General features: G+C 57.4%; 1 protein-coding gene across 5 annotated transcripts; it reads left to right on the top strand.

Moving 5' to 3' along the window:
- The first annotated feature begins 20201 nt into the window (after window positions 1-20201).
- Window positions 20202-138823, top strand: Atp11a (ATPase phospholipid transporting 11A). 5 transcript variants are annotated; one of them, XM_077795109.1, is made up of 30 exons: window positions 20202-20295; window positions 79468-79590; window positions 83356-83445; window positions 87625-87705; window positions 89556-89663; window positions 90508-90636; window positions 92631-92734; window positions 93045-93095; window positions 95519-95583; window positions 96166-96247; window positions 99490-99640; window positions 100402-100599; window positions 103328-103501; window positions 103917-104080; window positions 105754-105825; window positions 107292-107365; window positions 111447-111550; window positions 116209-116390; window positions 118211-118462; window positions 119440-119614; window positions 121057-121159; window positions 121241-121386; window positions 121862-121921; window positions 122713-122840; window positions 123540-123675; window positions 128339-128404; window positions 129413-129516; window positions 131291-131456; window positions 135111-135214; window positions 136303-136391. In XM_077795109.1, exons 1-29 carry the CDS (start codon window positions 20257-20259, stop codon window positions 135201-135203), a joined length of 3420 nt encoding a protein of 1139 aa, XP_077651235.1. In that variant the 5' UTR covers window positions 20202-20256; the 3' UTR covers window positions 135204-135214; window positions 136303-136391. The 5 variants fall into 5 exon arrangements, with proteins under 5 accessions (XP_077651235.1, XP_077651236.1, XP_077651237.1 ...); XM_077795110.1 differs by lacking the exon at window positions 135111-135214 and adding an exon at window positions 133318-133402 and having other exon boundaries at window positions 136303-136389; XM_077795111.1 differs by lacking the exon at window positions 136303-136391 and adding an exon at window positions 133318-133402 and having other exon boundaries at window positions 135111-135195.
- Window positions 138824-139270: the final 447 nt, after the last annotated feature.

Here is a 139270-nt window from a genome sequence, read left to right as displayed (position 1 = left end):
CGGCAGTGACGGGCTCCGTGACCAGCTCGGGATGGTCATGCCCACAGGGTGCTGAGCACACACGACACACACTCAGAGGTGCCCAGCAGAGTGGACGGTGTGGGTGTGAGTCCTCCAGGGTTCTTGGTCACAAGCAACCGAAACAGGTCGTTGAACCTTAAGAGACCCATGACTCAAAGGGAGGCCACGGGGTGCAGAGTGAAGGCAGCCGGGAGGCCAGCACTGGGAGATGGCCCCGGAAGGCGCCAAGCAGGCTGGGCGCAGGAACACAAAGGGCCATGCCAGGGCAGGCCTGCAAACACCCCTCTGCCTCAGGTCACTCTTGCAAAGAATTCCTGAGGAGGAAGAAGCTAAGCGCTGCCCCCCAAGCTCCAGCCAGACCCCAGGGGGGGGATTACAGCTGGCGAGAAGCAGGCTGGGGGCTTGTGGTGGGGCTGGGTGGCCCAGCTGGCCAAGTCCCTGCAGCAGGCCAGGGCCAGGGGAGCCAGCCTTGAAGAGAGGAAGGCAGACCAGGTGGGCAGGTGTGAGGGGAGCAGAGGCGGAGCAGGCAGAGGGTGGAAGGCCAACCAACAGGTCCGTCCCACGGCTCTCGGCACTGGTCCCCACTCTCAGGGCGCCGCTGCCAGGGGACACACAGAAGCAGTGCTCCGGGAAGGCCCTGCTAAGTGCTGTGGCAGCTGTCCCCACTTCTGACTGCCGTGACACAGGGACCACCACACAGGCATCAGGCACGGCCTCTGAGCATGCAAGTCCTCGTGGGGACGGTGGGACTGCGCGGGCACTCCGAGGCAGAGGTAGGTGCTGAGGCAGCTGCGGTCTCCCCTGAGGGGCAGGCCACCTGCCAGCCCACTGGCGGGGGTGCGTCTGCAGGACTGAGGGCTGTCTCTGCTGCCTGCACGCTGGGGGCTCTGCCCAGCTGTAGAGACCACCTGCTGTTCCCCGCCAGGTGGCCTTCCCCACCATGTGGCAGTTTGCTCCTTCAAGGTCGCAGGGAGCAGATGTCTCTGCTGCTCAAATCTCTGAATTCTCCCTTCCTCTCTCTAGGTCCACCCAGGACAACCTTCCCCTTGTCCAACTCACAGTGGATGACCAGGGACCTTGATAATACTTGCAGTTGCTGCAGTTTGCAATATAAAGTGACCAGTCATGACAGTCACATCCCTGTGGTTTCAGGCTCTGTGTCCCTCTGGAGGGAAGAGAAGACGGGGCAGGTACAGCAGGGGAAGGACTCTTGGGAGCACCGCAGAACCCAGCTCCCAGGACACAGAGAGGCAGGAAGGGACCGAGGGCCGGTTATGGCACCGGCTCCCCAGGTGAGTGAGGCTGGCCCAGCAGGCAGGGGAGAGGCAGGGCTGGCGGCAGGAAGGTCCGGCTAATGGCAGCGTTGGCCAGACCGAGAGCCCACAGGAGCTGGAATGAGCAGTTTGTGTTTCATGCTATAAAAAGCAACCCTAAATTCAGTAATAGGATCAGATTTTATAGTAAAATTCAGAAGAGCAAAATCAATCCATAATTATATTATAAAAAACAAGAGGGTCTAAAAATAGGGTTCTGAAAATGGGCCTTAAAGTAAGCAGCCACCCACTTCCTACTCCCTGGGGCCCTGAGGCCTCAGGGCTGTGGACAGTGTGCTGCCCGGCTCAGTATGCCCTGGTGGACACTGTGCCTGTGAAGTTCATGTCAAGATGAACTACAAGTCCTCCTCTTGTCGGCCTGACCCTGCACGACTAACCGGATGGCCTCAGGCCACCACCCAGCCCCACTCGCTGTGGCGGGTCATTCGGCAGGTCAGCTAAGTGGAGGGGCTGGAGGGAAGCCAGGGGGCAGCCGGGCAGGGAGAGAAACAGGGAAAGTGGGATTCCTGTCACCCAGGGTTACAGACAGCCCACACCAGCCGCTGTCACCTTCCCCAGGGTCTTACCCGGCTTCACCCAGTTCTTAAACTTTCAAGAATAACAAGCAAAAAGCTTGATTTCTTTCTTGTCCCCTTCTTAATTCCATGGAATTCTGAACAATGGAGCCTCAGAGCCCCCAGGAGACAGCACCGGGAAGCTCTGAAAGGTGGGGCCTCATAGGGTCCCTCGGACATGCACAGGTGCCCACCCATATGGTGCTGTCCTCACCCTGCCCAGAGACTGGTGGGGCTGCCCTCCAGCTCGGCTATCCTGGCCAGTGAGTGTCTGCCCCCACTGTTGGAGAACTGGGGTTTACCCAGGGCTTTGCTTACCAAGGACTTTGCAGATGGAAATCCACACACGAGCTTCATTGGGGGTAGTGACACTTCACATGGGGCACATAGAACTTGCGCCTACCCTGATGGCACTTTAATTAAATTTCTGATCTTGCCAGTTGGTGGCAAAACCATTTGTCTTCCAAGGCTCAGTCAGCAGGTTCGCAGTCCACAGGGTGTGTGCTGGTCTCAGAGGTTTGCATAAATGCTCATTTTCTTGAGGTTTCTAGAAAGCACACCCACCTCCTGGACTCCTCCAGCACTTATTTATTTATTTATTTATTTGGTGCTGGTGCTGGTACCCAGGGCCTGGAGCGTGCTGAGCACATGCCCCGCCACGGCACAACCCAGCCCAGCACTTGGTACACTCCTCCTCCCTCCACTACGTTATCCCAGAAACGGCCTCAAATTCTACCTGAATCTGTCAGCCGCCTTCCACTTACAGTTCCGATTTAGAAACAGGAGACTTTTTTTTTTTCCACAAACAGTTTATGGTGAAAACTTACCATCAAGCTAGATGTACGTGTTATTTGTAACAAGTTTTTGTGGTTAAAGTGAGAGTCCCTAAGTAAGAAGACATCTTATTTTCACAATGAGCTTTGCTTGATGTTGTAGTTGTTTATTTTATAACTACTAGAGCACCCCCTTATGCCATCTACTCAGACGCCCACATGTATTTTGGGGTCCACAAGGACAATTTACCATGTAATTTTGTTGTAAATGTGACTTGTGGATTCTTGGTTTTGCTATTCAGTTGCGCTGTTTAAATGTTTAAATTTCAAAACATTAAAAATTATGTCACCAGCATCTTCCACTTTCATCATTTTGAAGACTGAAATTTCCTTAGGCCAAGCCAGAGCATTCATCACGTGGAGGCCAGAAGAACACTTTAAACATGAATGTCTCATGCATGCTTTCTCAGGAAACTCCTGGAAAACATGTTCCACAAATTAAACCAACCATGGAAGACACCATGGGTCAAGAAATACAGGCTCAACAAAGACATCATTCAAAATTGAAGATTAAATAAAAACCTTCCAAGATAAGCAGAAAGAATTCTGACTCTGAAACCAGCTTACAGAATTTGCTAAAGAAATTCTACATGCAGAAGAAATTAAAAACAAATCTCAGTGCTCACAAAAGAACGAATCTCATTTGGACAGTAGCTAAGCAAATGAGAAACAGGACCAATTTAAACAATATAAATAAATAAGAGCAGCAGGAATCACAAAACATCTCTGCAATAAGATTGAACGTAAATGGTCTCATCTCTCTAATTAAAGGACATAGGCTGGCAGAACGGATTAAAAAACAAGACCTAACTATATGTTGTTGACCAGAGATGCATCTTACAGACAAAGACAGCCACAGCCTGAAAGTGAAAGGTTGGAAATCGACAGACCCTGCAAATGGAGCCCCAAACAAGCAGGAGTAGCTACTCTCAAACCTGACAGAGCAAATTTCACAACAAAACGAGTCACAAGAGACAGAGAAGGACATTCCATCTTGGTAAAGCAAATCCTAAGAGAAGACATTACAATGAATATCTATGCCCCACCTGTGGGTGCAATGAATACATAAAAGAGACACTACTCAAACTGAAGGCCCAGATAGACCCCATACAATGACACTTGGTGATTTCAACACACTTCACTCACCATTAGATAGGCCATCCAGACATGACCCAGTAAAGTCTCTTTGAACTGGACAAATATTATAAATCAAATAGAGCTAATAGATGTCTATAGAATATTTCATCCAACAACAGCTGAATAGACTTTCTTCTCAATAGCTCATGAAACTTTCTTCAAAATAGATCATATTTTAGGCCCCAAAGCAACTCTTAGCAAATCCAAAAAAAAATCATATAATTCCTTGCATCTTATCAGATCATAATGGAATGAAATTAGAAATTAATACCAAAAAACCCTACAGAAACTATATAAACACATGGATATTAAACATCACTCTTTTTATGATGAATGGGTGATAAAGAAATCAAGGAAGAAATTGAAAAATTCTTAGACTCAAATGAAGGTGACAATATAACACACCAGCACCTCTGGACCACTACAAAGGCAGTTCTCGGAGGGGAGTTTCTAGCTATGAGTGCCTACATAAGAAAATCAGAAGAATCCCAAACAGGCAACCCAATGAAACATCTCAAGTCCCTTGAAAAAGAAGAACAAACCAATTGCAAACCCAGTAGAAGGAAGGAAATAATTAAGATCAGAGCCAAAATCAATGAACTTGAGAATAAAAAAGCAATACAAAGGACTGATGAAATAAAAAGTTGGTCGTTTGAAAAAAACAAAACAATAAGATTGATAATCCCTTAGCCAAACTGATCAAAAGAAAAAGGGAAAAAAACCAAAGTAATAAAATTACAGATGTTGAAAGGAGAAATCAGCACAGACATCTCAGAAATCCAGCAGATCTTTAGGGACTATTTTGAAAGCTTATGCCCCAATAAATCGGAAAACTTAGAAGAAATGGATACATTTGTAGACGAATACAACCTTCCAAAACTGAGTCAGAGGACACAGGAGACCTAGACAGCTTGTGCCTCATAATGAGAGAGGAGCAGTGATAAAAAGTCTTCCATCAAAGAAGAGCCCAGGATCAGGTGGATTCTCAGCTGAACTCCACCAAACGTCTGAAGCAGAACTAATGCTGATATTCCTCCAATTAACCCAGGAAGTAGAAAGAGATGAGACACTTTCAGATTCATTCTACAAAGCTGGTGTCACACTCATACCAAAACCAGATAAGACCACACGCAGGCAAGAAAACCACCCACCAATATCCCTGATTAGTAAGATATTAGCAAATTGTGTTTACAATTCACATATATGATGTACATATTGACAATATTGTACATCATGACCAAGTTGGCTTTATTCAGAGATGCAAGGTTTAGTATATGCAAAATAATAAATGTGATTCATCACATTAACAGAATTAAAGACAAAAGTCTCTTAGTGATCTCAGAGATAACACAGAAGGGCTTCAACAAAATCCTGTGCCCATTCGTGATAAAAACACAGAAGAATTTAGGGATAGAAGGAACCTGCTTCAACATTATAAAGGCTGTATGTGAAACCCAAAGCCAACCCCATAGTGAATGGGAAACCCTAATGCATTTCCTTTATAATCTGAGACAAGACAAGGATGTCACTCTCACCACTCCTACTTAATACAGTGCTGAAAAGTCTTGGAATTGAACTCTGCAAGTCCTCGAGGAAAACGTGGGGTCAACAGTCCAGGTGTCAGGCACAGGCAAGGCTTCCCCAGTCGGATCCCTGAAGCTCAGGAACAACGCCAAGAGTCAACAAACAGGATACATCACAATACAAGGCTTCTGCTCGGCAAAGGAAACACTGAGGAGGGTGAAGAGAGAACCCGCAGGATGGGAGAACATCTTGGCCAGCTTCTCCTGTGACAGAGCAGTAATGTCTAGAATATGTGAAGAACTCAAAAACCTTTCTACCAAAAAAATCTAATAGCCCAATTAATAAGTGGGAAAATGAACTAAGAAACTCTTCCCAAAAGAAGAAATACAAATGGCCAACAACTGCGTGAAAAACGTCCGACATCGTTAGCAACCAGAGAAATGCAAGTCAGACTACACGCAGTCTTCAGGGGTCCACATCACGACACCGCTGGAGGGGAGGAGGAGAAACAGGGACGCGCTGCGCTGTCAGCGGGACGTGAACTAGTGCAGCCCCTGGAAGTCCATGTGGAGGCTCCTCGCAGACTGGGCTTGGCCCCCACATGACCCCACTGTTCTGCTTCCCGGGATTTATCCTGAGAAGGAAGCCGTCTTCTACAGTGAGACATGCACAGATCCCAACAGCCAGACCATGAGCCAGCCTAGGCGTCCATCAGTGGGTGGACGGATAAGAAAAATGGGCTGTGTGCACACACATGGAGTTCTACTCAGCCCTGAAGAAAACTGAAGCTCCGTCATTTTCAGGAGAATGGATGGAACCAGGGACCATCATGTTAACAAAATAAGCCAGACTCAGAAGGTCAAGGGTCGTGTGTTGTCTCACAGGTGGAAGTAGAGAGGAAAGAGGGAAGGAAAGATGGGGGATCCCTAAAAATCAGAGATCAGCAGAGCAAAGCCCCGAGGGGCGGGAGCTGGGAGGGCGGGCCAGAGTCCTCCTGCACTGAGTCCTGTGTGACAGACCCACGGGCAGGCGCCACTCCAGTGTGCCAGTAAACCATGTCGGGAGACGTGCTCAAGAGAGAGGTGGGGTCCCAGCTGCTGGGGAGGCGGTGCCCCTGCCTCTCCAGAGGGGCGGCACGCCCGCGGCCGGCCCTGTCTGCCCAGGAGAAGCGAAACGCAGCTGAACACACTAGTGCCTTGAGTCGCACACTTTGGTTCCGTTGCGTTGGAGTGGGATCAGAACACCAGGATCTCTCCAAGCTCCCAGGCAGAGGAGCATGAGGGCCTGCCCCAGGTTTCCCAGTCACAGCCAGGGCGTCCCTTCCCGCGGGAGGGCGACAGCCACAGGTGAAGGAGCGCGAGGAGGGGAGGGCCTCATCCTCCCTGGTCAGAGGAAGCTTCTTCATCACAAAAAGTCACGAGCACATCATTTAGAGGTGTGGAGGCAATAAAGGCCGGTCAGAGCACCGGCCCCTGCAGAGGTGGGTGGAAGGGCCGGTCATGGAGTCAGCCTCGGAGTTCTGCTTCCTGGTAAAGTCGTGAAAATGCATTTTTTAGCTAAAATTAAAATGATGACTTCATACGCAAAGTTTATGAAAATAGAGCAAACGAAGGCGTGGTGCCCCCCTCTGGGGTCACACAGAAGACGGCAGACCAGCTCTGCCTGTCGTGCCCGACTCCCCAGGGGCGCTGCTTCTCATCTACCCCGATCCAGTCTCCAAGGAGCGCAGGGCCTGTCAGGGTGCGCTGACCGGAGATGGGCCCCCGGTCACCCGTCAGAAACACCCCGGGGCTCCCCATGCCAGGTGACGGGGATCGTGCAGCCAGGCTGCTGCCGGGTGCGGGCTAGCCCAGTCAGAACTGGGCCCTGCGCAGCAAGGCCCGGCCACGTGCAGAGGTCAGGAGGCCGTGCAGAGGTCAGGAGGCCGTCCTGAGGGAAGTGCCGCAGTCTGGCTGGGCACAGAATCGCAGCCACCACACACCTTGTACATTCAAACAGCAATTCTTTATTCCCGAACTCACACTGGCCCTCTACAAACACGTTCTGGGGAAATCCAAGTTCTGCCACAAAATTCACGTACTCCACCAGGCTTTGAATCCCAAATACTTTCTGAATTCCACGAGAACTCAACTGGGAACTCAGGCAGCAGGATACGCCCTATTCCCAGCAGGAATAACCTTAAACCTGGAACCGCCCTAAACCCAGATAGTTCTAAATCAGGAACGCCCTAAACCCAAGGAGCGGGATACTCCCTAAAACCTGATCCGCCCTAATCCAGTAGGATCCTCCTTAAACCCGGATCCACCCTGGTCCTTGAGCAGGGTCACCTTTCTCAAACATACATGCTATGTCACAGCGAATGTCCAAGGCAAGTCCATTCCTCTAAGCAACATGGGGTATGCTGGCAAGGAAATTTCAGTGCGTCATTCCTACTTGGCAATGGCCCTCAGCAGGGAAGGGCACCTGCCACAGCCAAAGGGCCAGGTCCAGAGGAAGCAGCATGCCACCGTGTGGAGCCCTGCCCCTGGGGAAGGGGAGCCATGTGGGAGCCCGGCACAGCAGTGCACAGTATCTGCACACACAGCAGGGGACAAAGTGCCTAGGAAAGGACACCTCCCCAGGGTCCCCTTGTGACCAGCACCTGCCAGGCACTTCCTACAGACCGCATGTAGCTGTGGCCTCTCTGCCCTTCCATGCTGACCGTGCCCACTGGGTCATTGTCCTGGAGCTGGGGACACTGCACCCTCGGGCACAGTCTCTGACCTTCCAAAGAACAGATGCCAGGTGGGCCATCCCTGCTGGCTGGCCTCTGGGGCAGGACCCCAACCCACCCTGATCACCAGTGCCCCTCAGCCAGCCCAGCACCTCCCCGTGGACACTGTGCTGTTGAAGGCAGTCTCACACTAAGAGGGAGGGCCTCTCCCTGACCTGCCAGACCGCCACCTCCCCGCGGGATGCTCCCTCTCTGCCGCCCTTGCTTTGGGAGATGTGCAGTCTCAGCCCACAGTGTTGGAAGGACCACCATTGGGGTGGGACCCCACTGTCCCCTGTGCCTGCAGTGTGGAGGGGTCACAGACAGGCCTGGGCATTGCCAGCCAGTCCTGGGGGGGGGGTTGGACGCGGGTTGGGGGGCGCTGCTGCCCTGCTTTTCAGAAGAGAGGCCGAGGCTCGCTTCCTAGTCCTGGGAGCACTGCAGTGGCCAGCACTTGAGAGAGAAGACCTCGCCCCAGGCCTGGAGGACAGGGCCGTGGAGGCCAGACCTGCCTGGAGCGAGAGGGTGTATCATCACGAGGACAAGCAACAAGGGGATCTGGAGCGATGCCTGGGTTCCCCGTGCCAGACCTCAGGGGGCTCCTGCCACTGAGCAGTCCAGGAAGGAGATGCCAATCCTGTACCCAGCGGGTGAAGCGGCAGTGGGGGCTCTGGAAGGCTGAGGGACACACTGTGGGGCTACAGTCCCTCTGCCTGGCCGCAGCCAGCGCCTTCCATTCTCCTTCTCTCTGGGCTCTAGCGAGTCCGGCCTGGAGGGAGCGAGAGGTGGTGCCAGAGACCAGGTCAGGCTGCCTGGTGTGCCCATGCTGCCTGGTGACGTGGCCTGGCTTGGTGGCAGTGGGAAAGTTCGTGTTGAGCAGTGGTGCTAGGAAGGACACAACCAGGCACCCAAGGCCTGGCTGCCATCCAGCAAGCAGGGGGCTCCGACGCTGGGGCTCCCCATCCGGAAAACAGGAGCACCAGGCCCTGACGGGAGCTGCGGCCGGTCTGCAGGAGGAAACACTGCTCCTGGTGGGCACTGATTCTCGCTCCCTCATGGTCACCCCAGCTGGCTGAGCAGAGCAAGCAGCTCACTGTCTGCCCCTGAGGGAGCCGGAGTGGCTGTCTGCTAATGCAGCTTCCTCCAGGTCCAGGCCTTCTCCCAGATGCTCCCGGGCCAGGTTCTGAGGAGCCAGCACTGTCCCAGTCACTAAGGTTTGTACACCCTTGGTGCCCAGGGACAGAGGAGTGGATAAATAAAAGGCGGCATACATACATAGTGGAGTATTAGTCAGCCGTAAAGAAGAATGAGATCCTGCCATTTGCAGCAAAACAGATGCACCAGAGGACATTGTGTGAAGGGAAATGAGACAGGCATAGAAAGACACCACTGTGCACTGTCTCTCATGCGTGGAAGCTCAAAAAGCCGACCTGGAAGTGGAATAGTGATCACCAGGCACTGGACGGGTGTCGGGGAGGGGGAACGAGGGGCCGGGATTTGATCGGCACTGCTGTCTGCATGCACGGAGATTTCACCCCAAGTCCTACTGTACGTTACAATTACTGCACACTAACAAAGCCAGTTTTCTTCTGCATGAGCTTAGTCTTCTGAAGTGAACTCGGGATGATTGGACCTCGACCTACTCCTTTCCCTCTGGTTCTGAAACTACCCAATATTTCTTTCTGGATTGATGTGGTAAAAAATATGTGATCTAACACCACTTTAACCACCTTGAAGATCAGTGGCGTCAGGCATGTTCACACTGAAAGGGTAAAGTTTCTAAGCTGGAAAGCTTGAATGTAAAAGATTAGGTATTATTAAGTTCCTCTGTTACACCCAGAACCTGAAATTCCTGAGATAGTTAAGACAACGCCCTACTGGCCATTTAGCCTAGGGCCCTGTGCAGTTGTCACAGGGCCCGAACCAATCAGTTTGAATGTGTAACCCGCTTACGAATGACCAATCACCCCCGCCCGACCTGTTCCCGCCAATGAATGTGCCAATCACGCCTCAGCGTTGTTATTCAATTTTCCCGCACCTCATGATGATTTGTTCTGATGTATGCAAAGCCCACCGCCCTCTCCAAAAAGTGTACTTAAGCTCTGCTTGACCTTTGCTCTGGGCTCTGGGCTGCTCTCCCTTCTTGAGTGAGCACGGAGCCCCAGCGCGCTGGAATGGATCCCCAATAAATCCCCTTTTGCCAATTGCATGGAGTCAGTCTCTTGGGTGGTCTCTCCCTCCGACGTTTCGCTGTACCCTTACAACACTATTTCACCACTCATACGACAGAACAGATCGGGAAACAGGCAGGCAGGCAGGGCCACAGGCTCCAAAAAGGGCTTTATCAATATAGAGGCCACTGCGTGAAATCAACCCTAGAAACATCCCAAACATCCCAGAGAAAGGGAGGCAGGGCAGGCTGAATGGAGGCCTCGGAAGAGTTCAAACCTCAGGGCCAAAGGAACAGAGCCAACCAGAAGGTTCTGGTTTGAACCCAAGGCACTTTCCTAGTACCTAACACAGTGGTGACCAGTGCCCCTACCTGGTACCCTGGAGACCCTCTGGATGAGACCCCGGGGGCACCCTGCTCTGGCCCTCTCACGGGAGCTCTGTTTCTCACTTGAATCCTGCTCCTTTCACTCTCACCCGTCTGTTGTCTGTGGATTTCATTCTTTGAATTGGTGAGACAGGAATGGGCAGTAGGCTGCGGGGTCTGCTGCTGTCCTGGGGGCGTGGCCTCCTCTGTGGTGGTGGCAGAGAAGAACCTGCGTTCCAGCTGCAACCTGCAGAGCTGGGCTGGTGGTCACGCTCCTGCTGTGACCAGCACTGAGCTCTAGAGCAGCTCTCAGGGGCAGAGGGCTGTGGCCTGGGCAGACCTGCCTGCTGGCAGAGCAGAGAACCAGTTCACCCCAAACCTCGGCCTCACGACCACCAGCGCCGTCCATCTCGAGGACTGGTCTGTCTTTTCCAGCTGAAGCCGTTTCCCCTTAAGCACTAGCCGTGGCTGCTCCCCCACCCACTCCCCCCCCTTCCGCGGAGAGGTGCAGCGGGGGGGACCCCATGACAGTGCTCCATGGTACTTTTTCTCCACTCTAGGCTTATTTCACTTAGCACAATGTTTTCAAAATCATTACTATTTTTACATATGTTTTGCCCTTTTGAGTACATTTAGATGATTTTCCGTTAAAACTGATAGAATAGTCTTATAAATTACAACAGATGAAAGATATTTTAGGGGGCTGGGGATGTGGCTCAAGCGGTAGCGAGCTCGCCTGGCATGCATGTGGCCGGGGTTCGATCCTCGAGCACCACATACAAACAAAGATGTTGTGTCCGCCAATAACTAATAAATAAACAAATATTTAAAAAAAAAAAGAAAGATATTTTAGGGGAAAACATTTTATCTCCCTACAGGACAGGAAAGCATTTCTGAGCTTTCTATAAAGTAGAAACAGACAGAACATTTCAAAGTGGGTTCTATAAAAACCCGTGACCTGATCATGGAAAGCCGCCAAGTGCCGTGAACAAGGTGGGATTTCTAGTTATTGTCGACTTTCAGAGGGACAGTCATTGTATTTCCTTGGCTGAAAAGGAGTAGCATCGGTCTATATTAAAATTACTGTTCAAATAAAGAAGTATTACAAATTGCTTTCATTATTTTATTGGTAATGTGAAGCATCAAAGAACCTGCTTTATTTTTTTCTGAAAGAAAACTGGAATTAAAATCTTCGATTCTTTAGAGAAACAGAACCAGAGAGAAGGGCGTGTAAGCAATAAATAAGAAAAGAGGGAGACTTCTTAGCCCAGTGCTTTCAGCTCACCCTGGCGGGGCTCAGCTGGGGTCGGGTGCCCCCTTTTCCTGGTTACCCACCAGAGGGCGTGGCCGGGCGCCCTCTCACTCAGGCACGCCCCTCAGGAGGCAACAGGACTCAGGGTCTCCTGAGACTCGCTCCTGACCCACATCTCAATGGCCAAAGGAAGAACTTGAAGAAGAAAAAGGTTCAGAGAGTGAAAGTTTCAGTGGAGACATGAAATGAAAGAATGTGTGGTCTCTCGAGAGGGTGGTCAGAGTAGTGGACACAAGAGCCCTGACCACCAAACAGGAGAGGGCCTGGAATCGGGACTTGGCTGTGTTCATGGTAGAGCTAGAGCATCGTGCCGATGAACTCTGCTATTTCTGTGAGACTGGCACTCACCATTCCCATAGGTTTTGGAGTAGGAATCACAATGAGACATGACCTGTTCCGTTTTTCTATTCTTCACCACGAGAGGTCCTGGCCCACCTGACTCTTCACCATGTGCTGGGCATGTCAGTGCGCAAGGCGCCATGCGGTGCCCCAGGGGCGAGGGTCAGCTAGGGTCATCCTCAGCAAGTTCTCTCCCACCGGGAGGCAGACACACACCCAGACTCAGTCTCAAACCTGCTGCACCTGGGAGCTTCTAAAAGTCCCGGTTTGGGTCCCACTCCAGAGACATTGAACCAAACGCCTGGGGGGGGGGGATGTGCCCTGGGGGAGCACACATCCTTAATTTCCTTAAGTAGCTTTAATCTACAACCAGGGTTTAGAAATGTTGGTTTGAACAAATAACTAAACTTTACTTAGTGAGCTCATCGAAAGGGAGTGTTAGTCAGAACTTGCGACAAAATAACCAAGGTGACCAACTTGAATGAGGAGAGGTTTGTCTTGGCTCCCGGTTTCAGAGGCTTCAGTCCACAGTGGCATGGCCCTGGTGCCTTTGGGCCTGACCCACAGGCAGAACAGCTGGTGGGCAAGGAGAGGCAGGAAGGGCGGGGTCCCAGAGCCCCCTGAGGGCACGTCTCCAACCACCTCGCCTCCTCAGGTCCACCAGCCCTAGCAGCACCGTCAGCTGGGCACCAGTTCTTCCATACGTGGTGGGCCTTTGGCGAACACTTAAGATCCAAATATCCTGTCCTGTCCCCCAAGGACTCAATCCATCTCACAGTGCAAAATGTGTCCAATCCACCTCTGAGAGCCCACGTGTTAGCAGTTTCAGCATTGCTCATAGCCGTACGCCCCTGGAAAAAATAAATAACTTACAAAATTCCCACACACAGTGGTACAGGTGTGTTGTGGTACATTCCCACTCCAGAAGGGACAAACAGGGTCTCAGAAAGCAAGACCCAAATAATCAGGGAAAACGTTGAACACTGTAGCTCCCTGTCTGCATCTGGGATGCACATGGAGGTGTGGTGTTGAAAGACAACCCCGTTAATGAAAGACCCCCGTTTCCCTGTCCAAGGAGAATCACACGAAACACTGGCTGCAAAAGCACGAGGTGGTTTATTGGGACACAGGCGCCTGTGGGTGCCCAGTAGAACCTCAGCCGGAGCTTTGGTGAACTGGCACACCAGGCTTGGGGATACAGAGATTTTTATAGGGTTTGGGACAGGTTTCGCGCGCGGGAAGCAACAGGTTTCTTATTGGTTTGTTTAAATCTAGCATATAGGCCACCTAGGGGGTACAGGTCTGCATTCCAAAAACCACAGGTCTGCATTCTATTCTTTCTGTTGCTGCTTATCTGTTCCGGTTTATTCATTCATGCCTCAGGATGCGGGTGCTCTGTTCTTCAACCGGTTGTCCGGAAAGCATGCCTGACGCCGGAACCTGTTTATGGCCTGCCTGATATCTTGGTTTCATATCTTGGCCTTAGGTAACTGGGCTAACTGGGCTAGGGTCTTTCAGTGTGGGCCCCACAGGCTTGGGCAGCACTGCCGCCGTGACCTTGCCCTGGACACCCACATGGCCACTCCTGGGCTGGTCTGCCCCCTGTCTGTGGCTTTCCTTGGCAGATGCCCCATGTTCCCGCATCTTCAGTTTCTTGGGGTCTGCACTGAAGCTGCAGCTTTACTCCCATGTGCCACACATGGCCCTCCAGGGCTGCCTGCAGGGACTCCAGCCCTGCCACCTGCTGCCTGGCCTCCCAGACCTGCCTTTGGAATCAGTGGAAACCTCTGGGTCCTGTAACCCCAGGACCCACTTAGCGTGCCTGTAGAACTAGCACCGCAGGATGAGTCCAAGGTCTGCCACTGGCTCAAACAATGGCTAGGCCCCCTTGGTCCATGGCTGCGTGGCCCCTAAGTGCCTGAAGAACTGAGCATGATGACCTGAGTCCTGGGAAAACAACTTCCCAGGCAGCCACTGCAAGAAGAGCACCCCAGGGCTCTCTTCCAACTTCTTGCCTTTACACGGTTGAGCTTGCAATGTGTGGTGGTCACTGGTTACCGAGATGTGCTCCAGGGCTTTCCCATTCTCTTGGTGCAGACTACTTGGTTTTGTTTTGTCTGTTTTTTGTGTTTTTTTTTTTTTTTAATGGTGCTAATCTCTTTAACAACCATACCCTCCCTGGCCACAACTCTGCCAAAAGCCAAGTGCCAATGTCTGGGCTTGGCACAGAATCACGAGCCACCACACAGCTTTGTAGGTTCAAACAGCAATTCTTTATTCCCGATCTCACACCAGCCTCCACACACGTTCAGGGGCAATTCCAAAATGTCCGATCCCCAATCCTACTCCACGAGGCTTTTTCCAAATCCCATTTTAATCTCACGAGAACTCAACGGGAACAAGCAGCAGGAACACCCTAATCCCAGCATCAATAATCTTCAACCTCAACTTCCCTAAAACTCCTATTGTCACGCCCTAAACCCAAGGATGGAGATACTTCCTGCAGGAATACACCCTAATCCTGGATCCACCCTGGTGATTGAGCAGGGTCACCTTTCTCAAACACACAAGCAAGGTCGCAGCAAATTTCCAAGGCAAGTCCATTTAACATGGGGTACACTGGCAAGGATTACGATGCGTCATACCTACTTGGTAATGGCCCTCAGCACAACTCTATATGTGTCCCCCTTCTAGTCAAACTTCAAGGTTTCCAAAACTTCTCACTGTTTTTTGCTCTAGATTCTCACTTTAAATATGGCTAAAAGCAGTCATCAATGTCCATGCTGCAGCCTGGACACTGTGCTGCCTTGAAATGTTCTCCACCAGATAAACCAGTCCATCACCTTCACCTTTAAACTCAGACCACACAAAGTCTCAGGGCATGGACAAAATATAGGCAAGTTCTTTGCCAGAATGTGGCCTGAATGTTCTCTACTCCAGTTCCCAGTGGAGTCCTCCTTCCCTTCTGAAACCTCATGAGCAGTCTTTACTATCTGCTAATCTCCAGTCAGAATTGCCTACTAAGCTCTGTTTACAGCACTCCAAGCTTTCTCTAGGCTTTATCTCTAAATGTTTGGAAATTTCTCCCCCAAACCAATTACAAAGTCTTATGAACCACATTCAGGGATGGTCAAGCAATGACCCTATTCTGGGTGCCAAGTCTCTGTGCTAGTCAAATCCCATTGCTGTGACAAAGTACTTGAGAAAACCCATTTATAAGGAGGAAGGTCTGTTTTGGCTCAGTGTCAGAGGTTCCGGCCCCTGGTTGCTTGGCCCTGTGGTGAGGCGGAGTGTGTTCCTGAAACCAGGTTCATTTAGTCACCACTTAAAAAGGTCAGCTACTCAAGGACAATTTGCAAGGAAAAAAGGTTTTGTTGGAAAGCCAGCCCCTGAAGAATGTCAGAGGCCATCACCAACAAAGATCGTCCCAGGGAACTCAGGGCACAAAGGGCCTTTATAGGGAGGGGGGGGCGAGAAGCGCGGGCTGAGTGAGGCCTTTGTCATCCAGGGCCATTGGCTCTCCTCTTCTGCCAGAGTATTCTTAAGCTCACAAGGGGCTTTTGTCTCCAGGCCATCTCTACAATTCTTTAGATAAACACATCATTTCCCTGCAAGTTAAACATTACTTTGATATTATTTTTTTGTAGTTGTAGGTGGACGGAATACCTTTATTTTGTTTGTTTATTTTTATTGGTGCTGGGATCAAACCTAGGGCCTCATGCATGCTAGGAAAGCACTCTACCACTGAGCCTCAGCCCTAGCCCCTACTTAACTTAATTAAAGAGCAGGCCATCGGGTCCTTGGCCCACACTCTGATGTCACCTGAAGAGCATCAGGTGCTTGGGTCCAGTAAATCTAGGGGAAAGTTACTGGTTAGTAAGTTTTATGACTCTGTCTTCTGAGCTCCCCTCCCAGGAAGACCCACCCTGTGGCTACCCCTCAAGATAAAGAAGGCGTCTTTCCCTGGAGAACAGGAGGATGGCGAAGGGTGAGTTTTACCTACTCAGTGGCTTTGGCCAGAGGTGTCATCGACAGGCCAGCGGGAGACTAAAATATATTGCTCAATTGTGTGACCTTTAGATCAGTGAAGTTAAAAGAACTAAAACCAAGCCAAGAAAGCAGATGAGGGGCACCTGAGATGCAAACCCTGCCAGAGAGGGGTCACTAATGGCAACCAGAGGAAGGAGAGGGCATTAACGAGGGACCAGAAAGGGTGGGGAAGAGTCCAGGCATAAAAGGTGGCTGGTGGAGGCTCCTGAGGCAAGGACAGGAAATATGGCTTCGCCCACGAAGAACCCTGGACCAGGCCCCGCAGGCGGACTGCAGAAGTGGCCCAGGTCAGGCGTGCACAGAGGACCCCAGGAGGGGCGGCCAAGCTCCCTGATGCCAGGGATGGCTGTTCCCACTACCAGTTAGTAATTCACACCTGTCTTTTACTTTCAGTAGTCAGCCTAGCTTCAGGTCTGCGGCTTTTTATTTTTTAAATTTGTTCTAATTAGTTACACATGTCTTTGAGGTCTCACTGGCAACAATTGTTTGAACTGTCCTGATGGGAAGACTCTATACCCCCTTAACCCTTACTTCCCCAAAGCCTTTGTTTTTATCTAAGTTGCCCGAGGCAGAGGGGAGGGGTGGGGGCGAGGGCTTAAGTGCACAGGTGTGGGTGTGGGAAAGGTGCAGCCCAAGCACCAGCTGCAAACACACACCCACCCACCCTGTCCTTGATAAGGCTTGGGGTCTGTGTCCTACCCATCAACACCTCCTCCTCAGCCAGCACCTGGCCCGGGAGCAGGCACATTGTTGGAGGCAGGGTGGGTCCTAACTACCTAAGGCAAATTGTAAGACAACCTCGCCCCCTCTGACACTCATTAGCTCAGTGTGGTGCTGGACTCAGGCATGGGTCAGCCACCTCCTGGACCCTGCCACCTGGGGACCCCTGGCTAGGAGCACATCAGGCTTTTCCTGGTCCATCACGATGGAGCTTTTCTTTCTGCAAGGGTGTGAGTGAAGCAACACCCAGGACCTGGAGTCCCCAGGGGCCCTTCACTGTGGCATGTGCAGCATGTGCCCTATTGTTGAAGCCAGGCCACGGCATCATTGCCAGAGACCACTGTCCAAGTCCTCCCACTCCTGTCTGCACAAGGCCTCTTTCCACTGAGAAGAGACATCTACTTGCCCTGCCCAGGAGTCTGGCCGGGCTGTGGACTCCATTCACCAGCAGATTGTGGCAAAAGTAACGCTCTGGGGCCTCTGAGCCAGGCCTCCTATGTCCACTTCAACCCTCTGGGGTCCAGCTGTCATGGAAAGCAGCTCCGATAGACCACTGACTTATGAGCAACCGTGTGAAAAGAGGGAGGCAGGCCTGCTCCCACCGTGCACCCACCTGCTGAGAAAGTCCTCTGGATGCAGCAGCACTCTCAATGCCCCAGCCTCCGGGAGCAGAAGACCAGGACGCCCATCCAGATCTGCAGAGAGGACAACTGTGGCCTCAGTGGCTATGTTGTGGAGGTCACCCAGCAAGGGTGAACCGGTTCACAGCTGAGCCGGACTTCCTGCTATTTTAATAGAGAGAATCCTAACAGATTTGTTCTCATAGGTTTCAAGTTAAGATGCTGACTTGCTGGTAACAGAAAATCCAACTCAACTGGTTCAAATTAAGACAGGCACTATTGTCATAACAGGAAATTCCAGGTTAGGGCAGCAGCAGGGTGGCTCATGGCCTGGTAGTGACATCAGCACCCATGCTCTTTCCATGCTGCTATCCCTAGAGCAGAGATGCTCCTCAGCTACCCCTCTCATGCCTGCAAGAAGGCTGCAAGGCACCAGATATCACCTCCAAATACCACCAGCCAGCAGGGAGAGTGGAACGTCCCCTCTACTCCTGTTCGAGGAGGAAGTCATTTCCAAATGACCCACAGCAGGCTTCCTCTCAGAATTCCTCAGCGAGGCTGTTTTAAGCCAATCACTGGGAAAAGAATGCAGTTACCAAGACCAGCTGAGCCAGAGTTTACCCACCACACAGGGTGGAGACAGGTTAGACAGGAAGGAAGGCAGGCATTCCTGGCACCATGGAAAATAACCACCTCTGAACAAGTCAGGCACCGCTGAGAGACATGGAGCCCTTCTCAGTGGCCTTGTATAGCGCCCGCTGCCCACAGACCTCACAGTGTGCAAGGCAGAAGGGACCATGAGCGGGAGTGTGGGCATGGGCTGAGGAACACCAGAGTGCCATCACCTAGGGACCTGCAGCAGCGCAAGCCTTAGAGACACGGACACCTCTGTTTTCCCCAGAGCCAGGCATGAGTTGAGGCCCCCCAGTCCAGGTGGCCTCAGCACTCACACTGCCAGGCCAGGGCCAGGCCAGCAGGGACTGGGGAGAAGGACCCAGGCCTTGCCTTCTATCCTCAGTCTACTGCTGTTGCCTCTGCAGGTGGAGCCACCCGCCGGGGCCATCTGCCTCCTGGACACAGAGCCAGGCAGAGGGGGGCAGAGACTGGATGGAAGACGTAAAATCAGCAGTTGGCCCCCAAAGGAGCGTTTCACTGTGTAGTCACTATTATTGTGCACCAGCCCTCGTTCCCAGCCACGAGGTCTAACCAGAAAGGAGGCCAGCACCACTCTGTTCCTCAGTCAGACACCTCAGAGAGCCGTAAGCCCCACACGCGGCTCTTGCCAGCTCTTCCAAGGCTGCTCAAGGGTGCTGTCAGCCTCCGGTTGCACAAACCACTGTGCGGGAGCAGGGGGCCTGGAAACGGAGACCACTGTGCGGGAGCAGGGGGCCTGGAAACGGAGACCACTGTGCGGGAGCAGGGGGCCTGGAAAAGGAGACCACTGTGCGGGAGCAGGGGGCCTGGAAACGGAGACCACTGTGCGGGAGCAGGGGGCCTGGAAACGGAGACCACTGTGCGGGAGCAGGGGGCCTGGAAACGGAGACCACTGTGCGGGAGCAGGGGGCCTGGAAACGGAGACCACTGTGCGGGAGCAGGGGGCCGGAAACGGAGTCCATGAGTTAAGTCAAGGCCGTCTGCTAGCTAAGGGCCCAGTGGGCCAGGAGGGTGCGAGCCGCGTTCCCAGGAGTCGCTCTTGTAGGACACTGGCAGGCCCCTGCTCCTGGCCCCAGCTCCTGGCCCTCAGGGACGGCCCTGCCTGGGGCCTTGGGGCCCGCGGGGCGGCCGACCCGGGACGGGAAGGTGGAGGCCGGTCCTGACCCTCCCACCGGGTCCCAGCCGTGGCCGACGGCCACAGTCTGCGCCTGGCCGGGGGCCGGGCCTAGGGATCCGCTGCGGTTCCGGGGCGCGTCCCCGGGGGGGCGACCTGCCCGGGCTCGCGCGGCCCCTGCGCAGCACCGAGGAGGCGGCGTCCCCCTCTCTCCCCCCGCAGGCGGACCTCGCCGGCCGTCGGGCCTTCCCGGCAGAATAAAAGTTTTCCGGCCGGAGCCGGAGGGGCAGGCCGCCCGCGCCCGGCGGGCGGAAGCAACAGGGCGGCGCCGCGGCCTCAGCGCTCCGCTCCGCCCCGAGGGCCCCGGGCGGCCGCGCCAAGCGCCAGGGGAGCCGCCGGGGCGCGCGCGGAGCGGGCGGGAGCGCGCAGGGCCCGGGGCGGGGGCGCGGGCGCGGGCGCATGCTCACACGCGCTCGTGACGCCGCGGAGCCGAGCGGCCCAGAGGCCGGCTCCAGAGGGGCGGCGGGCGAGGAGGAGGAGACACGCCGAGCCCGAGCGCAGGCTCTCCTCGCCGCGCCCAGCCGCGCGGCCAGCCCGACGGAGCAGGCGCCGGGCGGGCTCCGAGCGGCCACTACCGCCGCCGCCGGGCCGGGCATGAGCGCGGAGGGGCCGCGGCCGCCCCCCGCACCGCCCGGCGCGCGCAGGCCGTGACCGGGCGGGGGGCGCCCAGCGGCGAGCGGCGCGGCCGGAGGAGCCATGGACTGCAGCCTCGTGCGGACGCTCGTGCACAGATACGTGAGTGCCGGCCGGCGGGCGGGGCCGGGGCGCCCCCGGGAGGGCTGGGCGGCTCCGAGGCCGACCGCCCCTGGGGACCCGCAGAGTGCTGGGCAGGGACCGCGGGGAGTGGGCGCCCTCGGGCTTCCGACGGGGACTTCAGGTGCCCACTCCGGCCCCCTCCCGTCGGCACCCGCTCCCGGCCCGCCGCCTCCCGGGTCCCTGTCCAGCTCGGAGTCCTAGGTCCTTCCTCAGGTCCGGGCTGGGGTGCGAGCGGGCCCCACCGTCCCCCGGGAACTCTAGCGTGGACCCAGAGCCGGGCCCTGGTCTGGGGAGGAGTGGTCAGTCCGGCAGGACCCAGAGCTTGGGGGGAAGTGTTACACTTCTGCAGAGAAAGCTGTGCTTGGGTCTGTCTGCTTGCTTTTTGGCACCATGGGGGGATTCAGAGTGAAGTTTGGAATCTCTCCCTGAAAGCACCCCGTCAGATCCCGGGGCAAGTGTACCTGGGTTCCTGGGGGATCCACCTCTGCGGCGGGGGTGAGCCTCAGGAGGAAAGACTGTTTTACACCCGGGCAGGAAAACTGGACTCCGAGTAGCCGGCATCGCTGGCAGTAGGTGGAAAAGGGGTGTGTGTGCAAAAAGAGAAAGAAAACTGTCCAGGGCACTGTTCCCTTGCCTTGTGACAACACAAGGCTTCTTTGTTGCCCTGCGGCAGAGGGTCAGCGGTCAGTCAGGTTGGAGGAGCCCAGTTTGATGCCGAGAGCACTGCCGGGCACTTTGTTTTTCCTGGTGTAGTTACTTAGGCAGGCTTTCTTCCTTGTGAGCTTCCTTTGAAGAAGAGACCTTGACTGAAGGGGTGTGTGTGCTCCTTCAGGGAACATACCAAGCTGGTGCCTTTCCCTGGTTTCATTCATTCACAGAGGCTGGAGAATTCAGGCGCCTTGTGTGCACAGAGGCAGCTGCTACTGGGTGGGAGGAAGCTGGGGAGGCCAGCCTGCCTTCTCCTGAGCAGAGCCTGGGAGGGGAGGCCCCTGTGGAAGTCCCTAGTCACAGGTTCTGGACACCCAATAGCAGTGGCTGTAGGTTACCAGATGTGTAAAGAAGAAAAAAAAAAAAAACACTTTATGAGGCAGGAACCTTCTGTTTTCAGCGTGCCACTAGGGCAATGAGAGTCCCTCGATGACTTCTTTTCTTGCCTCAGTTTCCTCAAAGGGAAATGGAGAAAGAAAGGGTAGAGCTGTCATGTGCTTCAAAGGTACACACTGTTTTTCATGTTAATTTGGTTCTCTTCCAATTCTAACATGAGTGAGAAAAAAGAGGATCAAACTGTGGGAAATCATGTGCATCTGTCTCCGTGAGAAAGGCACAGTGGCACATCTTTCCTCTGGAATGCTCTACCCTGACTCCCACCTTTCCAGCCAGCCTTCCCATCCCACGGGGCAGACACTGTCCCCTGTGGGTGCTGGGCTTATTGCCCCCCTTCCTCCAAGCCCGCGGCCATTTCATGCCATGGCAATCTAGATTTGTTTTAGCAGTTTTTAGTTCCTTTTTGCTACATTATTACACCTGTGAAACCACACTTATTCTTAAACCTAGGAGAGAGATGTTCTTTAATTGTTCCAGCATATACAATATGTGGCCATGCCCCTGGAATGCTAATTGTGGGGCACCAGATATTGTCTTCCTCATTTCACATCACTCGTGTTATCTGCAGAGCCCTTCTTCATGTTCACACACGTAGTGTTTGCAGCTACAACCCTACACTCCTGTCTGTGCTATTAAACTAATTTGACTGTTTCCAAAAACAGTCATGATCTTGTAATTTGGTTATCTTCTAATACGCAGGACTAAATATTTCTTACTTTTGCCCGTGAAAAAGAGTCTAGGATCATATGTTCATATTTCCTTGCAGTTTTCTTATGCGACTTGTTTTATGGAAATGAGTGAATAACCTTCTCCCTTCTCCTGTTCACATTGAATTCACAGGACAGAGGATGCATCCCAGGTCCTTCTGAAGCCTGAGTCCTTAGAAAACATTGCTATATGTACTTTACTCTGGGTTAATTCTAGAGAGAGCGGGTAGGTGAGTGAGAGAATTCTGTTCATTTAGGCCCATACTCCCCAAAGTCTGACATTGGCTGGCTGGCTGTAAGGCACGTTTGTATCTACCGGTGACACAATGCTTACCTACCCTGAGGTAGGGTAGTTTTACATTTTTTTTTAAACATTTTAAAAGATGCAAGTAGGAGCTTGTGCTGTCTCTTTTGTAGAGATGTGAGGCTGGGGACAAAGATAGAGGTAGTGAACATGCCGAGAGGGAGCTGTGCAGTCTCCTGGGTGACCTGCAGGTTGTGCAGTGGCCGCCGATGGCAAGCGCAGGCTCCCACTTCTAGCTGTGTGCCTTGGGACGGTGGCACCTTTTCCTTTCTCGGTGGGACCCAGTTTGAAGAGGTAGAAGTGAGTTACTGCAGGAAGCAGCTAGGAATGGATGGACCTGGCTCCAAGGAATGTTCCGCAAGCCCATCACCACCAACTTCTGCGTGGCCTGGTCTCTGGGCAGGTTTTGCTGGGGACAGGAGACAGATCCATTCTGTGGACGGCTGCCCATCAGGCCCAGCCTGCAGGCCCCGCAGCCTTCAGAGTCAGCCTGGGTGGTACTGAGTGTGTGAGCTCAGCTGGGATTCAGAGGCTTCAAAGCAAGGTCGCAGTGGCCACCAGGTTTGCATTGGGCTACGCATCCTAGGCTGGGCCCCTCGTTGGACAGTGCGTGCCCCCACTGCCCTTCACGCTCTCATGGCGGGATTTGAATTCTTTTTAGATGTCTGTGCTCCAGAGCTCGACCCTGGCATGTCTGTGGTATTGGTTTCTGTAATTAGGCCTGGATATAGTTTGTTGTGTTTTGCTGCTTGTTGAGGTTTTTGCCAGTTTCTGCCCTACAGTTTTTGCTTTCCAGTATTTCTAACATTCCAAGAGAGCAAAATCCAAGAATGTTAGATACTAAATATTTCTGAGGTTTGAAAAATCCCAAGGCTTCCTTATTCACTGTGGGTATTTATTTTTGAAATAAATTGTTACATTGGAATGTCTGTGGGATCTAAGAACTCCCTCCCTACCTTTCTGTGTTAGAGAGTTAGACCTTCCAAGGTTCCTCCACTCCCAAGCCCTCCTGTGTGCCTGCTGCCTCGGTCGCCTCCTGGCTGGCCACTGAGTGCCGTGCTCCGCCGAGAGCTTGCCTGCTCTGGAAGACTTGCCCGCTTCTCTCAGCTGTCCCAGCCCCTGTTGTAAAGCACAGAGACTGCGTGATTTGGGAGATGCCTTCCCAGTCCAGCCCTCCATGGCACAAGGCCTTCCTGGTGTCCAGCTCTGGTAGTCTACACCACAGGACACTCTGTGAAACCACTTTAACCACGAAGGCCTTCAGGTATTTGAAATAAGTGGATCCTGAGGGCTATGATCCCAGACTAATGGACGGCCTGCCTCCAGCAGTGTGGACTTGTGAAGTTGGTAATTAGCGGGTGTTTAACAAGGCGCAGCGGGCGGGCTCACCAGGCCCTGCCTGCTCCGGGCTCCTGCTCCTCGGGGAGGCTTGGAAGCAGTCTGCCCTGCCGTCAGGGTGTCTTGGGCTTCACCTTCAGGCCGCCACATCGCGGCCTCTGTTGGCGTCCTTCAGAACCCTGTGGAATGTCTGCTCCTCAGGAACAAGCGACCTTCTGTCTCATGCCAGAGGCTACACTTAAGGACCAGGGAAAGAGGTTTTTGTCATTACCATCAGTGAGATTTCTGGGGACGAGGGTGCCACCCTCAGTTCACAGTTAGTTGAAATTGCCCGAATCCACTGACGGGGAGCACAGTGTGTTGGATGTGGGAAGTCCTGTACCTCCAGGGGTAGTGGGCTCTGAAGACTGACATACACTGTGCTCTTCGGCACTGGGGTCATTTCTTCCTGTAGAAACAGGTCAGGGAAAGATTCCCAAGTCTCAGACTCAGTGTTCTTCCAACCAAGTTTAAGCAGGTCAAGGGCTGTTTATTTGCAATGCAAACCCACAGCAGTTTTTACAGCCCTCGGATTCAGCAAGGCTGGGCAGGGGCTTCTTCTGCTTTTCTTGGATGCTGTTGCCTGAGAAACACAAAACAGAAGGTCAGGCGTCAGAGTTAACGATTCTGCACTCAAGCCCTGCCCTGACCCTGCCCCTGCCCCTGTGACCCTGGGCAGGCTGGTTAGTGCCTCGTGCTTGGCTTCCCTCTCTGTGCTTTGGGGGTCTTTCCTGGCACCTCCTGATGGTGTGGGACACTGCCTTGTGGCAGCTGCCCGGTAAGTGGACGCCCTGGTTGGTGTGGATCTGGTGCCTTGGGACTACTGCCCCTGCTTTCTCAACTTCTTTCCATGCAGCCGGTGACCATCCTGGAGCCTGGCTTCAGGGAGGACCGCAGTGGGCAGCATGCCCCTCGTGCACCCCGCGGCCCTCTGGTTTGGACAGTGATGCTCCTCAGAGAGGCCATCCCTGCTGCTGGGTCTCAGGGCCTTCTCCCATCCTGCTCCTGTCCTGGGGGGTGCCGTCTGCCCCGGAGCCTGCGGTCATGCCTGCGGTCAGTCGGGTCTTTCCCAACAGCTTGCTTAAGTTGCTGACTTCTTCCCTCCTCACATCTCATCTCATCTCATCTCACTCTGAGGTCTCTTCCCATGATTTCTGTACCTTTAGGGATGGCTGCAGGGCCCCTCTCTGCCCTTAACTTTGACCTCAGCAGCACTCAGCGTGGCCTCTGTACTCGTCAGTGAGCCAGACAGGACAGAGACCTGCCCCTTCCCTGCAGAGCTCCCTTGCCCAGGGCAGCAGTGAGCAAAACGGGAAGGTGCTGGAGGCCAGAGAGTACAGAGTGCAGAGAAGACAGTGGTGTGGGGTGCTGGTCAGAACGGATCTTGTGTGGCTGCCCAGGGGCATCCAGTGCTGACTCTGGCTGCCCTGAGCTGCCCTGCAGGGCTGAGGGTTGACGGTGCCCCAGTCATGGGTGTGTGGCCAGCTAAGAGGCTAGGGAGTGGGCTTTGGCTCTCAGAGCCTTCTTGAGTAGTTTCCTGAGGCTTTACACCCTACCAGGGCCTCAGCAGACTTTTAGGTTACTTGTTCTCAGGACTGACCTCTGCTCCCTGGACACGTGTGCAGACTTCCCGCAGGTGTGCCTTGCTTTCTTAGCGGGGGCTTCCTGTTTCTCTGAGCCCCTCGAAGGCGCCTGGTCCTGGAATGGGCAGAGGCTGGTCCCAGGTAGCTGCACCGGCTGCTTTGGCTAGTTTAACTTAAGACTAGTTGAGTTTCTTGCTGACACTTCAATGTCCACATTTTCTGGGTTGTTCAAAGTTACCATCGGGCAGTGCTGACCCGCCATACCCCTGATGCCTGAATGGAGGGCGTGGTATCTAGGGGCATCCAGTGCTGACTCTGGCTGCCCTGAGCTGCCCACCCAGCTCAGGTGTGTGTGGCCTGACTCCTTTCCCATGGAGAAGGACACGGGCGCTCCTGCTTTGGGCGGCACGTGAGGGCTCTGTGTTACCTGGCTCCTGCAGTGGGGACAGCTGGGAGAGTGCTGATGGTAGATGACTGCAGGGAGCCCTTTCTGCGGGGCTGATGGGAGGGCGGTGGGGCTCCCTCATGCCGCCCTTGGGGCTGGAGCAGCAGACAGACCTGGGCGCTCTCTGTTACCGCGTCCTCGGAGCCCAGGGCTGGCGCTGCACCCCGCATGTGCACACTGGGACAGGCCAGTGACTAGCAGCCTTCACTGCCGTCCTCTGTTTCTGAAGTGGACTGGGGAGAAGCTGGCTCTCTGAATAGAAACCGTGTGCTCTTCTCGTCCACACCACGGGACTTGTTGGGGCAGTTGGTTTGTCTGTGATCACCTCTCCTTGCAGTGTCCATCGCTTGGGATGCAGTCCGTCACCCTCGAAGATGGAGCCTGGGGGCTGTGCATTTCCCTCCACCTCCTCGGACTTTCTGACCCACAGTGTTCCTGCAGCTTCCCTCCATGGCCGTCCTCTGCGGCCTCCCTCCATGGCCATCCTCTGTGGCCTCCTTCTGCGGCCTCCCTCCATGGCCATCCTCTGTGGCCTCTTTCTGTGGCCTCTGTGACCTTTGTTTCTGTGGTACCAGAGCCCGGCCACCTCTTGGGAGCACGGAGCTCTGCAGCCTGCCTGGGGGAGTCCGCCACGCTTGCTCTTCCTGGGAGGTGGCCCTTTGTCGGCCTTCATACCGCAGTTCCCACCACCGTAGCTGCAGAGTGGATGGAGTGACAGACGGTGGCACTGGGGTGGGGTCCTGGGAGGCTGCCTCATTCCAGGTAGTGTTGGGGTGCAGAAGCCACCTCCCCAGGACACAAGCAAATGGCCCCACTTGTGTTGCTCATGCTGTCGCCATGGGGCCCTGGTGGGATCCACGCTGGCCAGGCCGCCTTCAGGTGGGGCCCAGTGGCCTCCTGGACAGAGCTCCGCATCGAGCGCCCGCCAGGCTGCTCACTGCGTCTCCAGAGGCAGCTGTAAGACGAGACTGATGGCACTTGCTGCCTGCTTCGCTGGTGGTGTGATCAGATGAACTAACGTACACGGATGTGGCCTATACATTGTCCAGTGCTGTCCAAGTAGCTCAGCAGAGAGAGGGCTGTCGATTTCTGTGTATCACATGTGACGAAGGTCAGGTTTTTTTTAATTCAAAAAGGGTATGAAGATGAAGGTTTTTCCCCCTTCTTCCTGTTAGGAGAATAGGAAAAGATTTTAAAGAGAAGGCTTTTTGCTTATGAAAAGGACTATTTGGTTGAAAGTCATTAAGTTGTACATTCAAGAAAACAGTGCATCTTGGGGTGTGGCGTCTGTCCTTGACCTACCTGCTCCCCACACCCCAGAAAAAGGAGTAGAGGAGGAGGCGGGTGCAGGAGAGACGTGCTGGGCCTGTGCCTACCGGGCCTGCAGCTGGTGGCTGAGATGCACAGGGACCACGGAGCCTCTTCAGAGGAGCAGGGTCCTGCCTGAGGCTTGTCCCAGACACTCTGCGCAGGAGCACAGTGTTCTGTCTGTCCCAAGGCTGCAGAGGCAGCAGTGAGGGGGTTGGGGGGCCGCCTCTGGCTGGCCTGACACCGACCACCTGTGGGGTTCTCAGGTGGTGGGGGTGACCCTATGCCACTGTGCCCAGAGCAGCCCCTCGGTGCCTGTTGCCCTGGCACAGTTGATAATTGTTAGCAGTGTCCCTTTCTGTACATTTTACACTTAGCGGTCTCTGCCCTTGGGGAGGGCATGTGGGTCACAAGTCATATGGCCTTCTCTCTAGCTGGAGTGTGAGCCAGAGCCTGGTGAGGCCCCTTCTCATGCCTGGGTCACCTGTCACCTACCCTGCCACGTGGGGCCTGCTGTGTCTCAAGTCCACGGTGACCCTCCACTCACATCCCCTGCCCTTTCCTTTGATGGTGAATTCACCTCCATGGGCATCTGCTGCCCACACCCGAGAAGTCAGCACCGAAATCTGCCCATCTTCCTGTGTTTGGAGAGGCCAGCAAGTTCAGCAGATGCTGGGGATAGTGAGTGGCCTCTTGGGGACAGGTCAGTGACTAGCGGCTTCTCCCAGGAGGTGGGAGTGGGCCAGGGCAATGAGAAAAGGAGGGTGTGGCTCTACAGAGGGAACCTGGGCAGCCACTGCCTGGCTCTTCCTTCCAGTATCACCATCTTCTCTTCCTTTAAGGGGGACGCTGCCACGGGCCGGGAGAGCCCTGGGGTGGTGATCAGAGTTCGAGACATGTTTGCTACGTGGACCTGCACCCAGGAGGGCACCGCAGTGGTGTTAGGTGCACGTGAGCGGCCCCCTAACTGACTTAGAGGCCCAACTCTGTCTCCTGCCCTCAGGGAGAGGACTCGGAGTTTGCCTGCTCCACGGTGGAGGGTGCAGAGGGTGAGGGAAGAGCCCAGAGGAACGTCCCTCCTAGGGAGGGAGGACCTACAGAGTGGCCAGTGAGGCAGGGCTAGGCAGGTGGCTGTGTAGGCCGCCTGGAGCTGCTGGAATTCCCACCTGGTGGGCATCCAACCCCGGCCGTCGGATCCGACCTGGTGGGTGTTCAGTGCCTACCGGTAGGCTGGCAACCAATGTCTGCTTCTCACGTGAGCTCAGGCTAGGGTTGGAGAGCGCCTACACCAGCACTGTCACCTCTCCCTCCAGTGCGCCACCACGGGACCCACACTGCGCACACACTCACACAGGCCCGGGCCTCCTGTCCCGGAGCTGTTTCTGGCGCCTTCCTGGCACTGCCCGCCCGCCCCCTCCACGCCAGCATGGCTTATACAGTGCCCAGGGACCTTTCAGACTTGAGGGAGAGCCGCAGCCAGCTAGAGTGGCCTGGGGTGTGGACTGAGCCCTGCTTGCTGCCGTGGCCTCGGAGCCTCAGCTCCTTCCTGCGCTGGCAGCCTGTTTCTGCCCTGGTAGTCGGTGGGCACGCTTGTTGGATTGTAGAGAAAACTGATGCTGAGAGCAGCACTAAGGACAGTAATCCTCGTTATTGCCCTTGAGGATGCTGTCTCCAAGATGCTCTTCCTGGGCTGTAGGCAGCAGTGGTTTGTGGCTGATTGTGCACCACATCCTCAGCTCTAAGCCGGGTGGGCGGTGTGAGCCTCAGTGTGCTGGCTCCCCACAGGCCAGAGCCTGGCAGCCCCTAGGGCACCCCCTGGGTGCTGGAGGCCGGGCGTAGAGGGGCACCCCCTGGGTGCTGGAGCTGGGCGTAGAGGGGCACCCCCTGGGTGCTGGAGCTGGGTGTAGAGGGGCACCCCCTGGGTGCTGGAGCCGGGCGTAGAGAGGCACCCCCTGGGTGCTGAGGCCGGACGTAGAGGGCTACACAGGGCTCTCTCCAGAATGCCCCACAGGCTCCAGCTTCCCCTGCTCCTCCCCCTTGGCTTTCCTGTGTCCTGTGCAAGGACCCTGTTTGTGACTCATTCAGCCGAGTCCCCTCCCCAAGCCCATCAGACATGAGCTCTGGGGACCAGGGCTCCAGCATGTGAACCTGGGGGCGCCATTCAGTCGGTGGCAAGGACGGCACCGTGTAGATGGCGAGCGCTGGGACAGATGGGACGTTCCGGGAGGGCCGCTGGAGAAAGCCTTGTCTGTTCACTGCCTGATCAGCGGCATCACAGCAGGTCCCCTGCCCAATATGAGGAGTGAGTGAGTGCCGGGCATTGGGGCTGCCACGGGGGCTCTGCCACCGTTACTTGTGACCAGCCAGCCACCGTGCCTTGGTCCTAAGCGGTGGAGAGTCTTTCCCTCCTTGCTGGCGGGGCTGGCAGGAGAGGTGCTGTACTACGGCACCTGGGGTGCTGCCTGCTCTGTGCTCTGTGTGGCAGTGCAGGCACACGGCATCTGGCTGGCCCACAGGACCGATGTCACCGTTCATGTCACAAAAGTGGATTGGCACGCCTGCTTAGCCAGGCAGGAGGCCGCGGCCAGCGACCAGGTCCTCAGGGAACGGAATTGCTCCTGGAATCACTCTTCAGGCCTCCCTGTGCAGGGTGACATCTCACCTGTGGCAAAATCGGGGCATGGCTGTTGGAGGTGGCGTCAGTGTCCGGCTCTGCCGTCACCTAGATGGTGGAGTCAAGCCAGGCTTGTCAGGACCTGCCCCACGCCTGCGCCCTCACGGCCTTGCAGGCCACTGGGGAGCTCCCACCTGGCTCTAACCTTCGGGGTGAGCTTTTTTGTTATTTTGAGTAACTACAGCCTTATTATTTGCAGACGCTGGCCTGTAGGGACAGGTCATCCGTTCCTCATCTTGCAGTCTGGGAGGTGGAAGACTTCTGTGGTTTTTCACTCATTCTACCACCCACAAGGCTGGGATAGTCCATGTTAGCAAAGACCTGGCTGGTGCAGGGCCCAGGGGCTTCTCCCGCTCTGCCTGGTGGTGCCCGCGTGGCCCATGCCTGGTGCGCTGGATGCTGACCCTGGCCCCCAGGATCGCATGGCCGCCCACCTGCCCTCCACCCTGCCGCAGTGCACAGCTTGTCTGTGTCCTTTATTCCCCCTGGACCTTCCTCCTGCCTGGGAAGGAGAAGTCACAAACAAACAGGCAAATAATCTCCCTGCCTCAGAGAAAAGAGGATTTCCTCCGACCTATTTTCAGCAGAGGATTAGGGACAGTGACGTTCTGCCATGGGGTGCCATCTAGGTTTGTGTCGATTTTTCAAGGTCTCAGAGATTGCACACCGAAACCCGAAGACAGTGGTAAAATCGTGGACTGATGCTGGCGTGGAAGACCCATGGTTTCAGGGAAAACCTAATGGAACACCTCAAATGGGTGTGGAACCCCCAGACTTCCCATTGTCTACAGAGAGCGTATGGCCTGTGCTTGTTTGGGTTCAGATAAATATAAAACATTAAAATGTCAGTAACACAATTGCTCAGCAATAATGAAGTGGGCTGGAACTCTGAGGACTCCTAGGTACGGAGAGCGGGGGCGCTGGCCTGGTGGTCAGCGTCTCCTCCAGTGCCATTTCTGATCTAAATCATTCCACAAAATGGCTTTGAAGACCACACAGATGCAAATCACTAAGCTGCTAACACAGGATCTGTGATGTGATTCCACATACTGATACTCAACATTGATGTTCTCCAGACGTTTATTAAGTACCTGCTGTATGCACTGGGGATTCAGTGGCAATCGAAATGTGCCAGCCTCCTGTTCTGGAGACACAGTTAGAGCAGTGGTCAGACACAGGGTGAGCAAGCCGTGCACTATGTGAGGACAGAGGAGACCAGAGGGTGGTCGGGCTGTGGCTCCAAAGGCGACAGAGCCAGGTCCTGGGGGGCAGGGCCCACAGCCATGCAGCCACCTGGGAGCATGTGGACAGTGTGGCCATCCAGCCCACGGGGGCCATGAGGACGGGCCGAACAGGGAAGGAGTGGACACAGAGCTGATTCCAAACTTAAAGTTGCCGTTAAATCAGGTTTTGTTTGGATGGTGAACAATCCTGGAAGCAGACAGTGGTGACGGTTGCGTCACCCTGCAGTGTGTAATGCCGCCAGCGGAACACAGCAAAGTTCTTACCGTGTGTTCCACCACACGAAAATACCCTGGCCAGGCTGTTACTTGGTCCATCCACACGTCCCGACCAACGTTTTGGGGAGGGTGAGCACGTGGTCTCGAGAAATCGTGGAGCTTTGCTTTCTGCTCCCCTGAGCACGCCCGGCTCTGTGACAGGAGTCCAGGTGACCACCCCGAGAGGAGCACTGGAGACGAGCCAAGGAGCAGACGAGCCGTGGGGCAGACGTGCCCAGGGTGGACAGCCTCCTGAGGGTTGGGCTGGCCTGTGGGAGCCTTGGCAGCAGCCCCCGGTCTCCAGCTGGGACACTGGCTCCGGGCCTTCTCCCGGGAGCCTGGGGAAGGTGGGCCGGAGGCGCTGCCTGCGGTTTTCTTCCAGAAGCTGCTGTCTATTGGTTTGAGTGGGTGTCCTCTTTTTAGTCTGTGTTTACCCTCTGCACAAATCATTCAGAAGTAGGTGGTTTGGTTTAAAACTCCACTGGAGCCTTGTCCTGAAAGACAGGTGGTTCTCTGAGAAGCAGTCTCCTGCCACTTTCCCGAGGGTGAAAGGGGAGTTTTGTTTTCTACTGAGATGGTCCTTCTGTCCCTTTCAAAGGAAAGCAGGGTTACAACAGGCCGGGTCCCTCTTCTGCCGCCTGCTGGTTTTGTTAGTAAGAAACAACTGCAGAGTGGAGCCCTCTGGCCAATGGCGCGCTCCCTGTCGAGCAACTGGACGTTGGGTGGGGGGTGCTGTTGGGAGCTGGACGTTGGGTAGGGAGGTGCTGTTGGGAGTCGGGGACGTTGGGTGGGGAGGTGCTGTTGGGAGCCGGGGACGTTGGGTGGGGAGGTGCTGTTGGGAGCTGGGACGTTGGGTGGGGAGGTGCTGTTGGGAGTTGACCGAAGACTCAGGGCCTAAGGCAGCGCTGTGGCTTCCCTGTGGTCATTCAGCACTGGGTCAAGTGTCCATTATCACTCACCCTTGCACATCCTGGAAGTGACATTGGCCTGAGGGGCAGTTTCCTCCCTAGCCGGGGACTGTCTCCTGCCCAGGTGTGGCTTCCTCGCTGTGGGCTGGCATGTGGCTCCTGGGTGTGCCCCACCTTGCCACAGGGGTCCCATGACTTGCTGACTGCTTAATGAATGAATGACCATCGCCTGCCGGGGTGCCCAGCTTTTCGAGGTGGGTCTGTGTGGAGAAGTCAGGATCCTGCACTCTGACTTTGTTTCATGTATCAGTAGCCTGGCCAGAAGGCAGGAGAGTTTGCCTCGGAGCTCGGTGTCAGGGCCCATGGTGGTGGGCCAGGCTGTCCTGAGTGGGCTGTGGGGATGACATGGACAGTGGTGGTGGGCCAGGCTGTCCTGAGTGGGCTGCGGGGGATGAGAGGGACAGTGGTGGTGGGCCAGGCTGTCCTGAGTGGGCTGTGGGGGATGAGAGGGACAGTGGTGGTGGGCCAGGCTGACCTGAGTGGGCTGCTGGGGACGACAGGGACAGTGGTGGTGGGCCAGGCTGTCCTGAGTGGGCTGTGGGGGATGAGAGGGACAGTGGTGGTGGGCCAGGCTGACCTGAGTGGGCTGTGGAGGACGACATGGACAGTGGTGGTGGGCCAGGCTGTCCTGAGTGGGCTGTGGGGGATGAGAGGGACAGTGGTGGTGGGCCAGGCTGACCTGAGTGGGCTGTGGGGGGCGACATGGACAGTGGTGGTGGTTCAGGCTGACCTGAGTGGGCTGCAGGTGTGGCCAGGCCAGGTGTTTTTCAGGAATCCAGTTTGCGATTGGAGTTGAGGGACGCAGGACCGCTGCCCTGTTGAGGGACCAGGTAGAGCACAGCAGGCCTCTGAGTTCCTCCTGCCTCTCCCCTGAGCAGAGCTGCTCTGAGGCGTGGCTGCAGGCGTACCAGGCAGCCCTGCTGCTGAGCAGCCCTTGGGGAGCCACCCGGAGGCCGCAGCTAGTGACATCCGCAGTGGCAGCAGGGTCCTGATGGTGTGTGTCCACGCTCGCCTACAGTTGGTGCGGGAGCCTGGGCCTCCTGCCCACTGGCCTCCACGCTCCCTGGAAGGGAGCGGGGCCACAGTTTGGAGGCTGACCTGGAGGGCCCGGCAGCCTGACCTCTGACTGTTCACGCAGCTCCAGCACGTGTCTGTGTGTGGTGGGTGGCCGCAGGCCAGCTCCGGGACAGTTCTGCATGTGTCTTTTGTAGTTTTCCCTGCAAACGCAGGGGACCATGGCCTTTACATCATGCCTGCTGGCCTCTTCCTTTTGGAAAGGTCCCTTTTCAGAAAGACTTTTGATGACCCCCAAAGCCAGCACAGGTCAGCACTCAAGCAAGTGGTCTGCTTGCTGTGTGACTGGTGCAGCCCGTACGTACGTGAGCGTGATTCTGCTCCCATGTGCCGCTAACAGCTGGTCTGCTGGGACCTTGAACTCACCTGCTCATGCTCACCTGTCACCTCTAAGGCCAGGTGATGGACAGTTGGCTTCTCCCAGCAGGAGGTAATGAATCCCCAAGCAGGGCACAGCCCCTCCACAGAGCACAAGCAGGGAGATTTTCCTGTCACCTCCCCAGGTCCCTGGGAGCTCTCCCCACTGTGTGGTGCCTCTGGATGTCACGAGGGAGCCAGAGGGAGGAGGCCGGCCCAGTGGGAGTGGGCAGGTGGCTGTGCGTGGGCCTCCTCAGGCCAGGCTCGGCACCACCCACCTCTTTTGGTCTCAAGCTGTGGCGCAGCACCTGTGCGTGCACACGGCGTTCTCCATGCAGAGTTAGGGTGGCCGGAGGTGACACTGGGGTGACGGTGGATGGTTCAGAGGTGGCCACCATGGATGGTGAAGGGCGAAGGCTAGCTCTGTTGTGCTGAGAGCAGTGAAAATGGTTTTAGATAATCAGTGGAACAGGTCACAACTGTCCCCGGGTCGTGTGGCTCCCTGGCTAGTTCGTGGTCTCATGTGATACGTGGAAAGTTCAGACAAGGGAGTTCAGGGCACATTTGGCAGAGTCCCACTGGCCACCTGGAGGGAGGGCACAGGCGACAGAGGAGCCTGAGACCCCCTGTACACCTGACCCGAGGAGGAGGGAGCCCTGGCTCTCAGTGCTGGCTGGAGGCGTGGGCTAGCGGGGTAGCCAGCTGGCAGGCTCCCTGACTTCTCATCTTCCCGGCTGTGGAGCTACTTAGTGTGTTTTTTGCTGTTAAAATTTAGAGCTATTCGCGGTGCAGTGTCGCGGTTTAAAAATGTGACCTGGGTAGTCGGGAAGACTGTCCCCAGTTCCTGGTTTGTTAGTACAAGCTCAGGGTAGAAGGCCCAAGTCAGGTCGGGCTCTGAACCCGCCCGGCGGAGGAGGGTGGGAAGCCATGGTTCCGAGGCTGCCCTCCTGGCGCTGGGCTTTGACTCTGGCCAGTCCTGGGACCTGAGAGGCCCAAGCGGGGCGTCCAGCCCGTGGGGTGAGTCGGACTTCTGGCCTGATGTGGCAGAGTGGGGGTGAGGCCAGCACCCTCCGCCTCGCCGCAGGACTGCAGAGCTTGGGGCTCACCAGGGGCAGCGAGGAGGCGGAGCCTGAGTGCACTTCTGACTGCAGACCTTTCCATGGAGAGTCCTGGGCAGAGTGGCCCTGCCTCCGCCACAGGCTGCTCCCATGGGCCCATGCCTACTCTAGCGATGGAGACTCTGAACATCGTTGTTGCTTTCTGCTCCCAGAAGATTTGGCCAGTATTTCCCCAGGTATGGACAACTAGGGTACCCGTGGCAAGGAGTAGCTACCTCAGTTAAGCACCCTCCCACCCTGAATGTAAAATGCTTCAGGTTTTCTGGGGATGAGGGAGTGAGGGCATGTTTCCTGCAGCCCTCTGGGACCTACGTGGTTTGAACATCCAGAGGCTTAGAATGTGTGGCAGCAGCAGCTCAGGGCACATTTGGATGGGAAGGGGGATCCTGGACTGTCAAGCTGCCTCCATGGAAGAGCAGCGTGAGCACGCTGGAAGAGATGCTCAGAGTTCTGCGGTTCTCGTGCAGAGAAGGCATGTGGGCCGACATGTTGCGCTGGAAACGTGGTCTGCCTGGGTGGCATTCTCCGGTGTGTCCCAAGTGCTGCTGGTGGAGGGCCTGCTACATTTGGGCTCTTGTTGCTGCAGCTCTGGGGCTCGGGGGCTGAGTGGCTGAGTGTGTGTCTGTCAGGTGGAGTGTCACGTCTTGGCCATTTGCTCTCCTGGTGACATAACACTAACACTTGATAAGGACAGAATGAGGCCAGATAGCAGTCTGTGTGTCTGCTGTCCAGGGCAGCGAGGCTGAGCAGGGAGAGGGCCAGTGGAGAGGCCAGTGGCCTCGGTTGTCTGGCAGGAGCCGTGCTCACCCTACTCCCGGCCTCCTCCTCCTCGGCCCTCCCTTCCTCTTTAAGCCCTGCCTCGCCCTTGCCCTCCCTGCCCTCTCCAGTCCTGCCCACTGTGGCCAGGTGTCCAGCAGGAGCCAGGGACCCCTTGGAGAGGACTTGGTGTCTGAGGTGGCATCTGCTGTGGCTGTCCTGCGTGTTGGTTGTCCTTGGGGCGGAGTGCGGGGCCCTCTGTGGAGGACGCCCAGGTCCATTCCCCCCACCGCTCTGCCCTCCAGCACTGAGGTGACCGGGCCAGCCTGGGGCTCTGCAGGCCTCCAGGCTGGTCCTCCACCCCAGCAGGGCAGGTGTTCTAGAGGGGACTCGTCCCCTGCCCGCAGGTGCCCCTCGGTTTTGACGGGCAGGCCAGGTAATTTTGCAGTAAGGTTTTTAATTGAGATGGGGTCCTCATGACAGAGTCCCCCTCCCGAGCCAGGCTCCGGAGCTGTCTGCACCGTCACATTGTGCATGGACACTACCCCGTCCAGCCCCAGACTGCACATGCCCATGCCCAACTCTTTGGACTCCAGCTGCCCGCTCCCCCAGCCTGACATCCCGCTTCCCACCCCACATGGGGGTTGCTTCCTGGAACAGTTTTCACTGACCGAAATGTCCTGAAAGGTCCTGCACCCTCAGGGTGCCCCAAACTCGAGCCTGTGAGTGCGTCGGCACATTCCCGCAGCACGGAGAACCGTGAGTCCTGGGCGGGCCCCCACACTTGGCCGGCTCCACCTGTACATGGACAGCCCCTCCACGTCTGGCTGGCAACCCCCATATCCGGTGCATTTCCCCCACACCTGGCCGGGTCCCCCACCTATCTGATCTCCCCTCCCTGGCTCATTCTTCCCACACCTGGCTGGTCACCATTCCTGTTTAATTACCTTCACTTCAGGAAAATTACCTCCACATCTGTTGCATTCCCCCACACCTGGCTGTACCTCTCACACCTGGAAGATTCTCCCCATACCTGGTAATTTACCATGATACCTGGCTGGTTCCCTCTTACCTAATTTCCCTCATACCTGGCCAACCACCCACACCTGCTGACCACCCACACCTGACCATTCCCCCTCACTTGGCTGACCACCCATACTTCATTCCTCCCACACCTGACAAGTCCTCCCACACCCGGCTGACCACGCACAGCTGGCTGATGCTCCTCCGGACAGCGTTGCCCTCTCCCCTACACTTGGTGGGCCCTCCTTCCCCTGGTAACCCTTCACAGATCTGCCATGCCCAAGGTGGCTGCAGTCTGTGCCTCTTTGGCACAGGTGTGGCCAGCCTGCGTGGTGTGTCCTCGCTCCTGGCTCTCTGCTGCTTGTGCATATCCCCGAGTAACTGCAGATTGGTGTCTCGGCTGTACTGGGGACTCGGAGGTCTGGGGCAATGCCCGTGAACCTCGAGGGCCCCGAGGAAGGTCTCCTCTGTGAGATGAGACGCTGTTTAGACCATCTTCCTGAGAGATGCTGGCCATCTAGGACAGGTGGTGTGGGAGGACACCGGGAGGGTGCCGTGTCTTCTCCCCACAGTCAGGGGCAGGGTGTCCTGCCAGGGACAGTGAACGGGGGGGGGGGGGCACGTGCTGCAGAGGCTCGGGGACAGTTCTGGCTGGAATTCCCAGAGGTTGCTTCCACTTCCTGGGCCTGGTTCCCCAGCCTCCTGGGGCACCATGAGTGCCCAGTGCCCTGCAGTGTGGCATCTGCCCCATTTGTTCCGTCCTGGTAGTCCTGTCCAGACCCGCAGTCACCCCGGATTGCCAGCCAGACCCCCATCCCACGGGGAAGAGTTCAGAAAGCAGTGTCTGCCCTGCCTCTCCCGGTGAGCTCTGTCCCTGCGCTCTGCCTCTGAGCCCACCTGAGCTCCTGGCCAGGTGACCCTGGTCATTTCCTTGGAATCTTCTCCTTGCTTTTCCCTTTAAGTGGCTCAGAGAGACTTGGGGGTTGCCCAGCCCCCAGGCAGGAGCCACCTCCGCCCTCCAAGGGTGGGAGACCAGCAGGTTCCCTCCAGGGCTGAGGTGGCTGTGCCTGTTCTCACGGGGCAGGACCCAGCCCGACTTGGGCACATGAGCACCCAGAGGGTTTCTGTAGAGGTGTGGGACTCCAGCACCCTCTGCCTGCGTGGGGTAGGCCGTCTCTGCAGCTTCCAGGCTGGGCGGGTGCAGCCACGCCCTGGGCGGGGCTGTGAGGTGGCATGGGGGGTGCGGAAGTTTGGTGGTCCCCTCGCCCTCCCCTCGCCCTCCCCTCGTGTGCTCTGAAGATGGCAGCCAGCAGAGTTCAGGTAAGTGACAGGGGCCCTGGCTGGGGCAGTGAGGAGGGCGTCCCAGAGTAGAGGGCCGCAGGACAGGGAGGTGCCACTCGTGTCCAGACCTGGTCCCCACGCTGCCCGGACGCAGGGCCAAGGGCAGCATGCTGCTGCTTGGCAGAGGGCACTTTCCAGGTGAGGAGAGAGTGACCCAGACAGATCTAAAATGCAGCATGTCATCTCTCAGCTGTGGACGCGGCTGGCCGAGTGGGCTCAGGAGAGGGGCAGAGCTGGAGGAGCACCTTCCCTCCTGACTGAGTCCAGCCTCCCTGCGCCTCTCAGAGTGTGCACATGCTGCTTCTGAGACCGCTTTTGGAAAGCACTGCCGTGATTGGGTTGTGAGTGCGAATCCCGCGCACACAGGGGTGGTGGTGAGGATTTTAGCGCCACTGTGCTGCCGAAGGCTTCAGACGCTGCGGGGGTGTGTGTGCGCGCGCATGTGTGTGTATGCATGCGGGCGTGCGCGTTTGCAGGGTGTGGGACTCAGCTTCTCGGCACTGCCGGTGCCCAGCTGGACTGCCCAGTCCCCCGGCCTGTGGTGTCGGGTGACGGCTCGGCATTGTGCAATGGCTGCCGCTCTGGTCTTTCTCGACCTGTGCACCACACACGGTGCCAGGGCCCCTCCAGCTCTGGGCGGGAGTCGCGCTGTGAGGTTGGTCCTGGTTCTGCCGTGGAGCCGCTCTCTTGTGCCAGTGCTGCGTCTGGCAGGTGGCCTGTCTTCACGTTCCTCAGCGCCTCCTGTGCCCACACCGCTCCTGTGTGCTTCCCGCCACCCTCTGTGGGACAACACCTGGGTTCTGCCGTGGACGGTGGCCATGGCCTCCCGTCATCCATGGGTCCTTTTTCTCAGCCTGAGTGGACAGTCAGTGGACCCGAAGCCTGGTGGGATGACTGAGCCCACTCCCTAACAGGAGCCAACTCAGCTGGGGGATGGGCAGTGAGGCCCTGGGCAGGGAGGGACAGGAAATCTGCAATTCTGGTAGGATACGGACCCTCTGAGGTCAAGGCCAGCGAGCTCTGGGGGCACAGGAGTGGGTGAGGAGGCCCCGGGGAGGGGTGTGGGAGGGTGGCTTCCTGTCTGCACCTGCTGGTCCTCTGCGACCCACATTGCCTATCTGTCCACACTGGTCTCTGTGTGTCTGAGCCTCGCAAGGTGCCTCACACTCGCAGCAAGTGGTCAGTCAAGGTTTGTTGACTCCACTGACCACGTGGGCAGTCTTCCCGCCACAGGAAGTTAGAAGGTTCTGACGTATAGTAAATGGCTTAGACGTGTGGAGGGACAGGCACCTCCTCCCAGAGCCAGTGAGTGGAGTGTGCGGTTGCAGCTGTGCACAGCTCTGATCCCGGTCCCTGGACACCCTCTGGCACTGGGCTCCCGTTTGACCTTGAGGCTGTCGGTGGGTTGAGGAGTTTGGGGTCTGGGGTGGGCTGCTGTCTGAGGTCCTGCAGTCAGGAAGGCGGAAAGGACTTGGAGGGGCCAGGAGAGACACAGGAGCCCTTCCCTGAGGGACACCCACCCCGACTGCGGGCATGGGAGAGGTGCAGGCCCTGTACCCAAGGTGCCCTGGGATCCCAGTGGGTCTCCTGGTGGGGACAGTTTCTTTCACCACGAGATGAGGGCGAGGGGTGCCATCTGTTTGGGGGCCTGGGGGCACCTCTGTCTGCGGAGGAGGAGCTGGTGGAGCATATTCAGTCCTAGGGCTGCCAATGCCCCAGTGTACTGTCCACAGATTCTAAAGAAGGAACCTGAGGACTCAGTCGGGAGGGCTGGACATTTCAAAACTCACGCAGTCCTCGGTGGCAGGCGGTGTGCAAGCAGGGGAGGGTACCGGGGAGGTCCCGTGCACAGGTGGCCTCCTGCATGTCTGTGGCACGTCCCTTTACTTCTCAGCCAGGCTCAGGTTGGCTCGGTTTTCTCCCCAAGAGGGGTGGGCACCTTCTTTGGACCCTTGTCTCACTGCAGGCTTTCCTGGGCACTGATTAGTGCTTACCCAGCAGAGGGTCACCATCTGCTGCAGGGGAGGAGCTGAGGGGTGCTGTCTGCAGGGAGGGGGGGCACTGCCATTAGTCTGCAGGGTGTGGCTGGGTCATCCTCTTCTACAGAGAGGGGTGGGCACTGTGGGAGGGGACAGGTCTGGGGCAATGACAGTTCTCAGAGCTTTTCCCAGCAGATCCCAGACCGCCCAGTGAGTGGGTGCAGAGTGGCCATTGCCTGCCCGCTGCCAGGGCTCTTGGCCCTCAGTCGTGTGCACACGTGTCCTTCCTGGTGGGTAGCTGCGTCGTGCTGCCTTTGCTCTGCAGGCAGAGGAGGGAACCACCTGCCTGGCTCTGCAAACTGGAAGGGGTCCACATCTCTTCTAAGAGGTGCAGAGGATTGGCCAGGAGTGTTGAAATTACTGAATGTCTTCATCTGTCAGCTCAGAACTAAAGGAAGCCTGGGATTATGGCTCAGTGGTAGAGCGCTTGCCTCGCACATGTAAGGCACAGGGTCCTATCCTCAGCACCACATAAAAATAAAAAAATAAAACAAAGGTATTGTGTTCCTCTACAAAACAAAACAAAACAAAAAAAACTAAAAGAGTTCATACTATGAAGAAAATATTAAGTAGAATTGAAAAACGCAACCCCTAACCACTGTATGTCCTAAATTTTCAATTTTGGGGGGGAGTACTGGGGTTTGAACTCAGGGGTACTCTACCACTGAGCCACATTCCCAGGCCTGTTGTGTGTTTTATTTAGAGACAGGGTCTCCCTGAGTTGCTTAGCACCTTGCTGTTGCTAAGGCTGGCTTTGAACTCTAGATCCTCCTGCCTCAGCCTCCCAAGCTGCTGGGATCACAGGCGTGCACCATCATGCCTGGCCTGAATTCTCAATTCTAGAGGAATCTTCCTCAGGACCTGGCTCATAGGAAGATCTTGTAGAAAACTTTTGGGACATTGCAAATTTTTTGTTTAATATACAGCTTTAAAACTCTTGCATATGTTCTGTGGCTTCCTTAAAGTAACTTGGTGTTATAGGCATGGGTAAAATCTGACCTGTTCCTGCTGATAACTTGCTCTTCTATTTTTAGCAAGTTTAACTACTGTGCTTACTTGCTTTATCCAACCAGTAATTACCGAGCATCCTCTGGAGATTAGATATTATGAGAGTTGCTGGGAATACAGAAAACAAAACAAAAACAAAAATAAGAATTGGTCTCTTCTTGCCAGAATTAAAATCTAGTGGGAGAATCAGGCACTTTCCAAAAAATGTGATGAATGATACCGACACAGAGCCTCACTTTTATTCTTTGCACCCACAGCAGAAGGCTCTGTGAGTCCCAGGTCTGCAGGCTGTCACCTCCACCTCGGGATCGACTGGGTTGCTTGGGGGCTTCTGGCCCGTGGACAGTTCTCCTGATACAGATTGAAATGCCTGCTGGCCTTGATCTGTTGCCAGAGTGGAACTGGGCCACGGGGAGCCTGCCACACTCCTAGCCTAGCCAGGGAATCAGAGCGTCCCTCTCTTCTTGTGGAAGCAACTTGGAGTGAGTGAGTCGCCCTTCAGTCCTTAGGCCGCCAGCAAGGCCTTCCTGGGGAGCAAAGGACAAGTCCCCTGTGCCCCAGACCAGGGCTACAAACCTATTCTGGAAGGACAGGGTGTTTGCAGATTAGGGGCCCCGTAGTCTGTGCAGCGTCTGAGCTCTGCCACTGGCAGGAAAACGGCCACAGACAAGAGGTAAGGGACACACGTGAGCCACACCTTGCTTATACATCAGCTCATGACTGTCTGGGGGACAGGTGTGGCCATGGGGCCTGGCACTGGGGACCATGGGACTGTGCCCTTGGGCCCTTTGGGTCAGCCGTCCACACCGATGGTGAGTGTGCAGCTTCCAGCGAGACACTGCCCCATGGCTTCCCTTGGGCTCCTTGTGTGTCTTTCTGTCAGTGTATTGATGGACGGGGTTTAGTGAGTGGACAGACACACAACCAAACTCAGTAACAGGAAGGCAGCGGAGTCCCCCTCCCGCCTGGCCCAGCCTGCCCCCAGTCGTACACACTCTGCAGAGCTGGTAAGGCTGGGGGGGCCTCTCCACACACTGGCCCTGGTGCGGACGTTCTGTGATGGACACAGAGTGGAGGCTTCCTTCTCCGCAGGACTCTGCAGCATGTCAGTAGGTGACTGTGGTCTACGGGTGACCCTCTGTCCCTGCTGGGCATGGCTTCCTGTGACCAGCAGCCTGGTTGTTGTTGGACGCCATCTCCACGACTCTTCACGGCTCACGGCTTCATCCCAGTGACTGTGGGCTCCTCGGAGGCTGCCTGCTGAGGACCCCCAGCCAGGCCAACTTCCCCCTGCCTCCCTGCTGGAGGGGTGAACAGGCGCTCTGTTGCTTAGCAACTGCTGTCTTCAGTTGGGGGTGTCCGGCCACCAGGAGGCCAGCAGGTGCATGTCCCACAGTAGGCTTGAGGAAGCAGCAGCACTGCCCCTTACCTCTAGGAAAACCTGGGACGCTGCTGACTTGGGGACCTTTGCAAACTCGGTGATGAATATGATTGAAGCTACCTGGGGACCACAGTGCCCTTTAATTAGCACTTAGCCGTGATTTGGCAGTAACGCACTCCTCGGCTGGCCGCGGTCCACGCTTCGGAGGACTGAAACACTACTCCTAGTTACCGCACTGGGATTGGAGGGGCGAGGTCCTTTGTTTCTCACCTGTGTCTGTGCCAAGCATGTGTCCCTGCTGGTCATGGGCAGGCCGTTCCTCATGAGGAACTAGCACAGTGGCAGTCGAGTGGCTCGTGGAAGAAGTCTGGGATGTTCTTCTGGTCCCTGGTCCCACTGGAGGCTTCTGAGTGAGGGTCCTCCCCTTTCTGAGATGCGTGGTTTGTGCCAGCGGAGCCGGCTTTAGGAAAGCGCATTTCTGTCAGCCGTGTCGGTCTGCAGTGTGTCTTTTCGTGTTCACGTCTGTGTGATTCTCTGCTGTTAATCCAGGACTCAGAAACCCCTGGCTGGCGGCTAGGTGCTAGGATCCGTTTCCTGCGCTCTCTGCATGCCACCTCGCTGCCTTTCGTCCCTTCACAGGCCATGCTAGCAGTACTGCATTCCACGGAGAGGCCCTCCGTCAGCCGGACACCACTGAGCTTCTGCCCTCGAGTCCAACTTATGTGCTGCTGGAAGTCCAGGAAATTCCCTCACACGGAGAGGTGTTCACGCATGGTGTTCAGGAAGCCCAGCACAGGACAGTGGGGGCTTCTGAGTTTAGCTGACAACTTTTCAGCTTCAAATGCATTTGTTTGCTGAACGAAGCTCCCTCTGAGGGTGGGTCAGTATGGTGTGTGCATGCTGGCCGATGCCGCCCAGCTTGGCAGTGCTGGACCAGGCAGGCAATGGGTGGTGAGAGGAGACGGCCTGCCAGGAGCACCTGGTTAGCCCCTAGCAGTCTGTCCAGAAACTCACTGGACTGAGGAGGCTCATTTTAAGGAACTTTAGGAACCAGAAGGTGAGACAGTGAAATTTCTTATCCTGTTTCTGCTTGGTGATCTGGGTTCTTAGAAAGTTTACTTTTGAGACATGATTATACCAAGGTTTGGGTACTTGTTCACCTTGTATACTGATCCGAGCGAGGCCATCAGCATATCCACCACCGTGAACATGGATTGCGTCTCTGCAGTGAGAACGTTCTAGTCCCTTCCAGCTACTTTGAAACACACAGTGCAGGACGGTGAGCTGGTCACCCTGCTGCATGGTGGGGCCCAGGGCCCCTTCCTCTTGTCCCACTGTGGCTCTGTATCTCCCCGGAGCCCTGCCCCTGCCCCTGCCCCTGCCCCCTGCCGTGTGACCACTGTCTACTCACACCTCTGGAGATGGACTTTGATTCCACGTGAGAATGAGATCACCAGGATCCTGTGCTTCCAATCTGCAGGCTGAACAAACAGTCTGCTGGGTTCTAGGTGCCAGGCCAGGGAACCACGGCTGCCGGCAAAACCCAGGCCAAACTCAGGCTGGTTGGGTAGCCACACTGGCCATTTTGGACTAAAAGTCAATTCACAAGTGTGGTAAATGTGGTTAGAATGTGACTTAAAAACCCAGCAGTGCTTCATGCTCCTCTTCAGTACCTGCCTTTACATAAACTTAGCAGCATTCAAAGTGGATGCAGGTATGAACTTGCCTCTTGTGCAGTGATACATGGTGGTTTTTTAAAAATATATTTTTGTCAATGGAGCTTTAATTTATTGATTTATACTGAGAATTGAACCAGTGCCTCACACATGCTAGGCAAGTGCTCTACCACTGAGCCCCAGCCCCAGCCCGATACTTGTTTGTTTGTGATATAAAAACCACCTGTGTCCTGCCCTTGGTCCATCTTGGCCCCATGGGTAGGTGGGGAGCCTGGTCAGGTGCTCTGTGGGGTGCATGGGGTGCCCTGGGACGCAGCCCCAGTGGCTCAGTCTCCGGAATGCGGAACTGCGTGGCAGGAGCACTGCTTCTGTGGCCCGGAGGCCAGGGCAATGAAAGGAGAGGCCTGCTGATCAGGAGGTCAGCCTTTCCTTCTCCAGGAGGAGCCAAGCAGCTCATGCAACTAAGTGCGGCATAGAGAAGGGCTTCAGAGAAGAGAGGACTGTTGGCAGATATCTGGGGTGGATTTAGCTTCTTGTTTTTTTGCAGTTAAAAAAGGAAGTATCCATCTGGGTCTAATAAAAGATACTCCATACCTTTGTTTGGGGTGGAAAACTTTTTCATTCATGGGATAATTAATTATAAAACACTGAGAAATTTAAATTCCACATGCTGAGGTTCTGCCGATGGTTCAGAGATGCACATTGAGGTCTCCCCCGAAGCCAGCTGGTTTCTTGGAACGTCTGGAAGCAGGCGTTGCAGCAGCTTAGTGAGGACAGCTGCACGAGGCTGATGGGACCCACAGGGTGGTATTAACAGTGTGCGTCGGCCCTGCGCCTTGGTGAGCAGGCCCAGGTCAGGGCAGTGCCCCTTGCCCCGGGGGCCACGTAGGTGTGGTCCCAGGTATGGAGGCACCAGGTATAGAGCGATGTGCACAGAGGGTCTGACCCAGAGCCCAGCCCAGCTGCCCGGTTGGAATTGGACTGGATCACTTAGCAAACACTTGGCCCTTGGCAAGTTATTTTCCTTAGGTTCCTGGTCTGTAAAATGAGGAGCGTGAATGCACTCCCCATGGTGACTGAGGGCTGAGCAGAGCTGACAGGCAGAGAGAACAACAAGTGCCAGGTGACTTCACAGGGAAGGGGAGCAAGGCTCCTCCGGAGGCGCAGCCTGACGGTTGGTCAAGCAGTCGCGTGAACAGGCCTCAGCCTCCAGCACTGGGCTCCTCAGGGATGCTCCGGCCCGCAGAGGGTCGACCCACTCCTCCGCACAGGGCAGGCCAGCTGGAGCAGGCTACCTGGGGAAGTTCTGCATTGGAAAGGCAGCGACTGTTTGCGTTGGCTGTTTCCCATTTACCAGCACTCAAAGCAGACCCCCCTGCGGCCATGTCCTGGACGAGGCTGAGCACCCACCCCTGCATTTCAGCAGCGGGAGGAGAAATTGTGAGACCCCCCTGTGATGGTTTCAGCGTTTCCCAGCTTCTGACTCAGGGCTCATGCGGAGTGATTGTACCTACTGGTTCCTGGTTTGTGTGCTGCGGGGCTCTGACAGTGTCTCTGAGTGGATCCCAGCATTCTCAGAATGACAGTAGATACTGCGAGCAGAGGGTTATTCGAACCCCATGGGTGCTTTGGGAGTGTAACAACAGAATCACGTCGTTGATTCCTGGAACTCTTCTTAGGCAGCAGAAGCTGGAGGGAGGGCAGCCCTGTGGTCTGCAGGATGCTGACCTCAGCATGGCCCTCATTCAGAGCCACCTGAGCCCGTGCATAGACTGCCATGCCTCGTGGTGACACTTCACAGGGGGCAGGGACTCTGGCTTGTTTATCCAGTAGAATCTTTTGTAACCACTAAGTCATGTTGACAGATTTAAAAATCGCACCTCATTTTGAGGTAGTAGGAAGTGATGGGGCTGTTGGAGGAGTCTTACGATGGCTCTCCAAGCCCAGAGCGGTCAGCTCCTGTGATGGTGGCCATGGAGAAGTGGCCTCATTACCTGCCCACACCCTTGGGAAAGTAGGTCGGGTTATTTCAGCAAGCTGAGTTGGATGCAGAATCCAGCAGGTTAGGAAAGTGGCAGCCATGGTGATCTTGTGGCTTGAGATGAGCTGGGAGCCGCTGGGCTAGTGATGCTGTCCCAAACCAGCACTGTGCCCCAGAGACGAGCCAGCATGGCCCAGCTGTGACACAGAGCCCCGCTCTGCCCTCTGCTAGCTGTGTGGCCTGGGGTGCTGAGAGCCACAGCCGAGTCTGTATGGCCCCTGGCATTTTGCCAACAGTATTGATTGACAGGCAAGGCGTTAATATCCGCCTCTGCCGCTACTTTTGAGTTCTAGCGCTAATTTTGAGTTCTCGCGCTATTTTTAGTTCTCACGGGGATTCCCCGGGAGTTCCCATTGGTTGTCGAAGTGCAGGAGGAGGGTTTTCCCGGATAGTTATTTCCGGCTGGGGGTTCCTGGAGGAGCCTCGTGGCTTTCGGGAGGATTCCCCAGGAGTGTGTGTGAGGTTTTTTCTTGCAGTAGAAAAAATAAAATTTGTTCCTGCTTCAGTGGCTCGTGATTTGTGCCCAGCCAGACTGCGGCATTTGGCGGCCCGCGACGGGGAACGTCTGAAGCTTCGGGGTAAGTGAAATTGCTTACCCCTAAGGGAAGGCAAGAGAATGGGTGACCATTTTAAAAAACAATATGTTCTTGCTTTGATTTTTTTTGGTTTTGTTTCAAGCTGCCTATCCCTAGAATTTTCTCAGGCAGACTGGGAAAAATGGTTGGCTCAAGGTTTGAAGTTGTTTGCCCCTGAGGAAGAGATAGAAATAGACCACAAATGCACATGTCCAGAAAATAGGAAAATTGATACAACGATTTTTTGTTCCATTTTTGTTTCATTCTGTTTCGGTCTTGTTTTGTGTTATCTTTTTGGGTTGCGTTATCTTTGTAACAGATTAGAAATTAGTAAAAAACAAACTGAAAGAGTGTTAAATAAATTGTTAGAGGTTCAAACCATGGAGAAAGACAATTTAGATCAAGCAAAAGAGAAGGTCTCTCAAGCTAGTCAGACAGAGGAAGAAAATTTAAAGGAAGAAAGCTTAGAGGAGAAACAGCTATCAGGGGGGAAGCAACAACAGGAGGCTGCTACTAACACCGATCTATCACCAGAGGGCGTAATTCAGCCAACAGCTCCACCTATGGAGATAGCTGAGTGGCCCTCAACCCCCTCAACCCCCGTAGTTGATAGATGGGATCCTGAGACAGGACCTCAAAGATTAGCATGCCCTGTACTTGAGCAGGCAGGAGGGCAGCGAATTCACCGTGAGTTAGAGTTCAAAACAGTGAAGCAATTAAAGGAGGCTGTAACAACCTATGGTCCTCATGCACCCTTCACTGTAAGCATGGTCGAATCCATTACTAACTTGGACATGACTCCAGCAGATTGGGCTAGCATGTGTAGATCTGTGCTAAATGGAGGACAATATTTGTTATGGAAGGTTGCCAATGAGGAATTTTGCAGGGAGACAGCTAGACGAAATGCAGCAGCCGGTTACCCTCAAAGAAGTCTAGAGATGTTGCTAGGAAAAGGACCTTATGAGGGTCAGCGGCAACAAATTCAATATGATCCTGCTGTATATGCACAGATTGCTGCAGACGCAGTTAGGGCATGGAAGACTTTACAAGGACATGGAGATTTACAAGGTCAGCTATCTAAGGTAATACAGAGACCTAATGAACCTTACGCTGACTTTGTAGATAGGCTTATTCAAACAGCCTCCAAAATTTTTGGTGACACAGAACAAGCAATGCCATTTATAAAACAACTGGCTTATGACCAAGCAAATCGTTGCTGCAGAGAGGTCATTAGACCATGGAAACATGAAGATTTAAACACATATATTAAATTATGTAGAGACATTAATGAACAAGGACAAGTCTTGGCAGCAGTACAACAGGCTTTAGATGCCAGGCCAAAAACATGCTACAATTGTGAACAAACAGGACATTTTAAAAGGAGTTGCCCCATAGGAGGAAGGTATAACAAAGTTAGGTATCAAAGGAATAGAACACCAGATATTTGCCCACGATGCCGTAGAGGGAGACACTGGGCTAATGAATGCCGTTCTCAAACCACCATAGAGGGTACTCCATTATCAAAAAATGGACAAGGACCAGGTGGTTACCCACGATATCGTGGAGAAAGGCATCAGGCTCCATTGCCAAAAAACGGACAGGGGGGCCCAATGCTCCGGGGCCCACGACCACAAATGTACGGGGCACTGGAGGAACCCAGAAAAACCACGGAGGAACCCAGCAACCCCATCAGGGTAGTACCCAGGACACATTATCCATCAGATCTCTCATCAGACGAACCAGAGGGAGCGCAGGGTTGGACATCTGCGCCTCCGCCAGAGCAGTATTAACTCCAGAGATGGGAGTTCAAATCATTCCCACAGGAGTAAAAGGACCTCTTCCCCAAGGAACAGTAGGCTTATTGTTAGGACGTAGTTCTTCTACGCTAAAAGGACTTATGATAAGTCCCGGGGTAATTGATCCCGATTATGAAGGTGAAATAAAAATTATAGCTAGTTCTCCAAAGGGTATATCAGTAATTTCACCAGGAGATAGAATAGCACAGTTATTAATAATATCCAGCCTACATGATAAATTTTCCAGTACTACTATGGAAAGAGGTTCCAGGGGTTTAGGCTCCACAGGTGTAGATTGGGCTATGCTGTCTTTGAATTTAGATTCTCGCCCAATGCTAAAACTAAATATTCAAGGACATGAATTTAATGGGCTACTGGATACAGGTGCAGACCTTAGCATCATATCTCGTCAAGAATGGCCAAAACATTGGCCATTACAACAAGCCACTCAAACGCTTCGAGGCCTAGGAGTGGCAACTAATCCCCATAGAAGTGCAATGGTCTTAGATTGGAAGGATCCTGAAGGATGTGAAGGAACTATACAGCCATATGTATTGGATCATCTTCCCGTAAATTTATGGGGACGAGATGTCTTAGATCAATTAGGTTTGACATTAACAAATAATATCAATCAAAATACACCCACTATTATGGCTAGACAAGGTTTTAGGAAAGGAAAAAGATTAGAAAAACAAGAACAAGGTATAGCAGCACCAATACAAATAGATCAAAGAATAAATAGACATGGACTGGGTTTTCAGAAGGGGTCACTGAGGCAATAAAAATCACTTGGAAATCAGATAGACCAGTATGGGTTTCTCAGTGGCCCCTGACTAAAGAAAAGATACAAGCAGCCCATGACCTGGTCAAACAACAATTAGCAGAGGGACATATACAACCTTCTGTATCTCCCTATAATACTCCCATTTTTGTCATTAAAAAGAAATCTGGTAAATGGAGATTATTACAAGATTTAAGAGCCATTAATAATGAGATGGTTATTATGGGACCTGCTCAATCAGGGATTCCTCAATTGTCTGCTTTACCAAAAACCTGGTATGTTTTAGCTATAGATATTAAAGATTGTTTCTTTTCAATTCCAATTCATCCTGAGGATAGTCCACATTTTGCATTTACTATCCCTGCACTGAATCATGAAGGTCCTGATCAGAGATATGAATGGAAAGTGCTCCCTCAAGGGATGGCTAACAGCCCAACTATGTGTCAAATTTATGTTAATAAAGCAATCCAGCCACTTAGAAATCAAAATCCTGAACTACAAATATTTCACTATATGGATGATGTATTGTTAGCACACAAAGATAAAAACACATTGTTGGAATGTTATGCCACACTTACAAATTTGTTAAAAAATTATAATCTAGAGATAGCAATAGATAAAGTACAATTAAATTTTCCAATTAATTATTTAGGAGTTCTATTATCCTCAACCATGGTCCGTCCACCTAAAATTCAAATACGAGTAGATCAACTCAAATCGCTTAATGACTTTCAAAAGTTGTTGGGAGATATAAATTGGATAAGGCCTTATCTAGGCATACCAACAGGAGAGTTGGGACCTTTATTTGATATCCTAAAAGGTCCATCAGATCCAAATTCACCCCGCATATTAACTCCTGAAGCAAGAAAGGCATTAAAAATTATTGAAACATATATGGAAAATATGCATTTGGACAGAATTGATATAAGTTTGCCTTTATTATTCATTGTAATACCAACAAAAAATATTCCTACAGGAGTATTTTGGCAAGAAGGTCCATTATTGTGGATACATTTATCTTACTCTCCTAACACTATTCTTACTAGGTATCCTGAGGCTGTAGGACAATTAATACTGAAAGGAATAAAAGCAGCAAAGGGAGTGTTTGGAATTTCTCCCAATAAAATTATTACTCCATATACTATGGAGCAAATTGATGAGTTAGCTAATGAGTTAAATACATGGGCAATAATCATGTGTAAATCAAATGTTTCATTTGATAATCATTTACCATCTAATCCTTTGTTGTCTTTTTGGTCTAAGCATCCTGTAGTTTTTCCTAAAATGACAAGAAAAACACCTATCGTGAATGCTCCAAATATATTCACTGATGGGTCTAATAATGGTACAGCAGCAGTAGTTACCCCTGATCAAACTTTTACATTTTTAGTTCCCAAACAATCAGCTCAAAAGGTAGAGCTCAATGCAGTTTTACAAGCTTTTGTGATATTTAAAGATTCTGTATTTAATTTATTTTCTGATAGTCAGTATATAGTTAATGCTATAATATCCCTTGAAGATGCTGGTAGGATTTCCCCTTCCTCTACTGTTTTCTCTTTGTTTTCCACTATACAAAGTCTAATCTGGGATAGAAAAGATCCATTCTTTATAGGACATATCAGGGCACATACAGGATTGCCTGGAGCCCTTAGTTTGGGCAATGATTTAGCAGATAAAACTACACATGATATACATATTTTTTCTACTGTAGAAGAAGCTACAAATTTTCATAAAAGGTTTCATGTTAATGCTAATACTTTACAAAAGCGTTTTAAAATAACTAAGGAACAAGCCAGGCATATAATAAAACAATGTCAAAATTGTGTGACCTTTTTACCACAAGTTAATCTTGGAGTCAATCCTAGAGGACTGATACCTAACCATATTTGGCAGATGGACGTCACACACTTGCCAGAATTTGGAAAATTAAAATATTTACATGTTACAGTTGATACTTCTTCCGGATTTTTGATGGGCTCCCTTCATGCCGGAGAAAAAACTAAAGATGTTATAGCTCATTGCTTACAAAATTTTGCCACTGTGGGTGTTCCTAAACAGTTAAAAACTGATAATGGTCCTGGTTACACTTCTAACTCTTTTAAACAATTTTGCTCATCTTTTGGTATTACTCATATAACAGGAATCCCATACAATCCACAGGGACAAGGCATAGTTGAAAGAGCTCATCAAACTATTAAAACGTACTTATTAAAGCAAAAAGAGGGAATTGGAAAGGGGTATATATCCCCCAAAGATAAACTTAAAATAACCCTTTTTACTCTAAACTTTCTAAATTTGGATTCATCAGGACTTAGTGCTGCGGAAAGACATATGTATCCGAAAAATGTACATAAGCCTAAGGTACTTTGGAAAGATATTCTAACAGGACAATGGAAAGGTCCCGACCCAGTTATTGTCTGGAGTCGGGGTTCCGTTTGTGTGTTCCCACAGGGAGAACAGCAGCCGATTTGGATTCCAGAGAGGTTAACCAAAACAATTTCTACAGAAAAAGAAGATGATTTGACTGAAATCCATAACAGCTGATATCCAGAGCTCCAGCTTGGCTATTCTTACATCTGCGACAGTGATTAACCACGGTGCCTTTTTTCAATATCTATTTTATTATTGCATTTTTCCCACATCATAAAGTTCTATTTTATTTTTTGAGCTCATACAAACCTAGGTTAATGTTTTTCTGATCAGTTTTGTTTTTTGACTGTGTTTTATTTTTTGACTGTGGAGTTTTTAAACATTGCAATGGAGATTTCACCTAGGTAAAGCTACAAGGCCTTTATTATTGTCTTATATGTTGTATGTTATGTGCGCACACTTCTGTTTTGTGTTGTATGTCTGTATGTGTGTATGTCCATATATCTTATATGAGGAGCGCTCATGAATAAATGGATCCGAATTTTTTTTTTTATTCACGTGATTTTAATGGTTTAATTTAGATTGAGTAAACAGCTGTTGAAAATTGTTTTAATATGTGAACAAATAAGGAGGTTAACAGATCTGTTTGTTTGCTTTCACCTTTCCTTCTCATTATATTTAATAATTCTGTTCAGGATAATGTAAATTGTTCAAAAAATTGTTTTCTTAATGCCTGTTGGAATGTTACATAATTTTTTTCCTAGCATCATTGCCAGAATTCCTATCTTCATCCCAGTGCCGGTGAAGACAAAGATAAAACCATACTACAGCTTCTTCAGTAGCTATCACAACAAACTGTATAAACTGATGCATCAGTGAATAATAACTCAACAAGTAATGCTCAATCAAGGAGTAGATTTACTTTGGGAGGAAATGGACATATTGACAGATTCCTCTACTTTGAACTGCTTGCAGAACTTGCCTGGACTATGTATCACTTGTATGCATTGTGAACTATCTGTTGGTGCAGCGAATTGTGGTAATGCTGGCATCTTTGCTGATGGTGTCACCGGTGGTACAATTTTTCAAAGGAGCCCTCAATTGGCTTGGTGCCATGGCATTTTTCATCCTCCTCCCTTCTACTAGTGATGGTCTAAAGTTTGGGGGCCAACAGAGGTGAGGCAAAGAACCTCAACCCCCCACTGGTGCAAAGGCCTATCCACAAGTATGGCTGTATGCTGGACCGGTAGTCAGTGACGGGTATGATCCGATTGCAGTGGTACCAACCTAAGACAGGAGGCTGACGCCTAGAGGTCAGTTCATCCGATGACGGGTAAGGACCATATGTTGAATTGGACTACCTAACAGGCACGGTCCCTAAGCCACATTACTTGTTGTTTATTTAAACAGAAGGGGGGAGATGCTGAGAGCCACAGCCGAGTCTGTATGGCCCCTGGCATTTTGCCAACAGTATTGATTGACAGGCAAGGCGTTAATATCCGCCTCTGCCGCTACTTTTGAGTTCTAGCGCTAATTTTGAGTTCTCGCGCTATTTTTAGTTCTCACGGGGATTCCCCGGGAGTTCCCATTGGTTGTCGAAGTGCAGGAGGAGGGTTTTCCCGGATAGTTATTTCCGGCTGGGGGTTCCTGGAGGAGCCTCGTGGCTTTCGGGAGGATTCCCCAGGAGTGTGTGTGAGGTTTTTTCTTGCAGTAGAAAAAATAAAATTTGTTCCTGCTTCAGTGGCTCGTGATTTGTGCCCAGCCAGACTGCGGCACTGGGGCAGGCTGCTTAGCCTCTCTAGGCCTGTGTTCTGATTGGCAGATAAATGGACATGAGGACAATGATTGCATAGCCCACAGTGAGGGAACTCAATGAGTTACCCATGTACAGTGCTGAGAACTGTGCCCTTAGCCATCAGCCAACGGGTGCTGCCCTAGTCTCCATTATCAAAAAGGCCAGGCTGTTGGGATTTCCTCTTTCCCATGGAAATGCAGGTTTGTGGGTTAAGTTTGTGGCTTTAGTGATGTAGAAGCTAACTAAATGCAAATTTTTCCTGAGTTGTTTCCTGCCCTCTATAGAAATGGCTACTAGCCAGGATAAAAGCATCTTATCTGTCACATGACTGTGGCATTTAATCCTTCTTGGAAGGCGCTTTAAGATGATAAGGAGGGGAAGGTGTACCAGTCGCAGGGCCCTTCCCTGGTGTGCCCTAGGCCCAGGGTTCCATGTCCATCACAGCACACATTTTCAAAAGGTCGACGGGTGCCCCAGGCTCCACAGCAGACTGCCAGGGAGAAGGGTGGTGCACCCAGTAGGCAAGGCATGCTTCCCGGGAGCTCACTGTCTTGCACTGGGGCTGCCAGCTCCTGCCTCCTGTGGTTGCATGGCATGCTCAGATGCCACTGTTGGTGCTCGGGAGCAGCTCTGGAGCCCAGGTGGCTCTGCTCATTTATGAAGGGTGAACTGCTTCCCTAGTCAGGGTCCTGGCTGTGGGCGCTGCCTGATGTCTTCCCGAATGACCCTGCCTCAGCTGCTCCCATCGCGCTGCCTAAAGCCTGAACTCGGGGCAGGACCCACCTGCTCCCTGTGCTCAGGGGCTGCATTCTCTTGAGGGGGGGCCCAGGTCTGAGGACCGCCGTGGACCTGCAGCGCAGTGTCTGCCTTTGCTGTGTTCAGCAGTTGTATTTGTGCATCCCAGGCTCTTCTGTTCAGTCATTCCTGTGACCGAAAGCTGGGTCCTTGTCTTGGACACCAATCCAATAACAAACAGGAGATCTTGGGCAAGAAGAAAAAGAAGGTTTAATGCTTTGCTACCAAAGGAGAAACACAGGGGACTCCTGTCCCAAAGTCTGTGATCCTGCCCATCTGCAGGAACAGGGGGCTTTTGTAGAAGTGATTTAGAGAAAATGAGATTAGGGAGGAGAGATCAGGAAGGAGAAGATCAGGGAGGAGAAGTTTAGGGAGGAGAATATCAGAGAAGATCAGGGAGATCAGGAAGGAGGTGGTTAGGGAAAAGATCAGGGAGGAGAAGTTTAGCAAAAAAGAAAAAAACTATATAAGCTTCAAAGCCACAGGGATTAGTCCAAGCATCAAGTGAACCCCTGTTATTCCCTCCCTGCAGAGTGCTGGGAAGGGGTGGTGTGGGGTGAGCAGCTGGACCCTGGAAGCCCCACGAACCTGGTGTCAGGCTGGAGAGAGGGTTTAAGTTCAGGGTGGTGGATCTCCCCGGTGAGCAGCTCCAGCACATGCGTGGCCCTGGCTGCATCCCAGCGCTGTGGAAACACATGCGTAGGGACAGTGTGATGGCGCTTGTCCAGTGGGCTGGTGCTGGAGTTGGATTCGCAACTGGGTCAGACACCACAGGCAGAAGGTGGCACAGGGTGTGTCTGAAGCCTCAGCCACCCCTGTGTGACAGGCACAGTCGGGCCAGAGGGTGCAGGGGTCTCTGAAGGGCTCCCCTGGGAGGCCTGGCATGGCCAGTCCTCTCCTGAGACAATGACCTGCTGCCTGAGTGCCAGTGCCGCCGGTGCAGGTTGGTGGTGCAGGTTGGTGGCGGTGAGTCTGATTTAGTAGTCTGTGGGGTGTGGAGTCCTTCTGACTCAGAGGACCAAAAGGAGAAAAGGGGAAACGAGGAGTGGCTTGACTTGAGTCTTACTGAGTCTTGCTGGGTGATTCCTGTGAGTCTACTGATCAAGCCAGTTACCGAGGAGCTCGGCAGCCTCCCCTCCCATAACCGGCAGCCGGGCCTGTGCTCCGCAGGTTCCTGACCCAGAGGAAAGGGAAAGAGCAAAGCACTTGGTGCAGCGCTGGCTCCTGGCAAATACACATCCCTCCCAGCTCCACCCTGTCGGCCCCGCCCACCCGCCGGCCCCGCCCACCAGTGCTGGTCCCGCCCACCCTTCCCAGCCCCACCCAGCAGTGCCGGTCCCGCCTACCCCTCCACCCCACCCACTGCACTTTGAGCGCCCCCCAGCTTTCCCAGCTTCCCCCATGAGGGGGAGGTAGTGGGAGCAGCCCTGTCACATAGCGGAAGTGGAATGACCCTGTGAGCCTGACAGCAGGGCTTGGCGCACGGGGACCAGTTGGTGGCACAGTTACTGTGGCTGCCTTACCAGCCAGAAGTTGGGCAGCTGAAAGACTTACTAGCTTTGCGACAAATGAGCAGCGGAAGTAAAAATAGAATTCAACTGTGATTTTGGCCCAGCATTTTAAAATATATTTATAGAGTGTCATTACTCCCAGAATAATCATTCATGCTTTCATTCAGTTGACAGTAATAGGAATGTTTAATAATTACTGAGCACTTACTGCCTGCCCTGGGTGCCGAGGACAGTGATGCACAGTAGGTTTGTATCCCTACCTTAAGAGATGTTTGAAGGTTTACAGTTTGTAGCCATTTCTAGGCAGAGCTCTACATTGGAATGACATGAGCGCTTAAAAAGTCAGTGCCTATGCACCCCCCTCCACCAGGCCAGAAGATCTAACTTGCAGGGCCCAGGCTGTGCTATTGCTTCATTTTAAACAATTTTTCAAAATATTGAATAAAAAAGCATACATGACAGAGTTACCATCCTAACCACTTCCAGGTGCAGTCAGTAGAGTGAAGTATTTCCCATCGCTGTGCGCGATTCCACAGCATCTTCACCTCGCAGAATTGAGCAGGAGCGCCAGCCCTCTGCCCTCCATCCTGTGGCCCCTTCTCCTGCAGCCCCGACTGCTCTGGTGGCCTGGCCTGCGAGCACTCTCTTGGTGCATGCTTTTCTGTGGTGAGCGACATGGCCTGTGCTGGCCTGGTGTGCTCGTGGTGGGCACCAGGGCTGTGGCCTGCATGGGCGTGGCCCTCCAGCCGTGTCACAGTGTTGTGGGGGCACCTGCCTCTGGATGCCCCACTTCCAGGGCCCACCCTGCTGGCTTCCTGCTCCACCTCCTTGCTGCCTGTGGGGTTCTCTGGTTTTCTGATTGCAGCCTTCCTAAGGTGAGGTCTTTGTGGTCCTCTGTCATTAGCAATAGGAGCAGCTCTTCATGTCTCGGTGAGCATGTTCATGCCTTTGTAGAAACGTCTGTTCAAGCCTTTGCCTGTTTTTTTTTTTTTAAGTTTTTATTTTATTTTTTTTTAATATTTATTTTTTTAGTTCTTGGTGGACACAACATCTTTGTTGGTATGTGGTGCTGAGGATCCAACCCGGGCCGCACGCATGCCAGGCGAGCGCGCTACCGCTTGAGCCCCCCCGTTGCCTGTTTTTAAAAACAATTTCTTGTTGTTTTCTTTCAAATGCTTCCCAGGTGATGTTGCTGTGCAGCAGAGTTAACCCTGACCCAGAAGCAGTTCACAGGCAGCACATGGGTGATGCTTCAGTGCTCGAGATTCCCGGGTGCTTGGAGACTGGAGAGGGGTGGGAGAACCTGGCTGTGGAAGGAGATGAGGCTGCCACTCAGGTGGTTGGAGAGATGCAAACAGGTGGAGTTAGGAGGAGGTGGTCAGGGTCAGCTGGAGCAGGGATGGACTCGGGGTGACTTACTTGCTGATGAAGTGTGAACAGACCCTCAGGGAGCCTGCTGAGGGAGCCAGGGGGGGACTTCTGCACGTCCTGCAGTGCCCAGATAGGGCTAGGAGAAAAGCTGGCCCTGAGGGTGGTGAGGCTGGTAGCCATGGGCCCTCGGAGCCTGTGGCCCAGCAGCTGCCCTCATGGCCCCTGAGGCAAGAGCATCAATCTGCTTCTACCCAGCAGTGGACACTGGGGCTCAGGCCAGAAATGCACAGAAACTGCAAAGGCAAAGGAGATTTTGGGGCACTTTTTCAAATAAATGATGCCTTTTCTTAGTGTATTATGTGCATATTTGATAGCTTCTTTGTAGCTTTTTATAAATTAAAAAAAGCATGTGCTTAAAGAAAGGAAAGAATCAAAGAGATGAGGTAGATGTCTACAGTATTTATGGCAGAGGCTCAAAGACATCATGGCACTCCTGAGCCAAGACGGCTCTTCATGGCCCTTGATTTTGATGATCATGAAGTGAACCTGTGTGTTCGGCCAGGTGATCGTAAATACAAATGTGATTGTAAAATGTCAAAGTTACAGCTGTGTCTGTGCTGCTTTTGCTAATCCAGATAGCAACTGTGCCTTGCGCTGCCAGCTTTGGACGTAGCATAGAAAGCGTCTCGCACCCTGTTATCAGACGGGCATGCTGCTGGTGGGTCCATCCTTGGGTCAGAGAGTGGGCAGCCTGGAGGAGCCTTTAGATCACGTGACACCAGGACCTCCTGCAGACAGCCCTCCTGCCCTCCTGGGGTGGAGGGCGACCTCGTGGACGTGGCAGGTTAGCCAATGCTGGCGGCACAGGCCCAGCTGGCCTGCCTCCCTGAGTGCTGATGCCACCAGACGCTCTCCTCCGGCGCGAAGGCCTGTCCCACCTGTGGGGCTCCCCCAGGTGGGGGAGGTGGGGTTTCCTCCTGGCCCCCACCTTCGACTTCTGCCTGCCCCCTGCTGCCTTGGGAAACTTATTTTGCCTTTGACGTGAGTGCTGACTGTCTCACTCTCGCGCGACTTTGTCCTGAGTCAGTGCTCCTGTAAATACCCAGCATTGGTCCCAGGCTGAAAAGCGTTCGTGAAAAGCCACAGCCACAGCCGGCGGAGTGCTGAGAGCCCCTGGGTGCACGTGGCGGCACTGGTGGGCGGGGAGGCAGGAGTCGGGGCTGGCAGGGCCTGTAGGGCGCGGGTTGCACCCTGGCGACGTTTTCTGTTTCCGGCCACTGTGACGCCTGGGGTGGGAGCAGCAGGTTTCCTTTGGGTAGGATGCGGGACCCTCTTTCAGCTGAGAAGGGCAGGTGAGGCTGGCGGGAGGGTGGAGCTGGGTGGTGTGGCGAAGCCCACTGTCTCAGGCAGGACCCCTTGTTGCCTTCTCCAGACGTGCCCCTCCTTACCCAGATGAAGGAGAACCAGGCTGTGCCCCCAACCCCTCCTGGATGTGGCCTGCTCTGTGGGGGGGCGTGCCCAGGCCGCCCTGCTCTCTGCAGAGCCGTGCCCACCACCAGGGGCGCCCTCCTTCCTCACCCAGCCCCTCACCCAGCCCCCTGTGGTCAGACCCTGTTCTCTGGTTCCCCCGGGGCGGATGGTGCCTGGCTGTTGTGACTGAGCGTTCCTTGGATCACAAGGCTTGTGGGGTCTTACTGTCAGGTTGGTGTTTCTTCTGTGAGCAGCCTGTGAATGTGCCTTCGCACTTACCCACGTGCTGTTCATTTTTCCTCCTGAATTGTGAGAGATCTCTTTATGATGAATTATTTCTTTAAACAATAAGCACACTGCAAATATTTCCCCAGTTCCCCATGTCTTTTGAAGTTGGAGTACGCACACAGGTGTGCAGGAGCCAGGAAGTGCTTATGTGGCCAGAGTTCTTATCCCCGTATGACCTCTGGTGGACACAGGTGCACGCCTGCCCACTGCCTGCTCCCCCATGGCAACTGTGACCTCAGGGAGCCGAGTGGCTGCCCTTCCTTTCTGGGGGATTCAAGGCACACCCCTCTCCCTCACTCACACGTTGTCTCCTTGGAAAGGATGTTAGCAGGTCTCTCTCTGGGCCCTGCCAGTGCAGCTGCCCCCTTGCTGGGGAGTCCCCTGTCTCTGTTGTCAGACCTCCCATGCGCAGCATGCCCTGTGGCTGGCAGTGGAAGGCCACACCCCGGGGTGTGCAGTTCCCAGGGCATCAGGTTGGCCTGTGGGCCGGCCAGTTCGGTGACACTCCTGAAATTGCCATTGCCTGTTTACTGGTCTTCAGGTTCAACAGGGCATGACAGGAAAAAAATCCAGAAAAGCGTTTTGTATGATCATGTCACACTGTTAAGTGCGTAGTCGTTGATGAGGGCAGTGCCCAAGGCTCACAGGGTTCCCGGGTCCTCGTCTGTCTCCTGGCCTCTTCACTCATGATGTGGACGGAGCGGCTGCTCTGCCCAGCCATGTAGGTCCTGCCCGTGGGTGACCAGAGGCCCCCTGCCTGGTCCAGTGCCGTGGGGGCACCAGGCAATAGTAGGTGGTGAGACAGGTGCCGGCTCAGCCCCTCAGGTCACCATGGGGCCAGCGGTGGCACATGCAGGACAGCACTGGAGCTGAGCCAGCAGGTCGGAAGACCCTTGTGGGCCTGCAGCCCTAGGCCTCGCAGCTGGCTCCTGGGTGGTGGAGAGGGAGTCTAGGGGTCTCCCTGGCCCTCTGTTCCTCTCTTGCCCAGGCCCTCCGCCCCACCCTTCAGTGAAGGCAGCAGGGCCTCTTCCGTGTGCAGGTCCATGTGCACCTTTCTCCAATGGCTTTGTGCCTGGGTCTGGGTCTTTCTCTTGCTAACGGAGCACTGTGTGCATTGGGTGTTTCCATGTCTACGTGTTGAGCACTAGTAACCATGAGCGAGAACATTGAGTCTCCCACACGCTGATGTTAGGATGCCTTTGCAAAATCCGGGGCAGAGTTGATCTGATTTGACGATGTACTCAGCACCTGAGCAGGGAAGTAGTGCGTGGGCTCGGGATCCTCCGCCCACCAGGCCCCGGCGTGAGTCTGCACACTTGCCTGGCCTTGCTCATAGGGTGACCCTGGCTGGGCAGGTGTCCTGAGTGGCCACTCTCATCCGGCCAGGCCTGAAGACCTTGCTGTGGGCTCTGGAGCTCTGTGGTGTACCCGCCTGAGAACGTGCTGCTCTGCTGGGTCCTGGGAGACTTGTCTCTGAGGTGACATGGAGGGCGTGTGGCCACGCGGGCTCAGTGTCACTCTCCTTCCTCAGAGGCTGCCCCTGTGGCCTGCTTGTCTGCTTCCTGGCCATCCTTGCTCTAGGGAGAACACCCTGCCTACTCTGTCGCGTGGCCTCCTGAGCAGGTGCTACTGGTCATTTGCCCCACTTCTGGCTGAGGAAGTGGGCAGCCTCAGGTGAGCCAGTGGTGGCCCAGAGTGGGAAGCATGTTCCCGGGCACCTGCCCTCCAGCTGCAGGTGGAGCCCTCTCCCTAGCCTCAGCCTCACCTGCTAGAGCACTTGGCTCCTGCGTGCACCACGACCCCGGGGTGCACGTCATAGAGGCAAGTGCACTTCCTGGTTCAGCTCAGCATTGCTGGGTGGCCTGCAGCACAGCAGCATGATGGCCACATTCCAGGATGTCCAGTGGTGAGGGCGAGAGGGGACTTGGCTTTCCCGGTTGAGGACAGGACTGCAGGAAGAGGAGGAGGAGCTCCTAGGGGCAGGAGGACACCCCGGGTCAGTGCTGTTTGAGACCAGCTTCTCCCTGAGTAGCCTCCAAGTGGACCAGGTGGCAGGTGAGGGCACTCATCGACGTGGGGGCACCAGGACATAATTTTTAAGACACAGGGCAAAAATGAGAACGAGGTGTCTTTAATGGGAAAATGGATATTAAACATGAAGCTGCAGTTCAGTACAGCGTCACCTGCTGGTCGCGCTGCTGAGGAAATGATCACGTTCAGAAATGAGCTTCACGTGGAGTTATTCCACACCACGTGAGCTCCTGCTGTGTACCCCGTGACACCCTAAATGCCTACTGTTTCTTCAAAAAAAAGATACAGAGTTCTCCTGACGTTGTTTGAAATGGTGCCCACTTGTGGGGTCAGGGAGTCCGGGTCCCTGAGCATCACCTGCACAGCCGCAGCGGGAGGGGACGTCTGGCCCTGGAAGAACCACGATCACACAGAGTCGGGTCCCCGCAACAGGGAACAAACACAGGACATTGTCATTTTCAAAGAACAAACAAGGTGACCAGTTCCTAACTCGCTTGGGTGCTCTCTGGAGGGCAAGGTCCAGCCCTCAGCTCCGCAGCCTTCTCCTGGACAGTCCCTGTTGAGAGCCACAGTTTAGTCAGAATGACGCCTGGCGTTTTGCTAGAGGGAATGGTTGAAAGGTGACCCTGCTCTGGGATCAGGGCGGATCCTGCCGCCTACTTTGGAGTCCCTGTTGAGTTCTAGCGGGATTCTGGGAGAATTGGCCCGCGGAGCCTGGTGGAGGGAGTGTGTTCCTGGGAAGCGTGCTCCCCGTGAGAGTTCGGGAATAAAGAGTTGCTGTTTGAACCTACAAGGCTGTGTGGCGGCTCGGTTATTCTGAGCAGCCTTGAGGCTCTGTGGCTTCCAGGGCTTCCCTTGTAGGACGTGGCCATGTGTGGAGTGTGAAGCTGCCCTTCACGTCCCGAGCGAGACCCTGAGACCGGCCAGGGTGGCTTCAGAAGGGCAGACCATGTGCCCCAAGGCCCCAGCGTTCTATGGCAAAGCTGAGGCCGCGACGGCAGCACAGGGGGCGTTACAGAGAAGGGACGCCCTGCCCAGGAGAGATGAGCGCAGGCCAGGCACGAGGCGCTGGGGACTGGAAGGCCCCGCTTCCACGTGGGAGGCGTGGTGTGACAGGGCTGTGCCAGCGCCCTCTGTGCCCAGTGCACAAGAGCTGGCCAATGTGGTGAATCTGGACGGACCGTGTAAAGCACAGTGGGGCTTCCATTTCCAGGGCCTGAAGGGCCTGCTCCTCACGTGCAGGTGCAGCGTGCATCCACGTCCTCGTCTCTGCACAGTCCGAGTCTGTGCTCCAGGATGCTTGCAGAGTTGGGCAGCAAACACCGCCACCTGAGTTCAGGCCATTTCTGTCTCCCCAGGGGCACCTCTGAGCACGAGCAGCCGCCTTCCCAGCCCCTGCAGCCCGTCTGCTCTCTGTCTCTATGGGCCGCCTGCTCTGGACCCAGCCTGACGCGCTTCACTGGCCTTCCGTGCTCGTGTGTCACCTCGAGGCCCGCCCTGAGGTGCTGTCGGGGCTCCTTCTCTTCACCTCCGGGCAGCACTCTGCGGGCAGATGTGCCCAGGTTTGTGGCTTCTGCCCCCTGTTGAGCATTCTAGGGCTTTGCCCTCAGCTGTGAGGATGGTGCTGCAAGATGTCCACGCGTTTCTGTGGGCGCACTTCCCTTCCCGTCACACAGGCAGTGGCCTTGCTGGGTGGTACGGTGGCTCCTCTGGGTTCCATGTGACTGTGGAAGGAACTGCTAGCCATTTCCAAAGTGGCTGCACCCTTCACGTCCCCTAACAAGCAAGGCAGCCCCCGGCGAGTGCACGTCCTCCCAGTACTGATCTACCTGGGTGACACATCATGGCCTGCAGTGTCCCCATCTGTCTCCCCGGGATGGTGACACCTGTAAATGGGGCACAAACGCTGTCCCCACCTGTGTCATGGGGGACTGTCTACATCAGGGTGGCATCACCTGTACATCGGGGATGGTGTCACCTGTCTGTGGGGCGTACACCAGGGCCCTGCCGCGTCCCCATTTCTCAGTTGGGGCAGAGCTGAGTCTGCACCAGGACCTGGCAGGCCCCTCCCTGCTGCCTCAGTTTCCTCACTGGCAGAGGGACGGGGTGGTGCTTTGCTGACAGGCTGCCCCCAGGACTGACCAGGGGCTTGGGACAGTTGCCATGGAGGTGCTGGGGTTGCTCGCAGGAGCTGACCCGACTCCTGCTAATGGGCTGGGGCTGGGCGGCCCAGGCCCTCGAGCTCCCTGGGGCCCAGGGCCCAGCAGTGCCACCTGTGGTGCTGTCCTCATGGAGGCCGGGCAAGCATTCCGCCCCTGGACTATATTCACAGCCCTTTAAAAACGTGGTTTTGGATAGGGTCTCACTCAGTCACCCAGGCTGGCTTCACCTTGAGATCCCCCTGCCTCAGCCTCCCAGGCTGCTAGGACTGGAGCGTTTCACTGAGTGCAGCCACCCTCCGGCGCTCTCAGCAATCCGCCCTGTGACCCTACGTGTTTCTGGCCTTGGGATTTGTAAAATAACCAGGTGATGATCCAGAGAGACCAGCTGGGTCCAGTAGGACCCCCGTGCTTCGGGGGCTGGATGCTGTCTAGGCCAACCTGCAGGGCCAGTGCCGGGAGCAGAGGGCAAGGGTGGGCAGGCAGCAGCTCCTGGTGAGGAGCCATCTTCCTGTCCAGGTGCTGGGATTTGAACTCAGGGCCTTGCTCTGAAGCAGAGGTTCTCACCTGGGAGCAGTCCTGCCTGCTTCCCCTGCCCCATGATTAGACTCGATTGTCACCATGAGGGTGACAGTGTCCCAGAGGTTGGTCCTTTACTCCACGCAGATGTACCTGCTTGTGGCCTGGTCTGTGACGTAGAGATCCCTCCAGCCATGACTCTGCCTTTCAGTTTATATTAAGAGTTCACTGAACTCACACCAGTAAAATTCCCCGTCGTCCTAAATAGCTCAGCAAGTTTCCTTTCACTTATGGAGGCAAGAACCGGAGAGAGACTTGCTTTATTTTATTTTTTTGCTGTGGAAGGTGTTCCTGGGATCGTCTGGAAGGTCTGCTAACCCTTCTTAGTGGAATGCCGTCATTCCTTTTTCCAAACAGAAGGGAGTTGGTTCTGGATGGCAGACTTCTGTGAAGCAGCCTGTCAGTTTAAGAGACGCTTGCCTAAGTCACTGCTCAGGACTGGGGTGACGAGCGCGCCTTTGTCGGAGTCGCTTTTCTCCTAAATCTAAAGTGCACATCAGAAGGCGAATCCACGTCAGGTCCGTGTGCTGTGTGGGTTCCCACCGTCGTCCCTGGCTGGGCTCTGGAGAGGAGCCGCGTCCAGCTGGGCCGGTGTCTCCCGCCACGCTAGTCAGAGCTGCAGGCTCTCCCCGTTCCGTCCCCTGTCCTCACAGCAGCCTGGGAGCTGGGGCGGCTCTGCTCTGTCCGCCCAGCCACCTAGAGCTCCTGGGCATGGCCCAGCCAAGGCCCAGGCCTGGGGGCTTGCCTGGCTGTCCTCCCTGCTGTGGGCCTTCTGCGTGGCCACGAGGAATCCCAGGAGCAGTGAGATGAGAAGGACATCAGGGCCAGGGCCAGGCCGGAGGAGTTTCGGGTGACTTAAGTGAAAAAGATCTTTCACATCCCAGATAGAAACCTGAGCAAATGGGACCCCTGGGATTTCACAGTCGGGTCCTTAAGTTCAGGTCATTAAGGACCGTTGTCCTTGATAAGTTCCTTTGAAAAAGGTGGTATCTCGACTTAAACACACCTGCCCAGCTTTCCTTTCAGCCACTTCACAGGCAGCGAACACACACGCGAGTGGCACCGTCCTCCCCTGCTCAGAGCCCTGGCCTCCCTGCACCCACTCAGCCTGCTGGACTGCGGTTGTGGGTGGGGCTGCTCCCTCTGCTGCCACTCGGTATTCATGGCTTTAGCTGAAACCTGATAAAATCCAGCTGAGAGCAGAACTTTGTGGCCTGGAGAGGAAGAGAGCTAATTTTGAACAAGTAAGTTTTGATCTGTTGGTTCCACGGTCTTTTGGTTGTTCTTGTGCTGGCCTAGGGCAAGCCCCCCGAGCACTCTGCCTGCCTGCCTGCCACTCATCAGACAGACAGCCGAGGGCATCCCCAGGGCAGGGCTGCAGGCTGGCCCCACACCTGCCCCCACCACAGGTGGGAGGTGGGGCAGGAGGACCCTGCTCTCAGGCGTTTCCACCTGGTTAGGCCATGAAGACCCACTTCCAGGAGTTCCCGACGCATCCACAGACTCCTGGGAGCTTGATTCCAGCTCTCCTTGGAGCAGCATCCCGACCACTCTGCAGTTCTGACTGGGGCTGGACAGGACCTGAACCCCAGGCTTCCTGGACCCCACTTTTGACCAGCCACTTCAGCTTGCTGGTGCTGGCTTTCTGTACTTACCAAGTTAGGGGGCTTGTAGTGGTCACCTCGCCGGACCGTCAGCCATCGAATCCATATGCTCTGGGAACCAGAAGTTGGAGGCCCTGCTGGGTAAGGTTCCCTTTAGAATTGTGTTCAGAAAGGCTGGTGGCCCACTGCCGTGTCACACGGGGCTGAGAGTGGCCAGCTCCGATGCCTGGCACCTGTGCCAGACCTGGTGTGAATTCCTAGTGCCCATCACCCATCACCTATAAAGCTGTGAGAGAAAGGAACCCTGTAGAAAGGGCCACGAGGGCAGCTGGCCACCATGAGGGTGAGACGTATGGGTGCCGTTGGCCATGAAGGCAAAGGGCTGAGGAGAACCACAGCCAGGGCCTCTTCTTTGGACAGCGGGTCATGGGTGGCCTATGACTCGCCACGCCGCAGTTAGGACCACAGGGTCCGATGCAGGTGCAGCCTGGAGACATGAGTCAGGGAAGAGGGTCTTCCTCAGCACCATCTGTAAATGCAGAAAACCAGGAACCAGCATCTCAGGGACTGTGTAAGGAATGATGTGATCACCCCTTGGAGGGCCCAGCAGGAATCAAGGCGATGACCTGTCTGTGTTGTTACCTCCTTGTGGCCTTTGCTGCATGTGTGCTGCTGGTGGCCCTGCTGTGGGAGGTCTGTGCACTGCAGGACACTTATGAGAGTGTAGGGACCAGGGTGCAGCGCAGGTGCTCACAGCTCAGGGACCAGGGTGCATCGCAGGGTGCTCACAGCTCAGGGACCAGGGTGCAGTGCAGGTGCTCACAGCTCAGGGACCAGGGTGCAGCATGGGGTGCTCACAGCTCAGGGACCAGGGTGCAGTGCAGGTGCTCACAGCTCGGGGACCAGGGTGCAGCGTGGGGTGCTCACAGCTCAGGGACCAGGGTGCAGTGCGGGTGCTCACAGCTCAGGGACCAGGGTGCAGTGCAGGTGCTCACAGCTCAGGGACCAGGGTGCAGCGTGGGGTGCTCACAGCTCTTGGACCAGGATGCAGTGCGGGTGCTCAGAGCTCAGGTTGCGCAGACCCAACTCACAGGGCAGCAGCTCTCAGGTCCTCCAGGCGGGCTGCAAGCTGGGCAGGGGACTGGGATGTTGGGCCTGCAGCCTGTGTGGCTCTTCAGAGCCAACGTTTGTCAACATGGATGGGAAGGCAGGGCAGCTATCACGGCCTGCTAGGAGGTTTTCTCCATTAAAAAAGGGTATCAACCTAGAATATGACCGCGTGGGAGGCCCTGAAGCCTTGTCCTTTTCCTGTTTTTAAATTTACAGAATTGGTTAGCAGTGGTGATGCACCCTGCCCTCTGGAGTTTTCCTCTGGCTGTGAAAATATTTCCACATGTGCTCCTCACCCCTCCCCTTTTCCCCCTCCCCCTCCTTCTTCTCTTTCCCCTCCCCTCCCCCTGCTCCCCTCCCCCCTCCCTCCTCCCCCTCCCTCCTCCCCCTCCCTCCTCCCCCCTCCTTCCTCCCCCCTCCCCCACCCCTCCCTCCCCTCTCCCCCTGCTCCCCTCCCTCCTCCCCCCTCCTTCCTCCCCCTCCCCCTCCCCTCCCTCCCCTCTCCCCCTGCTCCCCCTCCCTCCCCATCCTCCTCCTCCCCCTCCCCTCCCCTCCTTCCCTTCCTCCTCCCCCTCTTGTCTCAGGATTTCTAAAATGCACACTTCAGGGGCAGCAGGTGCAGAACCTCCTGGTGTTGGCAGCTGGTCATGCCCAGCTGGAGCTCTTAGCACAGTGAGGTCCAGAAGTGCCTGTGGGATGCTGACCTCTGTGCATGGTCCTCATGCATGGGCTGAAATCAGGAAGTGGTCATTGGAGTCAAAGGGCAGATTCTGAGACTGGCCTTGGTGTGGGAGGCCCCCTCTGGAAAAGAGTGGTGAGCAGCTCCACCTCCATGAGGGGAGGCATGCCCAGGGAGCTGCCCAGCAGGGGGTCCAGAGCTGGCTCTCAGCTCTCGGTCTGTCCAGGGGTCCAGAGCCAGCTGCAGCTAACCCCTAGGCCCTGCCCAGGAGTTTCTTTTCTGAGGATCAGGGCGGCTTCCCGTGGGACCTTTAGGGTATGACACAAGCCCAGATGGCTGGAGTGGTGGGTCATTCTTACCTCAATTCCTGTGTCCTTGCCAGTAAAATTCCATCACTGTGAGGTACTGGCCTTCAGGCCCAGCTCTACGCAAGGACAAATTCCGTGGAGTAATTCAACTCAAGGTGGTAGGACCTGAGGCATCAGGGCCGAGCGTGCCTGTTTACGGTGCCCGCTGCGAGGTGGAGCTGGCAGGGCTGGCGGCTGAGGGGCAGTGTGGCCCAGGCCAGGGCTGAGAGAGTGGCTTCCCCGAGACCTGCTCTCTGCCTGCGCCTGGGCCAAGGCTGGCTCTGCTGGGGGTGTGTGACCAACTCTGTGAGGAGGCCTTGTCCACCCTGCAGCCCTGGCCTGCTTCCTGCATGTTTCCTCTGGAGCCCACGGCAGGCCCCGCGGCAGGCCGGCCTCCTCCCCAGGTGGGTCCAACGTGTGGTCCGAGTGCCACCTGGAGCTGGGGGTGGCGGAGCCGAGGGCCACCCGCCAGCCTGTGGGAAGGCTTCCTCCATTTAATGCCTGTAACAGCAGATGGCACTTGGCAGCAGCAGAGCCAATATTTCAAGAACGTCCTGTGCATGCCTGTGGTGAGAACAGAAGCCAGGCCTGGTGTCCTAAGAGACACAGCAGCCATGTCCCCGGGTCTGGAGATCCGGGAAGAGCCCCTGGTGAGACCACCCAGATGGGGGCAGCTAAGCTCGGGTGCCACCCAGGTCTTGCATCCCCTGGCTTCCTGTGCTTGGCCTCCAGGCTCCCTGCCTCAGCTGGGAAAGGGCCCATGGTCGGCCGAGTCTGGTGGACCAGCAGGTGTGGGCGCAGACCAACCCAACCAAGGTCCTGCTTAGCTGGTGTTTGCAGGCGCTGTCCTCCGAGGAACACAGCCAGACGTCCACACTTTCTCCCCATCTCTGATGTTTGGTCATGGTGGATGTTGCTCAGGGCTGTCCTCCCAGGGTTAGCAGATTCCTAGATAGTGACCAGCTGGTCCAAGTGTCTTTCCTGTGCCCTCACCGTGGGGTCCTGTGATCCTACCCTAACCACTAGGGCCAGTACCAGATGCCTGGGAACAGCCTGTGCTTCTGCTGAAATGACCCAGAGCAGCCAGGCCAGCACCTGCCTGCCCACCTGCCCGCCCGCCTGCCTGCCCACCCGCCCACCATTCCTTCCTGGAGGCTGTGGTGAAGGCTTTCACCTGGCTCGTCCCTGCTCTGCTCACTAGATGCCCCTCTGTGGCCTGCCTGGTGGCCGTGTCCTTGCTCCTGGGGAGCAGGGAGTGTAAAAGCCCCCCTTCATGAGGGTGGTTTCTGTCTCCCTGTGCTAGCACCCCTGACTGAAACAGACCTGGGCACACCTGTTGCTGCTCCTCCAGTGGTGGGGACTTTACGGACTCCTAGGAGCCCCTAGGGACGAGGACCATCCGAGTTCTTAAGAGCTTCAGGCACAGGAGGAGACACTGTGTGTTTTCGTGGTGTCACTGGCTTTGGGAAGCCCAGGCCCACTCATCCCCAAACCAGGGTCATTCCAGAAGGACCCCAGTCCTCCTGGAACTGGCAGATGCCAGCCTGCTCTGGGAACCAAGGTCCCTGGGGCAGCCAGACTGAGGCTCTGAGCTCAGACACTGCACAGATGTTGATAAGCAGAGGTCAGCAGCCCTCTGGCCACAGAGCTGAGCTGCTGTGCAGAGGACCTTCATCCTGGTGGCTGGCCTCTGCTGTTGGTCCCCAAGAGGAGTGCTGCGGGCAGTATTGTTTGTGAATGTGGGTTCAGGGGTACTCTGCTAAGTTCTGCCGTGTCCACTGCCCAGGAGGGGAAGTGAGTGGAGATGGCTGTGCCTTCCGTCTCTGTAGAGGGAGGAGGAGCTCTCATCTCGAGGCCATCTCAGTGGCACGTGTGAGACCCTCTCGTTCAGATCTCCCTCTGGCAGGGCAGTGTCCAGGCTGCAGGGCAGCGTCCAGAGAGGTGCTGATCAGAATAGCCACAGTACTGGCTGGGGTCAGCAGAGGCTCTGGTGATGTCCCAGGCAGAACATTTGGGGACAGAACTCTGTCTGGAGGTGGGTCCCTCCTCCCTGTGCATGGACAGACCATCTCGAGGACATGGCCTCTCCCTGCCCTCATCTGTACTGAAGGCTGGAGTCCCAGATCTGTAGGGACAGACGGCAGGTGCGTGTTCAGGGAGGTTGTGGAGCTTGGGAGCATCCCTCAGGAAGTGAGGGGACATGGGCTGTGACATGACTCCACAGAGACCCAGCTGAGGCAAGGAGGCCTTCTCCAGGGTCCCCATGTGTTTCAAGGTTGACCACCCAGTGAGGAGGGGCACATGGCTACGGTGAGCTAGTCCCTCCAAGAGAGTCCAGAGGAGCCCAGCTGTGAGCCCTGAGAGTCTGGCGGCCCCCACGGCAGCCCTGGCATGACATGAGGGGCCATGGGCCTTTCCTGTGTGGCAGAGCCCGCTCAGGCTCCGTGGGCACACAGGCTCCAGAAGCCCTGGCAGCCACACTGGAGACAGGAGGTCAACCTCAGTGTAGCCAAAAGATCATTCAGTGTAGTGGCAGCATGAAGAGTTATGGCAGTGTCCTTCACATTCTCCTGTCATGCCGAGAATTCCGAATGCAGGTGAGTCTCAGCTGGGGCACCTCCGCCCCAAGCAGGGTCTGGCCGAAGCCCCGCCCACCCGGCGAGGGAGGTGCTGTCCCTCGCCGGCTGCAGCTCCCTCAGCTCCCTGAACCCGGAGTTCTTGTGCTGAGTTTTCTGGGGAGAACGGCGCACTCTCAGGCTGCCCCGTGGCACACCCCTGCCTGGCACTTCCTGCAGCCCCGCTGTGCCCCGCAGAGGCCAGGGCCCAGGGAGCCTTGATGGTGCTTCCTGCATGCCCAGCATCGTGCAGTGGGGGTCTGGTGGTGACCGGGAAGCCAAGTCCTCTCCCAGGTGCTTGTGGGCAGAGGGTGGTGGTGCTGTGAGCAGGTGAGGGAACGGGTGGCATGTGACTAGGGTCCAGTGAGCCCTGACCTCCAGGGACAGCAGTGGGGAGAGGGAGGGGCAAGGGCTGGCCTGCTGGTGAGTTCCCCTCTCTGCTGGCCTGCGAGGCTCCCTGCCCCTGCACTGTCCTCTCACACCACCAGCTCTGAGGAGAGGCCACTAGCTCCCTCCTCTTCTAAGGTGCAGCCACACTGCAGGTCCTGCGTCCTTCAGAACCCAGAGTCCAGACCCCAGGGAGCCCACGCCAGCAAGTGGCCATCAGCCCTGACACAGGTGTGGGGCTGTGTGTGTCCATGGGATGTGCTTGTGTCAACCACCATTCAGCCCGCGGCCGTGGGTCCTGGGCCCTGTCCGGTGGCTGCAGCAGGAGCTGAGCAGAGACCACGTGGTCTGCCAGCACTCATCACGGGTGCTCTCCCACGTCAGGGTCAGGATGGAGCACAGGCCGCACCTCGGGTGCTGCGGCAGGATCCTGGGGGTCAGTCTGTGAGCCTGGCCCTCCTCTGGGGGTACCCAGTGGGCATCCCCCCTGCTGTGTCCCCGCTGGGCCTGGCAGATGGGCGTGTGGCTCAGTGCCTCATCTTGTAGAATGGAGGGCAGGAAGGGGCGCAGCCCAAGCCCTGCAGAGTGACACTGCTCCTATCTGGGTGGAGGGTCGATTCAGGCTCTGCCGCATCCTTTAGGAACACTGGTTGAGCTGGGACTACAAGTCACCAATGCAAAGTGCAGAGCCACCCACATGTGGGCACACATCGGCCTGGGCCACAGCAGCTGACATCAGGGTGGGGGACCAAGGCATCAAGCCGTGGAGGTCCAGGGTGCACACAGCTAAGAGGGCCTCGCGGCTCCTCCTCTGTCCACCTGGAGGCCTGGCCCAGTCGGCCAGGTCTGGCCCACCCTCTGGGTGTCCTCTTCCCCCCCGGTGGTGCTGTCTTCAGGGTGGCCGCTCCCTGCTGGGCCAGCTCTGTGGGTTCTTTCCCTTCTTCTGCAGGCCATTTCTCAAGTTTGCTTTGGGTACTTCCTGTCCACCCTCGTCTTTGGCCTCCTCACTCTGCTTCCTCTTATTCCTGCCCCCAGGATGGCCTTTGGCCCTGTTATCCCAGCCCACCTGGGAGGGCGCTGCATGAAGGGGAAGGCGGCCTCTGCCTGCTGTGGTGCCCTCTGCACGGGCTCAGCTGTGACAGGGGCTGAGGCCCTGTGCTGGCTCCGGCCAAGTCCTCCCAGGTTGGGATTCTCACAGGTGGCAGGCGTGTCCCAGCGCTGCCAGCTGACAGTGACTGTTACCGTGTTGGTGTCCAGTGTGTCGGCGCTGACTCGGGGCCCGGGCTCTGCGTCACTGGCACGTGCTTGGTGCTGGCACACTGTGCGCTTGGAAGGGTTGGAGTCAAGCCTTTTAAAGGCCACACGTGTGGGACACGCTGTCTGAGACACGCTGTCTGAGACGTCGCCCGCTCCTCTGGGTGACTCGCCTTTAGGAGCGAGGCAGTCACTTGGTTTTCGTGCCCTACTCCTATGATGGCTCTCTGTGTTGGCTCAGGAGGAACTTGGGGCTGGGGCTTGGGGTGTGGGCACCCGCCTGCGATGGGACTGAACTCCCCACCTCCAGCAGTGTCTGCCAGCCTGTGTCTGGCTCGCCCTCTCTGGACCTGCTCTGCCGTCCTTCCGTGCGTTTGGCGCTGGGTCGGGAAGTGCTGTAAGCTGTGCCGTGTGCACTGGGCTGTCTCTGCTGTGAGGAGGCATGTTCCTGCCATGGGCCCTGCAGGTGGGCCGGTAGGGGCGTGGGCAGCTCTCACCCTTCTCTGACATGGTCCTCCACCCTGGTCTTTCCTTCCAAGCAGCACCACCACCCATGCCTACCAGGCATGTACTGACCACATGCTGCTGGCCACCAGGCATGGTCACCCCCAGCACCGACCTCCTGTCCCCATCTTCAGGCCAAGGGACACAAAGGCTGCTGTGCTGGGCCACGGGGCTCAAGGGACAGTCAGGTTTACCAGCAGCTACCCCTGGGATGCACGTAGGAGCCACCCGAAGGAGTGGCAGTGGCAGTGGCCCCCAGATTGCCTCCCTCCAAAGGCACTGGCCATGCCAGCATCAGACAGGATTCTCTCCTGGTGCTGGAGCGAGGAGCCTGGCCTCAGATGCCCATGTTCACGGCACCCGGCCAGCCAGCGCCAGGCTCAGCAGAGTGAAGCTCAGACCCCTGGACCCGGGGAGAGAGGCGCCTCCGTGGCGTGTGCAAGTCCTGTCACGTTCGTGTTACAAGCTGTGCACGTGGACGTGTGGCCAGAGGGTGTTCGCCTTCTGTTGGACGGGAAGCCACAGTCCTGGGTACGTCACCTACCCGTTTGCCTTGGGCCGTGCCCTCCCCGCCTCTGCAGGTGCGGTGACCAGGCACATGGTGCTCTCTCTGAAGTCACTCAAAGCCACCCGGTGGAAACCGGGCCAGGGTGTGCCCCTGCTGTCCCTCCCCTGTGGTGGTGGACTAGAGCTGTGGAGCCCTGGCAGCTTCGGCTCCTGCAGACACGGCAGAGAATCCGGTGACACCGGCAGTCCCTGTGCTCCGGCTGCACGTCCGACGGGGTCCGCCTGCAATGCTTGTTCTGGGCCAAAGCGTGCTTGCCGCTCAGCAGTGGGTACTCTCCCTGGCCCTCTATCGCCAGCCCTTCCTGCTGTCTGGCTGTGTCCGCCGCCTGGACCCTGGGGACACACCCCTGCTCCTGTCACTGTGCACCATCACAACAAGGCAAGCAGAGTCGTTGTGAATATTTTATACGGCTCTGGATCTGGTAGATCATGACGTAGGGCAGGGAGTGTCGCTTTCCACATAGCAATGTGCTCTCCTGATCTGAGTGATTTTGAGATTAAAAATTTGTTCACAGCCGAAAAATGACAACAAGATCCTTGCAGATATCCAAGGTTTGTGGGAAGGGAAGCCCTGTGGCGGTCGAGGGCAGACCAGCCAGGAACTGGGGCAGGTGTGGTCAGGTTCCTGCTTCACCTGGGCACTGCTGGCCTGGGCCTGCCTGAGTCCAGATGTGCCTTAGGCACTGGCGAGGTGGGCAGAGCCACAGGAGGGATGCTTGGGGCCTCATAGGAGTGGAACATGGATGTTTCCAGTTGGGCAGGGGTCACTTGTGGCCCATGGGTCCTTCAACTCAAGAGTGAAGGCTACCTCATGCAAACAGGAGGCGGAGGGATCCTGGGTGCTGCCTGTGCCTCAGGAAGACGGAGTGCCCAGTGCCTGTGACCTGGGTGGGAATAGGAGCCTGGGACAGCTGCTTCTAGGACCCCCGAGTGAGAGCTGTCTCCGACCTTCCAGAGCTCTGCCGCCAGGTGCCCATGAATTTCAGAACTGCCCCCGGAAGTAACTGCCACCTCAAACCCTGACCTGCAGACAGGGCTGTGGGTGCTGTGTTCTCTCCCCGCGTGTAATTCAGTTAGCGCACTTGTTTGTTTCAGCTGAAATTCAAAACTTGCACTTGGCAACTGCCCCTGGCTCAGATTGATTTTCAGCTGGTGACGGGAAACTTGGTCCTCTGTGCTTTCAGCCTTGCTCTGCTTGACGTCGCCTGCAGGGCCTCATCCTCGTCGGCTGAGGGTGAGGCTGGCAGAGGCGGACCCACTGTGGAAGCTGGTGACTTGGCCACGCAGCCACCCCTGAGGCAGTTTTGATCAGAGCCCTCTTGTCCTTCCCACTGCCCGGGTGGGCTCAGGGGCACTGGTGGGCCTCCAGGATCAGGAAGGACGGGCCCAGAACCACCTGCTTCCCTTCCTCGGGAGTGTCCTCAGGCCTCTCCAGGGACACACTGAATTCACCCCTGTGAAATGCTGGTCAGAGCACTGGCCTGGGGGCCCTGTGCTCGTCCCCAGCACCGCAGACAAAACTCCCTGTAAAAAGCCTTCCCCGCGAGGAGACAGCCCTGCCTGATGGCGAAAGTCTCTTTGCTGAGGAGGTGGGAAGGGGAGGTGGCCTTGGCAAAGCCAGGCCCCGGAGTCGAAGCCTCCAGGTTGGCAGGGCATTGTGCAGAGCAGAGTCCTCCTGACCTGCTGAGGTGGCTACCTGTCTGAAGAGCCACCATTTCAGGAGTACAGTCCAATGCCTCGACCAGTTACATAGACTAAACCATCCCCTCGCCCCAGAACAACACCCTGCCTGTCGCCTCCCTGCACGCACCTGTCCCTTCCGGCCGGCGGCCCTGCTCCCCTTCCCTGCCGGCGGCCCTGCTCTGCCAGTTTCCTGCCTGCGGAGCCAACGCTGGGAGCCCTTCCCCTCGCACTCCCCTGCCTGTGCTTGAAGGCCATCCGCAGACAGCTGGGGACACATCCGCCAATCTCTCCTGTTGTCTTTCGACACTGAGAGTGGCTTCTGTATCAGCAGGCACCAGCTCTGGCCAGACATGTGGCTGCAGTGCTTCTGTAAGGGACAGCTCCACCACAAAGCCCCCAGGACCTTGCTTGGACTCCTGGGGAACCCCGTCAGACTGGACCAGTGGCCCCTGAGTTTCAGTGGACAGTCCCGAGACCCTGCAGGAACACTCCTCCCTGCCCTGGGAGGTGGCTTCTCCTGCCCTCCTTCTGGTGAGGTGGCGGTTCCCTGCCTCCTTTCCCAGGTAGGGCTGCAGGCCACAGCCTCTCAGCTGCTGCCTGGGTGGGCCTCGGCAGCAAGAGTCCAACGTCCACAAGGCGTCACCTGCCCTTGGCCTTCAGGGTTTGTGAACCATAACTGCCTTAATCACCTGTGGCTTGCTCTGAACAGAGGACGTGTCACCATCTGTGACATCGGAGTGCTTCATGTGCATGCAGTCGCTGGATTTGGCGGGTCGGGCTGACAGGCAGTAAAGACAGCCTCTGTGAGCGGTGGAGTCTAAGTTAGTGATGATATAGAAGCAAGAGCAAAAGCAAGTGATGGTCTGGGGTGTGTCTACGTCCCCTGGCTGGTCCCAGCAGGAAGCTGGGGCCCAAACAGGCAGTCATCACATCAGCTGACCATAGATGCCCAGTCCATCACTGTGTGGGTTGAGGTCATGGTCCCTGATCACTAGGGCTGTACCCACTTCTCCAAACATGCCCACTCCTGGGGGGGGGGGAGCGTGAAATGATTCGCTCCCACGAAACAGAAACAAGCCACCGGATTTCACCAATGGGAAGACCTCTGCCACATTTGGACCAGATGAATTTTATATAGGCATAAATTTAAAGTACAGATTTTAAAATCATTTGAAAGTTTTGACTTCCTTCTCTTTTAATAATTTAGGCAGTGGACAGTAGGAAAGGAATAGCAAGCTACCCATATGACTTAGGATGGGGCGTCCCTAGACACCCAAGAGGAAAGGGCGCCCTGAGCACCGAGCCTGCTGTAGACCCCACTGTCCCACACCAGCCCTGCCGACCCGTGAGAACCACGCGTGTCCCACGGCTCCTGAGAGGCGCTGTCTCTCAACATCGGTGGAGAAGGAAGATCACAGGCCTTGGCGGGGTCCAGGAAGCCAGGGCCGCTGGCCGCAGCGTACCTTAGATGGGAGGAGCTCATTGCTGGCTGCTGGCAGGCCTGGGGGCACTCCTCCCGCTGTCCCGCAGGTTTCCAGAGCCTCAGGGATGCTGGCGCCCTGTCCTCCCGCTGTCCCGCAGGTTTCCAGAATGCTGGCTGGCCCTGCAAGCTCTGCGTCAGTGGTCACTGTCATCTTGCTAGGTGTCTTGGCTTGCTTACAGGTGACTGGTGCCAGGTCTGTGGGTCCCAGGACACCCGCCTGCCATTGAGCCAGTCCCTGCTCCTCTCTACTGCCAGCAAGTCCCCATCCTTCACGTTCTCCATCAGGGCAAAGTTCTCTGACCCATCGCTGCGCTGTCCTCTGGGAATTATTGATCTGTTTCTTTCAGTTCTTTATTAATTAGTGATTGTGAGCAAGCTTGCGTGGCCGGCCTGCCCCGGTACTCTCACGAATTAGAAAAGCATGTTTGTGCTGAGCTGGGCAGTTTTGCTGGTCAGTTGTTGGGGATGTTTTTGTGTGTGACCCAGGCCTTCTGGGTGGTACTTCTTGGTTTGGCGTTACTCTCTGTCAAAGGGAAGTGACACCAGGTTCTGTTTAAAGCGAGCGAGCTGTTCACACAGTCTGTAGGGGAGCAGTAGCTCCCAGCCTCCGCAGCTCGGAACAGTGGGAGTTAATATTGAATGCGTCCTGGAGTGCACCGCGGATCTGCTGGATGGAGGGCCAGCGGGGGCTGAGAGAGCCACGCCATCGCCCCAGAGGGGACCCATTAGCACACCACTCTGCCCGTCCTGCCGTGTGGAGTCCACATGCCATTCTGCACTCCTGGCTCAGGCTTGCCTCCTGCCAAAGTGGTGGGTGCCACGGGCGAATGTGCCCCCTTTCCTCAGGCCTGGTTGGTGGAGCTCATGGGGGCGCTGGCTGTGGCTGCCATGAATGTGGCGTTGCCCTGGCCCCCTGGCCCCTCTGGGAGCAGCTCAGGTGTTTCAGTTGGTGGACTGGTCATGTCTCAGAACCGCCCACAATGGAGCTGGTGAGGAGCTGGCCGCCCTCGGGCACGTGCTGCGTGGCTGCCTTACAGTGGTGTGCATAGCCGGGCTGACCCTCCTCTTCAGGACCCTTGGTATTGACACAGACAGTCCGGTGGCCAGCTCGAGCCCCTGTTGCAATGAAACTGTTGGTGCAAGCCACCTTGCCGAGCAGTGTCACGGAGCCCATCCGGACACAGCCAGACACCAAGGCTAGTGGCCCCATGCTTGGCTGCCCACATCTTCCCCCTGGAATGTAAAAGCTCCTCTGTGCAACACGACTTAGGCTGCATCCCTGGCCTACTGTGACCGGGTCAGCTGGCACCTCTAGGTCCCAGGTTGGCTATGTTGAGGAAGTCACCCCTGAGCTCACAAGATCACTGTCACTGCTGTCCCTATGAGGAGGCCCACCTGGTCACTCCCCCACTAGTCCAGTGCAGCTCCTGAGGGCACAGCAGAGGACAGCCCAGCCCCCCAAGGTGCTGAGCCCCCAGGAGCCCCTCCCGTTCCCTCCTTTCCAGCATCCTGCTCAGCGGTCCTGGAGTCTGAGCGCCATGAGAAGAGCAGGGACTTGGGTGGTCTGCCCTCCAGGGCCCTGGGTGGGACCCTCTAGGGGGCTCCTGGCCTCACCAGGCGTCCTCTGTCTTCATCTCTGAGTTCTGTGCTGCAGCCACGCTGCTGAGCTGAGAAGACTGGTGAAGTAACTTCTCTAACGTCCAGCGTTCGGGTCCTTCCTCTGGGGACGAGGAGCCGGGAGGGGACTGCTGGGCACTGCGTCTGTTTGCATCTCAGAGGCCGTCCACGGTGGCTTCCTTCGCAGGGCTGACTTCTGTCTGATGTGGGTGTGGCTGACAGTGGATGGACGTTGGGGGTTTGGTGAGCCCCGCTGCAGTCGCTGGTGTTCCCCTAGTTGGGTGGCACGCTAGTGGAGTCACAGCTGAGTGGCTTCTAACACACTCAGCAGCAAGCACCCACTGCACAGCTTATGAACACGGACAACTTGCCTCCTGCTGGGGCGGTGGGCTGTCCCTGGCTGGAGGCCGCAGGAGGTGGCTGCTCCCGGGGTGCACCCTTGAGCCCCAGAGTCATGGTGCGAGGTTCACGGCCACTCCTGGAGCCAAGCCACCACCAGCGAGGACAGAGGAAAGGTCCCCAGGGTGCAGCGTTTGTGCTGCTCCTTCTCTTCTCGGAAGTGTCTCCTTTTCTGTCCACTCCTGAGTCCACAGGACGAGGCTTCAACCTGCCATGTTCCAAGCAGGGCAGAGGTTGGGCGTCAGCTGGCTGTAAGCGTCGGGCTTTAGTTACAAACGAAGGTTTCCTGTCTCCATCCCTCACGTGGGTTGGAGCATGGACATTCCCAAAGCCAGGTTCTAGAGAAAGAAAGACTGAAGGCCAGCACAGGCAAATCGGCCAGGCGAGGGAGGGCCAGGTGCAGGGAGGACGTCCAGGCGAGGGAGGGCCAGGTGCAGGGAGGACGGCCAGGCGAGGGAGGGCCAGGTGCAGGGAGGACGTCCAGGCGAGGGAGGGCCAGGTGCAGGGAGGACGTCCAGGCGAGGGAGGGCCAGGTGCAGGGAGGACGGCCAGGTGCAGGGAGGGCCACGTGCAGGGAGGACGTCCAGGCGAGGGAGGGCCAGGTGCAGGGAGGACGTCCAGGCGAGGGAGGGCCAGGTGCAGGGAGGACGGCCAGGTGCAGGGAGGGCCAGGTGCAGGGAGGACGTCCAGGCGAGGGAGGGCCAGTTGCAGGGAGGACGGCCAGGTGCAGGGAGAGCCAGGTGCAGGGAGGACGTCCAGGCGAGGGAGGGCCAGGTGCAGGGAGGACGTCCAGGCGAGGGAGGGCCAGGTGCAGGGAGGACGGCCAGGTGCAGGGCGGACGGCCAGATGTGGGAGGGCCTGGGGTCCGAGGCCAGGTGTGGGAGGGCCAGGTGCAGGGAGGAAGGCCAGGCGAGGGAGGGTGCGGGCCTGGGATGGAGGTGTCCCCGGGCGGGGCATGTGGCCTGTGTTTTGCTCCTGCCTCTGCCCACCTCTGGTGCAGTGCCTGTGCCCTCAGGGATGGGACTGGCTGGGCCCAGCGTAGGTTGCTGTCTGGAAGTTCCTGCAGGAGAGGAGGAGCGCCCAGCGGTGAGGGCTGCAGAACCCCTGGTGGCCGAGGTCCCCACTGCTTTCTGGCTGTGGTCGGGCTGGACTGGGCGTGAAGGATGTGCTCAGAGCTCCTTGCTGCCCCTGAGGGTTGTGCTCAGCATCTGGCCTCGGTCAGGCCCATGTCCTCTCTTCCCAGGAAAGCCTCGTCGAGTGACACTGAGGGCTGAGTCAGGGTTTGCGTTCTGATTTTGTTGGAAAGTGTCTTTCTTTCCTGAAACCTTAAGACGTTGTTGTCAGGTTCCCGCATAAACTCAGCCCATGCCTTCTCCACCCACAGCCACGCGGGGAGCACCCTGGGTGCCACCCGGGGGACTGTCTGGGGAGCAGATGCCCTCATCCTGGGGCAGGGAGCAGTGCTGAGGCTGGAGTGGGGCCAGGTCCTCCCTGCGGCCCTCTGGGTCAGTGGGACCCTCTTGGTTCAGACAAATGGGCCCAGGAGGAACTTGCGCGGCAATCCCCAGGTGCTCACGGACCCTGTCTTCTGCCCACAGTGTGCAGGAGAGGAGAACTGGGTGGACAGCAGGACCATCTACGTGGGACACAAGGAGCCACCTCCCGGAGCAGAGGCCTACATTCCACAGAGATACCCTGACAACAGGATCGTCTCCTCCAAGGTAGCCCTGGCCCTGGCCCTGGCCCTGGCCCGCGTGGCCACAGTTGACCAGGGACGTGGCTGCAGGCTTGGTGCTTTCTGAGCTCATGGCTGCTCTTGCTGCGCTGCCCTGTGCCACCCTACAGGCAGCAAGGACAAGGGACAGGGGCTTCACAGAGGCCCTTTACCTCCTTTTCTCCAGCCACCCCAAGTGCGTTAGACCCGAGGAGACCAGTGCTGTCTTCTCTTTAGTCATGGTGGAGAGGCAGGTTTGAAGTCTAGGACTTGGCTTGTGAGTGCTACCTGGTCACATGCCATCACCAGAGACCCTTGGCCAGAGTTGCCATTGTAGAGCAGAAACCACGGTAGTTTTCCTGGGAAGGAGCACACTCCAGGGCTCCCTGGAATGTGGGGCTGGGGTCCTGCAGGAGTGCGTCAATGAGGTGTTGGTGTGCAGAGAGGTGTGGACAGGGACCTCTGCCCGAGGGGGTCTTTCCCTCCATGGGTGCCAGGAAATGAACTGCAGGGTGGATTCGAAGCAGGCTGAGAAGACGGTTCTGATCTAGAGGCAGAGGGCTGAGGCGGCCTCCTGGGGCCAGCATGCGTGTGGTGTGCCGAGGTTGGGGCCCAGAGCCAGACCTGCTTCGTCCACTTCTTGACGCATCAGCCTGCGCAGACTGCTCGGTGCCCACATGACATCCAGGGTGGGCACCCACATTTGTCAACGATGCTTTACGATAGGGAAGGCCAGCTCCTCGCAGCCCTTCCCATGGGTTTATTCCACCTGCAACAGCAGCGTCAAGGAATCATAGTAGCTGTAATCTCCAGAAACACGACGGGGGTGCCTACAATGCTCAAAAGCAAAATCCCAACCAAATGACATCCTCTGTGGTCACAGACACGATACCAGAAGCAGGAGTGAGCTGAGAGGGCTCCGTTGAGGCGCACCAGGCCTCACTCAGGACTCGCGCTTGCCAGCACTCACTGAGCACGGTTTCTACACTGACGTGTGCTTCCCCAGCCCCCAGGAGGCCCGAAATTTGAACCCCTCATGAGCATGTTTCCTAAGACCAGTGTCTCCGCAGTACACGTGCCAAGCAGAGCTTGGTGGCACTTGTGGGGACCCTGCGCAGACTGTGAACCTCACACCGTCAGTGCCACGTCCTGTGTGGAACGTGTCGCAGGCCCTGGCCACCAGCTCCCCTGCCTGGCTTCTCCCCCAGGCACAGAGCTCGGCCACCAGCATGTCCTTCAGGGCAGGAAGCTCTGTGCAGGCTGCGGGGGGCTGCCAGCACCGGCTCCTCGCGACCCACACCTGGGATTCGGGAGAGCCGAGCTGTGCTGTCCACCTGCCGAGCAGTGGCCCCCACCCCTGCCCCTTGGTGCTCTAGGTATGCCAGGGCTAGCCTACTCTGCTGTGTTTTCCTTCTTAAATGTTCCTGTGCCCAGAGGCCCTACGCCCTACCCCCTCCCTGCCCAGCCAGAGCTGCCAGGCCTGGGTTTAGAGGAGGGAAACCACACCCAGGCTGGGTGGGGATTCGGGACCAGGGCCCTTCATGCCCAGAAGCTCTCAGGCAGGGACAAGCAGAATTAAGTCAACACACTTGTCAAGAGTGGTCCACGGCCCGTCCGGAAGAGCCTGAGCAGCTTCCGTCTCAGCTGGGCGCGCTCGCCAGCAGCTGCCCACCAAGTCATCCTCACCCTCACAAGAGGTGGTGGGCACCCTGATCTCAGGGTCACGAAGGTGGTGACGGGAAGTTTCAAGGGAAATCTGCGTGCACACAGCCACCTGTGTGACCAGGTCCAGGAGGGAAGGCAAGGCGCAGAGGGCGTGCCCTGGGGTGCTGGGCGGCATCGGCCCCCTGGAACCCAGGGGACTCTTGAGCAGCACTTGAGCAGTCGTCATTGCCTCCTCCTGGGTAACAGCCCGGGGTGTGGAAGGTGCTGTTCACTTTGTGGCACACAAGTGTCTGGATTTGGAGAGTGCGGGTGGCGACGTCTCTGTATCTTCTTGGGAGAACATTTTGTTTCGACATAAAAGCAAACTTCTGGCTAGGACTTTTCAAGTGCCCCACACAGCACTTGGCAGGTTCGCTGTTGGTAGATGGGGCTGGGGAAGCACTGCCCCGTGGTGCGTCCGGGTTCTGTTCCTTTGGGGAACACGTTGGCAGAAGAGGAAAGAACAAACAGCCGCCGTCATGGCCGCCCCGCCTGTCCTGCCTCAGCACCCCCGGGGAGACCGGCACTCAGGAGGGTGATAGCCGCCTCGAGCCCCAGTCCACCTCAGGCCTCAAGACGCCGGCATTCCCTGCTTGAGTTCAAGTGCTGCGTCTGCACTGCCACCCCTGGCCTTGAGGAACGCTGAGCCACTTTGCATTACTGGAAAGCGGGGGCACCTCTGCCCATCGGTACCTCTGTCCGTTGGTAGACACAGGGATGTTTCAGTGACTTGTATTTGCATAAGTGACTTCCACGTCTGTCCTATCGTTTAAGCTCTAAAATGACTCTTCCCAGGCCGTGGAGCATTCTCGACAAGGGTGATGACTTAATTCTGCTGGTGCCTGCAGAATAGAATAGGCCACTGTTACTTCTTACTCCCAAAGTACTCATGAAGACACTCAGGCTTGGCAGCAGAGCCCGAGGCCCTCTGCTGCGCCTGCCCTCCAGTGCTTCACGGTGATCCGCAGCTCCCACAGCCACGTCCAGCCACGGGGACTTTCTGCCCTTTATGTCCCCATTCCCAATCACAGATGAAAGAAGTCTCCATTCCGCGTGAGTCGGTCACCCTCCTGGTGGACCAGGGTTCAGGCCTCAGAGCCTTCTGGGGACAGCCATGTGGGCACTGGGACAGGATCCATTTCAGGTCAAGAGCAGCTGAGACTTCAGGCCAGTTCCGGGTGTTTCGCGTCCATCTTGGCTGGTGCGGGGCAGAGTTCCTTAGTTGATCTCCTTGCCACATGACTGCAGGAGAAGCAGGTGGTGCACCGTCAGCCGCACTGCCGGCCAGTCACATGGCCAGAGCTGGCTTGCTGGCTGCAGCTGGAGGCAGTCAGAGGTCCCGCTCCAGAGGCCATGCTGCGCTCTCAGCTGAAGGTGGTAGCAGAGCGCCTGAAGACCCTGTGAGCGAGGATGTGCAGGCCTTTCAATTCCTGGTCTGACTCCGCTTGCAGTCGGGGGAGATACGAGTTTGAAAGTTCCCAAGCCCAGTGCTTGTTGTAGTTTTGCCGCATCTGAGGTATTGCTCTCAGCACAAGAGCTGAGTGAACGGTCGGAGCAAACCAGAGGCAGGAACCATCTGCTGGTCCCCTACGCCTGCCAAGAAGGGACGGGCCCTCACCTGCCCTCATGGACGTGGCCCCCTGCCATGTGCACCTGCCACCACCAGCCTGGGTCACCCAGCTGGGTCAACGTGCAGGAGGCAGCAAGGGAAGGGAGGCTGGGAGAGTGGCCCATGGGCATCCGAGAGAGTCTTCATGTAGAACCGCTCTCCAACGGGTCTGCAGTTCAGACTGCAGGATGTGCTCTCCAAACCTGCCCCGCATTCCCTGGAATCAGGCAGCAACGCGGGGCAGGTGCGGGGCAGGTTGGAGAGCACATCCTGTTTTAGCAGCTTCTTGGGTCAACAAGTTAATAAATGGTGAACAACTCCACCAGATTTTGAATTATGAGTTTTGTGTCCAAACTGAATGTTTTGCACTTTGAATCTGGGCTGCTTATCGTGTGGTGGGAGTGACACTGCACAAGGCACAACCGTCCCGACGCCTAGTGTTGCTTTTCTTTCACGCAGTACACGTTTTGGAACTTCATACCCAAGAACTTATTTGAACAATTCAGAAGAATAGCCAACTTTTACTTTCTCATCATATTTCTGGTACAGGTAAGACCCATCTTGTTTACTGTCTCATCAAATGTAAATTAGATAGATGATGTTTTGTTCATGAGTAATCGACATGTAGCTTCTAATAAAGAGCAAGGACAGGATGCTCGCTCACTTGGTTCTCCGAGACCCTTCTCAGCTAAAACACTTGGGATCACTATGTGTCCAAGCTGACTGTCCTGCACCTTTCTCCTGGAACCCAGGGGGGACCCAGCCCAGCCACGTTACCCCGCTCATTCTCTTTCTGCGTGTGTGGTACTTCAGAGAAAATCCAAAGAAGTTACACACTGAGACAAAAAAAACAGCTGGGCACAGTGGCACACACCTGACATCAGCAACTCTGGAGACTGATGCAGGAGGATGGCAAGTTTGAGGCCAGTCTCAGCAACTGAGCAAGACCCTGTCTCAAAGTAAAAAAATAAAAAGAGCTGGGGATGTAGCTCACACCCATGGGTTTAATCCCCAGAACGAAAATAAAAGAAACAGGAAGAGACTAAGAGACGAGACAGGGAGACAGCATGGCTGGGGCATGAACTGGGGAGCAGACGTCTGTCAAGAACCCCGTCCAGCTTCTCTGTCATACAGAATACCAGCCAGTGGCTTTCAATTTCCCTCACATTGAATTGCCCAAGTAATGCAATGGAAGCGTGACCCCAGAGGCAGTGTTTCAGATGAGCATGCACCAGATTTGGGTCTCTGCCATTTACCACACATGGCTTCCTTCGGCACAGCCCTTCACAAAATGACTGTAATCTGTGAAAGCCAGCAGAACAGGCCACGTGCCTCTTACCCAATGCTCCTCTGTTGGAGGGTAAAGTGAGCTCCACAAAGTGCTTTAAGTAGGTAGAAGCCAATGAGGGGGTTGGGAAGTAAAGGTGACGGTGGGGGTGGGGGTATAGGTGGTGGAGCTGGATGTGGAGTGGTAGGGATGGGGGTTCTGGTGATGGAGGTGGAGATGGTGGAGGTAGTTGGGAGATGGTGGTGGTGATGATGATGCTGATGGGGGAGATATAGAGATAGAAATGGTCTAGGTGTTTGGGGGTGGTGGTGGTAGAGATGGTTCAGGGAGACTAGTGGAGATGCTGGTGGGGGTGGTGTGGAGATGTTGGTTCTGATGGTGGAGGTGGAAATGGTGGTTCTGATGGAGGGGTTAGTGGTGAAGATGGTGGTTCTAGTGGTGGAGGTGGTAATGGAGATTCTGGTGGGGGTGGTGTGGAGGTGGTGGTGGTGGAGGAGGAGATGGTGGTTCTAGTGGTGGAGGTGGTAATGGAGATTCTGGTGGGGGTGGTGTGGAGGTGGTGGTGGTGGAGGAGGAGATGGTGGTTCTAGTGGTGGAGGTGGTAATGGAGATTCTGGTGGGGGTGGTGTGGAGGTGGTGGTGGTGGAGGAGGAGATGGTGGTTCTAGTGGTGGAGGTGGTAGTAGAGATGCTGCTGGTGGTGGAGGTGGAGGAGATCGTGGTTCTAGTGGTGGAGGTGGTAGTAGAGATGCTGGTGGGGGTGGTGTGGAGGTGGTGGTGGTGGAGGAGGAGATGGTGGTTCTAGTGGTGGAGGTGGTAGTAGAGATGCTGGTGAGGGTGGTGTAGAGGTGGAGATGGTGATGGTGGTGGTGGAGATGGTGGTTCTGGTGGTGGTGGTGGTGGTGGAGGAGGTGGAGGAGATGGTGGTTCTAGTGGTGGAGGTGGTAGTAGAGATGCTGGTGGTGGTGGAGGTGGAGGAGATGGTGGTTCTAGTGGTGGAGGTGGTAGTAGAGATGCTGGTGGGGGTGATGTGGAGGTGGAGGTGGTGGGGGTGATGTGGAGGTGGAGGTGGTGGGGGTGGTGGAGGAGATAGTGGTTCTAATGGTGGAGGTGGTAGTAGAGATGCTGGTGGTGGTGGTGGAGGTGGAGGAGATGGTGGTTCTAGTGGTGGAGGTGGTAGTAGAGATGCTGGTGGGGGTGATGTGGAGGTGGAGGTGGTGGGGGTGGTGGAGGAGATAGTGGTTCTAATGGTGGAGGTGGTAGTAGAGGTGCTGGTGGTGGTGGTGGAGGAGGAGGAGATGGTGGTTCTAGTGGTGGAGGTGGTAATGGAGATTCTGGTGGGGGTGGTGTAGAGGTGGAGATGGTGGTGGTGGTGGAGGAGATGGTGGTTCTAGTGGTGGAGGTGGTAGTAGAGATGCTGGTGGGGGTGGTGTGGAGGTGGAGGTGGTGGGGGTGGTGGAGGAGATGGTGGTTCTAGTGGTGGAGGTGGTAGTAGAGATGCTGGTGAGGGTGGTGTAGAGGTGGAGATGGTGGTGGTGGTGGAGGAGATGGTGGTTCTGGTGGTGGTGGTGGTGGTGGAGGTGGAGGAGATAGTGGTTCTAATGGTGGAGGTGGTAGTAGAGATGCTGGTGGAGGTGGAGGAGATGGTGGTTCTAGTGGTGGAGGTGGTAGTAGAGATGCTGGTGGGGGTGGTGTAGAGGTGGAGATGGTGGTTCTAGTGGTGGAGATGGTGGTTCTGGTGGTGGTGGTGGTGGTGGAGGAGGTGGAGGAGATGGTGGTTCTAGTGGTGGAGGTGGTAGTAGAGATGCTGGTGGGGGTGATGTGGAGGTGGAGGTGGTGGGGGTGGTGGAGGAGATAGTGGTTCTAATGGTGGAGGTGGTAGTAGAGATGCTGGTGGCGGTAGTGTGGAGGTGGAGGTGGTGATGGTGGTGGAAGAGTTAGTGATTCTAGTGGTGGAGGTAGTAATGGAGATGCTGGTGGTGGTGATGGAGATAGTAATTCCGGTGGTGGAAGCAGTAGTGGAGATACTTGTAGGGGTGGTGTGGAGGTGGGATGGTGGAGGTGGAGGTGGAGGTGGTGGTGGAGGTGGAGGTGGTGGTGGAGGTGGTGGAGGCGGAGGTGGTGGTGGAGGTGGTGGTGGAGGTGGTGGTGGTGGTGGAGGTGGAGGTGGTGGAGGTGGTGGTGAAGGTGGAGGTGGAAGTGGAGGTGGAGGTGGTGGTGGAGGTGGAGGTGGTGGAGGTGGAGGTGGAGGTGGAGGTGGTGGAGGTGGTGGTGAAGGTGGAGGTGGAAGTGGAGGTGGTGGTGGTGAAGGTGGAGGTGGTGGAGGTGGTGGTGAAGGTGGAGGTGGAAGTGGAGGTGGTGGAGGTGGAGGTGGTGGTGGTGGTGGTGGTGGGGGTGGAGGTGGAGGTGGGGGTGGGGGTGGAGGTGGTGGTGGTGGTGGTGGAGGTGGAAGTGGGGGTGGAGGTGGAGGTGGTGGAGGTGGTGGAGGTGGAGGTGGAGGTGGTGGTGGTGGTGGGGGTGGAGGTGGAGGTGGTGGTGGGGGTGGAGGTGGAGGTGGAGGTGGAAGTGGGGGTGGAGGTGGAGGTGGTGGAGGTGGAGGTGGTGGTGGTGGTGGTGGTGGAGGTGGAGGTGGAGGTGGTGGTGGGGGTGGAGGTGGAAGTGGGGGTGGAGGTGGAGGTGGTGGAGGTGGAGGTGGAGGTGGTGGTGGTGGTGGGGGTGGAGGTGGAGGTGGTGGTGGGGGTGGAGGTGGAGGTGGAGGTGGAAGTGGGGGTGGAGGTGGAGGTGGTGGAGGTGGAGGTGGTGGTGGTGGTGGTGGTGGAGGTGGAGGTGGAGGTGGTGGTGGAGGTGGAGATTGTATTTCCGGTCGTGGAAGCAGTAGTGGAGATACTTGTAGGGGTGGTGGTGGAGGTGGAGGTGGTGGTGGTGGTGGTGGTGGGGGTGGAGGTGGAGGTGGTGGTGGTGGTGGGGGTGGAGGTGGTGGTGGTGGTGGGGGTGGAGGTGGTGGTGGTGGTGGTGGTGGTGGAGGTGGAAGTGGGGGTGGAGGTGGAGGTGGTGGAGGTGGTGGTGGTGGTGGTGGAGGTGGAGGTGGTGGTGGTGGTAGGGGTGGAGGTGGAGGTGGTGGTGGGGGTGGAGGTGGAGGTGGAAGTGGGGGTGGAGGTGGTGGTGGTGGAGGTGGAGGTGGAGGTGGAGGTGGAGGTGGAGGTGGAGGTGGAGGTGGTGGTGGAGATGGAGATTGTATTTCCGGTGGTGGAAGCAGTAGTGGAGATACTTGTAGGGGTGGTGTGGAGGTGGCGATGGTGGAGGTGGAGGTGGTGGTCGAGGTGGAGGTGGAGGTGGTGATGGAAGTGGAGGTGGTGGTGGGATTGGTGTGGAGCGGGGTCATCAGCTGTCTGTGATTGCTGCAGCTGTTTGAGAATGATTCCCTGGCTGTGTTCATTGCAGCTGATCATCGATACACCCACCAGTCCCGTGACAAGTGGACTCCCGCTGTTCTTTGTCATCACTGTCACCGCCATCAAACAGGTGAGAGTGCCACAGACAGGAAGGGAGGCTGCCTCTGGCTTTGTCATGAAGGCCACCTTAAACTCGAAGCAAGGCAGCCTCGCTTGTTGCAGCTGGCGTGTGGAAGAGTTCACTTCCATAGCTTTTCAGGTTGACGCTTGAGGCAGAATGAGAGCTTTGGTTGCGTTTTTGGTGCCCCCATCTAAGATGATGGGTCTCCGTGCTCTGAGCCAACCAGAGAGGTCCCTGGCTCAGCTGTGTGACATAGCTGCTGCATGTCCTGTGCAGGTGGTGGGTGTGGATCACGGAGTGCTGAGCCCTGAGGTGCGGCGTGTCCGTCCGTCTGTCCTGATGGGTGAAGCCCAGGACTGACACTGGGGATGCAGGTTTACTGAGCTTTTTCCCCAGCTTAGTGGCACATCCTCAGCACTCTTTACTCCAAGAAAACTTTTGTCACCTCAAAAAGAAGCCTGTTCCCATCAGCTGTCATCCTGTGGTTCCTCTTCTCCCATCCCCTGGCAAAGACCAACTCACTACGCCCTGCAGAATCGCACAGCGTGGGGTCCCTGTCCATGCTGGGTGGAGGTGGAGGTGGTTCTGATGTGCTTCATCACAGGCGATGCTAGTTCAAAAAAACCATGCTTTTTAATATGAACAGTGCACCAGCTAGTTCACCCACCATCTGAGGCCAGGCGGGTGGGGCTTCCGCCTTGGGCTGTGGCGAATGCTGCTTAGAACACGTGTGTGCATCTTGGGTGGATATAGGTCTCTTTTCCCATTTGTTTGTTTTAACTGACACTTAATAATTGTATATCTTACACATTGTTGGGTGCACAAGGCTTCGCTCCTTGGGGCATACGCCTCGGAATTGCTCTGCGGTCTGAGTGGTGGCGAGGAGTCCCTGAGTGCTCCCACACCATGCGTCACACGCCGGCAGGCAGGTTTTGCTGGCTCCGTGATCTGCCAGTGCTGGGTGCCAGCTCCTGACCTCAGCCGTCCTCACATTTGTGACGTGGCATCTTGACTAGTGTTTCCCTAGCAGCCAGTGATGCTTCTCACATGCTCATTGGCCGTTTCTGCATCATTTTTAGAGAAATACCTGTACACCCTTTGCTGACTTTTACATGGGCTGCCTTTTTTATGGGTGAGCTGTAAGAATTTTCCATTCATTGCAGACACAAGTTCTTTAACTGCTGCAAACGGATGAACCCTGTGGATTTGATTTCAGTGTTTTGGGGTCAGTTTTTCATATGAGACATCTGGATAATTTACAAATGGCAATTTCTAATTAAATTCTTGATGCTCAAATTTGTGCTGACAAAGCTGTGCTTTTTCAGTGTCTTTTTTAAAAAGCCTAAAGCATGTTACCAGGGACATGCAGTGAGCCCAGCCATTAGAGCAAAGGGCCCTGAGGCGCCATGTACGGGTTCACTCTAGATCGGAGCAGTGTGGGGTGGAGCTGCACTCAGGACAGGTGACCTTGGTGTTCAGGCCTCGATGTGAGGATGTCTGGATTTGCTTTCTAATATAAACTGTGAGGAGCCCTTGGGAGTTCCCTGGTGTTACTTTGAGTTATATTTCTCCCCCACGGCAGTCTGGAAGTTCATTTAGAGAGCAGACCCTCCGGGAGAGCAGGCAGCAGGGTCCTGGTGGCCAGCACCTGCCGCCCCGGCGAGCCTTTGTAGGGTTTGGTGTGTCACACACAGGCTGATCACTTGCTCATCTGTTAGGAGCTGGTCCCCAGGGTGTGTCATGGGTATGGGCAGTGGGTAGCTGTAAGACATTCATTACAGTCGCTGGACCTTGGAGACCCCACCCCCGGGCTGAGGGGAGGCATGACTGACACCTGCTCTCCTCTGCCTGGCTTCCAGGGCTACGAGGACTGGCTCCGTCACAAGGCCGACAATGCTATGAACCAGTGTCCCGTGCACTTCATCCAGCACGGCAAGCTCGTCCGCAAGCAGAGCCGGAAGCTGAGAGTAAGTGACAGCCGACACATGCCCCTGGTCTAGACCATGCATGCCTGGTTCAAATCATATACGCCTGGTCCAGATCATGTGTACCTGGTCTAAATCATATGCACGTTTCTGATCACGTATGCCTTGTTTTGAGAGTGACTGCTGAAATATGTGCATGGCCTAGACCACGTGGGCCTGGTCTAGACCACGTGTGTGTGCCTGGTTCGCATCACGTGGGCCTGGTCTAAATCACATGTGCCTGGTGTAAATCAGTAGGATAGCAGTCTACAAGAGCGTTTTGAATAACTTCTCAGTGGACTGGCAGAGACAGACATCCTGCCGTGTTTAGAGGTGTTTTGAATTATTTAAGCAGATCCCTTTAGAGCCTTATGTTCTGAAGCACCTGTTCCTAGCCTTGTGGCTGACCCCCAGCATTGGCCTATCCTGACCGTGAGCTTAGACTCCAGCCCTAGCGTCCCCACCCTCCATGAACCCCTGGCCCTGCCCTGGCCTGCTGCCCCTTCCTATCCTCTCCTGAGGCTCTGCCATCTGTCCTGCCCTGGGGCAGCACAAGGCACAGGGAGTGTGACAGGCCCTGGGTCGGTGTGTACCTCAGGACATGACCACAGCCCCTCTCCCCACCTTGGGGGGGATGCAGGCTCCGGAAGACTTGCTGTCAGGCACTTAGGAAGCCCGTGAGAACACACCGCCTGCCTGGGGGCGTGCACGCTCCTCTGCAGGTGCTCCTGACTCTGAAGGACCACTCTGATCTGTGACCGTGTCTGTGATACCTGGCTGCAGGAGAAGGATCCAGGCCATTGCAGAGGCTGAGCGCTGGCCATCCACCCCTCTCTCTGCCCTGCAGGTTGGGGACATCGTTATGGTCAAGGAGGATGAGACCTTTCCCTGTGACTTGATCTTCCTCTCCAGCAACCGTGGAGATGGGACCTGCCACGTCACCACTGCCAGCTTGGATGGGGAGTCAAGCCATAAAGTAACGTCCCCATGTCAAGATGCACTCGGGGCCTGGTGTCCAGACTCAGCCATGGCTACGGATGCTGACTGCCATGGCAGTTGGTGTCCTTGGGGCATGGGGCCACCAGGGCCCCTTCCTTCTGGGGGCATGGGGGCCGGCCCCCCATGCCTGTGCCCCGAGCTATCTCAGGTGACAAGTAACTCGCATGCTGGCCTGGGCGGTCCAGCTGGTGGGCTGAGTTCAGGGCTCCAGGAGGTCTGTCCAGACCAATCTACTGGTCAGAGTTGTTGTCCTTCCTCACCAAGAGCTGAGTGGAGGCTCCACAGCTTGAGGTCCTGCCCGACTGCTTCGTGAGTGAGCCTCGCTAACACGGGAGGAATCCTCTGAATCCCTAACTAGCCTGTGGGCTCAGCGTGGCTGCTGTGCTGGGGCTGTGCTACAGGAACTTCACCGTCAGAGAGAATAGGGCATCCTTCCTTTAAGGGCTTTCTTACTTTAAAATCCCAGAAGTTTCCAAAGAGCCGTGAACAGGAGCTTGCCCCCTGGCTTGTGAGTGCTGGCTCCAGCCTGGTGCTGGACCACTCCTGGGTGAGAGCAGTTAGAAACTTTGCATGGAAGCCTTGTCTTTACAGGATCACGGATGCACACGCCAGCCTTCCGTGGTCATCTGCCATGTCTTAGTGTGAAGCCCGTACATTCTTTTCAGTTTTGTGTTCATGTTTTCTCTGTAGTGCATCCTAGAAGGATTAGCCTTCTCCATAGTGACAGTCCATGGGGCAGTGGCTTCTCTGGACGGTGCTGGGCTCGGGGTGAGCCTGGGAGGACCAGGTCATCTACCCTGGGACCCGTGAGCCCTCCCATCCCCTGGCAGAGGCCTGCTATTTGGACCTGCCCCTGGGCCCAGGCATCTGGCTCTACTGGGGGAAAGCACAGTGGCCTGTCCCTCCCCAGGACTGAAGGTCAGAGTTGCTGCTGCTGGCGGACTCTGCCTTTGCACTCTGCATGTTAATTATTCCCTGAAGTCACGCCCCTGCATTTGGTTTGGCTCCGGGGACGGGAGTTATGGGAACCCTGCCTTTGAGGGCAGAGCGTGGGGTGGGAGGCCCAGTTGATGTCCGGTGAGCTATACTACGTGGGCCTTGCAGGGGCTTTTCCCATGTGTAAGCCGGGGACAGACCTCCTCTCAGGGTCTGTGGGGACATGACTAGGGAAGCAAGCGCCCCCGGAGGTGGGGACAGCTCACTGTGTGTCTGCCCAGTGCCTAATCCTTAGAAAGGCGAGGAAGAGGAGACACGGGGCACTGCCTCCCCTCCGGACTCCTGGACATAATCCTTCCTTCATTCCAGGGGAGAGCTGCAGCCCCTGGCCCTCCTGTCCCTGCCACAGATGCTAGGCTAGCGGGTGCCAGCTCTTGGCTCCGACGGCAGCATGGGCATCACCAGGCTCCCCTTAGGAACACAGCCCTGGGACTGCTGCGTGGGAAGCCAGGGGCCGGCCTGTAGCAGCGGCCTGGCAGCTACCTGTGGCTCCGATGTGTGCGTGGGCTTGAGTGGCCCTCTGGTCCAGGCAGCCCCACGGTCACTCAGAAGCTGTGCTGGCCCAGTGATGACAGGCGAGGGCAGCGGTGGCAGAGTGGGGAGGTAAACCAAGTGCAGCCAGAGGCCGGCCCTGGGAAGTATAGGCCACTGGCCTGGTTAGTGGCTACTACTGGGACAGATAAGTCCAACAGTCCAATTTTGGAGAATCCCAGCCGACTTCTTTGCCGTGCTAGTGTTTAGGTGAGAGTTGGAGAGTTGGCGTTTCCTGGCCTCGAGCTGGGGACAGATGGTGCTGCCGGGTCTTTTCAGGCTGTGAGCAGACACAGGCTTCCCCTCCCACGTCTCCCGGTGTCACGCTGGCCCTGCGTCGGGCTTGTGTGTGTGCACCGAACACACCAGCGGGGGCTGCCCCCGGGTGGGCGGCCAGCGTGGTGCCGGGCTGGGTGGTGAGCTAGTGCCTCTGTCACTTTGCAGACACACTACGCGGTCCAGGACACCAAGGGCTTCCACACGGAGGAGGATGTTGATCGTCTGCATGCCACCATCGAGTGTGAGCAGCCGCAGCCCGACCTGTACAAGTAAGGCCCTGGAGGGGCACGGCGGACGGGCCTCGGGGAGCACTGACTGGCAGGCGGGGCTGGACTGTCCACAGGCGCGTGAGGCCACTTCTGTTACTTTTTACGCAAACGCTGGACGAGGCCCTTGGGTTAAGTGTGGAGGAAAAGCGAAGTCTGTTTATTTTGAGGAGGTAACTTGTAAGTGGAGTTAAGGAAGGCCACCCGATCCTCGTGGGGAGAATAGACTGAGAGGCCAGGGCCAGGGCAGGCCAGCGGCCAGTGCACCCCAGGAGGGCCGAGGGCAGCACCGTGACTGGCTTCTCTGTTCCAGGTTCGTGGGCCGCATCAACGTGTACAGCGATCTGAACGACCCTGTGGTGAGGTGAGTGGCTGTGGCCATGGCCCCCCTGCTGCTCTGGGAGCACTCCTTCCTCATGGGGGAGGGCTCCTTCCTCATGGGGGAGGGCTGCCACCCGCAGCCTTCATGGTGGGGTCCCCTGAGGAATGCCCGGTTCTGCTCCCGGCTGCTTCCCAGGTGTGCGTCTGTGCAGGTTAACTAGGGTGGCCCCGAACACTCTGAGCAGGTCTGCCCTGAGGGTGGCCACCTGGAGGGTTACTGTCTGGGCTGGGCCAGGTCAGGAAGGGAGCCTGAGGGACATGCCCAGAGGAAGGGTGGCCAGCACCCCTCACAGCAAGCACACCGGTAGGCCTCAGCCCTGAGGTTGCAGGCTGCTGGTTTGGAGGACATTTGCCAGTGTGTACACCTGCTTGAGGTCACCCCGGGGTGACCTTTGGGCTCAGGGCCAAACACCAGGAGCAGCTTGGGGCTGGGTGCATGCACCGGCTCTGTCACCGTGGTCCTGGCCGCTGTGATCACACGCGGCACACCCACATGGGGCAGCAGCACCATGAGCCACCCGGGCCCTGGCTGCCGCCGTCGGTCGTCCCTGCTGAGCGCTGTCTGTGGTCTGGGGGCTGTGTCTGGTTTGCGGCCTGGCAGTTGTTTGCAGGGGCACGTTCTAGGAACACGACTTGAGTGGGTTTGGGAGCTGCCCCTTTCTGGGAAGTCCCTTGGCCCGAGAAGGGGTCTGTCTTCCAATTCAGGCGGTCTCCAGATTGTCAGGGACAGACTCGGGGGGGATCAGACAAAGCAGTTACTGAGGTACCAGCCCCTGGGACCCCCTGGAAGGCCTGGGTCAGACAGCCGTGGGGCGACGGTGCACGGCTCAGCAGGTCTCATTGTCACCCATCCGTGGGCTGGCGAGTGCTGTCCAGGTCTGTGGGGCGTGGCTTCAGCTTTCCTGGGTACATCTTGTACCAAGGTAAGTCCCTGTTGCTCTGAAAGAGAGTCTCCTCAGTGGTGAGGGTTGGTTGGTACACGAATGAGGAGGTGGATGGGGCTTGTCACCTGTGGGTGGATCTGAGGTGCTTCCCAGTCCCCCTGCTGTCGCTGTGATGCCAGGTGCCTCAGAGGGTGACAGCTGCCGGGTTGTACTTTGACACCAATTCTAGTTTGGCCTTTTAATATTTGTACTATTCAGTGCACCTTTTAATACCTGGGGTTTTAAAGATATTCGTAGCTGTTGAAAACATGGAGGCTGTAAGCCATCTGTCCAATCCTCAGTCACACAGAAGGATACTTCTTCTTCCTTCTCTTCAAACAAGAAGCAAAGCACTTTCTCAAGTAAATTATTTTTAGACTTCCCAGAGACCCACTCTAAACGGGCCGTTTGTTTTCCTAAGTGCTTGTGACATCGATTATCCAAGTGTGCTGCTAACAGAGGCTGACAGCTCTGCACAGCCCCAGGAGCCATGTCTTTAGTGGCTGTCTGGCTGGGGCAGCAGGATGCCAGCTGCGCGCCTGGGGTGTTCCTCCGTGCAGTGCCCCTTGGCCCGAGGCCTCCCGGTCATCCAGCCAGTGAAGCGGAGCCGCGTAGGCCAAGTCACTGAACGTAGTTACCTATGTGACATTGGTGGTTCTCCCCCTCCACAGCGTAGGGACATCAGCCCACCAGCAGACAGCCCCAGCAGGTCCCAGCAGCTCTTCCTCCCTCCAAGGGGTCAGTAGGGTGTTGTCAGTAGCAAAATGTGCACACTCGCCTTCTGCCTATCGCTGCCACTGCTCAGGAGACGAGAAGTGACGTCATCCAGGAGCCACTGGAAGGCAAAGCCCCCAGGAACAGCGTCTGCTGCCACGGGGGCCCGTGCCTGCAGCAGCACTCGGGCTTCAGGGAGTGACCCTTGACCCTCCATTGCTGCGTGTTTCCCCCAGAAACTCCCCTCAGGTCCCTTCCTCCAGGCCCCTTCTGCAGCCTGACTCCCAGGGATCACAAGGGCCACAGCCTCCCAGCTGTCTCCTTCAAACCTGGTGGCACTGAAGAGACTCCCAAGTCTCATGAGGTTGTGATGGAAACAGCTCAGGTTCGCACACCCTTGGCCTTTCCAGAACATTCTGGGGTCCCTAGAGCAGCCATCCTCAGACATGAGGCTCGTGGGGACGGGTGCTGGACCGCCCCAGGGCCTCAGATGCAGTAGATCTGGATTTTCTGACGTGTCTCCGGTGCTGCTGGTGACACTGTTGGGATACCCAGGGGCCACCCCTAGCAGGACTCTGTGGAAGCTTTCAGACTCTGGGCCCGGGTCAGGGCCTGGGGTCCCACTTCCAAGGGCAGCGGAGGGCCCGGCAGCCATACTTCCTTGGGGACCTGGCTGGCTTCGGTGACCTGCCATGACACTGGAGCCTCCACTGTCCTCTGCCTCTGGCCTCGTTTGCTTCACGTTCTGTGCCTGTCCTTGTCTTCACAGGCCACTGGGATCAGAAAACCTGCTTCTCCGAGGAGCCACGCTCAAGAACACCGAGAAGATCTTTGGTAAATGTTTTAATTAGTAGTTCCTGGTCCCGCTTCTGAAAACCAGGCTGCCGTACACAGGGCTGGGGTGCTATGTCCTTTACGGTGGCAGCTGTGCCTCACTGAGGACATTGTGCTGATGGGTGACAGCGACCCACAACGCCACACGCAAAACACAGGCCTGCTCACGAGACACATGTGGTTTGTGACTCAGAAACAACGTTGTATCTGGGGAGGACCCCAAGGGTCCTGCGGGAAGCCCTTGCACACCACGGGAAGCCCCGCAGTGCCAACCACCCGGTTCTGGCAGGCTGTCCCGTTTCAGTCACACGAGACGACTGTTTAAATACACAAGTGTGCGCTGCTGCAGAGACCCCGACAGACGTCACTCTTCACCTGATGTTAAGGTGCACTCTCAAACTGCAGTTGTCCTCTGTGCAGGGAAGCCTTCGAAGACTCCCACGGTGACTCAGGGGCAGCCCCTTGTCTGGCACAATGAGAAGTGCCACTGTCTGGCCTGAGAGTCCATCCCACCATGCCGTGTGGCCCGTGCGCAGGCCAAGGCCTCTGCGCGTGGCCATCGCGTTACCCTTCTGCTTTCAGGTGTGGCCATCTACACAGGCATGGAGACCAAGATGGCCTTGAACTATCAGTCGAAATCCCAGAAGAGATCTGCCGTGGAAAAGTAAGGGTCGGGGCAAGGGTGACGGCTGTGCCATGGCCATGCTGTGGTCAGCCACTGGAGGCCAGACTGTCCCCTTGGCCTCGCTCCTCCGAGGTGCTGGAGGCAGTGTGGAGTAGCTGCAGGGCTGACCACTCGGGGGGACTTGCTTATCTCTCTGTGAGGTAGAGGGCTCCCCTGCTTGGCCTAGCCTCAGCGCCTGAGGCCCAGCAGGTGCACCTGCTCCTGGAGGCTCCCTAAGTCCTGGCTCCCAGTGGGCTGTGGTGCCCTGCAGCTCCTTCCGCCAGGGGAGAGACCTCCAGACGGAGGTTTGGACATGGTTTTACTAAGGAGCCCTTAGCAGAGGCAGCTGTCCCCCTTAGACAGTGAGGCCCTCTGGCCGGGTCAAGGTAGTAGTGGATTCGCCAGAAGGCGTGGCCTGGAGTTCTGTTTTCTCTGCCCCTGGTAAAAGTGTGTCCCTCCTGGAGTGGACACCTGTGTGGCTTCTGAAGGCACTGGGTCTCTGTCTTCCTATGGCTGCATAGAGCAAAGGGAGACGGACTCGTCAAGGGCAGGAGGCCTTTGCCCCAGATGTCTGCATGTCTCAGGGGCTTTCAGAAGTGCATGGTGGGAACTGGGAAGGAGCCCTTCTTAGACTTGCCGAGCCCTTCGCCAAAGCTAGGCCTCTATGGGCCTGCAGTGTTCAGTGCCCCTCAGTCAGTTCCCCACAGTGCTCAGTGTCCCAGTGGTGCTCAGTGTCCCCACTATGCTTGGTGCATCCACAGTGCTCAGTGCCCCACAGTGCTCAGTGCCCCGCAGTACTCAGTGCCCACACAGAGCTCAGTGCCCCACAGTGCTCAGTGCCTATAGAGTGCTCAATGCCCTGCAGTGCTCAGTGTCCCCACAGTGCTTAGTTCCCCATAGTGCTCAGTGCCCCAACAGTGTTCAGTGTCCCGTGGTGCTCAGTGCCCACGCAGTGCTCAGTGCCCACGCAGTGCTCAAGGCCACGCAGTGCTCAGCGCCCCGCAGTGCTCAGTGCCCCCACAGTGCTCAGTGCCCCGCAGTGCTCAGTGCCCACGCAGTGCTCAGAGCCCCGCAGTGCTCAGTGCCCACGCAGTGCTCAGAGCCCACGCAGTGCTCAGTGCCCACGCAGTGCTCAGCGCCCCGCAGTGCTCAGTGCCACGCAGTGCTCAGTGCCCACACAGAGCTCAGTGCCCCACAGTGCTCAGTGCCTATAGAGTGCTCAATGCCCTGCAGTGCTCAGTGTCCCCACAGTGCTTAGTTCCCCATAGTGCTCAGTGCCCCAACAGTGTTCAGTGTCCCGTGGTGCTCAGTGCCCCCGCAGTGCTCAGTGCCCACGCAGTGCTCAGCGCCCCGCAGTGCTCAGTGCCCCCGCAGTGCTCAGTGCCCACGCAGTGCTCAGTGCCCCCACAGTGCTCAGTGCCCCCACAGTGCTCAGTGCCCCGCAGTGCTCAGTGCCCACACAGTGCTCAGTGCCCACGCAGTGCTCAGTGCCCCGCAGTGCTCAGTGCCCCCACAGTGCTCAGTGCCCACGCAGTGCTCAGTGCCCCCGCAGTGCTCAGTGCCCCGCAGTGCTCAGTGCCCACGCAGTGCTCAGTGCCCACGCAGTGCTCAGTACCCACGCAGTGCTAAGCGCCCCGCAGTGCTCAGTGCCCCCACAGTGCTCAGTGCCCCGCAGTGCTCAGTGCCCCCACAGTGCTCAGTGCCCACGCAGTGCTCAGTGCCACGCAGTGCTCAGTGCCACGCAGTGCTCAGTGCCCACGCAGTGCTCAGAGCCCCGCAGTGCTCAGTGCCCACGCAGTGCTCAGTGCCCACGCAGTGCTCAGTGCCACGCAGTGCTCAGTGCCCACGCAGTGCTCAGTGCCCACGCAGTGCTCAGTGCCACGCAGTGCTCAGTGCCACGCAGTGCTCAGTGCCCACGCAGTGCTCAGAGCCCCGCAGTGCTCAGTGCCCACGCAGTGCTCAGTGCCCACGCAGTGCTCAGAGCCCACGCATTGCTCAGTGCCCCGCAGTGCTCAGTGCCACGCAGTGCTCAGTGCCCACGCAGTGCTCAGTGCCACGCAGTGCTCAGTGCCCACGCAGTGCTCAGTGCCCACGCAGTGCTCAGAGCCCCGCAGTGCTCAGTGCCCACGCAGTGCTCAGTGCCCACGCAGTGCTCAGAGCCCACGCATTGCTCAGTGCCCCGCAGTGCTCAGTGCCACGCAGTGCTCAGTGCCCACGCAGTGCTCAGTGCCCACGCAGTGCTCAGTGCCCCGCAGTGCTCAGTGCCCCCACAGTGCTCAGTGCCCACGCAGTGCTCAGTGCCCCGCAGTGCTCAGTGCCCCGCAGTGCTCAGTGCCCCGCAGTGCTCAGTGCCCACGCAGTGCTCAGCGCCCCGCAGTGCTCAGCGCCCCGCAGTGCTCAGCGCCCCGCAGTGCTCAGTGCCCCCGCAGTGCTCAGTGCCCACGCAGTGCTCAGTGCCCCGCAGTGCTCAGTGCCCACGCAGTGCTCAGTGCCCACGCAGTGCTCAGTGCCCCGCAGTGCTCAGTGCCCACGCAGTGCTCAGTGCCCACGCAGTGCTCAGTGCCCACGCAGTGCTCAGTGCCCCGCAGTGCTCAGTGCCCACGCAGTGCTCAGTGCCCACGCAGTGCTCAGTGCCCACGCAGTGCTCAGAGCCCCGCAGCGCTCAGTGCCCACGCAGTGCTCAGTGCCCCGCAGTGCTCAGTGCCCCGCAGTGCTCAGTGCCCACGCAGTGCTCAGTGCCACGCAGTGCTCAGTGCCACGCAGTGCTCAGTGCCACGCAGTGCTCAGAGCCCACGCAGTGCTCAGTGCCCACGCAGTGCTCAGTGCCCCGCAGTACTCAGTGCCCACACAGAGCTCAGTGCCCCACAGTGCTCAGTGCCTATAGAGTGCTCAATGCCCTGCAGTGCTCAGTGCCCACACAGTGCTTAGTTCCCCATAGTGCTCAGTGCCCCAACAGTGTTCAGTGTCCCGTGGTGCTCAGTGCCCCCGCAGTGCTCAGGTGGCGTCCTCAGAAGTGGGGTTGGGTGCAGCATCCCTCCTGCTGACCGTCTTCCTGTCCTAGACTCTTGGCCTTGTGGCCTCTGGATTCCAAGCTAGTGACGGTACAGTGTACACAGCTGGGCACTAGCCAGGTACCTCCTTGGAAACACGGCCCGCACGGCCCGCACGGCCCACCTTGTGTGGGAGAGGCCGGTGCAGCCCCCGTCGGCAGGGAGCCCGCATGACTCTGCGTGGCGTTGCAGGTCGATGAATGTGTTCCTCATCGTCTACCTCTGCATCCTGGTGAGCAAGGCGCTGGTCAACACTGTGCTCAAGTACGTGTGGCAGAGCGAGCCCTTTCGGGACGAGCCCTGGTACAACCAGAAGACCGAGTCGGAGAGGCAGCGGAACCTGGTATGGAGCACGCCCTCCTCAGGGCAGGGTGGCCGTCAGGCTTGCTGCCGGCATATGGTGGGGGGTCCTGGCCATAGCGGGGCATCGACCCTGAGCCGTCCTCAGATGGCAGGAGCACACGCCCAGGGCGCTGGTCCCCCTGGGAGATGTTCAGGACCATGCCCGAGAGGCCTTAGGGCTGCCGACCTGCCCAGTGCCCTGTGCTCGCAGGTGCTCAGGAGATGCTTGCCAGTGATTTGGGGATAGATGGCACCTGCTGAGACAGGCACAGGGAGAAAGGGGCTCAGACTCCAGAGCAAGGTCGTGTGCGAACCTCGCCCTGTGTGCTCGCCCAGGCCTGTGGCCAGAGAGGGCAGAGTAGGGCCGTGTGCAAACCTCGTGCCGTGTCTTTGCTGTGTGCAACAGCCTGCCCTCCCCAAAACTAACCTGGCTGCACGCATGGAATAAAGCCGTCCAGGTCGGTCCTTTTACCAGGCTCACGTCTCTGGCATCTCCTAGGTTTTCTCTTGGTGAGTTCTGTTGTTTGTCACGGATGTTCCAATCTGGTATCTCTGTCCCGTCAGCCTGTGTGGCGCCGTGTCCCTGGTGGCACGCTTGTGTTCACAGGCAAAGTCTGCCCCTGGCCTGGGTGAGGATGCGACCAGGCGTGGCCTGCTGCCCAGCAGCCCTTACTGGGGACTTGGGCAGGCAGTCTGGCTCGCCTGCACCCTGCATGAGGCTTGGCCCTGGGGGACGTGGGTACTGAGGAGCTGTGTGCTCAGTTCCTCAGGGCCTTCACGGACTTCCTGGCCTTCATGGTGCTCTTCAACTACATCATCCCCGTGTCCATGTACGTCACTGTGGAGATGCAGAAGTTCCTTGGCTCCTACTTCATCAGCTGGGACGAGGACATGTTCGATGAGGAAACAGGAGAGGGGCCTCTGGTCAACACGTCCGACTTGAATGAGGAGCTGGGTCAGGTCAGTGTCGCCCGAGTCTTCCTGAAGGGTGAGTACTATTCCCTTGTGTCCAGATGTGCAGGTGCAAGATGCCTGTGCTGTGGTCCCGCTGGTGGTAGGTGAGCTGTCTCTATTGGGATTCATGCACGTCGGCCCTCCTGTGACCCGTGAGAGATGTGCCAGCTGGCACGGACTCTGTGTGGCCTTTGGTAGGGCTTTCATGTTCATAGCGTGTGCAAGGACAGTTGTGTCAGTGGCCCTGGTTAGCCCATCCGTGACCTTGCTCATTCTGGGCCTTCATGGTGTGAGCTGAAGAACTGGGTGCCTCTCTAGAGATGAGCAGGTAGACGTGGGCATCCTCATGGCCCATGCCTCACCCCTAGCATCGGGTCTGTACTCTGTGCCGTGGGGAAGGCCCTGCCAGCTTGTGGCGCAGATCACACAAAGAAGTGGACACAAGGTGTCCTCTGTGGGGTCTGGGAATGGCCACAGATGGGGTCACTGCCGCTGCCCCCTTACCTCCACCCGAGGTGCCAAGGTCTCCACAGTGTGAGGGCACAGCTGTGTACGCCAGGCCTGCAGATCCGCAGCGCTGCCCTGCAGGGGAGAACCACAGGAAGGGGGTTCCTGCGTCCTCACTGGCCTCACAGTGGCCTTCCCACAGCCCCAGTCTAGCCCTTTCTGCTCTGTCACAATTTGGAGGTGGCCCAAGGTAATTCACTGCCTTGTGTAATTCAGTAGCCTTAAAGCACCACTTTAGACTGGCAACTGCGTCCTGACCCCTCCCACCCCCAGGACCCCAGAAGAGGCTATTGATGGGTGGTTAGCCTCTGCCTGGGACCCTAGACCTGCCTCCTGTGAGGGGCACTGCTCTCAGAGGTGGGACTGTGCTCTGACGTCTAACTGGACCTTCCTATGGCTCCTCCCGTGAGGGGCGGGCCGCTCTCTGATTGGACCTTCCTATGGCTCCTCCCGTGAGGGGCGGGCCGCTCTCTGATTGGACATTCCTATGGCTCCTCCCATGAGGGAGCAGGTCGCTGACTTATTAGACGTTCCAGTGGCTCCTCCCCTGACGGGCAGGTCGCTGTCTCACTGGACATTCCTCTGGCTCCTCTGTGAGCGGGGTTGCTGTCTCCCTGGATGTCCCTCTGGCTGCTCCCGGGCCGGGCGGGTCACTGTTACTTCAGTGCTGCCCAGGTCTTAGCTCAGGGGTGAGGTCCTCGCCTCTGGAGCCCCGTATCCTGTTTCATGTGTTCCTGAGAAGTTCCGTGGCAGGGATTTTTCTGTGGGAAGAGGAATGTCGAGCCGTGCCCAGGCTGCAGGAGTCTGTTGGGGGGATTGCGGTCCTGTCTGGTTCTGAGCAAAACCAGCTGCAGCAGGAGGCACAGAGCCTGGCGCCGAGGTCAGAACTGAGGGGCAGGTTGAGAGTGAGGTCTTCCCGACGGCCAGGTTAGGGTGCCACTTTCACAGCAGATGAGATGGGTGTTTAGCAATGAGGCAGAACCGGCTCCCACCCTCCCAGTGCCCGTGTGTGTTTCCTTAGAGGTCAGCACTGCCGCCTGCATTTCACCAGTGCAAGACTGAGGCTCCAAAGCCTGACCCCGCACCTTGGTGCTGCCCCTGAACACAGGCCCCTCTGGTCATGCTGCAGGCTGTGGAGTCAGACGCCAGCTGCAGTGCAGCTCCCTTCTGCAGGGACCCATGGAGTGGGGACGGCAGGTCTTATCGTTTTCTTGCCACTTTCACCCTTGCCAAGGCGGCCTTGGGGTTTAGCAGTACTTTCATCTGAATTCCATGAAATCACGCGGGAAAGCATGTCGGAGATCTGCCCACCTTAGGGGGCTTAGGCAAGTCAGGGGTGCTGTCCATGGAGCCCTCTACTAGGCGCTCCTTCAGAGGTCTGACCCTTGTGAGGTTGCTGACCTCCCAACACCTGCCTGTGAGGGGTCGCAGGCCGCAACCTCTGTGGGGTCTTGGGGATAGCCAGTGCTCTCTGGCCCCAGCTGTGTGTCCCTGGGGAGGCTCCGCTGGGCTTTGGCTGGTGTCCCAGCGGCAGGGCTGATTCAGCAGGTCAGGACGTAGTGCTGGTTAAGGACAAGCTCACGACGGAAAGGCACTTTCTGCTGTCGGTTTGTCAGAGCCTCTTCCTGAAAGCCCCCGGGGGAAAAGGTCCTTATGGAGCCCACGGCTGAGTCCTTTCCACCTCTCTGCGCTTCCTTCCTGCCGCAAGCCCAGCTCACCCTCCCCCCCTCCCCAGCTGTGCACACGGCATCTGCCCAGCTGCTCACCGTGAACGCGCTCCTCTGCTTTACCTGAATCGGGAGTGACTAGCAGCGTCTTTGTGGCCTGTCGGGCTGTCCTTCTGAAGTCTGCCCTCTCACTTGTTTGGCTTCTGTCTCTGACCCTGCGTGGCCTCGTGAGTCTTGACCCCAAGGCTTCAGAGACGAAGGTTTCCTTTGTGCCCTTTGTTGTTTGAAGGAGACACGGGCCATCCTCACCCTGGTCTTTCAGATGCTCTGGCTCCACGAGGCAGTGTCCTCCAAGGTCACCGTTCTCCATCCATTGCCACTGTGCCCCCCACCACATCACACCTGTCCCAATGGCCAAGGGGTGCAGCGGACACACCCACGGCTCTACATCTATCTGGGTCAAGCTATGCCATGTTTGTATCTTGCCAGACTGTCACCTGGGCCAGGGTGACACGGCCACAGGTCTGGGTGGCGTCTGAGGGTGTGTGCCTCACCCGCAGGTGGAGTACATCTTCACGGACAAGACGGGCACACTCACAGAGAACAATATGGCGTTCAAGGAGTGCTGCATCGAGGGTCAGGTCTACGTGCCCCACGTCATCTGCAACGGGCAGGTCCTGCCCGACTCCTCTGGCATCGACATGATTGACTCTTCCCCGGGCGTCAGTGGGAGGGTAGGTTCTGGCCCGCTGTAGGGAGGAACGTGTCACCAGGCTAGGCACATGTGTGCGAGGTGGTCTCCCCCTCTGGAAAGTGTGCCTCTCACTGGGGCATCTGGGAGAGGCAGGACCCCGAGGGACTTCAGTGAGGTTCTGGTCAGATGCTGCTGTGCTGCCGGTGTCCCTTGGGGGACGACAAGCGGTGATTCCATGCTAGGACCTTGGAATCCCTGGACAGGCCGGGCAGGCGGTATGCAGAGAGCAGTGAGCACACGGAGTGCACAGACAGGCACACTCCTGGAGATGCACATGTGTTCACGCTCACACCCGCCCTCCGAGTGGCAGCATGGGAGTGGGGGTGTGTCCTGCTGGGCGCCTCCTGTTCTGGGCAGCTGTGAGCCATGGACTTCCCCTGGCCGTGTTTTCACAGGAGCGGGAGGAGCTCTTTTTCCGGGCCCTCTGTCTCTGCCACACTGTGCAGGTGAAAGATGATGACCAGGTGGACGGCCCCAGGAAGTCGCCGGACTCAGGGAAGTCCTGCGTGTACATATCATCCTCGCCTGACGAGGTGGCGCTGGTGGAAGGCATCCAGAGGTGGGTCTGGGTCGCCACGGGATGGGGCTCAGCTGAGCGCAAGATCCACTGTGGGCAGTCCCCGGCCCCTCGCCTCCTGTCCTGGTCGCCACCTGTCCCCATGAGTCTTGAGCTCCTGGGCTGAGCAGCAGCTGCCTATGGCCTCAGGCCCCCCTGGGCCCCGTACCTCGGGGGCCTCGTGGAGAAGCTGCATGTGAGTCTTCATGGCGTCATTCACGTGGCTCCCCCATCTGCAGTATGTCAGAGGGACAGTCCTGGTCAGGCTCCTGAGGGCAGAGCCAGCCCCATCCCCTCCAGCGCTGGTCTCCTCCTGGACTCAGGAACCCAGGCCTAGCGGCAGTTTCCCCTAAACCACAGGGCTTGGTGGGTGACATGGGTGCTGGGGCCCTGCCTGTGCATCTCGTACCCCACCAGAGGGACTGGAGTGGTCTTGATGCCGGTTGGAGTCGGCGTTTCACACCAGCACCGGCAATGCTGGAAACGTTCCCTTCACGCCCCAGTTTCAAACTGGGCAACTCGTTCTGGATTCCCCTGGCTTGGGAGTCAGGTGACCCTCGGGTCCCCTCTGTACTGCCTATGACATGTGTTAACCCCAAGACTGAAGGAGCAACAAGGAGAAGGGTCAGCGCTTTTTATGGAGCAGCATCCTGCTGCCTCTAAGTCAGCATCTTTCTCCTGTGCGATGCCGTCACCGTGGGCTTCCGAAGTCCCCAAGCCCACTCTCACTGGGTGGGACCGCTCAGAGCTGATCTAGCTCTTCTGGGAGAACAGGCGCTCAGGACTGAGCCGCACTCCAGGCAGACAGTCGAGGTCAGGGCACTCCTGCTGGGAGTCCCGTCCTTCAGCACAGGCTCCCATGGGGTAGGCAGACCCACTGCCCCACTCCTGGCCCCTGCCCACCATGACGGCTGGCACTGTGTGTCCGTCTGTCAAGCCCAAGGCCAGGCCTTCTTCCTCCCTCTCCGGCAGGTGCCTGGAATGGTGATGTGCTCCAGCCGCGGGAGAGGGTATTGCTGGGATCACATGGCGTGAGCAGCACCCTGGCCTGGTGTCCTATCAGTCAATGTGAGGGCTGTCTGGGGACAACTGCCTGCTGTGGTACTGCTGTGCAGAGCACCCCGTGTGACCAGGGCAGACGCCTGCTCTTGCAGATCTGCCTCAAGTCCAGGGCTGAGCACCGGCCTCCGGGGGTGGGCTTTCTCCTGCATCCAGAGGGTGAAGCACAGGGGGCGAGTGGGAGAGGGACAGGTGCATGACACAGGCTTGACACAGGCCAGTCACTATGAGCTGGGAGCCTGCTGGCCTCGTCCCCCCTCCTCACTGCAGTATGGGGAGGGGTCTCCCACCCAGGAACCTTGGGGACAGCTTCGAGGTCCTCTGGGTCCTGACGTCGTACTCCCTCTGAGCAACAATGAGCAAGCCTGTGAGCATCCAGTAGACGTGTGCAGGGACAGGGTGGGGAGCCTCGGCACCCACAGGAGCCTGGGTCACCCGGGGGGCGGGGGGCTGTGCGTCCTGGGAGCGCGGGCTGAGGTGGCGACCGACTCCTTCTCCCACCTGGCTTTGAAGTGCAGTTCACAGCCTGCTCCCCACAGCGTTTCTCCTTCCCCAGGAACGCCGGGCTCGGTGGGGAGGGACCGCACCCCGCTCACCGGTCTGCCTCTCGCCCGCAGGCTTGGCTTCACATACCTGCGGCTGAAGGACAACTACATGGAGATTCTCAACAGGAACGATGACATCGAGAGGTGAGGTACTGCCACGAGGAGGGGCCTGCGGGTTTGTCATTCAAAAAAATGTCCTCCCATGGGTGCCCTGCTTCCTGGAAGAATCCAAGAACCTCTGAGCCCTGTGAGACAGGACAGTGGGAGGAAAGAGGGCCTTGTCGGCACAGGGCGTCTCTCCAATGGCTTCCTGGAGGGGTGGACTAGGGCTTGTCAGGGAAGGCTTCTTCTCTGTGTCAGTCCCTCTCCAGCACTGTGACAGAACACCGAGGAAGTCAGCGAAAGGGGGCAAGAGCGCCTGTGGCCCTGCTCCGAGAGGTTTCAGTCCACGTCGCCTGGCCCTGTTGTTTCTGGGATGTGTAAGGCAGTGCATCATGGCGGTACCACATGGTGGCGAAAGCTGCCGCCTCATGGTGGCCAGGAAGCAGGGAGCGAGAGGAGGGGTGGGAACAAGACATCCCCTTCAAGGGTGCACCCTCCAATGACCTCCTCTTCCAGCTAGGCCCTGAGGTTTGCATCACCCCTGGTAGACCACCAGCTGGGGGCCAGCTACAGAAATCCTCAGGGTTTCTAGAACCTTCCAACCTCCCCCGGCCTCCCTGCTGAGGCAGCAGCCCCTGGTCTTGGCGCACAGAGTCCTCCCAAGTACGCAGCTATGCTGTAGAAAGGCCAGCTGATGCCCAGGGACAGTCTCGGCATCAAAGAGCTAGTCATACCTTGAGTTCTGACTTGGAGGCCGGTGGTGTTCCTTCTTAGGAATGGCATCAATGGACACAGGCTAAGACAGGATAGAAAGAACATGGGATTTGGTGGTGATGGCCTCCAGCAGTCTTAGTTTTAAATATAAAATAAGTTCATGGACAACTGGGAATGGGTGAGCCTCTCGGCCTGGTGGGCTCCTCCCTGCAGACCCAGACCTCGGGGCCCAGGGCTCCCTGTGGGAGGGGAAGCCAGAACCCTCGGCATGCGCCCAACTGCGGGTGCCCAAGTGTGTCTCTGCTCTTGAACGGCCATTGTTGAGGGAGGAGGTCCCCACCTGCTTTCTGCCTGGTCGTGGCTTCCCCCTGGGCAGGCAGTGAGGTCACTGCAGGGACCAGGACCCACCCTGCAGTACACTGAGGACCCAGGGCATCTGCACAGCCACAGGGTGCAGCCTCTCCCCAGCCTCCTGATGGCCCGAGCCAAGGGGTTGCGGACAGTTTCAGTAGCCCAAGTGCCCACGGGTGGTTATCCTCTCTGAGGCAGGGGCCTCAGAGCTGGACTCGGTCAGCATCCCCCTCCAGCACCAGGACAGTGCAGAGCAGAGCTGGGCGTCTGGTGGCGTCCAGAGCTGGGCGTCTGGTGGTGTCCAGAGCTCAGGTGGCACCTGTGAGGCTTGGGGGGCGCGGAGAGTAGAGGATGCTGCCGTCCTGGGGTGGAGTTGGGTGGCCCTCCGTGCCCGGCAGCTCATGTCCAGACCCAAAAAAGAGTGAGAGTTCCTTTTTTTTCAGGTTTGAATTGCTGGAGATTCTGAGTTTTGACTCTGTGAGAAGGAGAATGAGTGTCATCGTCAGAGCCGCCACAGGTAGAGGCTTCTCTTGGTTTCTCAGATGTGCGGGCGGCCTTGTTTTTTCCAGTAGCTGGACTCGGGCAGCTCTGAGGACCGGAGCCAGGCCAGTGTCCTGCTGGGTGTGGGTGAATTCCCCCCTGAGCGGAGGCCCAAGTGCAGTCACACCATGCACGTCCTCCGAGCGTCTCCTGGGGTCGCACAGACCAGGGAGAACATGACCCTTGGCGCACTCGCTCACGGGTGCCCGAGTGTTTCAGCTCTCGAACACCGCTGTTGAGGAAGGAAGGCATTGGTGGTGACACACACGTCACTGAGCTGTGTGCTCTGCCGGGCAGAGGGTCTCACGGGCCCCAGGCTCAGGCTCTGCCTCGGGGTTCTGGATGGAGGACGTGGTGGGGTCAGACCCTCTGACTACGTGACCTTGGTGACCTCTGCGCGCTCAGCATTTGTGGTGTTTGGCTCATTGTCCCTGCTCAGCCCAGGGCTGTTCGTGACACCTCAGCTCCTCCTGCTTCTGGAAGGTTCCTGAGCCTTGACTGGCCCCTCCTCCATCTGGCAGAGCCCATGAGGCCCTCCTCACTGTCCCCAAGGAGGCTCCCTTGGAGTCCCACTGTTAGCAGCCTGCAGCCTGGCACCTGGGCCCTGCCAGCTCCAGCCCCTGCCCCTAGTGCAGCACACCCTGTGCCCCCGCTGCAGGGGACTGGAGAGGGTCATCCACACCCCTGTCCAGGCCCTGCACCACCATCCTAGCCATCGTCAGCAGCCCAGCCTCAGTGTCCACCCACCGGCCCCACCGGCCCAGGCGCTGCCCAGCGTGGGCTTGCCCTCCTGCGCGCACATCCAGAACGGCTCAGCACTGCCTGGCTAGCGACACCGGCCTCCTCGGTCGCACTCCTCCCTGTGTGGTCCCATGGTGACACGCTGGACATGGCCCTGCATTGGAGCCTCTGCCTCTGGCCCAGTCCTGAAAGAGACAGCGTGTGCCCCACTCAGCAGGGCGCTCCCTACCCCTGCCCCCTGCAGAGCCCTGGGGAGATGGGGCCAGTCCACTCACCAGCGCAGCTCAGAGCAGCACCTCGAGAGCTGGGGACCTGTGCTGTTTCCTAAACTGGGCAACACCAGGCTGGTCCCTCTTTGGGCAAATGCCAGGTCAGTCACCAAACAGTGCTGCTGCCCTGGATCTGCCCAGTCCAGCCTCGGGGAATTCCTTGTTGGCCAGGTTCCTCTGCTCGTGCTGAGAGACCTCCTGTATGTGTGAAGCAAGCAGGGGATCTCCTGGGCAGAGCTGTCCTGAGGTCCTGGCTGAGAGCAGCCATCCTTATTTTCCCTTGGAGACTGCCAAGGACAGCAGAGGGTACAGAGAGCACATTTAGCAACGTCCCCTCCAGAGACCACTGAGGATGGTGGGGGTTGCTTAGAGCACATTTAGCAGTGTCCCGAGTTGCTGTCCAAGAACGGAGCTCCCTGTGTTGGGTGGGCAGCCTCGGGAGGACACTGTGGCTGCCGGGGACCTGGCTGTGTATCTCAACCCACTGAGTCCCACAGCACCTGCCCCAAGGTGAATCACGCCGTGAGGGAGAAGAGCAGGCTCCACCTGCAGGATTTGCACCAAAGTCATGGGACACGTGGCAGCCCCTGTGGACATTGCTGTGACACACAGAGAAGCAGGCTTTACCACCTGGCAGTGGGTTGCAGGACCGTCTCTGGGAGCTGATGCAGAGACGCTGACACCTGCCGAGGGCAGGAGGCCACCCCACCTGCCCCCACGGAACACCATCCCGCGACCTCCAGCCACTGTGAACCACCAGGAGGAGGACAGCGTGTGGGCATTCCCAGCTGGGTCTCGCCAGGGGAGCCTCCCCAGCTGTGCCCCCTGACCCTGCTCCTGCCCTGGGGCCACCACGTCTAGTAGAGGCGCTTTGCCAACGGAGGAGCCACCTGAAAGCCTCTCATGGCCGCTGTGAGCCACCAACGTCACTGTGCCGTCCGGGCTGCACAGGGCTCTTGTGGATGCGGCAGTGACCCAGCTCGAGGCCTGAGGTGTCGGCTTGGGACAGCCCTGGGCTCAGGAGGCTGCACCTTCCTGGGGCCTCTGCAGAACATACTCTGGGCCGCGATGCCGTCCCGAAGAGCCTCGTGGACCGGCAGGAGGAGCGCCGTGTCCGCAGAGGGGGCGCCACCGTGTGGGTCTCGCCACCTGTGGGTGGGCAGAGTCCTTCTCCCCCGGTGGAAGTGGTGCCCACAACCTCAGGGAGACCCCTCAAATACCTGTGCCCCATGCTGTGCACCCTGCAGACCCGATGAGGCCGAATTGAGGAGGGACACCGAGGTTTGGGTCACTCAGCCACGCTGGGCGCTCCTGTTCCAGAGACTCGTGAGCATGACCTGGGGCTCTTCTGATGGTGTCCACGCCACAGCCCCTGCAGTGAGGCAAAGGGAGGCACTGTGTCACACGCCCCCAGAGCTGCCTATCAACGTGCCCTGTCCCCTGAGAGCCACCGCCAGGCTTACTGCAGTGTCGCCTAGCATGGGTGGGACAGTGCCCAGCCGTGCCCACCAGGAGCTTTGGCCACCATCCTCCCCACCAACTCTTGTTGGTCCTGGAGTGGGTGGTGGTAGGGCTGGCTGTCAGCCACACAGTCAACAGGACCAGACGACCTGGTCCCACAGGCTCAGTCCTGCAGGCCACGTGTCCACAGGACTGCAACAGCAGGTCTGCGCCCACCCGCCCAGGGTGCACTTGCTACGCCCTGGGGCTGCTCCTAGGCCAGGCGGACCCTAGTCCCAGGGCCGACGTGCCCGGCCTTGTGTCTGGGGGCACATCGGGACTGCGGGGAGCTGAGCCGGGAGCCCTGAAGCATGAGCAGTCCCACCATCTGGTGACCATGACGGTCTCTGGAACCATCTGGATGGGTCATGGCCCCAGAAGCCCCAGCAGTGTGGTTCTACAGGCACCAGCTAGAGCCAGTGCCCTGTGTCCCTGGTAGCTGCTCCCGGGGCTCCTTTTCCTACCTGCTTCTGCCCAGCGTCTGCTCAGGCATGGCCCACCCAGGCAGCCACAACCCACGTCTCCGTGGCAGTGCTTTGTGGCTGTGGCCAACATCTGGACTGAGCCCTCAGCCAGTGGGTCGTATCTGTGACTTAGACATTCTCTCTGTGCCTCCCCGGGGTCTGTCCTGGGAGCAGGAACAAGGAAGGTTGGCGCCCAACACACCCCTGAACCCTGGGTCTGGATCCCAGTTGTCAGCCCAGGAGGGCCTCTGCCCACCCCACCCTGGGAATCACTGAGCTAGACAGTCCCCGATTGACCTCCAGTGCCCTCCAGACTTGGTCCTGGATACTTGGAAGGACCCTCGGTGTTAGGGGGCTCAAGGATCTGTCCCCACAGAGGACCGGGTTCAGTCTCCTGGAATGTCAGTCTGGCCCAGGCGTGTCTCCCATCCCCCACCCCCATAGCCCTGCAGCCCTGGTGATGGAGCATGGTGGTCTTGACCTGCTGCCCCACCCGACAGGCTGAGACTCTCCCCAGAGAAGGGCCCCAGCTGTGAGTGGTGGCATCAGGGCTGGCACCTTGTCCCAGCAGCTTGGCCACTGCTGCCGTTGCCCCGGCTCACCTCAGGACGAAGGAGCCCGTCTCAGCAGTGTGGGAGGTGTGCGGCCCTGGTGCCCTTTCTCCTGCTCGGTGACGCGGAGGCCGGCCTGTTCCATGACGCTGCAGCGGTCAGTGTCCACAGGCTGCTCTCCCTGCCCTGGCCGGGCAACTCCTGCATTCATCATGCCCCACTCTGCCCAGGGCCTTGGGTCTTTCTTTCTGCCTTTACCAGAGAAGGTGCAGCCGAGGCCCAAGAGCTGCCTTCTGTTCCTGGTCCTGACTTTGCTCTGGGACCTCCGAGAGTGAGAGTAAAAGGAGGTTTGGGAGGAATCCACAGATCTGATTTCCCAACCTCAGCTTGTCAATTGGCCATTAAAATCTTTAAGGTGGTCTCAGGCCTGGCGTCCTGCTGAGGCATTCCAGCGGTGGAAAGCAGTGCAGGGCCCCCGTGTCGGGATGAAATTCAACCTTGGCGGTTTTCTCTTATTTTTTCTTATTTTACAGGAGAAATCTATCTGTTTTGCAAAGGAGCGGATTCTTCCATATTTCCCAGGGTGACGGAAGGCAGAGTGGACCAGATCCGAGCCAGGGTGGAGCGCAATGCAGTGGTGAGACCCGTGAGGACGGGCGGCCCGAGGTGGCCCCCTGCCCGGGGAGGGCTCCTTTCCTTCAGTTGGTGCCTGGGATCTGGGAATCTAGTGGCAGTTCCTCGAGGTGGCAGGCCATATTCTTGTAGCCCCTCTCCCCAGGAGGAAGGAGCAGGTGGGACAGCCATGGCCTGGAAAGCTCTACTCCTGGTCCAGAAACCTCTTTCTGCTCCTAGTTTATAAAGCCCCACACACACACAGACACGTCTCCATACAGCTGCATCCACGTTCTGCCAGAGGGTCGCTAAAGGGTGTCCCCCGGCACCCACCGGGCTTCATTGCACTTATTAGGGCAAAACCTTAAAACCCTGCTGCTTACTAAAGTCTGTGTGTCTGCGTGTGTATATGTGTGCGCACGAGTCTGCGTGTGCCTGCATGTGTAGTGCGTGTGTCTGTGTTTCTGCGTGTGCCTGCGATTGTTTGTGAGTGTGCATCTGCATGTGTGTGCACGTGTGTGTGCATGTGTGTCTGTGTGCGCATGTCTCTTCGTGTGTGCACGCGTGCGCATGTGTGTGTCTCTGTGCGTGCGCGCATGTGTCTATGTCTGTGTGTCTGTATATCTGTGTGTGTGTGTGTCTGTGTGCATGTGCATGTGTGTGTGTGTCTTCGTGTGTCTCTGTGTGTGTCTGTGTGTCTGTGTGTCTGTGTGCGTGCACCTCTGACTTCTCCTGCCAGGGTCCGCTCTGGCTTCCACGGCACTAGCTGTTTTGAGGGTTGTCCACGTGGGTGCACGTGTCTCTGTGTGTCTGTGTGTCTGCGTGTGTGGCATGTGTCTCTGTGTGTCTGTGTGTCTTTCTGTCTGTGTGCGTGCGTGCACCTCTGCCTTCTGCCAAGGTCCCCCCTGGCTTCCACGGCACTAGCTATTTGGAGGGTTGTCCACGTGGGTGCACATGTGTCTTCCTGTGCACATGTGTGTCTGCGTGTCTGTCTGTATGTCTGTGTGCGTGTGTGCACCTCTGCCTTCTCCTGCCAGGGTCTCTCTGGCTTCTGCGGCACTAGCTGTTTGGAGGGCTGTCCACATGGGTGTGCGTTTGCTGGTCTGCCGTGGTTTCCGTGGAAAGCATGGGTGGGTGGACCATGCTTCAGACAGTCTCCACTCCGGGGTTGTTGAAGTCAGCTGCAGTGGACTGTGGGGTTTGGGCAGCTGGAGAGGCCAGACGGCATGGTGGCCCTTCGTCTGCGCATGGCTGGCCTGCTGCCTGGGCTCCGGAGCTTCCTCAGTTCGGGGAGCTCAAGTGACTGTCCGTGGTCATTCTTGTGGTATTCCTGCTCCCACTGAGCGGTTCCTGTGTGGTCAGCTGCCACCCGTCTCTCTGCAGCTTTCTGAGGCTCTTCCTTAAATCCTCAGGCTGTTTCGCCCCAGTTTCTGCCCTGTCTGGTCTGCCACACCGTGTCCCCAGGGCACCCTTCCTGCAGACAGCAACTGCCCAGGTCTAGCGGTGTGCCCGGGCGTGGCCACGGCCTGTGCCTTCCTCAGCCAGTGGTGTGCCTGGTTGGCCTGGAGGCTGCTGTTCCTGCAGACCTCGAGTCTTGTGGAGCCAGTTCCCAGGAGAGTGCTGCTTCCTTCAGTTGGTGCCGTCTTGTGATGTGGTGGTGGGTTCAGTGTGGCACTCGGGCCAGTGACCGCTGTGAGCTCCTGGGGTCGAGCTGTGCCACCCTTCCTGACAGCTCCTTCCTGGCCTCTCCTCTGCTGGGCACGTGAGGGCCTTGCAGCCCCCTGGTTGCTAATGTTATTTTTAAATAATGGCAGAGTGACAGGAAATTACAATGATCCAGCAGGTGCAGGGGCCCTTGTGTCTTTGATCCCATCATCCAGCTCCTCTGTGGTCTCCGCTTGGCATCACGTCTAGGAGACGTCGTGGAGCCCGGAGTCGGGAGGCCGCCTGCTCTCCCTCCGGGTTCGCAGCTCAGCTCCTGTGCTCGGGGCTTCGCTGCTCTTTGGTTGGCTTCGGGGGGACGGTGACAGGCCAGCCTTGCTCTCTCGAAGGCGTTGGTCTCCCAGCCCCTTGATGGCAGCTGGTTCTTTCCCCACCACAGTCCTGGTGCCTTGTCAGAATTGCCAGCCGGGTGTGCTGGCCTCGTGTTCTGCCCGCCCCACTCCAGGTCTGGTCATGGCCCTGCGTCCTGGTGTCGTGCTGGCTGACCAGAGCAGGAGAGCTGATTGGCCTTTGCAAGGTCCTTCAGGGGCCAATTGAGATGCGCACGAATCTCAGCTGGGCTTTTCCACCCTAGGGCTCCTTGTGGGGTCACACTGACCTGGAGGTGGCCCTGGGCAGCACTGTCACCAGCAGTGCTGGGACGCGGTCTGTGAACACAGGTGTCCCCTTGAGTTGGGTCTTGAGTGATTTCGTTCAGCCCTCCACCTCTGGCTGAGCACAGAGCCGAGGGTTCTGCTTCCTGATGTGACTCCGGGGGTTGCCTTGGTCTCCCCTTGGGTTGTCTGGGGAGTGGTGTCTCTGCCGGCTTGGGTCTGTCTTTGTGGGGCCACGTCATCTGCAGACAGAGGGCCCTTAGGCACCCTTCCTCATGGGCATCCCCCTGTTAATGCCCTGTTGCTCTGATGGGAACTTCTTATGCCACGAGGAGAAGTGGCCAGGCAGGCCCCTCTGTTCCTGACTTGGGGAAGTGCTGTCTTGGCCTCCATGTGACGTCTGCTGTGGGTTTTCTCCATGGCTTCTGCCGTGCTGAGTAGGCACCTGCCGATCCTGCTGGGAAAGGCACAGGGCTCTGGTCAGCCGCCTGTCTGCGTCCCTCGAATGCTGGCCTGGCTCTACTGCTTCTGCCAGGCCTTGTACTGCGGGGAGTGGATTTCCAGTGCTGAGCCCCTCAGTCTCCTGGGGGAGCCCCTGGCCCTGCCTGTCCCATCCGGCTTGCTGGTGAGGACGTTGGTGTCCATGTTGCCAGGGGATCTGGTTCTGTCGTTTTTTGGTGGTGTTGGCCTGGCCCGTGTTACCCCGTCCGTGTGCCTGTGTGTGCGCTATGCGGGTTTCACTGGCCCTTGGCAGGGAGAACAGAGAGGCTTCACTTCTGCTCCCTGCAGCCACGTGAGGAAGTCCCGTCTGCTTGGAGAAGCAAGGACCTCTGTGTTCATGAAGGTGTCTGTGTGCCCTCATGCGGCTCTGCGCTGTGGGCAACTCGGGATGGTTCTCCTTTAAAGCTGTTCTCTTGTCCCGGCGTTTCCCACTTGTGAACGAAGCCTTCATCCGTGTGCTCCTCGGGCCCTCCACTCCTCTACTCGCAGACCCACCGAGTTCTTGGTGAAGTAGGACCTGGTCCAGCAGCCACAGCCAGGGGAGGGGCACAGGCGCACATGGCTGGGGCACCAGGCAGCATGTGGCTGTGGAAGCCGGGGTTAGGACAGCACTGGCTTCTTGCTCGACCCCTTGGAGCAGGAGACCATGTCTGGAGGGTGCACAGGAACAGAGTTCTGGAAGGTTCCTGGAGAGCACAGCTTCACACACCCAGGTCCCTTTGCTCTCAGGTCTATGGGAGGCCTCTTGCGCCCCTCGCTCTCAAGTGCTCAGGGAGATGAGTGCTGTCAGTCCAGTGAGGTGCCCTTGAGCTAGACCCGGAGGTCAGAGGCACGAGGAGACCGAGTGCCCCAGAGTTGCTGGAAGCTTCCACACATACTGGGAAGTCCGTTCTAGACCACAAAGACCAGGTGTCTGCTGGAAGGCGAAATGCTTATGCAGGAGTCAAGGCTGGTGGGCAGTCTCCAAGGCCTTCTCCTTCCCCTTGACGAGCACCCAAGTGAGATGAGTCTGCTTCAGAAATACCACTTGGTGTTTTCCACAGAATTGCAAATTGTTATCCTAGAGAGGTTTAACTTAAGCAATGCATTCATCAGAGAATAGGAGTGAAGTCTCTCTTGGGGTGATAACCCTGGTATTCCTGCTCACGACCTGCGTGGGGCGGGGTAGGTGTGGGCCAGCTGGAAATAAAGGCTGGGAAGTAATATTAAGAAATCAACACAGGGGCGGGGGCTAGCAGTGGCGCTTGTCTGGCATGGGTGAGGCACTGGTTCAATTCTCAGCACCACATATAGAAAAATAAGCGTCTATCAACAACTAAAAAGATATTAAGGAAAAGAAATACACACAAAAGGTGAGAAATGTGTCTATATTCAAAGTGGGCACTGACAGGTGGATGAGCCCTTGGTCTGATCCTGACGAGGAAGAGGCCCGCAAATGCTTTGTTTAAAGTGGAACCCACCAGAAGGAGCCAGTGAGGAGCTTTTACACGATGAGTGGGGAAGACGGGTTGTTTGGGGCTTGGCAGTCACACCCATGTTGGAACCCAGGGATGTGAGCTGAGGCAGGGCACAGCTGACCTGGACTTTTTCGGACCAGGGAATTCCACCCAGGAGTTCCCAGGAAGCAGCCTCCCCGCCTTACGGCGCTCAGACAACCGTAGTTCACACACGGCTTCCAGCAGCTGGTGTTCCAGGCTTCCTAGATGGGAATTTGTGATTCCCCGGACTCTGCGTGGTCATGAATAGTCCAGCTGTGTAGGACTGACCCTCACTGGTTGGCCTGTCCTAACTAGAACGTGGGTGTCAGGAGGGCCCCTGCGTGCTCAGCACAGCCCCAGCCCTCCTGATGCGGCCGTGTGGTCCGCAGGAGGGACTCCGCACGCTGTGTGTGGCCTACAAGAGCATGGCCCCCGAGGAGTACGAGGCTGCCTGCAGACTGCTGCAGGCCGCCAAGGTGGCCCTCCAGGACCGGGAGAAGAAGCTCGCAGAGGCCTACGAGCAGATCGAGAGGGACCTCATCCTGCTTGGTGCCACGGCCGTGGAGGACAGGTAAAGGCACACACGTGCCCACCCCAGGCCCGCGACGCAGTGGGTGGCCAGGGTGGGTGAAAGTCCTGGGGGGCTGTGGCCAGAGGCCACTTTGCTGTCCAGAAACAAGGGGCCTAAAGCACACTTCTCAGAGAGCCCATTAGGGGTCATCAAGGTCCAGGTTTCCGTGGTCCTCCAGGGTCAGCCAGGGGCCTCGGCTGAGCTTGCTAATGTGTCCCTCCCCTCCCTCCCCTCCCTCCCCCTCAACATGTTTCTCATTGTCCTTTGAAGAAGCTTAGGAGAGCCCGGGCTGTCGCAGGGCCTAGTGATCGTGACTGGTGGAAAGTGCCAATCACAGGTGTCCCAGCCTCCAGGGTCTTCCAGCCTCCACATCGGACAGTGAGGAGTAGGCCTTCCTGGGGCTGCAAGCACAGCAGGACGGCCAGGGGTTCTGCTGGGGGAGCAAAGCCAGGGCCACAGCTGCTGCTCATGGCTGCTGCCCGTGGTGAGGAGAAAGTCCTCGGGCTGACCTCCATGTTCCGGAGCCTTCTGTGAACACTTCACGTGCTCCTTCTGACGGGAGTGTGGTGCAGCACAGAGCTGTGGCTGGCTGCGTGCCTGTGCACTGTGCAGTGGGGACCCAGGCCTCCGCGGGAGACCCGCCCTGCGGCAGACAGGCTTTAGCAAGCCAGGACCATGGGGCGCCGGTGGCCCTGTGCCCGGGAAGGGGAGGGATGCTGAGCTAGACAGGTGGCCACAAGGCAGCCATAGAGCAGGTGCACGGAGCCTGGGGGTGGAGGGTCAGTGTGGCTGACGTTGGGACATGGAGATGGAGAGGTGACCCCTGGGCACCGGGGATGGGTGGCTGTGAAGAGATGGCAGTTGATTACAAGTGATCTCTTTGAAACACCAGCCAACACTTGCAAACCTCTCTGGGACGCATGCCTCCCCCCGCCCCCCCAAATTTAAATCTCACCAATTATTAAAACTCTAATTACAAAAATAATTATTATTAGAGGGTTTTTTTTTTGGTTTTTTTGTTTTTTTTTTGCATTTCTGTGATTTGTGATTGTGTGACCTGGACAGTCCTGTCCAGGAAGTTCCTCCCAGAGTCCAGGCACGTCGCTGCACTTCACCTGAGCCCAGTCCCCCACCCGCACTGTGTGGGAGCAGCGTGTGTTGTCCCACCTCCGACAGTCAGGGCTCTCAGACCTGGAGGGGACGGCAGGCACTGGGTGGGACGCTCGTGGCTGTGACCCCACCAGCACCCACAGACTAGCGCAGGCTGACAGTGTCGGCAGAGTGTCCTCGCAGTGAGCCTCGGCCAGCTGGCAGGAGGGAGGCGGTGCAGCCCGACCCCATGGGCCATGGTCGACAGGAAGGGAAGCCCCCACGTGCGTCAGAGGGCATCTGGCCTCTGGACACGGCCAGCACCTCAGGATGTGGTGTACCTTGGGTTTGGGGTTCCAGTTTGGCAAAAGGCAGTCAGACAGAGCAGGTTATAGCAAAAGAACCGAAGTGACTCCTGCGACACCCCACGCCCTGTTTACCTGCGAGAGGCCATTCCCCATGGGCCACGAGGATTCCTCACAGTGCCTGCAGCCCTGTCCACGTGGTGGGTTTCAGCTGGACAGAACTGGAGGTTGGCCAGTGGCGACTGTGTTTGGACGCTCCGTCTGGCCTGTCTGCTGGTGTCGCAAAGCGCCATGAACGCCGCAGTGAGGTGGCCAGCAGCAGCCTCGTGCTTGGATTCTGCAGCTCATCCCTCTGTAGCCTCAGGCTCCCGAAGCGCTCTCCCTGGCCTTTGTGTTCTGGGGCCAACCTGTGGTTTCTCCGCACAGGCTCCAGGAGAAAGCAGCTGACACCATCGAGGCGCTGCAGAAGGCGGGCATCAAGGTCTGGGTGCTCACCGGGGACAAGATGGAGACGGCTGCGGCCACCTGCTACGCCTGCAAGCTCTTCCGGAGGAACACGCAGCTGCTCGAGCTCACCACCAAGCGGATTGAGGAGCAGAGTCTGCATGACGTCCTGTTCGAGCTGAGCAAAACCGTCCTGCGCTGCAGCGGGAGCCTGACCAGGGACAACTTCTCAGGGTGGGTGGCCCTCCTGCCCCTGAGGGGGTCAGGCCCAGCCTCCATTGGCAAGTCCTGGGGTCTCCTCATCCTGACAGGGACCTGGGTCTCCTGAGGGCATGAGCACCAGGTCCTCCTGGGCCAGGTTGAACTTGGGACTGAGTCATGGCACCTCTCAGTCATGGACTGAGACATGTCTCCCTGCTCCTCTGTGTGCAGGTGCAGGTGCAGACTGTGGGCAGGGTTGAGGGTACGGGAAGACAGATTGAGCAAGTGTTCTTTTCTTCTTTTTTTAAAGTGTTTTCATTGGGATAATTCTTGAGTGCTTCTAAGACTCAGGGGCTTTGCGGCAGATGCCAGAGAGGGCATCCAGGCAGGCCAGGGTTATCAATAATGCAGGTGGTCTGTCTGGGGCGAGGCAGCGTGCTGGGATGTCCGGCAGTCTGACAGACACAGCGCACAGGGCTGCCCTGCTGGCCTGCGGCAAGTCTTCTGAGACGGGGTTTGTTTAGCTGGTTTTAGATTCCCATTAGTGTGGGCAGAGCATGTGAGTGCTCTCATCAAATGCAAATTTTAAATTATTCATAAATAGACGAGGATAGTTCTCTGTGCCTGAGATGCTTTGGGGGATGGGGAGTATTTGTCATTTTGAAGGCTGGCAAAGAGAGTGTGTCACCCCGTTCTCATCAGCTTGGGTTACTGGGCAGGGAGCCTGTGGCTGCGAGCTGTACACACAGACGGGGTTCAGGAATCTGGACCCAGGGTACGCTGACAGACAGAGGCCCTTTCCCAGAGCTTCCCGTGAAGCACAGAAACGTGTGCTGTGGCTTTGTCTGAGGAAAGCAAGAACATTTCATTAAAATAGCGTCATAGTTGTCACATGCAGTGCTCCAAAGGTTGCCTTGGTGAAGTGGAGGCCCAGCGGCTTAGTCCCGGGGGGTGGCAGCACCTGCAGGTTCTAAAACGTGGATCTAGCGATTGAGTGATCTTCCTAACAGACTCTCAGCGGACATGCAGGACTACGGTCTAATCATTGATGGCGCGGCGCTGTCGTTGATCATGAAGCCCCGAGAGGACGGCAGTTCCAGCAACTACCGAGAGCTCTTCCTGGAGATCTGCCGGAACTGCAGTGCGGTGCTCTGCTGCCGGATGGCGCCCTTGCAGAAAGCCCAGGTGCGCCCCCTTCGTGGCCCAGAGATGCGTGCTGAAATACCAGCCCTGTCCCGAGGTCCCTCAGCCCCGACCCCTAAAAGACCTAGTGTGGCAGGAATGGCAGATTTCAGTCACCCTCCCTAACTAGTGAGTGTGGAGTCCAGGGTGGCCCTTCCAGGTACAGTGGCCAGGAGGGTGCTGGGTCCCTCCTGGGAAATGAAGAAAGGAGGGGACTGGCATTTACTGAGTCCCTGCTGTGTGCCATCCACAGTCATCAGGGCTCTGGCCTTCAACCCTGTGGGATGAGTAGGTCCTGACCTTACCAGCTGGCCTGCGTGTCCACAGTATGCAAATTGGACTCTTGCCAGTCCAGCTCCAAACTTTGGTCCTACCCGCTTGAGTTCTTATGGGGGACACACCAGAGTGTTTCCACAATGCTTCTACCGACCTTTTAAGTGCACTATGGGAACCACATGTGAACATGGTGTCTTTCCAAACTCGGTAGACCTGAAGCCCCAACTTGATCGCGCGCAGCACATCTTAGATACAATAGGCCAGTATCTAAACTGTTCATTAAAGAAATCTGCAACTGCTCAGATTGTGGCCCAGTGGTTAAGGTAAAATAAATCGTGCACAAACTCTAAGAACCAAGTGCAAGGACTGGTTGTCAGCACGTGACATGTGTGACACTCACCTCTCACTAAGATAGAGCCAGGGCCTCCCTGGGCAGTTCTCAGAGAAGGTGCCCCAGGCTCAGGAATCATGTGCATCCTGTTTGCTATGAACTTACTTCGTTCCTTCCCTCCTCTAATATGTTCCACTAAATCTGTTTCAGTTACTTCCCGGATGCAGCTAAGGTTTTCTGTACCACTTCTAATTTCTCAATTGGCTTTTGAAAAGCTTTCTACGTTGAATTTGCATGCCAGTCTCTCATCTTGAAACCTGCTTCCCATCTTTCAGTCTCACCCCCTACACCAGTGCACTTGGCACCTACGTGGGGGAGACCACAGAGAAAGCTTGGAACCCTAGAAGTCAGGTTAGGTCTGCGCACAGGACAGTTTTGAAGAGTAAGATAGCCGGGGAACCCCGGCTCGCTCTTTAGACTCGCCGCCTGACACCCAGCCCGGCTCTGCAGACCTGCTCACGGAGCCGAGTTGGCACCTGCCCTGGTATTTGAGTCGTGGCCGGCCATGCAGCTCACTTGATGGCCCTTTCGCAGCCTGGCGCCATCGTATCTCCCACGTCTCACTTTATTCTGCTGGTTTCCAAATAGGGATGCCGTTCTGCTGTATAGAGGGAAGCAGGCTTTGGTGAATTAGCTCCAAGCCAGCAGCACTCCCTTCCTGGACTCACCTCACCCCCAGCTCTGCCTCTGTGTGCCACCCTTGTGTGCCACTAGGTGTACTGTTAGGGAATAACCCTGGCAGACAAAGCAGAGGAGTAAATTTTGTTATCTTTTCTAGATTGTTAAGTTGATCAAATTTTCAAAAGAGCACCCCATCACCCTGGCCATCGGTGATGGCGCCAATGACGTCAGCATGATCCTGGAGGCCCACGTGGGCATAGGTGAGCCAGGGGGAGGCTGCGACAGGAGGCCGCCCTGGCTGGGCCGGCTCCCAGCTGGCTCCTCACTCTCCATGCTCGCAGGGGTCATTGGGAAGGAAGGCCGGCAGGCGGCGCGGAACAGCGACTACGCGATACCCAAGTTCAAGCACTTGAAGAAGATGCTGCTGGTCCACGGGCATTTCTACTACATCAGGATCTCTGAGCTGGTGCAGTACTTCTTCTACAAGGTAGGCGGTCTCTGCACCTCCCCCTCGGGCCCCATGTGCCACCAGGACAGCCTGACCCTGGGCAGGAAGGAAGGGGTGCGTCTCACCACGGGAGGCTCCCCAGCACCTCCTCCCCCCCAGATCTCAATGTGGAGCTGAGGGCTCTGGCAGTGGGGTGCCTGTGGGGCACCATTTGTACCTCTTCCAAGAGCCCGGCTCCCTGGGCAGTAGCTTATTTCCTGGCTTTGCTGACCCCTTCCTAACAGAGTCCCTGTACACTGTCTATGTCACCGCAGCCAGAGCAGGGTTTTAGTGGCCACTGAAACGGGAAGAGAATTTCCAAAGCCCATTCCGTGCTCCTCTGCAGGACGCAGAGCACGTCTGGGTTGGTCCCCACACAGAGTAGGTGCTGTGGGCAGCGGCTGCCCAGCCGTAGGACAGGCTCTGAACCTCTGGAGACCGCCACTGACCTAATGGCCTGCGGCTTGCCTTTCAGAACGTCTGCTTCATTTTCCCCCAGTTTCTGTACCAGTTCTTCTGTGGGTTTTCGCAACAGGTCAGTCCTCACGTCCTCTAAGTCAGGGGCTTGCCCTTGCCTTGCTCCCCTTCCCTGGAGGGTGGCTGCAGTGGGGAGAAGAGACTGGCACATCCAGGCCACCTGGCCACAGGGACAGTGAGCAAGCTCACTACTGTTCCTCCCACTGTCCCTCCCACTGTCCGGGGCCCGTCAGCAGGCGGGGTCCGGGATCAGGCGCAGGCCACAGTGCTGAGGAGCCTCTGGGCGGGTCTGCTGGCCTCAGGTGTTGGAGATGCAGGACCTACCTCCCAGCCCCCAACTTGGGGTGTAGGGCCCACACTGAAAGGATTAGCCACACACTGGAGGTACTCATGGGTGTCTGGTCATCCTTGGGGCCAGAGGCCCTGCAGTGTGCCAGGGGCAGGGGTGGTGGCCTAGGACGGGGACAGGGACAGGATGAGGGGGCTCCTCAGCCCTGCTTCCCAGGTGACGCCTGCGTGTGCCAGTGCACAGTGTGCCAGCTGCTTTTCTGAAGCATCCAGGACCAGGCAGGTGAATCTGGAGGGTGGCTGTCAGAACTGCAAATCCTTGTTCCTCTTCTTCTTCCCTTTGTCCCCACTTGGCAATCTGCAGTGACAGAATGGGTGGGTCAGAGCCAGGAGGGGCCAGCTGCAGCTTTGTCCTGGCCCTGCGAGGCTTTGCAGTCATGCTGTCCCCTCCGCCTGCAAGGGTGGCTCTGTGCCCAGCTGTGGTTCTCTGTGTTAAATGAAAGAGGACACCAGCAGTCTCTGCAGGAAGTGAGGTGGTCAGCGGACGCCCTCTCCCTCCAGACCCTGTACGACACCGCGTACCTGACCCTCTACAACATCAGCTTCACGTCCCTCCCGATTCTGCTGTACAGCCTCATGGAGCAGCACGTGAGCATCGACGTGCTCAAGAGAGACCCTTCGCTGTACAGGTGGGTCCCCACCCTTCCCAGTGGCCCTTCCCTGCCCAGGAGCACCCAGGGACTGCCTCGGCTCTTCCGGTCAGCACCGGCAGACGTGTTCAAACCTGGGGATGTCAATGTTCTGTGCACTTGCCGCCAGGAGCCCTTCCAGCAGGAGTGTGGCCTTCGCCCCCAGGTCAGAGATGGCGCAGAGGGGACGCACGTCAGGCCAGTCTGTTTGATGACTGTGGAAGAACTAGGGATGAGGATGTCTTCTTGTGACCATGAATTCATGGCCTGGATCACCCTTTAGAACCAAGTGTGTTCTGTTCAGAAATGTTGGTGGATCTGATTTCAGTGTGATCTTTTCTTCTTAAAAAAAAATGTAATTAATAAAGAAAAGGTGTTTTTCTGTTATTTCAGAACTGCCATTCAGGATCTTTGGCAGATTTGATGTCCCCGTTTGTCTTTTTAAATCAAGCATGTATTTTTCCTCCAATTTAGACTCGCGGGTGGTTGCGGAGTACCCCAGGGAGACTCCACGTGCTCTCAGGCGGTTTCCCCAAAGCCCGCACGTTGGGAACCGCAGGGCACGGAGGCTCTCACCACACTCGCGTCTTCCTCAGGTGGCCTGTGTCCACCCTGTTTGGGGGTCAGGCATGTACGGCAGTGCAGCAGTGCAGCCACACGGGTCGCCTTGTGTAACGCTGTCCCCTTCCCTTCCCACAGGGACATCGCCAAGAACGCGCTGCTCCGCTGGAGGGTGTTCACCTACTGGACCTTCCTGGGGCTGTTTGATGCGCTGGTGTTTTTCTTTGGTGCTTATTTCATGTTTGAAAACACAGTCGTGACCAGCGGTGGACAGGTCAGTACTGTACTCTGGTGGCTGAGGATGAGCCCTCACCCCCTGTGATCGCGCTGTGAGAATAGTAGCTCAGCAGGGCTCCCAGGCCCTGCGGGTGGGTCGCAGACGCCTGTGCGTCCAGCAGCCACGTCCAGGGTCACTTGGCAGCAGGGCAGGGCCTCTGGGGTTCCCGGGCGTGCTGTGTGACCTTCCTTCCATGGCCAGCTCAGGGCCAGTGTGCCACTGTGGCATCGGGCAGCACTCCTGGGCGTGGGGTACATTGGCGTAGCGTGCCCGAGCAGGCCGTGCCCCGCAGCGAGCAAGGTGCGTCCCGGGCGCTCGACATTGGCGTGCTTCCTGGGGTCTGTTTTATTTGTATCTTGCTTTTTTCTCTCTGCTACCCGCCTCCTTCACCCTCAGATAGTGACCACCAACACACACATGGTAAGAACCGTGGGTTTGTCCTTCCTCTGTGTTTTCTGGAGTGCACTGCAATTAAAATATTTCTCGAAAATATTTTCACATGTGACCTCTACTGTGTGCTTTGTGGGTAGAAATGCTGTCAGTTCTCCTGCCCTCTACTGGCCAGAGACCTGTGTGTTCCGGCCTTCTCTCTCCCTGTCCCCCACCCCAGGTCTGTGTCAGGCTCTGTGGATCGGAACCCTCTTCACGGTGATGAAGGGCAGAGTCAGCAGGGAGCTGAGGGGTGTTGGGCAGACTCCAGAGTGTCCCTGAGGGTGCCAGCCCTGGGCCCAGCGTGGTCCTCCCTGGGGGTCACAGCCCTGGGCCCAGCGTGGTCCCCCAGGGTCCCAACATGGGGCTGGCATTCCTAGGTGCGATGGAGGGCAGCTTCCCAACGGAAGGCTTTTCATTCCCGTCCCTGGCACCGTCTTCCCCTGGTGGTCGCCCGTGTCTGCCCCGCAGCCTGTGGGTGGGGACACAGAGGCCCTGCCGTGTGTCCTGAGGATTTGTTCACTCGTTGGTTTTCTCAGTGCCGAGAGGTGCTGCCCTTTCCCGTGGCCTAGGTCTTCTTCTGTGAGTTCAGTCCTGGAGCCTGCGGAGGCTGTGCTGCTGCTCCGGGGCCCAGGTCCCTGCGGCTACTCCTTGCCCTGGTTTGCCAGGCTGTGTGGTTCCTGCACAGCCCCACCATCACTGTGGCTGCCAGAGCTCTCTACTTCTTCCCTCTCCCGGGCCTTTTCCCTGGCTCAGGCCTCTTGTTGTGTCCTGGACACACAGGCTCCTGTCCTGGACCTCAGTCTCGGGAGGTAGTGGCCTGTGGGTGGCCTGGCAGTCATCACTGGCTCCACTTCCCAGCTGGCCTCTGCCTCGTACTGACAGCACCCTGTTCTCTTGGACGTTCCTAGAGCAGAGGTCGAGGAGACCAGTGGAGGACTCGGCACCATGAAGAGGTCAGGGGTGGTGCGGGCAGGCCCTGCATGCGTCCCTCTGGTCAGGGGAGGACACAGCTGCTCTCCCTGGAAAGGCAGGCCAGCTGCTGCTCAGGCCTTCCGGCCGGCACTCCTCAGGGCCCCTCGTCCTCTCCAGCCAGGCTGTGCTGCCACTGGCCGGGGCGCCACTGTTACCTCTGGGGGACCCCACGTCCTGCATCCCTTGTCTCCTGAGAGAAGTGTTTCAGCAGCACGTCCCCACCTTGTACTCCCTGCCCCTTGTCACATCACTGGAACTTGAAATGGGGTCGGAAAGAGTCCAAGGTGGAGGCAGCCCAGGGCGTCATGTGCAGCCACACAGCCTCAGGGGACATGGGTGGCCCCAGCTGCATGTCACCGGCTGTCACAGCAGGTGCAGGATGCAGTCTCCTCACCTAAGAACTGGGAGGTGCCTGGCGGCAATGGGTACCCACCCGGTTCTGGGACGTTCTGTGCTGGACTCCCCAGCAGGCTTGCTCCAGGCCCCTAAGGCCCCCACGGCTGAGACTGCATGGCCATCCAAGACCACAGTCACCAGCCACCACAGAGGAGACTCGGGCTGCCCAGGAGTTCAGGGTCAGGATGACCCAGGCCACCCCATGTGTGACGGGCCTGCCCCAGTGGCCTTCAGGGAGCCCTGTCGGCCTGCATCCAGCGTGTGCGCGTGTCCCGGGCGTCCAGAGCCCACTCACCACCAGAGAGGAGCAGTGCCAGGCAGGGTCTGCAGAGGCCAGGAGCTCCGCGTCTCCCAGCAGCGACCCTCTCTGTTCTGGGGTTGCAGCTTGGCGGTGAGACGCGCTCTGATGGCATTCCCCGTGGCCCAGGTGCATCTTACAAGTCGTCTAGAAGTCTGTCTTGATGGTCGGGCCCTCACCTGGACTTCACAGCGCAAACCCCAAGGCACTGCCATCGTCCCTGCGCGTGGCAGGTCCTGGGTGAACACTGGAGTTCAGAGCAGGCCGTGGTAGAATTCGGGAAGACCAGGAGGGTGGCTGAGATGCCCGCAGTCGGGGCGGGGGAGGTGCGGCCACACCACTCCAAGCAGAGGCGTACCTTGGGGGAGCGTCCCCCACACAGGCACGTTGGCCTGCTGGAAGGTGTGAAGCAGAGCGTCCTGTGAGAATGCTCATCCTCAGAGGTGTCGGACAGGCAAGGAGGACTGAGTGGACGCCCCGTGAACATGGGAACCTGGCTGGGGAGGGGCAGGGAGACCGTGGCTGCCAGAGGCTCCGTCCCTGGGATGCTGGTGCAGGAAGGCAGGGGTGTGCCGCAGAGGTGCTGGCCATGGCTGAGGGGTGCGTCCTCACGTTAGGACGGGTCCTGAGCAGTCAGAAGAGGAGTGTCGCTGGGGGTCGGATCGTCCCTCTGACAGCCTGCCAACAAAGGCAGCTGTGTCCTGGGGGCCCGTCCACCTCCCACCCAAGATCCCCAGACTCTCAACCTAACCAGGACCGTTGGTAGCTACCAGATGGCTCCTGTTGAATGCAGATGAGATCAGGAGCCCTAGGCAGAGGAGCTCCGTGCCCGCCACCCAGTGGCCTGGCCAAGGGCTGTGGGCACAGAGGGTTGGTGCTCAGAACTTCCCCAGTTCCTGGCTGAAATTCGCAGCTCAGGTCTCGAGATAGCTGAGCCTTGCCGTCCGCCTGTGAAAATGGACAGTGGCTCACACGTTTTAGTGGACCCCAGCCAGAGGCCTAACGCGTCTCCCTGGGACTGCCATCAGCCAGCCCCTTGAGGAGGCATGGCAGTGAGGTGGAGAGCCGCCTCCGTCCCCGGCCCAGCATGTCCTCCGGGTGTGCGGCTGCTGAGGCTCTGCGGGACGTGGCATGATGTGCTGTCGTCTGGTTTTGTAGACATCTGCGGTTCCGACGAGTGGGAGTGGGAGGGCAGGGAGCCCCTCTCTCCCTACGGCTCCCCAGGGCCCCAGCAGTCGCTCATCGAGCGCCACTGCTCCGACCCTCGCCCAGGTGCCTTGGGAGGTGGTGCCAGGCCGCAGCTGGTCTCGGGCTGAGACCTCCCCAGGTGCAGGCCAGCCCCAAAAGAGGCCGTGCACCCAGGCAGGAAGCCTCTGGACCACACAGGGTCTCCCTGTGCACCGTCCCCACTCAGGGCACCCAGTAGATGCAGGTGCCAGAGACATCCCAGGCACAGCTAGGCATGCCCTGCGGGCGTGGTGCCCTGGCCAAGGAGCTCTGCGGGTGCAGATCTGAGCTTTTGCATGCCTGTGTTGTCCCATCCAAGGAGAGAGGCTGACTTGACCAGGACACGAGCCCAGGGTGCGGCGAGCAGCTGTGCCTCTGGGGCCCCGGCACTGAGCGCCGACGCTCCCAAGTCCCAGCCCGTGGGCCCCGGAGTCCCGGTGCCTTCCCTGCTCACTGCGTGGACCAGAACTCGTGGCCTGCACCTCACAGAAGTCGCTGCTGGGTGTGGCCCTGGCTGGGCATCTCAGGTTGAAAACTGCCCTGAGAAGGCCACTGCCTCCAGCCTTCTGGTGCTTTGTGACACAGAGCTCTGATTTCGCCTGAGGGGGGCCAGGGGCATTCTCTGAGAAGCACGGCTCTGGCACCCCACAGGCTGGGCGTGGGCCACTCGCGGAGGACAGGACCTTCATGGTGGCCACTGTTGGAGGCGAGGCTTCCCTGTGACTGACCTCTCCCTGGGAGGGGCATCTCTTACTCTGCGTGCCTTGTCTCTGCGGGAGGTGTGTTGTCTGTGGCTGGACATGTCTGTACTTCCCGCTGTCCTCCAAGGCCGCTGCTAGAGGAGGGCAGCTGTGAACCCACTTGGTGCTCCCTCCTCCTGCGCTCGGTGGCTGGCATCTGTAGCATCTGGCCACTGGAAGGGCGGCCCTTGTCCAGCTCTGTCCCGTGTGTCTGCTTGTCCCCTTTCCTGAGGTGCTGGACAGTGTGCTCCCTGTCACCCATGTGTCCGGCACTCCTGGCTGTTTCTCAGTGTTGTCCCCAGCAGCAGTGTCTGTCCAGCAGCCTCTCACGTCCTGGGCTTGTTCTCAGACGTGCAGAAGCACATCTGGGCACTTGGGTCACTTGTCTCTGCAGAAAGCAGAGGCCAGGAGGTGCCCGTTTGACCCAGCTGTGGGGGCTTCACCTTCACTGGGCAGCGCTGGGCAGGGCCAGGCCCAGGCAGGCAGCAGCCCCGCCCCGCGCATCCTCCAGTCTGTGTGGCTAGGCGTCATGTTTGCCGTGGCCTTGGGAGCGAGGGGCTGCGTGCGCAGGCAGTCACTCGGCTCTTCTCCACAGATGTTCGGGAACTGGACCTTCGGGACACTGGTATTCACGGTCATGGTGTTCACCGTCACGCTGAAGGTGGGTCTTCTCAGAGCCCTCCTCGTGGCCAGCTGCTCAGAGTAGTCTCACACCCCAGGGCTCTGAGCCGTGAATCCACACTGAGGCTGACCCACCTGCCCAGGGCCACCCCAGCTCCCTTCCCTGCCTAGACTCATGAGGCACCCTGTCCCCACGATCCTGGGTGACCTGGTCCCTGAACTGCAGTTAACAGAAGTAAGCGAGGGAGTCTCTACTCCAGGGGCGGATTCAGATCAGAATGCTTTCAAAGGGACCATCCCGCGGGAGCCCGCAGGTCAGCCTGAGCCAGCTCTCCTGCCTTGGGAAGCCAGCTCTCTGAGGCCAAGTAGCATCCTATGAAGTCCCCTGCCGCCCAGCCTACAGACAGTAGGAAGGGACGCAGAGGCATCTCTGTGCCGTACCCCAGCCTGGCACTGCCCCTGCGGGCGAGCTGGGAGCTGGTGGCAGGGCTGGGGTGGGTGAGCCGGGAGCTGGTGGCAGGGCTGGGGTGGTGAGCTGGGAGCTGGTGGTAGGGCTGGGACAATGAGCTGGGAGCTATGGCAGGGCTGGGGTGGGTGAGCTGGGAGCTGGTGGCAGGGCTGGGGTGGGTGAGCTGAGTGCTGGTGGCAGGGCTGGGACAATGAGCTGGGTGCTGGTGGCAGGGCTGGGACAAGGAGCCGGGAGCTGGTGGCAGGGCTGGGACAATGAGCTGAGAGCTGGTGGCAGGGCTGGGGTGGTGAGCTGGGAGCTGGTGGCAGGGCTGGGGTGGGTGAGCTGAGTGCTGGTGGCAGGGCTGGGACAAGGAGCCGGGAGCTGGTGGCAGGGCTGGGACAAGGAGCCGGGAGCTGGTGGCAGGGCTGGGACAAGGAGCAGGAGCTGGTGGCAGGCTGGCGGCGTTGAAGTGAGGAGCTGGTTCAGGTCTTCCTAGGGAGCTTCAGGAGGTGTTCAGCCCCCGTTGGGTTCTGTGCAGTTTCGTCCTGCACGGCCTTCTGCCTCCCTCACGCTGTTGACCTCCCTCTTCCCTCGCAGCTGGCTCTGGACACACACTACTGGACTTGGATCAACCACTTTGTCATCTGGGGGTCGCTGCTGTTCTACATTGTCTTTTCCCTGCTCTGGGGAGGGATCATCTGGTAAGAGCTGATGAACGTATTGACGCACTATGGGCCATGCCACGTCTCCCCAGGCTCAGTGCGTGAGTCCCCTTCACCTCCTGCACTGCCGTGGGCCTGCCTGCATCCAGGTGTCCAGTACACATTCTGCTGCTGTAACAGGATACCTGAGGCTGAGTGACTTACAAACCATGGAGGTTGTCTGGGCTTGTGGCCCTGGAGACTGGAAGTCCCTGAGCTTATGCTGGACTCTGGCAAGGGTCTTGTGACACTGGAATCCTCACAAGGCAAGACAGGGCGAGCATGCCCACTGGACTGTCCTCTCATAAAGCAACTGATGCCACCATGAGGTGCCCTGCTCGTGTCCTGACCACCTCCCCAGGCCCTGCTGCCACAGCCCCTTTTCGGGAGTGGCGTTGAGACTCCACATGAGCCCTGGGGACACGTTGAACCCGGGCCCTGGCGTGCAGAAGGACAGCACACTGCACACTCTGGTGGCAGGATACGCAGACCTGGCGAGTGAGTCGTGGGGCTGTGACAGGCTCTGTGGGGACAGGCCAGCGCTGCAGCAGGCAGGGCCCTGTTGTGCCCTGGAGGGCAGAGGTGACTTCCCCATGCAGTTGTGACCTACCCTGAGCCCAGAAGAGTGCACACCGCCACACGGCCTCGCTCAGGGACTGCTCAACACAAGAGGCTGTGTGCAAGCCCCACCACGTCACACGCTGTGCACACCAGTGACCGGCAGCTCCTGTTGCCCCAGGGAAGTCAGGGAGTTGGGGTCCAGATCCCCGGCTGCCGGGGGAGGGAGTGTCACTGCAGCTGAGGCGGCCGCAGGGGTGTGAGCACGTAGAGGGGTCAGCCGCAGCAGCAGGGAAGCATGGCCACTCTGCGCAGCCCCTCCCCTGGGCAGCTGGCCTCGCTGGGAGGCCAAGAGCCCCCTGGTCCACATCTGCTGCCCAGGAGCTGCCATCTCTGTCCCAGCCCCTCCTTCCTGGCAGCACAGGCTCCTGATCCAGTGGCGGAGGGAGCAGTGGGCTAGGGAGGGTCTCCAGCAGCCGGCCAGAGTTCGACAGGCCTCGGGTGGGGGAAGAGGGTGCCTCCGCTGGAGTGCGCCTGAAACTGGGTTCTGCTCCCACATCACTCACTTCCTGCCCACCCCGGCCTTTGCAGCAGCTTCTGTGCCCTAGGACTCCACTCTGTTCCCTGTCACCTGCAGCACTGCCACCTGAGGTGCCCATCGGCTTTAGCCGGAGGTGGGCTCTGCCTCTCCCTTTCCCGCTCGCGGCACCTGCACCACGGAGCAGGACACACAGACCACCTGAAAGCAGGGCCCTGGTCACGGCGGGCTGGCCAATGGGTGCTCAGTTTCCTATACTCCACCTGCAGACGCCCAGGGTCACCCGACATCTAGTTTCTCCTGTGCTGAGTCTTGTGGCAGGAGTTCTTGCTGGTCAGGGCTGCCCCACCTCTGGGGGGGGGGGGCAGGCTGTGTCCAGGCCCAGGGGTCGCCACTCGGCTCTTGTTTCTTCTGCTGTCCTGAAGCTGAACTTCAGGGGCTTCTGGCCCCCTCTAGGATGGCCCTCCCTCCCGCCAGGACCCTGTGCTGTGGAAGGTCCTGCCCTATTTGCTCTCGCGTGAGCACTCCAGAGCCGGCAGCTGGTGCCCTGCCCAGTGCTGTCCGCAGCAGGAGCAGGACTCTCCAGAGCAAACGAGCTCCTCATCAGACATGGGAAGCCGCTGGGACCCATGTCCCTCCCAGAGGGCTGACCACCCTGGCTGTGTCCCCTGCCTGCAGGCCGTTCCTCAGTTATCAGAGGATGTACTACGTGTTCATGCACATGCTGTCCAGTGGGCCTGCCTGGCTGGGCATCATCCTGCTCATCACCGTCAGCCTCCTCCCGGATGTCCTCAAGAAAGTCCTGTGCAGGCAGCTGTGGCCGACAGCGACGGAAAGGACCCAGGTACGGAGCCCACCCCGGCCGGTACGCCACCCTAGCCTTATGATTGGGAAGCGTTAGTAGCAGGATTGTTCAGAGGTCAGCCCAGATCTTGCCAATCAGCTTCATAATGATGCATGATTTCAAACTTTAAATTAGGAAAAATTCAAGATGATCAATGTATAATCTGATGATTTGACCTAAACAATCAGCTGAGAGAAGAAAGAGAACAAAGATTAGTAGAAAAGATAAAATATCTTCTGTAAATCCACAGAAATTTGAATTTAATCATTACTTTAGAGGTTAGATTACATTTTTAAGGTGGATTTGGCTCAACATGTTGACGTTGTATGAAGGATTGCTGGGTGTTGGGCTACCTTTTCTCCACACTCTCAAACTGGCCGACATGCAGAATTGTGGGTTCAGAAAGGAAGCTGAGCTCAGGACTCAGCCTCTGTCCCCCTCCAGAGTAACCTCAGCACTGGCCTCTGCCCGGGGACTGCGGGAGGTGGGAGGCCCCAAGCCCCATACCTGTGCAGCCTCTCCAGGACCCTGGCCATCAGTGAGGGCAGAAGGTGACCCCTCAGTTAGGGGCCAGCTGGGTCACAGTCCCTTGGGAGGTCATTAAAAATACAGATTTTCAAGTTACCTCCCTGTAACTTTCTCACCTCTGTGAGGTGGGCCCTGGGACAGGCTCCCCCGGACCCCCAATGATTCTTGTGCCCGTGGTAGGGCAGGACAGCTCCTTGGCGGGGAGCAGAGCTCATGGCACAGAGCAGGTGCACAACAGAGGAACGCGCCTGCGGCCTGGCCCGCGGTCCCCCACAGCCCTCCACGGCCCAGATGCCCACCCCCAGGGGTGCCAGCAGCCCTATTTGGGATGGGAAATAGGCCAGCCCTGCCCACCTCGGAGCCCAGCAGTTGAAGGGGCCCTGATTGTGAACCTTCCCAGGACTCTGCTATCTTAACACGTTGAGACCAATGCCACCAGCCCAGGCCTCCCTCCTCTGTGCCTCCTGCCGCCCTGGGTGACGTCAGTGCCTACAGCCATGACAGGGGCCATGTAGGTCTGTGGCCTATCAGTGAGGATGTAGGGAGGGCCACTCCAGGACCTGGAGGGGCTTGGGGTCCAGCTCACACGCACAGGCTGTGGTGTCACCTCAGTATCTCCGAGACAAAGCCACCTCCAACACCAGAGCACAGGGCCTGGACCCTCCTGCTCATGGGAGGAGAAGCACAGTGGCTGTCCACCCTGAGGCCATGTGTCCTCCCGGAGGCACTGCCTTGGATGGGAGCCGAGCTCAGGTCTCGAGCAGTGGTGTTCTGAGACACACACGTCCCTGATGGTCCCACGCAGGGGCACGTGTGCTCGTGACGACACCCCGCACATAGCGTGTGGTGGACACACATGTCCATGCACAGGGGAAACAGCAGATGCAGGCTGACCACGAGAGCAGGCTCCAGTCAGAGTCCTCTGGGTACCCAGCTATGCCGCCGCCTGGCCCGCAGGTGCTGGCGGACATTGAGGTGCTTGGCTGGACGCACTTAGACGGGCAGAGTTGGCAGGCGCCCCTGCTGGAGGGCCTTCCCACCTCCTCAGCCAGCAGTGGCAGGGCTGCAGTGGCCTCTTGGCCCCTGAGGAGCACCCAACTGAAAGCAGGCTGAACCAGGCTCAGGAGGCGCGAGGCAGGAGGCGCGGGCGTCGGCCGGCCCTGCAGCTCAGGTCGGCTGCTGGGCCGAGCGTAGGGGACTCGTGTGCTGTAACCAACTCACTGCTCTCTTGTCTCTCCTTCCCTCACCCTCCCTTCTCTGCCTGCTTTGCCTCCATAACCACTCCCTGTCCAAACCTTTCCTGCGTGTGGGCTCCGGACCGCGGGACGGGCAGGCTAGGAACCAGTGCCTTTCTGTTGAGCAGCCCACCGTCTTTATGCTTTCCCAGACCTCCAGCGGTCTGAGTTTCTGACCAACAGGTGACCTTCTCTGCCTTTTGCATGCTTGGGATCATGGCCACAGGACGAGGGGTGAATTTGGTGTCAAGGCCAGCCTGCACGTTAGGGAGCACGGTGACTTGCTGACCGTGAGCTGTGTCTCCCCCCAGCACCACCCGCTGGCCTCCCGGGGTCCTTCGCAGGGGCAGGGTCCACGCTTGTTATCAGATACAGCCACTCGGCATCAGCCACCCAGATGCTCCTCAGACTGTCTCAGCATGGCCCCTGGGGGGTGGCCAGAAGACCTCCTCCCACACAGCTGTGGGGAAACTGAGGAAGGCAGAGGAGCGGTTTGCTCAGGGCCCCCCAGAGTCCAGGGCACAGCCGTGCTGATGCTGGACGTCTTTATCAAATTCCTCACTTTTTTAAAGGCCCGATTGTTCCAGAGAAAGCCTCTCGTGTGCTCTCCTGAGCACTGGCCAAGGCCTTTGCCTCCAGAGCCAGGTGTCAGCAGGCCGAGCAGCGTCTGTGTCAGGACAGCCGGGGCCCCTCCACCCCTGCCCTGGCTCAGGTGGGAGATCCCACGGCAAGGAAAAGGCCTCTTTCCTCTTAGTGACGGTTCATCTTTTGCACACTTTCAACTGTTTTTTTAACTGAGAAGATGCTACATTTTTTAAGGTCAAGTAAATAATGGCAAACGAAGTATTTCTAATTGGGTCATGTCACACTTTGTTAAAACAAATGACATGATTGCAGCTCACGTTCTACATACTTGACAGCAGTTCAGATGACATTATTAGGAACACTACAGCGAGTCATAGGAGGGGATTACAAAACTAGCTAGATCAGGCCACCTCAGACTCGGCCGTCCCAGCTGTCCACGCAGCTGGTTAGGAGCGAGTTGCTTCAGAGCACAAGCAAGGGCCAGACTCTGGCCAGGCACCCTCACCTGGCACAACCCCTGCCACACCCGCTCCTGGCCACAAAGAGGAGCAATCTGTTGCCATGACACCACGCCATCCTGCAAAACTTTGGAGGAACCAACATTCACTCTGCCGGCCCTTCACACAGGTGGTTCCTCTCCCATGTCCCTGTGTGGAGCACCCAGCTGGCACACGCTGCGTAGTGACGTGCACTGCGCACGTGCCCGTGTGGCACTGCCTCTGCACCGTCCCATGTTTCGTACTGTGTCCCTCGCCTGTGAGGGGCGGCGGTCCTTCCTTTGTTCACTCTTCTGCCTGGACTCCTGCCTTCAGACCTTGTGGTTCTTGACTCTCTAACGCCCGTTTCCTCATCTCCGAGGAGCTAGCAAGACTAGGTGCGTCCCAGACGCGGGCTCTTGACCTGGAGTGGGAGGTGCCAAGACACCGAGGCCATGGGACAGGTGGAGGCGTGCCCTCGGCCCCCTGGCAGTTCTCGGCAGTGCCTCTCTCTGCTGAGGAAGCAGCAGGGACGCTGTGGGAGCAGGCAGATGCAGCGTGGGTTCTGGAAGCACCCAGGAGCTGTCTGTGTAGGAGCAGGACCTTGAGACCGACTGTGGTGGCCTGGGCAGTCTCCCGTCCTGCTCTGCCACCGCACCCTGCCAGCAGCAACCCTGGGGCCACCTCTGGCTCCAAAGGAGTTGCACAGTGCACTCGGTGCCTTTCCCTGGCAGAGGGCCCGGGATGCGCAGGGCTACCCGCAGCCCTCCCCCAGAGGGTGTAGCCCTCCCCCCAGAGGCCGCGGCGTCATGTCTTTCCTCGCCTTGCAGAGGAGCATGCAGCACAGAGCACCCGTGGATGCCGTGCCCAGCAGCGACAGGCCACTGCTGAAGGACTTCTTACCGCAGCCGCGGCGTCATTAGCTCCACGCTAGGTAACGGTGTGGCCGCTGCCCGCTGGGCGTGGCCCGTGTGCTGTGACTCTCAGACTGTCTGTTCTTCCTCCAAAGTTTTGCTGTGCTGTGCCATTGTTGATAACAGAGGTTCACAATACAAAGGAACACACCCTTTACACACCTGTGCATTTCCACCCAGGTGAGCGCACATGCCTGAGTAAGCACGCGCGCGCACACACACACACACACACACACACACTCTCACGGCCAGTCCCACCCAGCGTGCGAGCAGTCGACTGTCCATGTCCAGCGTTTGCAGACAGGAGCTGGCTCCTGGTCAGTGCTGGAAGCAGCTCAGTTCAGGCGCGAGTCGGGACAGATCCTGTTCCACATCAGAAGTGGAGCATTGCTTAGTCGCACTGGACACAGCCCAGGTGGCTCCCAGCTGGCCACCATTGTCCAGCAGCTGTATCTGCTATTCTTGGGCTGTAAAGACTCCACATTGTCCAGCACTTCAGACTCGGGGTTTGCAGTGAGCCCCATGTTTGCCAGTGGCCCCCACCTAAAGGTAGCTTTGCGCGGGCATCGTCCCTCGTGTGGACAGACCGGTACCGTTGGCCTCCCCGCCGGCTGCGTGGATGCAGTCTGTGCCGCGGGCCTCAGCAGTCTGTGCCGCGGGCCTCAGTGGGTGGTCACGCAGCAGCACGGCCACCTCCATCAGGTAACAACAGGCTGAGGGCCGGGGAGTGGGGGAGGCCAGCCATCATCCCAGGTCCCCCGGGCTAGATAGTGGCCTGGACAGGGGAGTCCTGTCCTCCTCCGGGGTAGCGGGGGAGCACTTCCAGGTTTGAGGGTCTCTGGGGCCTTTGTGCTTCCACCACGTATCATGATGGGCCTGGGAGGCACCACCGTGTGTCCTGCGTCCCCCCACGTGGTTCTCCCTGGGATGTGAGAGGCCTGCTAACAGAGGTTTGTAGTTCTAGACGTGGACAGACACGTTGCCTCTGTGGCAGCTGCTGTGGGTGGACCCTCACCTCTGGGCTGGAGCTCTGTGGGGACAGGGCCTCGGGTCAGCACGGGCTGCTCCCGGGCTTCCTGAACTGACTGCCTGTTCTGTGTCTTGGCAGAGCTCGCAGCCACAGGAGTCGGTGGTTCCGGACTCGTCCCTCTCGCCTCTCTGCAGAGCTCAGGTGCACAGAGCCCCAGGCCCTTGGCTGCCCTGGGCGACTTCTGCCTAGGAAGGCAGGCGGGGTGCGCCAGGGGGCGGGGCGCTGTGCCCCCCACGGGGCCTCTCCGGGAACTGCTGTGGATCCAGCCTGAAGCGTGGGTGCTGGGGCCCTGCTCAGAGCCCGTGCCACGGTGGACAGTGCCCAGGCCCAGTGCTGCAAGCTGTGCTCGCTAGTGCCTGTGCACTCGTGCGCCTCTCCTGGTGCCCAAGGAGGCGAAGCCCTGGCCGCAGGCCACTCTCTAGGACAAGCACACCACAGTCTTTCGTCCCCTGCCCATGGCCTCCAGCTCCAGCTGGGCTGTGAACACAGACCTCGCCCTGGCCCCTCCTCTGCACTGCAGCCACAAGCTGGCTGCGCCCAGGCCTGTGTCAACCCCGTCACCTGAAGAGCCGTCCTCTCGTCTGTACCTCCACGTCCAGCCCCCATCCACAGCCGTCCAGCTCACACACACCACCCTCTGCACCAGGCCCCTCTGCGCCCACCTGGTGCTGCAGGCTGGACGCCCCGCCTGACCCCGAGGGCGTGTCCACCTCCCGGCCCTGCCGCCTGGCCCGCCCGGTTGCCGACCACCTTAAGAAGCAGTTGCTCCTGACTACATCCGAGTCTCCTGAGGAGGGAGCTTGCAGGGATTCCGTGTCCCCTTTCCTGTCACCAGCTGCCCTTGGAGGAGGACGCTGTCATGGCGTGAGCCTGCGTGGTGTGCACCCCTGGCTGCCACACATCCACACGGGAGTTGCCAGTTCGCCTTCCTGGAAGGGGGTTCGGGGGTGCTGGGAAAGGTGGTGGTCCGGGGCAGGGCAGGGAGAGGTCTGGCTGACGGTCAGACACCCACCCCCCGCCGTCGCACCGAGGTGTGGTCCTCCGAAGCCTGTCCTGGCCAGTCAGTCCCAGCGGGCACGCTGCTTAGCAGCCCCTCTGCGCCTCCCCAGGTGGCTCCTGCTGTCCTTCGCAGCCCTCCTGCCTGGGATCCTGGCCAAGGTGTGTGGGAGGGGACAGGTGATGGGGCTCTGTGTTACGGAGCTCCTGCTACCTGGGCTGTGGTCTGTTTCTGGGAAACTCTACCTGATGGCTTTGGTGGACCTGTCTTAGAGGAGACACTTGGAGGCTGGAGCCTCAGCCTGAGGGAGGAAGGCCAGTGCCCTCCGTGCAGTGGCTCGTGACAGGGACATGCTGTTCCCCAGCTGCTCGAGAGCAGAGGTCTGGGGAGTGCCGGGTCCCAGGCAGTGCAAGGTCTCACCTGCTCAACCCTTAGTCGCACAGCAGTGGCCCCACCATGGGTAGGTCAGAGCAGGACACTGTACCAAAGAGGGGTGGCCTCCCCGGCTGAGGACAGAGAACGTTATGCCCCCCAGCCCCTTGCCGCTGGCCTGCTCTTGCCCCAGTCACTTCCGTGTCACCCCTGTGGCAGCCAAGCGTGGCTAGGGCCCACACTGACTCGCAGACAGTGGTGTGTGCCCGTCGCAGCCCTTCTGAAGGGCCCAGGAGGGTCCGGACGTGACACCTGCAGGGCACAGGCTCGCCGAACGATTATCAACAAATTGTTTGTATCGTATTTTTTTAGAGATCTTGAAGTTGCCTTTGCGCTGAACTATTTTCATAGCTCTTTATCTCTCTTTTATCCTTTGTTAACATATCTGACTTTTAAAGTATGTTTTTAGAGCTTTAATGCCTAAGTTCATGGAATCGTGGCCACTTTACGTTTCTGTTCTGGTGAGAATTCCACTGTATGTTCCAATTTCTGATGATGTGAATCTCCGGATCGGATTTGGTTCTCCCTGTGTCTGTTTCCTGGTGTTTCTGGGGCAGCAGTGAGTTCGGGGGCATGTGAAGGTCACGATGATTGCTCTGCTTTGTCCTCACGGTTCTCTGCAATGTCATCTGCTTTCCATTTTGTTTTGTTGTTAATTTCCATCCCTCAGCCTTAAAAATAGGAGATTCCTGCTTGAGGGTTTGGTCGGCTCGACCCTGTTCTGCCTGAGTAGAGCCTCGGGTCTGGGTGTGAGGCCCTCGCAGCATCGTCTTACTCCCGGGAGGTTACTAAGGGGATGTGTCTAGTGATGGAAACAGGCACAGGCTGAAACGGAGGAGGAGACCCACGAAGGGGCCCTGCGCTTCGGCTCGGTTTTTCCGCCACCAGTGAGCATTTTTCGTAGCTTTGAAAATCTCCTGCCATGTGAAGGAAGGAATCATCACCTGTGAGTATGACCGGTCATGCACACGCCGTCTGCACACAGCACGTCAGCTCCTGCCAGCCGTCTGGCGATGCGCATTCTCTCCCGTCCCAGGCCTATGTGTGAGCTCACACGTGCGTGTGCACACACCACACACTGCTCTCTCATCCTGCGCACCCTGCCCCCTTCTGAGGCTCCCGTGAGGGGCTGTGGCCTGGCTGGGAAGATGAGCTGTCACGTGCGCACAGCTCACTCTGCAAAAATGAGGCGGCCCTGCAGGTACACGGGCCTGCGGACGACTCCCCGCCTGGACTAGGATGCTGTCGCCTCCCAGGGAGGTCCAGCCCCAAGTCACGGTGGAGCAACAGGGCCCAGGTCCACGGGAACTGCACACACGCCCCTGTGCTTCTGAGCACACCAGCGCCTTCTTCCACGAAGTCCCGCCCACCCGTTCCGAGCACAAGCAGACCAAAGGCCATGCCCAGGGCACCTACGCTGGCCAGGAGGCCTGGATGCTGAACTGGAAAGAGTGGACCCTGGGCACCACGACAGGTGCTCTCAGTGGGCCTCTGAGCATTTTGCAGCTTTGCCTGGAGAACTCCGGGGTGGGGGTGGGGGAGCTGCTCCAGTTGCCAAGCACCAGCCAGCGTCGGGTCCAGAGGAAGCTCGCCCCTGGGTCCTGGAACCGCCGGGTC

Source organism: Urocitellus parryii, chromosome 2 (assembly GCF_045843805.1).
Source record: "Urocitellus parryii isolate mUroPar1 chromosome 2, mUroPar1.hap1, whole genome shotgun sequence".
NCBI classification, from domain to species: Eukaryota; Metazoa; Chordata; class Mammalia; order Rodentia; family Sciuridae; genus Urocitellus; species Urocitellus parryii.
Note: the sequence above shows the minus strand (reverse complement) of the source record. Positions and strands in the feature narration are given on the sequence as shown.

Coding starts and splice junctions, on each gene's coding strand:
- Atp11a (XM_077795108.1), top strand. CDS start 20,257: ATGGACTGCAGCCTCGTGCGGACGCTCGTGCACAGATAC. Junction 105,826..107,291: donor AGGAACGATGACATCGAGAG/GTGAGGTACTGC, acceptor CTTTTTTTTCAG/GTTTGAATTGCTGGAGATTC. Junction 107,366..111,446: donor CATCGTCAGAGCCGCCACAG/GTAGAGGCTTCT, acceptor CTTATTTTACAG/GAGAAATCTATCTGTTTTGC.